This window comes from Oncorhynchus masou, unplaced genomic scaffold (genome assembly GCF_036934945.1).
Source record: "Oncorhynchus masou masou isolate Uvic2021 unplaced genomic scaffold, UVic_Omas_1.1 unplaced_scaffold_819, whole genome shotgun sequence".
NCBI classification, from domain to species: domain Eukaryota; kingdom Metazoa; phylum Chordata; class Actinopteri; order Salmoniformes; family Salmonidae; genus Oncorhynchus; species Oncorhynchus masou.
The window spans coordinates 189,354-333,532 of NW_027014666.1; the positions used below are offsets into that span (position 1 = coordinate 189,354).

The 144,179-nt window shown below is 49.3% G+C and overlaps 1 protein-coding gene and 1 non-coding gene across 3 annotated transcripts; both read left to right on the forward strand.

Moving 5' to 3' along the window:
• The first annotated feature begins 2,727 nt into the window (after positions 1-2,727).
• On the forward strand, positions 2,728-2,799 carry trnah-gug (transfer RNA histidin (anticodon GUG)). The gene has a single exon. It is a non-coding gene; the product is annotated as a tRNA-His (tRNA).
• Positions 2,800-3,589: 790 nt separating this feature from the next.
• Positions 3,590-58,668, forward strand: LOC135537571 (protein MEMO1-like). 2 transcript variants are annotated; one of them, XM_064963702.1, is made up of 9 exons: positions 3,590-4,090; positions 11,750-11,831; positions 20,618-20,686; positions 21,095-21,207; positions 30,094-30,205; positions 31,798-31,940; positions 50,111-50,187; positions 56,917-57,021; positions 57,983-58,668. In XM_064963702.1, exons 1-9 carry the CDS (start codon positions 3,979-3,981, stop codon positions 58,112-58,114), a joined length of 945 nt encoding a protein of 314 aa, XP_064819774.1. In that variant the 5' UTR covers positions 3,590-3,978; the 3' UTR covers positions 58,115-58,668. The 2 variants fall into 2 exon arrangements, with proteins under 2 accessions (XP_064819774.1, XP_064819775.1); XM_064963703.1 differs by lacking the exon at positions 20,618-20,686.
• Positions 58,669-144,179: the final 85,511 nt, after the last annotated feature.

A 144,179-nucleotide genomic window follows, 5' to 3' on the forward strand; every position in this document is an offset into this window, starting at 1 on the left:
GGCTATGTTTCTATAATAACACAATGTCCCTATAAGGCTATGTTTCTATAATAACACCATGTCCCTATAAGGCTGTGTTTCTATAATAACACCATGTCCCCATAAGGCTATGTTTCTATAATAACACCATGTCCCTATAAGGCTGTGTTTCTATAATAACACCATGTCCCCATAAGGCTATGTTTCTATAATAACACCATGTCCCCATAAGGCTATGTTTCTATAATAACACCATGTCCCTATAAGGCTATGTTTTTTCTAAGGCACTGCATCTCCGTGCTAGAGGTGTCACAGCAGACCCTGGTTCGATCTTGGGCTTTATCACAACTGGCCGTGATTGGCCCAGCGTCATCTGGGTTAGCGGAGGCTGTAACTTAACAAAATGTGGGAAAAGTCAACAGGTCTGAATACTTTTAAGAATGCCATTATTGCATGAAACTTCGAACCATCTCATATTTCTCAAATTAACAGCAAACCTGGTTTCAAAAAACAGATATAGCAACACCTCAGGGCACAACTCTCCCCTACTTGACCGAGATAGTTTGTGTGTATTTATTGATATGTAGGCTACGTGTGCCTTTAAAAAACATGTATGTAGTTCTGTTCTTGTCTATTAATGTTCTGTATTATGGTTAATGTTTTGTGTGGACCCCAGGAAGTGTAGCTGCTGCTTTTGCAACAGCTAATGGGGATCCTAATAAAATACCAAATAATACCAACAATGCACTAATCAATAACAATGTAATACTAAAAATAACAGGTTAGAACAAAAACATGAGCTATAAAAACAAGAACTAAGAAGAACACGATAAGGTAAGTAAGAATACTATATTGTGTGTGTGTGTGTGAGAGTGTTTTAGGGAAATATTAGCCTCTGCCACAGGCTTTCACCTCAACGTGAATGAAGCCTTGAGCCGAGGTTGGGGAACTATTCGCCCATATTATAGACATTGATGTTACTGTTATAATAACTACAAGTTACTAACTGTCTACATGATGGTGAACTTGTGGGGCTAGGGAAATATAGGCTGACGTGCTTCTACATTACTCTTCCCCTCCAGAAGATGGAGGATACCGAGAGGTCCAACGCAGAGCTCTCTAAACAGAAGGTAGATCTTCAGTCTCTCCCAACACGGGCATATCTGGACCAGACTGTGGTGCTCTCTGTGCCAAAGAAAGGTGGGCTACAATATCAATCAAATCTATTTTATAAAGCCCTTTATATCAAAGTACTTTACAGAAACCCAGACAAAAATACCCAAAGAGCAAGCTATGCAGAAGCACAGTGGCTGGGAAAAACTCCCTAGAAAGGCAGGAGCCTAAGAAGAAACCTAGAGAGGGACCAGGCTCCAATACATTTCCTTTCCCAGTCTCACATCAGCCTGTGTTGTGTTGTGAAGCTGGGCACTGAAATAAAGAATAGTTATTCCCACATTGATGAAATCCCTAATTGTTTTATTGGTCTCTGTGACAAATGTATTTATTTTATTTTACCTGTATTTAACTAGCGAAGTCAGTTCAGAACAAATTCTTATTTTATTTTTTACAAATAAAACAACACATCTCAGTTGTCTCTGTTTAGTGCACCAATAAATATAATTTATGCCATAAACGTTTTATTTGATGACTGATTTGTATTAATCCTAGCTTTTCTTCTTTCCCAGTCTCACATCAGCCTGTGTTGTGTTGTGAAGCTGGGCACTGAAATAAAGAATAGTTATTCCCACATTGATGAAATCCCTAATTGTTTTATTGGTTTTATTTGATGACTGATTTGTATTAATCCTAGCTTTTCTTCTTTCCCAGTCTCACATCAGCCTGTGTTGTGTTGTGAAGCTGGGCACTGAAATAAAGAATAGTTATTCCCACATTGATGAAATCCCTAATTGTTTTATTGGTTTTATTTGATGACTGATTTGTATTAATCTTAGCTTTTCTTCTTTTCCAGGACTCCTAATCCCATTGTGTTTCTAGCTGCACATCTCCTCCAAAACAAGTTTCAATATGAGGACCGCATCTAACACCTCTGCAGAAACTACACTGGTGGACGTATAATATACCACTATATATAGTGTAGGTGTACCAGCTGGTGTACTGATTCCCTGTTACTTCATATGATACATTTTTGTTGAAAAAAAAACATGTTTCTGTAATTGACTACATGTTATGGAGTGTTTCTTCAGCCATATAAACACATTAAACTTGACATGCCTTGTTTAAAAAGTCTGATATTTTGAGCGACATTCTGTATTCTTAAAAAAAAACACGAATCACAAACATTATAATGAAAACTTCATTAAAGCAACTATCAGCTAAATCTTTGTTAGTGCGACAATACACTCGCATCATGTGCTATGTGATGCCTACGATACACCAAATACATGGTTTTATTTCCATTGTACAGTATTCATATTGTTTTGTTAAGTACGTTGTTGACAGTTGTGTGAATACCTGTCGGGTTCATGTTGTTATTGTTGCTAACTATGGTAACTTTACATAAACAGCCGCTGCAACCATAGTAACAGACTTTACCAGTCCTAAATACACTCTGTGGATTATTCCATGTGGCCTGGTTTCGTTTATTAGTCCAGAAGATTCCCCGTACGGTCTGCATTGGGCAAAATCAGCCCTGTACCATGTGTTAATATCAGCATGAGCAATGTCTTGATATTTTGATTAACACTATTCGGGAAATATCTCCCAAGTAAGTTCAAGCCCTGGTAGCTCGCCGTGATCGTATAGTGGTTAGTACTCTGCGTTGTGGCCGCAGCAACCCCGGTTCGAATCCGGGTCACGGCATTGCGATACACAATGTCACGGCAAAAGGGTAGTTTTTTTAGAAAATGTGTTCGAAACGTAAAAACAATGCTTTGTAATCATATCTATTCCAGTTTTTCATTGGGGAAATCAGGAAATATAGAATATATGCGTGAACTGAGTCAAACCGAGCATTACCAATAGACATCTATGGCACATCACCCACTCTTTCTACACGCCTACAAAACATTTTAACCAATCGTTTCTCTATATTCTCCTCGAGCAGCCAATCCACGCAGGTTTACGTCATTTTAAGAAATGTTTGCGACCATCGGGAATCAAGGAATCGATTCATAAACGCTTTTCGGAACTAAGAAACTCGGACATTTCCGACAGGCTATCTGGTTGTAGCTCAACAAATCAGCAGGTCGAAAATTCCCGAGTTACTTAGTTCCGACTGGCGTGTTCAACGCAGTAGCTTTGACTTGCTCTGACTCTATGCAGAGATTGCAAATGTAATTTATATTTTAAGACAATGAAATACTCTGCCAACAAAAAAGCTGTTATAATTATAAATGTGTGTATGCCTCTTAAGGTCCTTGTTTAATGTGATATTGTACCCAATAGCCCAAATGTAATTAGCATATTCTTTATATATACTTGTGTTTCCCATGTACTTTTGCATTGATTTGTTAATAAAAAAAATAAAAAAAATAGTTTGCTCGATTAATTTACTCGACTGCTCGATTTATACCCTCAATTTAAGATGTAATTCCGTGACAATTATCTCAGCAACCGGGTGACGCAGCATGACAACGTATAACTACATTTAGTCGACGGCCTGCTTGGTGAGGTGATGCATCTTCTGCCCACTGGGATTAATATCTCTTATCAACTGGATCTCTGCTAAACCAGACATCTTAGTTTTAGTCTATTATGATGTACTGTTGCTACCATCGAGCCGATTTATGACAAACCAATAGTGCTATTTTGGCAAACAACAGACAAACTGCATTTAGGGTTTTGTTCATCCGTAACTAAAAGCCTCGTTTTAAGATCTTATTTTGAAGTAATTAGCCTGCTATCAAACGCACACTTTTCTCAACATGTCAACTTCGCCATCTGGATAACTATTTTTGTATTCTTTCTTTGTCGAGCCAACTTTTTGTTTTTATTGGTGGTTTCTATTGAGGTAGTTGTTTTTCTCCGAGTTTTTAATTTATGTTTATTTCTACCGGACATTTTACCAAGATAGGCAGTTCGGGAGCTAAGATGTCGAACCGAACTGTTTGCAGAGAAGCAAGTCACGCCGGCAGTTGGTACACCGCGTCAGGTATAGAACTGGACCGAGGAACGGGTCAGAGACCAGGATACACCGCCTCAGGTATAGAACTGGACCGGGGAACGGGTCAGAGACCAGGGTACACCGCCTCAGGTATAGAACTGGACCGGGGAACGGGTCAGAGACCAGGGTACACCGCCTCAGGTATAGAACTGGACCGGGGAACGGGTCAGAGACCAGGGTACACCGCCTCAGGTATAGAACTGGACCGGGGAACGGGTCAGAGACCAGGGTACACCGCCTCAGGTATAGAACTGGACCGGGGAACGGGTCAGAGACCAGGGTACACCGCCTCAGGTATAGAACTGGACCGGGGAACGGGTCAGAGACCAGGGTACACCGCCTCAGGTATAGAACTGGACCGGGGAACGGGTCAGAGACCAGGGTACACCGCCTCAGGTATAGAACTGGACCGGGGAACGGGTCAGAGACAGGGTACACCGCCTCAGGTATAGAACTGGACCGGGAACGGGTCAGAGACCAGGGTACACCGCCTCAGGTATAGAACTGGACCGGGGAACGGTATAGAACACCGGGGGTCAGAGACCAGGGTACACCGCCTCAGGTATAGAACTGGACCGGGGAACGGGTCAGAGACCAGGGTACACCGCCTCAGGTATAGAACTGGACCGGGGAACGGGTCAGAGACCAGGGTACACCGCCTCAGGTATAGAACTGGACCGGGGAACGGGTCAGAGACCAGGGTTAACTAGTTTTAAAGTTAGCTAATAGGGTCAAGATAACTAGCTGCATATGGGCCTCTGTAATGTTTAGGTTGTTGTCCGGGTAAGTAGCTAAACTGGTTACCAAACCTTGCTAACTAGCCAGCTACAGAACTATCTTTCAATGGGACTGTTGTCCGGGATAGTAACTAGTTAGTTAGTTAGTTAGCTGTCTATTTGAGTAGGAGAGAGGTGAGGAAAAACAACAGGCCGTTTCCTATCAGCTGGCCCAGAGCAACAGTCTGCTACTTAGCTTGCATCTGCTGTCACTTCTTTATCAAACAGCGGAATAGGCAGATTTATAATTTACAAACTAGCGTTAGAATATAGCTAACACATAACATTTATTTGGTCCACTCATGTCTTGTTTACTCAGAACTTTTATCCATGGGCGTTCAGTGGAAATGGTTTGGCAAATAAATGGTGTGCTATATGACCTGGTCATTGGAATAAATGGTGTGCTATATGACCTGGTCATTGGAATAAATGGTGTGCTCTCGGACCTGGTCATTGTAATAAATGGTGTGCTCTAGGACCTGGTCATTGTAATAAATGGTGTGCTATATGACCTGGTCATTGTAATAAATGGTGTGCTATATGACCTGGTCATTGGAATAAATGGTGTGCTATATGACCTGGTCATTGGAATAAATGGTGTGCTCTAGGACCTGGTCATTGGAATAAATGGTGTGCTCTCGGACCTGGTCATTGGAATAAATGGTGTGCTATATGACCTGGTCATTGGAATAAATGGTGTGCTCTATGACCTGGTCATTGGAATAAATGGTGTGCTCTAGGACCTGGTCATTGGAATAAATGGTGTGCTCTAGGACCTGGTCATTGGAATAAATGGTGTGCTCTATGACCTGGTCATTGGAATAAATGGTGTGCTCTCGGACCTGGTCATTGGAATAAATGGTGTGCTCTCGGACCTGGTCATTGGAATAAATGGTGTGCTCTCGGACCTGGTCATTGGAATAAATGGTGTGCTCTAGGACCTGGTCATTGGAATAAATGGTGTGCTCTAGGACCTGGTCATTGGAATAAATGGTGTGCTCTAGGACCTGGTCATTGTAATAAATGGTGTGCTCTAGGACCGGGTCATTGGAATAAATGGTGTGCTCTAGGACCTGGTCATTGGAATAAATGGTGTGCTCTAGGACCTGGTCATTGTAATAAATGGTGTGCTATATGACCTGGTCATTGGAATAAATGGTGTGCTCTAGGACCTGGTCATTGTAATAAATGGTGTGCTATAGGACCTGGTCATTGTAATAAATGGTGTGCTATATGACATGGTCATTGGAATAAATGGTGTGCTCTAGGACCTGGTCATTGTAATAAATGGTGTGCTATATGACATGGTCATTGGAATAAATGGTGTGCTCTAGGACCTGGTCATTGGAATAAATGGCTAGGTAGTTACAGGTACCCTTGTCAACAGCATTAGCTGGCTAACCATCTCAGTGAACAGTCAGTTAACCATTATAGCAAAGATTCCCCCATCCATCTATCATTACAGCCTACCCTACTCTACCAACGTACTGCTGCAGCGAGTTGTCAGTGATCTGGCTAGCTGACTGGCCCTCCCTGGTTGTTTGGTCCACATATTTTTTATTTATTTATTTCACCTTTATTTAACCAGGTAGGCAAGTTGAGAACAAGTTCTCATTTACAATTGCGACCTGGCCAGGATAAAGCAAAGCAGTTCGACACATACAACGACACAGAGTTACACATGGAGTAAAACAAACATACAGTCAATAATACAGTATAAACAAAAATGAAAGTCTATATACGATGTGAGCAAATGAGGTGAGATAAGGGAGGTAAAGGCAAAAAAGGCCATGGTGGCAAAGTAAATACAATATAGCAAGTAAAACACTGGAATGGTAGATTTGCAATGGAAGAATGTGCAAAGTAGAAATAAAAATAATGGTGTGCAAAGGAGCAAAATAAATAAATTAAATACAGTAGGGAAAGAGATAGTTGTTTGGGCTAAAATATAGGTGGGCTATGTACAGGTGCAGTAATCTGTGAGCTGCTCTGACAGTTGGTGCTTAAAGCTAGTGAGGGAGATAAGTGTTTCCAGTTTCAGAGATTTTTGTAGTTCGTTCCAGTCATTGGCAGCAGAGAACTGGAAGGAGAGGCGGCCAAAGAAAGAATTGGTTTTGGGGGTGACTAGAGAGATATGCCTGCTGGAGCGTGTGCTACAGGTGGGAGATGCTATGGTGACTAGAGCGATATACCTGCTGGAGCGTGTGCTACAGGTGGGAGATGCTATGGTGACCAGCGAGCTGAGATAAGGGGGGACTTTACCTAGCAGGGTCTTGTGGATGACATGGAGCCAGTGGGTTTGGCGACGAGTATGAAGCGAGGGCCAGCCAACGAGCGTACAGGTCGCAATGGTGGGTAGTATATGGGGCTCTGGTGACAAAACGGATTGCACTGTGATAGACTGCATCCAATTTGTTGAGTAGGGTATTGGAGGCTATTTTGTAAATGACATCGCCAAAGTCGAGGATTGGTAGGATGGTCAGTTTTACAAGGGTATGTTTGGCAGCATGAGTGAAGGATGCTTTGTTGCGAAATAGGAAGCCAATTCTAGATTTAACTTTGGATTGGAGATATTTGATATGGGTCTGGAAGGAGAGTTTACAGTCTAACCAGACACCTAAGTATTTGTAGTTGTCCACGTATTCTAAGTCAGAGCCGTCCAGAGTAGTGATGTTGGACAGGCGGGCAGGTGCGGGTAGCGATCGGTTGAAGAGCATGCATTTAGTTTGACTTGTATTTAAGAGCAATTGGAGGCCACGGAAGGATAAATATATAAATCCCTCTCGCCTGGAACAAAAGGACCACCTCCCTGTGTAGGTCTAGGCAGCAAATTGAGTGCTCATATTGGGACCAGCTAGCTAGTTTATCTCTCATCACACACACTACTTTTCATGTAGTTTATTTAACAAGCTTGCTACTATGTACCATATTAGCCAACTGTAGCGACTAGTCTAGGGTTGTGGCTAGAAGGGATACGGCTTTTGTCAAATGATCATCAAAAGTAGATTTTTTTTGTCCGGGGGGGGGGGGGGCATTTAAACTAACCCTAATCCAAGGGGTTTAGTGTATGTCACGTTACCTACATTTTTCTCTCACATTGCAATGTACATGTGAAGGAATCTGTGAGTTAGGATATTACTGTGTTCAAAATATCTTACCGTGAGGATGTAGCTACTTCTTTCAGCTCAACTAAATGACATTACCCTTACCGGTAAATATCTTACCGTGAGGATGTAGCTACTTCTTTCAGCTCAACTAAATGACATTACCCTTACCGGTAAATATCTTACCGTGAGGATGTAGCTGCTTCTTTCAGCTCAACTAAATGACATTACCCTTACCGGTAAATATCTTACCGTGAGGATGTAGCTACTTCTTTCAGCTCAACTAAATGACATTACCCTTACCGGTAAATATCTTACCGTGAGGATGTAGCTGCTTCTTTCAGCTCAACTAAATGACATTACCCTTAGTGAATTATGGGCTTGATTAGTAACCTCAGCTCGATGCTTGGCAGTTTGCTTTACATACAGTAATAGTGAGGAGGACAAGCATGAGCTCCTGAGTTGGGAAAATCTTGCCCAATACACCGACACATGTCTTGTATTCAAGATCCTAAATGGCCTGGCTCCCCCTCCACTCAGTATTTATGTTAAACAGAAAACCCAGACATTTGGCAGCAGATCCACAAGGTCTGCCATGAGAGGTGACTGTATAGTTCCCCTAAGGAAAAGCACCTTGAGTAAATCCGTTTTCTCTGTGAGAGCTTCCCATGTCTGGAATACACTGCCATCAGACACACATAACTGCACCACATATCACACCTTCACAAAATGCATGAAGACTTGTGAACATAATCCCTAGCTGTGTGTTGCCGCTTTCCATGTTGTCTGTAGCTTGTAAGGTGTGGAAACACTTTGTTGCTTTTATGAATTTTGTCCTGCTGCTTTTTGTCCTATGTTGCTCTGTCTGTATGCTACGTCTTGCTTGTCCTATGTTGCTCTGTCTGTATGCTATGTCTTGCTTGTCCTATGTTGCTCTGCGTGTATGCTACGTCTTGCTTGTCCTATGTTGCTCACTGCTCAATGATTGTCTATATTGTAATTGTTTTTAATAACCTGCCCAGGGACTGCGGTTGAAAATTAGCCGGCTGGCTAAAACCGGCACTTTTACTGAAACGTTGATTCATGTGCACTGTCCCTGTAAAAATAAACTCAAACAAACAGAAGTGTTTGTCTCCAATGGCACCCTATTCTCTGGCCCTATGGTCCCTGGTAATTAGTGCCCTATTCTATGGTCAAGGTAATTAGTGCCCTATTCTATGGTCCCTGGTCAAATTAGTGCCCTATTCTATGGTCCCTGGTCAAATTAGTGCCCTATTCTATGGTCCCTGGTCAAATTAGTGCCCTATTCTATGGTCCCTGGTCAAATTAGTGCCCTATTCTATGGTCCCTGGTCAAATTAGTGCCCTATTCCATGGTCCCTGGTCAAATTAGTGCCCTATTCCCTGGTCAAATTAGTGCCCTATTCTATGGTCCCTGGTCAAATTAGTGCCCTATTCCATGGTCCCTGGTCAAATTAGTGCCCTATTCCATGGTCCCTGGTCAAATTAGTGCCCTATTCTATGGTCCCTGGTCAAATTAGTGCCCTATTCTATGGTCCCTGGTCAAATTAGTGCCCTATTCTATGGTCCCTGGTCAAATTAGTGCCCTATTCCATGGTCCCTGGTCATGAGGTGCCACTTGGTATGTAAACACATTAAACAGACCTGTATCTCCCTGTTATCTCTCTGCTCCAGGCCAGTCAGTCACACATAACAAGGAAGTAGCTTCTATTAGCCTTGTCCCAGATCTTTCTGTGCTGTCAAACTCCTTACCATGCAGACAATGTTTAGCATCACAAGGACTTGCATTATTTCACATACAGACTCCAACCAAATGTGTTTAGTTGTATTAGTTGTTTGTACAGGACACACACGGTCTACACCATCCAGCCAGATGCTGACTGCAGATTCCTTCTGGAAACGATAAGAAATACTAACAGATAAGAACACGAACATCAAGTTAATGTCTCAGCAGAATAGAATAAACCTATCAGTGTATAATACAGGAATGCACCATTTATAGTCCGTTATTTACACATGTTTTGGGAAGGGGGATTGTGGGACACGTGTTTAAATTGTGCAGTGTTAGGTTTTGAGAAGGGGGATTGTGGGACAAGTGTTTAAATTGTGCAGTGGTAGGTTTTGGGAAGGGGGATTGTGGGACACGTGTTTAAATTGTGCAGTGGTAGGTTTTGGGGAAGGGGGATTGGGGGACAAGTGTTTAAATTGTGCAGTGGTAGGTTTTGGGAAGGGGGATAGGGGGACACGTGTTTAAATTGTGCAGTGGTAGGTTTTGGGGAAGGGGGATAGGGGGACAAGTGTTTAAATTGTGCAGTGGTAGGTTTTGGGGAAGGGGATAGGGGGACAAGTGTTTAAATTGTGCAGTGGAAGGTTTTGGGGAAGGGGGATAGGGGGACAAGTGTTTAAATTGTGCAGTGGTAGGTTTTGGGGGAGGGGGATTGTGGGACAAGTGTTTAAATTGTGCAATGGTAGGTTTTGGGGAAGGGGGATAGGGGGACAAGTGTTTAAATTGTGCAGTGGTAGGTTTTGGGGAAGGGGGATTGTGGGACAAGTGTTTAAATTGTGCAGTGGTAGGTTTTGGGGAAGGGGGATAGGGGGACAAGTGTTTAAATTGTGCAGTGGTAGGTTTTTGGGAAGGGGGATAGGGGGACAAGCGTTTAAATTATGCGGTGGTAGGTTTTGGGGAAGGGGGATGTGTGCTAAGGTGAGGTGCACCGATGCTGTCTGCTGGACGGTAAGGCAGTGAACAGCTGGTGTGTGGGGTCCTTCATGATGCTGCAGGCCTTCCTCAGCCACCGTTTTAGAGATGTGCTGGATGGGTGGGAGGACTGTCCTCTTACACATCTACTGGGCCGCCTTCACCACCCGCTGGAGGGCCTTGCGGTCGTGGACAGAGCAATTCCTGCACCAGTCTGTGGTGCGACTGGTCACGATGCTCTCAACGGTGAAGCAGTCGTACTGAGAGAGGCCCCGCGGTAGCATGCCGAACCTCAGCCATGTCAAGTCCTCTGTGACGTGGATGCCAAGAAACTTAAAAACCGCTGACTCTCTCTATTGCAGTTAATAATGTCGACCTGAGTATGTTCCCCTGTGTATAAGAGGCATTGGGTTCAGCAGAAGAGTCGTTTATGTTCCCCTGTGTATAAGAGGCATTGGGTTCAGCAGAAGAGTCGTTTATGTTCCCCTGTATATAAGAGGCATTGGGTTCAGCAGAAGAGTCGTTTATGTTCCCCTGTGTATAAGAGGCATTGGGTTCAGCAGAAGAGTCGTTTATGTTCCCCTGTGTATAAGAGGCATTGGGTTCAGCAGAAGAGTCGTTTATGTTCCCCTGTGTATAAGAGGCATTGGGTTCAGCAGAAGAGTCGTTTATGTTCCCCTGTGTATAAGAGGCATTGGGTTCAGCAGAAGAGTCGTTTATGTTCCCCTGTGTATAAGAGGCATTGGGTTCAGCAGAAGAGTCGTTTATGTTCCCCTGTGTATAAGAGGCATTGGGTTCAGCAGAAGAGTCGTTTATGTTCCCCTGTGTATAAGAGGCATTGGGTTCAGCAGAAGAGTCGTTTATGTTCCCTGTGTATAAGAGGCATTGGGTTCAGCAGAAGAGTCGTTTATGTTCCCCTGTGTATAAGAGGCATTGGGTTCAGCAGAAGAGTCGTTTATGTTCCCCTGTGTATAAGAGGCATTGGGTTCAGCAGAAGAGTCGTTTATGTTTGGTATGGATTAATGAAGTGTTCTTCTCCCTCTCTGCAGGCTCCCAGCTGAATACACAACTAGAAGGTTGGCTGTCTCAAGCACAATCCACTGTCAGCCCTGCTAGAGCCATCATAGCACCGTAAGCTCCACTGCTAGTTGTTCTGATAAGTCGAGGAAAAGGCCTCATCTTGTCACCAAGTCATTCTGAATATTATTTGATCACAGCATATGAATGACTGAAATGTGAATGTAGTGATTGGGACGGTGGGGGTCATGTCTTCTATTGGTTGTAATGGTGTCTTGTTATGTGTTTTCATTCAGGCCGGTTGTAATGTGTTGTCAGCCAGGCAGGTTGTAATGTGTTGTCAGGCAGACAGGTTGTAATGTGTTGTCAGCCAGGCAGGTTGTAATGTGTTGTCAGCCAGGCAGGTTGTAATGTGTTGTCAGGCAGGTTGTAATGTGTTGTCAGCCAGGCAGGTTGTAATGTGTTGTCAGCCAGGCAGGTTGTAATGTGTTGTCAGACAGGTTGTAATATGTTGTCAGCCAGACAGGTTGTAATGTGTTGTCAGCCAGGCAGGTTGTAATGTGTTGTCAGCCAGACAGGTTGTAATGTGTTGTCAGCCAGGCAGGTTGTAATGTGTTGTCAGGCAGGTTGTAATGTGTTGTCAGCCAGGCAGGTTGTAATGTGTTGTCAGGCAGGTTGTAATGTGTTGTCAGCCAGGCAGGTTGTAATGTGTTGTCAGGCAGGTTGTAATGTGTTGTCAGCCAGGCAGGTTGTAATGTGTTGTCAGCCAGGCAGGTTGTAATGTGTTGTCAGGCAGGTTGTAATGTGTTGTCAGCCAGGCAGGTTGTAATGTGTTGTCAGGCAGGTTGCCAGGCAGGTTGTAATGTGTTGTCAGACAGGTTGTAATGTGTTGTCAGGCAGGTTGTAATGTGTTGTCAGCCAGGCAGGTTGTAATGTGTTGTCAGCCAGGCAGGTTGTAATGTGTTGTCAGCCAGGCAGGTTGTAATGTGTTGTCAGAGGCAGGTTGTAATGTCAGACAGGTTGTAATGTGTTGTCAGGCAGGTTGTAATGTGTTGTCAGCCAGGCAGGTTGTAATGTGTTGTCAGCCAGACAGGTTGTAATGTGTTGTCAGCCAGGCAGGTTGTAATGTGTTTTCAGGCAGGTTGTAATGTGTTGTCAGCCAGGCCGGTTGTAATGTGTTGTCAGCCAGGCAGGTTGTAATGTGTTTTCATTCAGGCAGGTTGTAATGTGTTGTCAGGCAGGCAGGTTGTAATGTGTTGTCAGCCAGGCAGGTTGTAATGTGTTGTCAGCCAGGCAGGTTGTAATGTGTTGTCAGCCAGACAGGTTGTAATGTGTTGTCAGCCAGGCAGGTTGTAATGTGTTGTCAGGCAGGTTGTAATGTGTTGTCAGGCAGGTTGTAATGTGTTGTCAGCCAGACAGGTTGTAATGTGTTGTCAGCCAGGCAGGTTGTAATGTGTTGCCAGCCAGGCAGGTTGTAATGTGTTGTCAGCCAGGCAGGTTGTAATGTGTTGTCAGCCAGGCAGGTTGTAATGTGTTGTCAGCCAGGCAGGTTGTAATGTGTTGTCAGCCAGGCAGGTTGTAATGTGTTGTCAGCCAGGCAGGTTGTAATGTGTTGTCAGCCAGGCAGGTTGTAATGTGTTGTCAGCCAGGCAGGTTGTAATGTGTTGTCAGCCAGGCAGGTTGTAATGTGTTGTCAGCCAGGCAGGTTGTAATGTGTTGTCAGCCAGACAGGTTGTAATGTGTTGTCAGCCAGGCAGGTTGTAATGTGTTGTCAGCCAGGCAGGTTGTAATGTGTTGTCAGCCAGGCAGGTTGTAATGTGTTGTCAGCCAGGCAGGTTGTAATGTGTTGTCAGGCAGGTTGTAATGTGTTGTCAGGCAGGTTGTAATGTGTTGTCAGCCAGGCAGGTTGTAATGTGTTGTCAGCCAGACAGGTTGTAATGTGTTGTCAGCCAGGCAGGTTGTAATGTGTTGTCAGCCAGACAGGTTGTAATGTGTTGTCAGCCAGCAGGTTGTAATGTGTTGTCAGCCAGGCAGGTTGTAATGTGTTGTCAGCCAGGCAGGTTGTAATGTGTTGTCAGGCAGGCAGGTTGTAATGTGTTGTCAGCCAGGCAGGTTGTAATGTGTTGTCAGCCAGGCAGGTTGTAATGTGTTGTCAGCCAGGCAGGTTGTAATGTGTTGTCAGCCAGGCAGGTTGTAATGTGTTGTCAGCCAGGCAGGTTGTAATGTGTTGTCAGCCAGGCAGGTTGTAATGTGTTGTCAGCCAGGCAGGTTGTAATGTGTTGTCAGCCAGGCAGGTTGTAATGTGTTGTCAGCCAGGCAGGTTGTAATGTGTTGTCAGCCAGGCAGGTTGTAATGTGTTGTCAGCCAGGCAGGTTGTAATGTGTTGTCAGCCAGGCAGGTTGTAATGTGTTGTCAGCCAGGCAGGTTGTAATGTGTTGTCAGCCAGGCAGGTTGTAATGTGTTGTCAGCCAGGCAGGTTGTAATGTGTTGTCAGCCAGGCAGGTTGTAATGTGTTGTCAGCCAGGCAGGTTGTAATGTGTTGTCAGCCAGGCAGGTTGTAATGTGTTGTCAGCCAGGCAGGTTGTAATGTGTTGTCAGCCAGGCAGGTTGTAATGTGTTGTCAGGCATACAGGTTGTAATGTTGTCTGTCTTGTAATGTGTTGTCAGCCAGGCAGGTTGTAATGTGTTTTCAGACAGGCAGGTTGTAATGTGTTGTCAGGCAGGTTGTAATGTGTTGTCAGCCAGGCCGGTTGTAATGTGTTGTCAGCCAGACAGGTTGTAATGTGTTGTCAGCCAGGCAGGTTGTAATGTGTTGTCAGCCAGGCAGGTTGTAATGTGTTGTCAGCCAGGCAGGTTGTAATGTGTTGTCAGGCAGGCAGGTTGTAGTCTGTTGTCAGCCAGGCAGGTTGTAATGTGTTGTCAGCCAGGCAGGTTGTAATGTGTTGTCAGCCAGGCAGGTTGTAATGTGTTGTCAGGCAGGCAGGTTGTAATGTGTTGTCAGCCAGGCAGGTTGTAATGTGTTGTCAGCCAGGCAGGTTGTAATGTGTTGTCAGCCAGGCAGGTTGTAATGTGTTGTCAGCCAGGCAGGTTGTAATGTGTTGTCAGCCAGGCAGGTTGTAATGTGTTGTCAGCCAGGCAGGTTGTAATGTGTTGTCAGCCAGGCAGGTTGTAATGTGTTGTCAGCCAGGCAGGTTGTAATGTGTTGTCAGCCAGGCAGGTTGTAATGTGTTGTCAGGCAGGTTGTAATGTGTTGTCAGCCAGGCAGGTTGTAATGTGTTGTCAGGCAGGTTGTAATGTGTTGTCAGGCAGGTTGTAATGTGTTGTCAGCCAGGCAGGTTGTAATGTGTTGTCAGCCAGGCAGGTTGTAATGTGTTGTCAGCCAGGCAGGTTGTAATGTGTTGTCAGCCAGGCAGGTTGTAATGTGTTGTCAGGCAGGCAGGTTGTAATGTGTTGTCAGGCAGGTTGTAATGTGTTGTCAGCCAGGCAGGTTGTAATGTGTTGTGTTGTAATGTGTTGTCAGCCAGGCAGGTTGTAATGTGTTGTCAGCCAGGCAGGTTGTAATGTGTTGTCAGCCAGGCAGGTTGTAATGTGTTGTCAGCCAGGCAGGTTGTAATGTGTTGTCAGCCAGGCAGGTTGTAATGTGTTGTCAGCCAGGCAGGTTGTAATGTGTTGTCAGGCAGGTTGTAATGTGTTGTCAGCCAGGCAGGTTGTAATGTGTTGTCAGCCAGGCAGGTTGTAATGTGTTGTCAGCCAGGCAGGTTGTAATGTGTTGTCAGGCAGGTTGTAATGTGTTGTCAGGCAGGTTGTAATGTGTTGTCAGGCAGGTTGTAATGTGTTGTCAGCCAGGCAGGTTGTAATGTGTTGTCAGCCAGGCAGGTTGTAATGTGTTGTCAGCCAGGCAGGTTGTAATGTGTTGTCAGCCAGGCAGGTTGTAATGTGTTGTCAGGCAGGTTGTAATGTGTTGTCAGGCAGGTTGTAATGTGTTGTCAGCCAGGCAGGTTGTAATGTGTTGTCAGGCAGGTTGTAATGTGTTGTCAGCCAGGCAGGTTGTAATGTGTTGTCAGCCAGGCAGGTTGTAATGTGTTGTCAGCCAGGCAGGTTGTAATGTGTTGTCAGCCAGGCAGGTTGTAATGTGTTGTCAGCCAGGCAGGTTGTAATGTGTTGTCAGCCAGACAGGTTGTAATGTGTTGTCAGCCAGGCAGGTTGTAATGTGTTGTCAGCCAGGCAGGTTGTAATGTGTTGTCAGCCAGGCAGGTTGTAATGTGTTGTCAGCCAGGCAGGTTGTAATGTGTTGTCAGCCAGGTTGTAATGTGTTGTCAGCCAGGCAGGTTGTAATGTGTTGTCAGCCAGGCAGGTTGTAATGTGTTGTCAGCCAGGCAGGTTGTAATGTGTTGTCAGGCAGGTTGTAATGTGTTGTCAGCCAGGCAGTAATGTGTTGTCAGCCAGGCAGGTTGTAATGTGTTGTCAGGCAGGCAGGTTGTAATGTTGTCAGACAGGTTGTAAGTCAGACAGGTTGTAATGTGTTGTCAGGCCAGGCAGGTTGTAATGTGTTGTCAGCCAGACAGGTTGTAATGTGTTGTCAGCCAGGCAGGTTGTAATGTGTTGTCAGCAGGTTGTAATGTGTTGTCAGGCAGGTTGTAATGTGTTGTCAGGCAGGTTGTAATGTGTTTTCATTCAGGCAGGTTGTAATGTGTTGTCAGCCAGGCAGGTTGTAATGTGTTGTCAGCCAGGCAGGTTGTAATGTGTTGTCAGCCAGGCAGGTTGTAATGTGTTGTCAGCCAGGCAGGTTGTAATGTGTTGTCAGCCAGGCAGGTTGTAATGTGTTGTCAGCAGGTTGTAATGTGTTGTCAGGCAGGTTGTAATGTGTTGTCAGCCAGGCAGGTTGTAATGTGTTGTCAGCCAGGCAGGTTGTAATGTGTTGTCAGCCAGGCAGGTTGTAATATGTTGTCAGCCAGGCAGGTTGTAATGTGTTGTCAGGCAGACAGGTTGTAATGTGTTGTCAGCCAGGCAGGTTGTAATGTGTTGTCAGGCAGGTTGTAATGTGTTGTCAGCCAGACAGGTTGTAATGTGTTGTCAGCCAGGCAGGTTGTAATGTGTTGTCAGCCAGGCAGGTTGTAATGTGTTGTCAGCCAGGCAGGTTGTAATGTGTTGTCAGCCAGGCAGGTTGTAATGTGTTGTCAGCCAGGCAGGTTGTAATGTGTTGTCAGGCCAGTTGTAAGGTTGTAATGTGTTGTCAGCCAGGCAGGTTGTAATGTGTTGTCAGCCAGGCAGGTTGTAATGTGTTGTCAGCCAGGCAGGTTGTAATGTGTTGTCAGCCAGGCAGGTTGTAATGTGTTGTCAGCCAGACAGGTTGTAATGTGTTGTCAGCCAGGCAGGTTGTAATGTGTTGTCAGCCAGGCAGGTTGTAATGTGTTGTCAGCCAGGCAGGTTGTAATGTGTTGTCAGGCAGGCAGGTTGTAATGTGTTGTCAGCCAGGCAGGTTGTAATGTGTTGTCAGCCAGGCAGGTTGTAATGTGTTGTCAGCCAGGCAGGTTGTAATGTGTTGTCAGGCAGGCAGGTTGTAATGTGTTGTCAGCCAGGCAGGTTGTAATGTGTTGTCAGCCAGGCAGGTTGTAATGTGTTGTCAGCCAGGCAGGTTGTAATGTGTTGTCAGCCAGGCAGGTTGTAATGTGTTGTCAGCCAGACAGGTTGTAAGGCAGGTTGTAATGTGTTGTCAGCCAGACAGGTTGTAATGTGTTGTCAGCCAGACAGGTTGTAATGTGTTGTCAGGCAGGTTGTAATGTGTTGTCAGGCAGACAGGTTGTAATGTGTTGTCAGGCAGGTTGTAATGTGTTGTCAGGCAGGTTGTAATGTGTTGTCAGCCAGGCAGGTTGTAATGTGTTGTCAGGCAGGTTGTAATGTGTTGTCAGCAGGCAGGTTGTAATGTGTTGTCAGGCAGGCAGGTTGTAATGTGTTGTCAGCCAGGCAGGTTGTAATGTGTTGTCAGCCAGGCAGGTTGTAATGTGTTGTCAGGCAGGTTGTAATGTGTTGTCAGGCAGGTTGTAATGTGTTGTCAGGCAGGTTGTAATGTGTTGTCCAGGCAGGTTGTAATGTGTTGTCAGGCAGGTTGTAATGTGTTGTCAGGCAGGTTGTAATGTGTTGTCAGCCAGGCAGGTTGTAATGTGTTGTCAGCCAGGCAGGTTGTAATGTGTTGTCAGGCAGGTTGTAATGTGTTGTCAGGCAGGTTGTAATGTGTTGTCAGGCAGGTTGTAATGTGTTGTCAGCCGGCAGGTTGTAATGTGTTGTCAGGCAGGTTGTAATGTGTTGTCAGGCAGGTTGTAATGTGTTGTCAGGCAGGTTGTAATGTGTTGTCAGCCAGGCAGGTTGTAATGTGTTGTGGCTGTTCCAGGCAGGTTGTAATGTGTTGTCAGGCAGGTTGTAATGTGTTGTCAGCCAGACAGGTTGTAATGTGTTGTCAGGCAGGCAGGTTGTAATGTGTTGTCAGGCAGGCAGGTTGTAATGTGTTGTCAGGCAGACAGGTTGTAATGTGTTGTCAGCCAGGCAGGTTGTAATGTGTTGTCAGCCAGGCAGGTTGTAATGTGTTGTCAGGCAGGTTGTAATGTGTTGTCAGGCAGGTTGTAATGTGTTGTCAGCCAGACAGGTTGTAATGTGTTGTCAGGCAGGTTGTAATGTGTTGTCAGGCAGGTTGTAATGTGTTGTCAGGCAGGTTGTAATGTGTTGTCAGCCAGGCAGGTTGTAATGTGTTGTCAGCCAGGCAGGTTGTAATGTGTTGTCAGGCAGGTTGTAATGTGTTGTCAGGCAGGTTGTAATGTGTTGTCAGGCAGGTTGTAATGTGTTGTCAGGCAGGTTGTAATGTGTTGTAAGGTTGTGTTGTCAGCCAGGCAGGTTGTAATGTGTTGTCAGGCAGGTTGTAATGTGTTGTCAGGCAGGTTGTAATGTGTTGTCAGCCAGGCAGGTTGTAATGTGTTGTCAGGCAGGTTGTAATGTGTTGTCAGGCAGGTTGTAATGTGTTGTCAGGCAGGTTGTAATGTGTTGTCAGGCAGGTTGTAATGTGTTGTCAGCCAGGCAGGTTGTAATGTGTTGTCAGCCAGGCAGGTTGTAATGTGTTGTCAGGCAGGTTGTAATGTGTTGTCAGCCAGGCAGGTTGTAATGTGTTGTCAGGCAGGTTGTAATGTGTTGTCAGCCAGGCAGGTTGTAATGTGTTGTCAGCCAGGCAGGTTGTAATGTGTTGTCAGCCAGGCAGGTTGTAATGTGTTGTCAGGCAGGTTGTAATGTGTTGTCAGGCAGGTTGTAATGTGTTGTCAGCCAGGCAGGTTGTAATGTGTTGTCAGGCAGGTTGTAATGTGTTGTCAGGCAGGTTGTAATGTGTTGTCAGCCAGGCAGGTTGTAATGTGTTGTCAGGCAGGTTGTAATGTGTTGTCAGGCAGGTTGTAATGTGTTGTCAGGCAGGTTGTAATGTGTTGTCAGGCAGGTTGTAATGTGTTGTCAGGCAGGTTGTAATGTGTTGTCAGGCAGGTTGTAATGTGTTGTCAGCCAGGCAGGTTGTAATGTGTTGTCAGGCAGGTTGTAATGTGTTGTCAGGCAGGTTGTAATGTGTTGTCAGGCAGGTTGTAATGTGTTGTCAGCCAGGCAGGTTGTAATGTGTTGTCAGGCAGGTTGTAATGTGTTGTCAGCCAGGCAGTAATGTGTTGTCAGCCAGGCAGGTTGTAATGTGTTGTCAGGCAGGCAGGTTGTAATGTGTTGTCAGGCAGGTTGTAATGTGTTGTCAGGCAGGTTGTAATGTGTTGTCAGCCAGACAGGTTGTAATGTGTTGTCAGGCAGGTTGTAATGTGTTGTCAGGCAGGTTGTAATGTGTTGTCAGCCAGACAGGTTGTAATGTGTTGTCAGCCAGACAGGTTGTAATGTGTTGTCAGGCAGGTTGTAATGTGTTGTCAGCCAGGCAGGTTGTAATGTGTTGTCAGCCAGGCAGGTTGTAATGTGTTGTCAGGCAGGTTGTAATGTGTTGTCAGGCAGGTTGTAATGTGTTGTCAGCCAGGCAGGTTGTAATGTGTTGTCAGGCAGGTTGTAATGTGTTGTCAGGCAGGTTGTAATGTGTTGTCAGACAGGTTGTAATGTGTTGTCAGCCAGGCAGGTTGTAATGTGTTGTCAGGCAGGTTGTAATGTGTTGTCAGGCAGGTTGTAATGTGTTGTCAGCCAGGCAGGTTGTAATGTGTTGTCAGGCAGGTTGTAATGTGTTGTCAGGCAGGTTGTAATGTGTTGTCAGCCAGGCAGGTTGTAATGTGTTGTCAGGCAGGTTGTAATGTGTTGTCAGGCAGGTTGTAATGTGTTGTCAGCCAGGCAGGTTGTAATGTGTTGTCAGCCAGACAGGTTGTAATGTGTTGTCAGGCAGGTTGTAATGTGTTGTCAGCCAGGCAGGTTGTAATGTGTTGTCAGCCAGACAGGTTGTAATGTGTTGTCAGGCAGGCAGGTTGTAATGTGTTGTCAGTCAGGCAGGTTGTAATGTGTTGTCAGTCAGGCAGGTTGTAATGTGTTGTCAGGCAGGTTGTAATGTGTTGTCAGGCAGGTTGTAATGTGTTGTCAGCCAGGCAGGTTGTAATGTGTTGTCAGGCAGGTTGTAATGTGTTGTCAGGCAGGTTGTAATGTGTTGTCAGGCAGGTTGTAATGTGTTGTCAGACAGGTTGTAATGTGTTGTCAGGCAGGTTGTAATGTGTTGTCAGGCAGGTTGTAATGTGTTGTCAGCCAGACAGGTTGTAATGTGTTGTCAGCCAGACAGGTTGTAATGTGTTGTCAGGCAGGTTGTAATGTGTTGTCAGCCAGACAGGTTGTAATGTGTTGTCAGCCAGGCAGGTTGTAGTGTGTTGTCAGGCAGGTTGTAATGGTGTCTTGTAATGTGTTGTCAGCCATGCAGGATATTCCTACTGTGGTGCTTGTGCTGCACACGCCTACAAACAAATAGACCCTTCTGTTACGTAAGTCATTTATCATGTCTATTACTTATGTTCAGTGAGTTTTCTAAATTAAACCATTTTATTCAGTAACAAAATACATTTTCATCGACATTTTAAGTATCATCAATTCGAAATGAGAGATTTTTAAATTTCTTTTTCCGCATTGTCCCTCCTCCAAATCCTTCGCCTGCTCTGTTTCACCATGAAGGACCTATCAGCCTGTAGTTACCTCAGACAGACAGTAGGGAGCAGTATAGCCTCTATCACAGCCTCACCTTGGAACAACTTGAGCGAAGCCTGGTCGACCGACGCATCTGTGGCCTGATGACTGGTCCATGATGACTGGTCCATGATGACTGGTCCACTGAGCTGCTGAACTGAGTCCTACTGAGGACAGTGTGTTGACTGAGTCCTCTCTTTCCCCTGTAGTCGCAGGGTGTTCATCTTGGGTCCGTCTCACCATGTTCCTCTGTCCCGCTGTGCCCTGTCCTCTGCTGAGGTTTATAAAACACCTCTCTACGACCTCAGGATTGACCAGAATGGTAGGTACACACACACACTGTGCCCTGTCCTCTGCGGAGGTTTATAAATCACCTCAGGATTGACCAGGAGGCTATGGATCATTTATAGTTGTCCCCGCTCCTCTAGTTGTCCCCGCCTCCCTCTAGTTGTCCCCGCCTCCCTCTAGTTGTCCCCGCCTCCCTCTAGTTGTCCCCGCCTCCCTCTAGTTGGTCCCCGCCTCCCTCTAGTTGGTCCCCGCCCCCGCCCCTCCCTCTAGTTGGCCCCCGCCTCCCTCTAGTTGGCCCCCGCCTCCCTCTAGTTGATCCCCGCCTCCCTCTAGTTGGCCCCCGCTCCTCTAGTTGGTCCCCGCCTCCCTCTAGTTGGTCCCCGCCTCCATCTAGTTGGTCCCCGCCTCCCTCTAGTTGTCCCCGCCTCCCTCTAGTTGTCCCCGCCTCCCTCTAGTTGTCCCCGCTCCCTGCTATAATAGCGGGCCTCACATCCCTTTCCTCCATTCAGCACCACTCTTCAGTGAGCCCAAACTCTGCTGGTGGTTTGGTCCAACATATGTTCAGGGAACAGTAGTTATATTCATAACTATGGGTGTAACAGTTCACCAAACCCATGTTTCAGAATGTATTAGGGTTTCAGGGTTACGGTACAGAGGAGAAATTAAATTCAGATACTTACTGTAGTCCATTTTTGTTTATTTGGCAAAACAAACCACCCTATTCTAGTCCCCAAGTCCAGTTTCTGTGACATTGTTTACAATATTCCTTGCGTTGTCTGTTGTTGGGCCTCAAGTAGCGGTCTAAGAAGTTGAACCCATTCTGAAATGGACCTGGGGCTTTCCCACCCAAACAAATACGCATAAATACATTTTTCAGTATAGAGACTCTATCCAAACGGACCTGATGATGACCAGTTCCGTGTTGACGTGGTCAGATCCGAGTTAGGGAAGCAGCAGAAAAGTCCATTTGAAAGTAACTTTATTAACCAGAGCTGATGCAGGCAGAGGAGGGGCCTTGAGAGGGGAGCAGGAGGAGGAGGGGCCTTGAGTGGGGGAGGAGGGGCCTTGAGAGGGGGAGCAGGCAGAGGAGGGGCCTTGAGAGGGGGAGCAGGTGCCTTGAGAGGGGGAGCAGGGGGGAGGAGGAGCCTTGAGAGGGGGAGCAGGGGGAGGAGGAGCCTTGAGAGGGGGAGCAGGCCTCTTCATAGCTGGTCTGGGCCAAGGTCTCTTCATAGCTGGTCCAGGCCAAGGTCTCTTCATAGCTGGTCTGGGCCAAGGTCTCTTCATAGCTGGTCTGGGCCAAGGTCTCTTCATAGCTGGTCTGGGCCAAGGTCTCTTAACAGCTGGTCTGGGCCAAGGTCTCTTCATAGCTGGTCTGGTCCAAGGTCTCTTCATAGCTGGTCTGGGCCAAGGTCTCTTCATAGCTGGTCTGGGCCAAGGTCTCTTAACAGCTGGTCTGGGCCAAGGTCTCTTCATAGCTGGTCTGGTCCAAGGTCTCTTCATAGCTGGTCTGGGCCAAGGTCTCTTCATAGCTGGTCTGGGCCAAGGCCTCTTCATAGCTGGTCTGGGCCAAGGCCTCTTCATAGCTGGTCTGGGCCAAGGCCTCTTCATAACTGGTCTGGGCCAAGGTCTCTTCATAGCTGGTCTGGGCCAAGGCCTCTTCATAGCTGGTCTGGGCCAAGGTCTCTTCATAGCTGGTCTGGGCCAAGGTCTCTTCATAGCTGGTCTGGGCCAAGGCCTCTTCATAGCTGGTCTGGGCCAAGGCCTCTTCATAGCTGGTCTGGGCCAAGGTCTCTTCATAGCTGGTCTGTGCCAAGGCCTCTTCATAGCTGGTCTGGGCCAAGGCCTCTTCATAGCTGGTCTGGGCCAAGGCCTCTTCATAGCTGGTCTGGGCCAAGGTCTCTTCATAGCTGGTCTGGGCCAAGGTCTCTTCATAGCTGGTCTGGGCCAAGGCCTCTTCATAGCTGGTCTGGGCCAAGGCCTCTTCATAGCTGGTCTGGGCCAAGGTCTCTTCATAGCTGGTCTGGGCCAAGGCCTCTTCATAGCTGGTCTGGGCCAAGGCCTCTTCATAGCTGGTCTGGGCCAAGGCCTCTTCATAGCTGGTCTGGGCCAAGGTCTCTTCATAGCTGGTCTGGGCCAAGGCCTCTTCATAGCTGGTCTGGGCCAAGGCCTCTTCATAGCTGGTCTGGGCCAAGGCCTCTTCATAGCTGGTCTGGGCCAAGGTCTCTTCATAGCTGGTCTGGGCCAAGGTCTCTTCATAGCTGGTCTGGGCCAAGGTCTCTTCATAGCTGGTCTGGGCCAAGGTCTCTTCATAGCTGGTCTGGGCCAAGGCCTCTTCATAGCTGGTCTGGGCCAAGGTCTCTTCATAGCTGGTCTGGGCCAAGGTCTCTTCATAGCTGGTCTGGGCCAAGGTCTCTTCATAGCTGGTCTGGGCCAAGGTCTCTTCATAGCTGGTCTGGGCCAAGGCCTCTTTATAGCTGGTCTGGGCCAAGGCCTCTTCATAACTGGTCTGGGCCAAGGCCTCTTCATAACTGGTCTGGGCCAAGGCCTCTTCATAACTGGTCTGGGCCAAGGCCTCTTCATAGCTGGTCTGGGCCAAGGCCTCTTCATAGCTGGTCTGGGCCAAGGCCTCTTCATAGCTGGTCTGGGCCAAGGTCTCTTCATAGCTGGTCTGGGCCAAGGCCTCTTCATAGCTGGTCTGGGCCAAGGCCTCTTCATAGCTGGTCTGGGCCAAGGTCTCTTCATAGCTGGTCTGGGCCAAGGTCTCTTCATAGCTGGTCTGGGCCAAGGTCTCTTCATAGCTGGTCTGGGCCAAGGTCTCTTCATAGCTGGTCTGGGCCAAGGTCTCTTAACAGCTGGTCTGGGCCAAGGTCTCTTCATAGCTGGTCTGGTCCAAGGTCTCTTCATAGCTGGTCTGGGCCAAGGTCTCTTCATAGCTGGTCTGGGCCAAGGTCTCTTAACAGCTGGTCTGGGCCAAGGTCTCTTCATAGCTGGTCTGGTCCAAGGTCTCTTCATAGCTGGTCTGGGCCAAGGTCTCTTCATAGCTGGTCTGGGCCAAGGCCTCTTCATAGCTGGTCTGGGCCAAGGCCTCTTCATAGCTGGTCTGGGCCAAGGCCTCTTCATAACTGGTCTGGGCCAAGGTCTCTTCATAGCTGGTCTGGGCCAAGGCCTCTTCATAGCTGGTCTGGGCCAAGGTCTCTTCATAGCTGGTCTGGGCCAAGGTCTCTTCATAGCTGGTCTGGGCCAAGGCCTCTTCATAGCTGGTCTGGGCCAAGGCCTCTTCATAGCTGGTCTGGGCCAAGGTCTCTTCATAGCTGGTCTGTGCCAAGGCCTCTTCATAGCTGGTCTGGGCCAAGGCCTCTTCATAGCTGGTCTGGGCCAAGGCCTCTTCATAGCTGGTCTGGGCCAAGGTCTCTTCATAGCTGGTCTGGGCCAAGGTCTCTTCATAGCTGGTCTGGGCCAAGGCCTCTTCATAGCTGGTCTGGGCCAAGGCCTCTTCATAGCTGGTCTGGGCCAAGGTCTCTTCATAGCTGGTCTGGGCCAAGGCCTCTTCATAGCTGGTCTGGGCCAAGGCCTCTTCATAGCTGGTCTGGGCCAAGGCCTCTTCATAGCTGGTCTGGGCCAAGGTCTCTTCATAGCTGGTCTGGGCCAAGGCCTCTTCATAGCTGGTCTGGGCCAAGGCCTCTTCATAGCTGGTCTGGGCCAAGGCCTCTTCATAGCTGGTCTGGGCCAAGGTCTCTTCATAGCTGGTCTGGGCCAAGGTCTCTTCATAGCTGGTCTGGGCCAAGGTCTCTTCATAGCTGGTCTGGGCCAAGGTCTCTTCATAGCTGGTCTGGGCCAAGGCCTCTTCATAGCTGGTCTGGGCCAAGGCCTCTTCATAGCTGGTCTGGGCCAAGGCCTCTTCATAGCTGGTCTGGGCCAAGGCCTCTTCATAACTGGTCTGGGCCAAGGCCTCTTCATAGCTGGTCTGGGCCAAGGTCTCTTCATAGCTGGTCTGGGCCAAGGCCTCTTCATAGCTGGTCTGGGCCAAGGCCTCTTCATAGCTGGTCTGGGCCAAGGTCTCTTCATAGCTGGTCTGGGCCAAGGCCTCTTCATAGCTGGTCTGGGCCAAGGCCTCTTCATAGCTGGTCTGGGCCAAGGTCTCTTCATAGCTGGTCTGGGCCAAGGCCTCTTCATAGCTGGTCTGGGCCAAGGCCTCTTCATAGCTGGTCTGGGCCAAGGTCTCTTCATAGCTGGTCTGGGCCAAGGTCTCTTCATAGCTGGTCTGGGCCAAGGTCTCTTCATAGCTGGTCTGGGCCAAGGCCTCTTCATAGCTGGTCTGGGCCAAGGCCTCTTCATAACTGGTCTGGGCCAAGGCCTCTTCATAGCTGGTCTGGGCCAAGGCCTCTTCATAGCTGGTCTGGGCCAAGGCCTCTTCATAGCTGGTCTGGGCCAAGGTCTCTTCATAGCTGGTCTGGGCCAAGGCCTCTTCATAGCTGGTCTGGGCCAAGGCCTCTTCATAGCTGGTCTGGGCCAAGGCCTCTTCATAGCTGGTCTGGGCCAAGGTCTCTTCATAGCTGGTCTGGGCCAAGGTCTCTTCATAGCTGGTCTGGGCCAAGGTCTCTTCATAGCTGGTCTGGGCCAAGGTCTCTTCATAGCTGGTCTGGGCCAAGGCCTCTTCATAGCTGGTCTGGGCCAAGGCCTCTTCATAGCTGGTCTGGGCCAAGGCCTCTTCATAGCTGGTCTGGGCCAAGGCCTCTTCATAACTGGTCTGGGCCAAGGTCTCTTCATAGCTGGTCTGGGCCAAGGTCTCTTCATAGCTGGTCTGGGCCAAGGTCTCTTCATAGCTGGTCTGGGCCAAGGCCTCTTCATAGCTGGTCTGGGCCAAGGTCTCTTCATAGCTGGTCTGGGCCAAGGCCTCTTCATAGCTGGTCTGGGCCAAGGTCTCTTCATAGCTGGTCTGGGCCAAGGTCTCTTCATAGCTGGTCTGGGCCAAGGCCTCTTCATAGCTGGTCTGGGCCAAGGCCTCTTCATAGCTGGTCTGGGCCAAGGCCTCTTCATAACTGGTCTGGGCCAAGGCCTCTTCATAGCTGGTCTGGGCCAAGGCCTCTTCATAGCTGGTCTGGGCCAAGGCCTCTTCATAACTGGTCTGGGCCAAGGCCTCTTCATAGCTGGTCTGGGCCAAGGTCTCTTCATAGCTGGTCTGGGCCAAGGTCTCTTCATAGCTGGTCTGGGCCAAGGCCTCTTCATAGCTGGTCTGGGCCAAGGTCTCTTCATAGCTGGTCTGGGCCAAGGTCTCTTCATAGCTGGTCTGGGCCAAGGTCTCTTCATAGCTGGTCTGGGCCAAGGTCTCTTCATAGCTGGTCTGGGCCAAGGCCTCTTTATAGCTGGTCTGGGCCAAGGCCTCTTCATAACTGGTCTGGGCCAAGGCCTCTTCATAACTGGTCTGGGCCAAGGCCTCTTCATAACTGGTCTGGGCCAAGGCCTCTTCATAGCTGGTCTGGGCCAAGGCCTCTTCATAGCTGGTCTGGGCCAAGGCCTCTTCATAGTTGGTCTGGGCCAAGGTCTCTTCATAGCTGGTCTGGGCCAAGGCCTCTTCATAGCTGGTCTGGGCCAAGGCCTCTTCATAGCTGGTCTGGGCCAAGGTCTCTTCATAGCTGGTCTGGGCCAAGGTCTCTTCATAGCTGGTCTGGGCCAAGGTCTCTTCATAGCTGGTCTGGGCCAAGGTCTCTTCATTGCTGGTCTGGGCCAAGGCCTCTTCATAGCTGGTCTGGGCCAAGGCCTCTTCATAGCTGGTCTGGGCCAAGGCCTCTTCATAGCTGGTCTGGGCCAAGGCCTCTTCATAACTGGTCTGGGCCAAGGTCTCTTCATAGCTGGTCTGGGCCAAGGTCTCTTCATAGCTGGTCTGGGCCAAGGTCTCTTCATAGCTGGTCTGGGCCAAGGCCTCTTCATAGCTGGTCTGGGCCAAGGTCTCTTCATAGCTGGTCTGGGCCAAGGCCTCTTCATAGCTGGTCTGGGCCAAGGTCTCTTCATAGCTGGTCTGGGCCAAGGTCTCTTCATAGCTGGTCTGGGCCAAGGCCTCTTCATAGCTGGTCTGGGCCAAGGCCTCTTCATAGCTGGTCTGGGCCAAGGCCTCTTCATAACTGGTCTGGGCCAAGGCCTCTTCATAGCTGGTCTGGGCCAAGGCCTCTTCATAGCTGGTCTGGGCCAAGGCCTCTTCATAACTGGTCTGGGCCAAGGCCTCTTCATAGCTGGTCTGGGCCAAGGTCTCTTCATAGCTGGTCTGGGCCAAGGTCTCTTCATAGCTGGTCTGGGCCAAGGCCTCTTCATAGCTGGTCTGGGCCAAGGTCTCTTCATAGCTGGTCTGGGCCAAGGTCTCTTCATAGCTGGTCTGGGCCAAGGTCTCTTCATAGCTGGTCTGGGCCAAGGTCTCTTCATAGCTGGTCTGGGCCAAGGCCTCTTCATAGCTGGTCTGGGCCAAGGCCTCTTCATAACTGGTCTGGGCCAAGGCCTCTTCATAACTGGTCTGGGCCAAGGCCTCTTCATAACTGGTCTGGGCCAAGGCCTCTTCATAGCTGGTCTGGGCCAAGGCCTCTTCATAGCTGGTCTGGGCCAAGGCCTCTTCATAGTTGGTCTAGGCCAGTGTGCCATTGGCCATCGAAGGTGAGCATTTGCCCACTGATGTCGGTCACGACGCCAAAGTGCAGTCAGGCCAAGACTCTGGTGAGGACGACAGGCACACAAATAAGCTTCCCTGAGACGGTTTCTTACAGTTTGTGCAGAAAATCTTAGTTTGTGCAAACCCAGTTTTATCAGTTGTCCGGGTGGCTGGTCTCAGACGATGCCTCAGGTGAAGAAGCCGACTGTGGAGGTCCTGAGCTGGCGTGGTAACACGTGGTCTGCGGATATGAGGCCGGTTGGACATACTGCCAAATTCTTTAAAACAACGTTGGAGGCGGCTTATGGTAGAGAAATTAACAAAATGATCTTGCAACAACTCTGGTGGACATTCCTGCAGTCAGCAGGCCAATTGCACTCTCCCTCATCTTGAGACATCTGTGGCATTGTGTTGTGACAAAACTGCACATTTTAGTGGCCTTTTATTGTCCCCGGCTCAAGGTGCACCTGTGTAATGATAATGCTGTTTAATCAGCTTCTTGATATGCCACACCTCTCAGGGGGATGGATTATCTTGGCAGAGGAGAAATTCTCACAAACAGGGATGTAAACAAATTTGTGCACAACACATTTGAGAGAAATCAGCTTTTTGTGCGTATGGAACATTTCTGGGATATTTTATTTCAGCTCATAGACCATAGGACCAACACTTTACATGTTGCATTTATTTTGGTTGACCGTCACAGCCCTAATCCAGTGTTTATTGTGCCTTTTTTAAAGCTTGACACAAACAAAAACCTGAGTTGTCCTCAGGGGACCAATCATCTGACTGATACTGGAAAAGAGACATTCTCACTGCCAAACACATATCAGTGCTGAACTAATGACTCGCAGTCAAATGCTAATACGAGCCTCTGTTCCCCAGTAATAATGTGGATGTTGAATCCTCACCTCCCTCTATGCTGACCTCCTGTATATTGAACCCTCACCTCCCTCTATGCTGACCTCCTGTATATTGAACCCTCACCTCCCTCTATGCTGACCTCCTGTATATTGAATCCTCACCTCCCTCTAGTCTATGCTGACCTCCTGTATATTGAACCCTCACCTCCCTCTATGCTGAGCTCCTGTATATTGAATCCTCACCTCCCTCTAGTCTATGCTGACCTCCTGTATATTGAATCCTCACCTCCCTCTAGTCTATGCTGACCTCCTGTATATTGAACCCTCACCTCCCTCTATGCTGACCTCCTGTATATTGAATCCTCACCTCCCTCTAGTCTATGCTGACCTCCTGTATATTGAATCCTCTAGTCTATGCTGACCTCCTGTATATTGAATCCTCTTGTCTATGCTGACCTCATGTATATTGAATCCTCACCTCCCTCTAGTCTATGCTGACCTCCTGTATATTGAATCCTCTAGTCTATGCTGACCTCCTGTATATTGAATCCTCTTGTCTATGCTGACCTCCTGTATATTGAATCCTCACCTCCCTCTAGTCTATGCTGACCTCCTGTATATTGAATCCTCGTCTCCCTCTAGTCTATGCTGACCTCCTGTATATTGAATCCTAACCTCCGTCTAGTCTATGCTGACCTCCTGTATATTGAATCCTCTTGTCTATGCTGACCTCCTGTATATTGAATCCTCACCTCCCTCTAGTCTATGCTGACCTCCTGTATATTGAATCCTCTTGTCTATGCTGACCTCCTGTATATTGAATCCTCACCTCCCTCTAGTCTATGCTGACCTCCTGTATATTGAATCCTCGTCTCCCTCTAGTCTATGCTGACCTCCTGTATATTGAATCCTAACCTCCGTCTAGTCTATGCTGACCTCCTGTATATTGAATCCTCTTGTCTATGCTGACCTCCTGTATATTGAATCCTCACCTCCCTCTAGTCTATGCTGACCTCCTGTATATTGAATCCTCTTGTCTATGCTGACCTCCTGTATATTGAATCCTCACCTCCCTCTAGTCTATGCTGACCTCCTGTATATTGAATCCTCGTCTCCCTCTAGTCTATGCTGACCTCCTGTATATTGAATCCTCATCTCCCTCTAGTCTATGCTGACCTCCTGTATATTGAATCCTCACCTCCCTCTAGTCTATGCTGACCTCCTGTATATTGAATCCTCATCTCCCTCTAGTCTATGCTGACCTCCTGTATATTGAATCCTCGTCTCCCTCTAGTCTATGCTGACCTCCTGTATATTGAATCCTCATCTCCCTCTAGTCTATGCTGACCTCCTGTATATTGAATCCTCACCTCCCTCTAGTCTATGCTGACCTCCTGTATATTGAATCCTCATCTCCCTCTAGTCTATGCTGACCTCTGGAAGACTGGGATGTTTGAGAGGATGAGTCTTCAGACAGACGAGGATGAGCACAGCATTGAAATGCACCTGCCTTACACTGCTAAAGCCATGGAGAGGTAAGACAGACTACAGTCTGTCAGGACATGTTGTCTGCTTCATTCATCACAAGCCATCCATCAGTGGAGAGTACAGTGATTAAGAGACTTGAGGGCCACGATACAGACCTGACCTGTCTGTCAGGTTGTGGGAGCCAGCAGGGCCTCATGACTAATGGAGGAGAGCTGTGGGTCTAATGACTGGTTTGCCTTGACATTTTGTGGAGTTCTGTCATCCCCAAGCCCCATGATGTTTTGCTTCATTACTATGGTTTATGATTGGTTGTTTTACTAATTATTGGTTTACTAATGATTGGTTGTTTACTGTGTCAGACCCCAAGAAGACTCGCTGTCGCTAATGGAGAGTCAGTATAAATCGAGAATCTAATCTTAAGTAAAGCCTGCATGCTCAATTAATGAACCCACTCAATAAGCATGCACACCTTTTAATCAGGTTGGGGTAATACCCACACCTTTGAATCAGGTTGGGTTAATACCCACACCTTCCTTTTAATCAGGTTGGGGTAATACCCACACCTTTTAATCAGGTTGGGGTAATACCCACACCTTTTAATCAGGTTGGGGTAATTCCCACACCTTTTAATCAGGTTGGGGTAATACCCACACCTTCCTTTTAATCAGGTTGGGTTAATACCCACACCTTCCTTTTAATCAGGTTGGGTTAATACCCACACCTTCCTTTTAATCAGGTTGGGGGAATACCCACACCTTCCTTTTAATCAGGTTGGGTTAATACCCACACCTTCCTTTGAATCAGGTTGGGGTAATACCCACACCTTCCTTTGAATCAGGTTGGGTTAATACCCACACCTTCCTTTGAATCAGGTTGGGGGAATACCCACACCTTCCTTTTAATCAGGTTGGGGTAATACCCACACCTTCCTTTGAATCAGGTTGGGTTAATACCCACACCTTTGAATCAGGTTGGGGTAATACCCACACCTTCCTTTGAATCAGGTTGGGTTAATACCTACACCTTTTAATCAGGTTGGGGTAATACCCACACCTTCCTTTTAATCAGGTTGGGGTAATACCCACACCTTCCTTTTAATCAGGTTGGGGTAATACCCACACCTTCCTTTTAATCAGGTTGGGGTAATACCCACACCTTCCTTTAATCAGGTTGGGGTAATACCCACACCTTCCTTTTAATCAGGTTGGGTTTATACCCACACCTTCCTTTGAATCAGGTTGGGGTAATACCCACACCTTCCTTTGAATCAGGTTGGGGAATACCCACACCTTCCTTTGAATCAGGTTGGGGGAATACCCACACCTTTTAATCAGGTTGGGGTAATACCCACACCTTTGAATCAGGTTGGGGAATACCCACACCTTCCTTTGAATCAGGTTGGGGGAATACCCACACCTTTTAATCAGGTTGGGGTAATACCCACACCTTTTAATCAGGTTGGGGTAATACCCACACATTTTAATCAGTTTGGGTTAATAACCACACCTACCTTTTAATCAGGTTGGGTTAATACGCGTTCAGTCTCTGTAACAGCTTCTACCATCTCAGTCAGGTAACTGTCCCCAGTGCACAACACCCATACAGGCTTGTAATGTGTTGTCTCCATTTCCCACTGCAGTCATAAAGATGAGCTCAGCATTGTCCCGGTGCTGGTTGGAGCCCTCAGTGAGTCTAAAGAACAGGATTATGGGAAACTGCTCAGCAGGTATCTGGCTGATCCCTCCAACTTGTTCATCATCTCCTCGGACTTCTGCCACTGGGGTACGTACTGAACAGGACTGATAGAGATCAATATATTATATCCTGTTCACACTACTGAGTTGAGCTAGTCTGGTTATACATCCATTCGCTGTAGTTGCTGGAATGAAAAGCCAGGTCGATGAAAAGGGTTCTATAAGGAAACAGTGGTTCTGTCTCCTTGGGGTTCTATAAGGAAACAGTGGTTCTGTCTCCTTGGGGTTCTATAAGGAAACAGTGGTTCTGTCTCCTTGGGGTTCTATAAGGAAACAGTTGTTCTGTCTCCTTGGGATTCTATAAGGAAACAGTGGTTCTGTCTCCTTGGGATTCTATAAGGAAACAGTGGTTCTGTCTCCTTGGGGTTCTATAAGGAAACAGTGGTTCTGTCTCCTTGGGGTTCTATAAGGAAACAGTGGTTCTGTCTCCTTGGGGTTCTATAAGGAAACAGTGGTTCTGTCTCCTTGGGGTTCTATAAGGAAACAGTTGTTCTGTCTCCTTGGGGTTCTATAAGGAAACAGTGGTTCTGTCTCCTTGGGGTTCTATAAGGAAACAGTTGTTCTGTCTCCTTGGGGTTCTATAAGGAAACAGTGGTTCTGTCTCCTTGGGGTTCTATAAGGAAACAGTGGTTCTGTCTCCTTGGGGTTCTATAAGGAAACAGTGGTTCTGTCTCCTTGGGGTTCTATAAGGAAACAGTTGTTCTGTCTCCTTGGGGTTCTATAAGGAAACAGTGGTTCTGTCTCCTTGGGGTTCTATAAGGAAACAGTGGTTCTGTCTCCTTGGGGTTCTATAAGGAAACAGTGGTTCTGTCTCCTTGGGGTTCTATAAGGAAACAGTGGTTCTGTCTCCTTGGGGTTCTATAAGGAAACAGTGGTTCTGTCTCCTTGGGGTTCTATAAGGAAACAGTTGTTCTGTCTCCTTGGGGTTCTATAAGGAAACAGTGGTTCTGTCTCCTTGGGGTTCTATAAGGAAACAGTTGTTCTGTCTCCTTGGGGTTCTATAAGGAAACAGTGGTTCTGTCTCCTTGGGGTTCTATAAGGAAACAGTGGTTCTGTCTTGTGGAAAACCTCTCCTTCATCCTTAACTGTCACTCACCCCAAAAAATATCAAATTGTGTTTTTGAATACTTGTATTTAGCCTCAGTAAAGGCTATAAATAATTGTTATTTGTATGACTTAAAATGTGATAGTGCATCGTAAACATCACAACCAGCCGAGTTGCTCAATTTAAGGTAAACTCATTTTGTGTTGTAATTTGGGTTAATAATCCCAATGAGTTCCTTCCTGTCAAGGCAGCAGCTACTCTTCCTGGGGTTTATTATGGATCCCCATTAGTTCCTGCCAAGGCAGCAGCTACTCTTCCTGGGGTTTATTATGGATCCCCATTAGTTCCTACCAAGGCAGCAGCTACTCTTCCTGGGGTTTATTATGGATCCGCATTAGTTCCTGTCAAGGCAGCAGCTACTCTTCCTAGGGTTTATTATTGGTCCCCATTAGTTCCTGCCAAGGCAGCAGCTACCCTTCCTGGGGTTTATTATGGATCCCCATTAGTTCCTGTCAAGTCAGCAGCTACTCTTCCTGGGGTTTATTATGGATCCCCATTAGTTCCTGCCAAGGCAGCAGCTACTCTTCCTGGGGTTTATTATGGATCCCCATGAGTTCCTACCAAGGCAGCAGCTACCCTTCCTGGGGTTTATTATGGATCCCCATGAGTTCCTGCCAAGGCAGCAGCTACTCTTCCTGGGGTTTGTTATGGATCCCCATGAGTTCCTACCAAGGCAGCAGCTACTCTTCCTGGGGTTTATTATGGATCCCCATTAGTTCCTGCCAAGGCAGCAGCTACTCTTCCTGGGGTTTATTATGGATCCCCATTAGTTCCTGCCAAGGCGGCAGCTACTCTTCCTGGGCTTTATTATGGATCCCCATTAGTTCCTGCCAAGGCAGCAGCTACTCTTCCTGGGGTTTATTATGGATCCCCATTAGTTCCTGCCAAGGCAGCAGCTACTCTTCCTGGGGTTTATTATGGATCCCCATTAGTTCCTGCCAAGGAAGCAGCTACCCTTCCTGGGGTTTATTATGGATCCCCATTAGTTCCTGCCAAGGCAGCAGCTACTCTTCCTGGGCTTTATTATGGATCCCCATTAGTCAAGGCAGCAGCTACTCTTCCTGGGGTTTATTATGGATCCCCATTAGTTCCTGCCGAGGCAGCAGCTACTCTTCCTGGGGTTTATTATGGATCCCCATGAGTTCCTGCCAAGGCAGCAGCTACTCTTCCTGGGGTTTATTATGGATCCCCATTTGTTCCTGCCGAGGCAGCAGCTACTCTTCCTGGGGTTTATTATGGATCCCCATGAGTTCCTGCCAAGGCAGCAGCTACTCTTCCTGGGGTTTATTATGGATCCCCATTAGTTCCTGCCAAGGCAGCAGCTACTCTTCCTGGGTTAAATAATACATTATTTACCATTCATTTCTATTGGGCACAAAATAATCTGAAACACAACCAAATCAACCAGCCAAAGCATCCAACGGGTTTGTCGAGTCACAATACTTTTGGTCCCTTAAAAATGGGGTGCGGGGGGGGTATATGTACCCATGTACAATAAATGCTGTAATTTGTAAATGTATCACCTGATATGGATGAAAATACCCGTTAAAGATGACAGTCTGCATTGTAACCTCATGGTCATTGTATCATTTCCAATCTAAAGTGCTGGAGTACAAGGACAAAACAACAATATATATACTATAGTTTTGGAGCTCACTGAATATGAACATGAATGCGTTTACAGTTTTAAATGCTGAAAGTAAAGTGACTGACTAATATTGTGAACGATATTGGCTGATAATAGGCAGACAGTCGATAGTAAAATGGAAATGACAGATAAAGCAATCCCATGTCCATAGTAGCTTCCGGTGGCGAAATATCATTCCTTTAATGGGCAACTCAAACACCTGCATATTTTTCAAGGCTTCCTAAAATTATAAAATAACATTAGTAATTTCATCATTCGAAAATACTATTTTTAGAGGGCAACGTTTGTCAACCTTGTAATTTCCCATTTCATACACAATTAGTGATGAAAATGTGTGATTTAACGGTTAATATGTTTACCTCCTTCCCACAACGGTTAATGTCTACCTCCTTCCCACAACGGTTAATGTCTACCTCCTTCCCACAGCGGTTAATATGTCTACCTCCTTCCCACAACGGTTAATGTCTACCTCCTTCCCACAGCGGTTGATATGTTTACCTCCTTCCCACAACGGTTAATGTCTACCTCCTTCCCACAGCGGTTAATATGTTTACCTCCTTCCCACAACGGTTAATATGTTTACCTCCTTCCCACAACGGTTAATGTTTACCTCCTTCCCACAACGGTTAATATGTTTACCTCCTTCCCACAACGGTTAATGTCTACCTCCTTCCCACAACGGTTAATGTTTACCTCCTTCCCACAACGGTTAATGTTTACCTCCTTCCCACAGCAGTTAATATGTTTACCTCCTTCCCACAGCGGTTAATATGTTTACCTCCTTCCCACAACGGTTAATGTTTACCTCCTTCCCACAGCGGTTAATATGTTTACCTCCTTCCCACAGCGGTTAATATGTTTACCTCCTTCCCACAACGGTTAATATGTTTACCTCCTTCCCACAGGCCAACGGTTAATATGTTTACCTCCTTCCCACAGCGGTTAATGTCTACCTCCTTCCCACAACGGTTAATGTCTACCTCCTTCCCACAACGGTTAATGTCTACCTCCTTCCCACAACGGTTAATGTCTTCCTCCTTCCCACAACGGTTGATATGTTTACCTCCTTCCCACAACGGTTAATATGTTTACCTCCTTCCCACAACGGTTAATATGTTTACCTCCTTCCCACAACGGTTAATATGTTTACCTCCTTCCCTAACGGTTAATATGTTTACCTCCTTCCCACAACGGTTAATGTCTACCTCCTTCCCACAACGGTTAATATGTTTACCTCCTTCCCACAGGCCAACGGTTAATGTCTACCTCCTTCCCACAACGGTTAATGTCTACCTCCTTCCCACAGCAGTTAATATGTTTACCTCCTTCCCACAACGGTTAATGTCTACCTCCTTCCCACAACAGTTAATGTCTACCTCCTTCCCACAACGGTTAATGTCTACCTCCTTCCCACAACGGTTCATTTTACCTCCTTCCCACAACGGTTCATGTTTACCTCCTTCCCACAACGGTTAGTATGTTTACCTCCTTCCCACAACGGTTAGTATGTTTACCTCCTTCCCACAACGGTTAATATGTTTACCTCCTTCCCACAGCGGTTAATATGTTTACCTCCTTCCCACAACGGTTAATGTCTACCTCCTTCCCACAACGGTTAATGTTTACCTCCTTCCCACAACGGTTAATGTTTACCTCCTTCCCACAACGGTTCATGTTTACCTCCTTCCACAGCGGTTCATGTTTACCTCCTTCCCACAACGGTTAGTATGTTTACCTCCTTCCCACAACGGTTAATATGTTTACCTCCTTCCCACAGCGGTTAATATGTTTACCTCCTTCCCACAACGGTTATGTCTAACTCCTTCCCACAACGGTTAATGTCTACCTCCTTCCCAACGGTTAATGTCTACCTCCTTCCCACAACGGTTAATGTCTACCTCCTTCCCACAACGGTTAATGTCTACCTCCTTCCCACAACGGTTAATGTTTACCTCCTTCCCACAACGGTTAATGTCTACCTCCTTCCCACAACGGTTCATGTTTACCTCCTTCCCACAACGGTTAATATGTTTACCTCCTTCCCACAACGGTTGATATGTTTACCTCCTTCCCACAACGGTTAATATGTTTACCTCCTTCCCACAGCGGTTCATGTATACCTCCTTCCCACAGGCCAACGGTTAATGTTTACCTCCTTCCCACAATGGTTCATGTCTACCTCCTTCCCACAACGGTTAATGTCTACCTCCTTCCCACAACGGTTCATGTTTACCTCCTTCCCACAACGGTTAATGTTTACCTCCTTCCCACAACGGTTAATATGTTTACCTCCTTCCCACAACGGTTAATATGTTTACCTCCTTCCCACAACGGTTCATGTTTACCTCCTTCCCACAACGGTTCATGTTTACCTCCTTCCCACAACGGTTCATGTTTACCTCCTTCCCACAACGGTTAATGTCTACCTCCTTCCCACAACAGTTAATGTCTACCTCCTTCCCACAACGGTTAATGTTTACCTCCTTCCCACAGGCCAACAGTTAATATGTTTACCTCCTTCCCACAACGGTTAATGTCTACCTCCTTCCCACAACGTTTAATGTCTACCTCCTTCCCACAACGGTTAATATGTTTACCTCCTTCCCACAACGGTTAATGTCTACCTCCTTCCCACAACGGTTAATATGTTTACCTCCTTCCCACAACGGTTAATATGTTTACCTCCTTCCCACAACGGTTAATGTTTACCTCCTTCCCACAACGGTTAATGTCTACCTCCTTCCCACAACGTTTAATGTCTACCTCCTTCCCACAACGGTTAATCTGTTTACCTCCTTCCTAACGGTTAATGTTTACCTCCTTCCCACAACGGTTAATGTCTACCTCCTTCCCACAACGGTTAATGTCTACCTCCTTCCCACAACGGTTAATGTCTACCTCCTTCCCACAACGGTTAATGTCTACCTCCTTCCCACAACGGTTAATGTCTACCTCCTTCCCACAACGGTTAATGTTTACCTCCTTCCCACAGGCCAACAGTTAATATGTTTACCTCCTTCCCACCGGCCAACAGTTAATATGTTTACCTCCTTCCCACAACGGTTAATGTCTACCTCCTTCCCACAACGGTTAATGTTTACCTCCTTGCCACAACGGTTAATATGTTTACCTCCTTCCCACAGCGGTTAATGTCTACCTCCTTCCCACAACGGTTAATATGTTTACCTCCTTCCCACAACGGTTCATGTTTACCTCCTTCCCACAACGGTTAATGTTTACCTCCTTCCCACAACGGTTCATGTTTACCTCCTTCCCACAACGGTTCATGTTTACCTCCTTCCCACAATGGTTAATATGTTTACCTCCTTCCCACAACGGTTCATGTTTACCTCCTTCCCACAATGTTTAATGTTTACCTCCTTCCCACAACGGTTAATGTTTACCTCCTTCCCACAACGGTTCATGTTTACCTCCTTCCCACAACGGTTCATGTTTACCTCCTTCCCACAACGGTTCATGTTTACCTCCTTCCCACAACGGTTAATGTTTACCTCCTTCCCACAACGGTTCATGTTTACCTCCTTCCCACAACGGTTAATGTTTACCTCCTTCCCACAACGGTTAATGTTTACCTCCTTCCCACAACGGTTAATGTTTACCTCCTTCCCACAGGCCAACAGTTAATATGTTTACCTCCTTCCCACCGGCCAACAGTTAATATGTTTACCTCCTTCCCACAACGGTTAATGTCTACCTCCTTCCCACAACGGTTAATGTTTACCTCCTTCCCACAACGGTTAATATGTTTACCTCCTTCCCACAACGGTTGATATGTTTACCTCCTTCCCACAGCGGTTGATATGTCTACCTCCTTCCCACAACGGTTCATGTTTACCTCCTTCCCACAACGGTTAATGTTTACCTCCTTCCCACAACGGTTCATGTTTACCTCCTTCCCACAACGGTTCATGTTTACCTCCTTCCCACAACGGTTCATGTTTACCTCCTTCCCACAATGGTTAATATGTTTACCTCCTTCCCACAACGGTTAATGTTTACCTCCTTCCCACAACGGTTAATGTTTACCTCCTTCCCACAACGGTTCATGTTTACCTCCTTCCCACAACGGTTAATATGTTTACCTCCTTCCCACAACGGTTAATGTTTACCTCCTTCCCACAACGGTTAATGTCTACCTCCTTCCCACAACGGTTAATATGTTTACCTCCTTCCCACAACGGTTAATATGTTTACCTCCTTCCCACAGGCCAACGGTAAATGTCTACCTCCTTCCCTCAACGGTTGATATGTTTACCTCCTTCCCACAACGGTTAATATGTTTACCTCCTTCCCACAGGCCAACGGTTAATATGTTTACCTCCTTCCCACAACGGTTAATATGTTTACCTCCTTCCCACAACGGTTAATATGTTTACCTCCTTCCCACAACGGTTAATGTCTACCTCCTTCCCACAACGGTTAATATGTTTACCTCCTTCCCACAGGCCAACGGTTAATGTCTACCTCCTTCCCACAACGGTTAATGTCTACCTCCTTCCCACAACGGTTAATGTTTACCTCCTTCCCACAACGGTTAATGTCTACCTCCTTCCCACAACGGTTAATGTCTACCTCCTTCCCACAACGGTTAATGTCTACCTCCTTCCCACAACGGTTCATTTTTACCTCCTTCCCACAACGGTTCATGTTTACCTCCTTCCCACAACGGTTAGTATGTTTACCTCCTTCCCACAACGGTTAGTATGTTTACCTCCTTCCACAACGGTTAATATGTTTACCTCCTTCCCACAGCGGTTAATATGTTTACCTCCTTCCCAACGGTTAATGTCTACCTCCTTCCCACAACGGTTAATGTTTACCTCCTTCCCACAACGGTTAATGTTTACCTCCTTCCCACAACGGTTCATGTTTACCTCCTTCCCACAACGGTTCATGTTTACCTCCTTCCCACAACGGTTAGTATGTTTACCTCCTTCCCACAACGGTTAATATGTTTACCTCCTTCCCACAGCGGTTAATATGTTTACCTCCTTCCCACAACGGTTATGTCTAACTCCTTCCCACAACGGTTAATGTCTACCTCCTTCCCACAACGGTTAATGTCTACCTCCTTCCCACAACGGTTAATGTCTACCTCCTTCCACAACGGTTAATGTCTACCTCCTTCCCACAACGGTTAATGTTTACCTCCTTCCCACAACGGTTAATGTCTACCTCCTTCCCACAACGGTTCATGTTTACCTCCTTCCCACAACGGTTAATATGTTTACCTCCTTCCCACAACGGTTGATATGTTTACCTCCTTCCCACAACGGTTAATATGTTTACCTCCTTCCCACAGCGGTTCATGTATACCTCCTTCCCACAGGCCAACGGTTAATGTTTACCTCCTTCCCACAATGGTTCATGTCTACCTCCTTCCCACAACGGTTAATGTCTACCTCCTTCCCACAACGGTTCATGTTTACCTCCTTCCCACAACGGTTAATGTTTACCTCCTTCCCACAACGGTTAATATGTTTACCTCCTTCCCACAACGGTTAATATGTTTACCTCCTTCCCACAACGGTTCATGTTTACCTCCTTCCCACAACGGTTAATGTTTACCTCCTTCCCACAACGGTTCATGTTTACCTCCTTCCCACAACGGTTAATGTCTACCTCCTTCCCACAACGGTTAATGTCTACCTCCTTCCCACAACGGTTAATGTTTACCTCCTTCCCACAGGCCAACAGTTAATATGTTTACCTCCTTCCCACAACGGTTAATGTCTACCTCCTTCCCACAACGTTTAATGTCTACCTCCTTCCCACAACGGTTAATATGTTTACCTCCTTCCCACAACGGTTAATGTCTACCTCCTTCCCACAACGGTTAATATGTTTACCTCCTTCCCACAACGGTTAATATGTTTACCTCCTTCCCACAACGGTTAATGTTTACCTCCTTCCCACAACGGTTAATGTCTACCTCCTTCCCACAACGTTTAATGTCTACCTCCTTCCCACAACGGTTAATCTGTTTACCTCCTTCCCACAACGGTTAATGTTTACCTCCTTCCCACAACGGTTAATGTCTACCTCCTTCCCACAACGGTTAATGTCTACCTCCTTCCCACAACGGTTAATGTCTACCTCCTTCCCACAACGGTTAATGTCTACCTCCTTCCCACAACGGTTAATGTCTACCTCCTTCCCACAACGGTTAATGTTTACCTCCTTCCCACAGGCCAACAGTTAATATGTTTACCTCCTTCCCACCGGCCAACAGTTAATATGTTTACCTCCTTCCCACAACGGTTAATGTCTACCTCCTTCCCACAACGGTTAATGTTTACCTCCTTCCCACAACGGTTAATATGTTTACCTCCTTCCCACAGCGGTTAATGTCTACCTCCTTCCCACAACGGTTAATATGTTTACCTCCTTCCCACAACGGTTCATGTTTACCTCCTTCCCACAACGGTTAATGTTTACCTCCTTCCCACAACGGTTCATGTTTACCTCCTTCCCACAACGGTTCATGTTTACCTCCTTCCCACAATGGTTAATATGTTTACCTCCTTCCCACAACGGTTCATGTTTACCTCCTTCCCACAACGTTTAATGTTTACCTCCTTCCCACAACGGTTAATGTTTACCTCCTTCCCACAACGGTTCATGTTTACCTCCTTCCCACAACGGTTCATGTTTACCTCCTTCCCACAACGGTTCATGTTTACCTCCTTCCCACAACGGTTAATGTTTACCTCCTTCCCACAACGGTTCATGTTTACCTCCTTCCCACAACGGTTAATGTTTACCTCCTTCCCACAACGGTTAATGTTTACCTCCTTCCCACAACGGTTAATGTTTACCTCCTTCCCACAACGGTTAATGTTTACCTCCTTCCCACAGGCCAACAGTTAATATGTTTACCTCCTTCCCACCGGCCAACAGTTAATATGTTTACCTCCTTCCCACAACGGTTAATGTCTACCTCCTTCCCACAACGGTTAATGTTTACCTCCTTCCCACAACGGTTAATATGTTTACCTCCTTCCCACAACGGTTGATATGTTTACCTCCTTCCCACAGCGGTTGATATGTCTACCTCCTTCCCACAACGGTTAATATGTTTACCTCCTTCCCACAACGGTTCATGTTTACCTCCTTCCCACAACGGTTAATGTTTACCTCCTTCCACAACGGTTCATGTTTACCTCCTTCCCACAACGGTTCATGTTTACCTCCTTCCCACAATGGTTAATATGTTTACCTCCTTCCCACAACGGTTCATGTTTACCTCCTTCCCACAACGGTTAATGTTTACCTCCTTCCCACAACGGTTCATGTTTACCTCCTTCCCACAACGGTTCATGTTTACCTCCTTCCCACAACGGTTAATGTTTACCTCCTTCCCACAACGGTTCATGTTTACCTCCTTCCCACAACGGTTAGTATGTTTACCTCCTTCCCACAACGGTTAGTATGTTTACCTCCTTCCCACAACGGTTAGTATGTTTACCTCCTTCCCACAACGGTTAATGTTTACCTCCTTCCCACAACGGTTAATATGTTTACCTCCTTCCCACAACGGTTAATGTTTACCTCCTTCCCACAACGGTTAATATGTTTACCTCCTTCCCACAACGGTTAATGTTTACCTCCTTCCCTCAACGGTTCATGTTTACCTCCTTCCCACAACGGTTAATGTTTACCTCCTTCCCACAACGGTTAATATGTTTACCTCCTTCCCACAGACCAACGGTTCATGTTTACCTCCTTCCCACAACGGTTAATGTCTTCCTCCTTCCACAACGGTTAATATGTTTACCTCCTTCCCACAACGGTTCATGTTTACCTCCTTCCCACAACGGTTAATGTTTACCTCCTTCCCACAACGGTTAATATGTTTACCTCCTTCCCACAGACCAACGGTTCATGTTTACCTCCTTCCCACAGCGGTTAATGTTTACCTCCTTCCCACAACGGTTAATATGTTTACCTCCTTCCCTACAACGGTTAATGTTTACCTCCTTCCCACAACGGTTAATATGTTTACCTCCTTCCCTACAATGTCTTCCTCCGGTTAATGTCTTCCTCCTTCCCACAATGGTTAATGTTTACCTCCTTCCCACAATGGTTAATGTTTACCTCCTTCCCACAACGGTTCATGTTTACCTCCTTCCCACAACGGTTAATGTTTACCTCCTTCCCACAACGGTTCATGTTTACCTCCTTCCCACAACGGTTCATGTTTACCTCCTTCCCACAACGGTTAATGTTTACCTCCTTCCCACAACGGTTCATGTTTACCTCCTTCCCACAACGGTTCATGTTTACCTCCTTCCCACAACGGTTCATGTTTACCTCCTTCCCACAACGGTTCATGTTTACCTCCTTCCCACAACGGTTCATGTTTACCTCCTTCCCACAACGGTTAATGTTTACCTCCTTCCCACAACGGTTAATGTTTACCTCCTTCCTACAACGGTTAATGTTTACCTCCTTCCCACAGGCCAACAGTTAATATGTTTACCTCCTTCCCACCGGCCAACAGTTAATATGTTTACCTCCTTCCCCAACGGTTAATGTCTACCTCCTTCCCACAACGGTTAATGTTTACCTCCTTCCCACAACGGTTAATATGTTTACCTCCTTCCCACAACGGTTGATATGTTTACCTCCTTCCCACAGCGGTTGATATGTCTACCTCCTTCCCACAACGGTTAATATGTTTACCTCCTTCCCACAACGGTTCATGTTTACCTCCTTCCCACAACGGTTAATGTTTACCTCCTTCCCACAACGGTTCATGTTTACCTCCTTCCCACAACGGTTCATGTTTACCTCCTTCCCACAATGGTTAATATGTTTACCTCCTTCCCACAACGGTTCATGTTTACCTCCTTCCCACAACGGTTAATGTTTACCTCCTTCCCACAACGGTTCATGTTTACCTCCTTCCCACAACGGTTCATGTTTACCTCCTTCCCACAACGGTTCATGTTTACCTCCTTCCCACAACGGTTCATGTTTACCTCCTTCCCACAACGGTTAATGTTTACCTCCTTCCCACAACGGTTCATGTTTACCTCCTTCCCACAACGGTTAATGTTTACCTCCTTCCCACAACGGTTAATATGTTTACCTCCTTCCCACAACGGTTAATGTTTACCTCCTTCCCACAACGGTTAATGTTTACCTCCTTCCCACAACGGTTAATATGTTTACCTCCTTCCCACAACGGTTAATGTTTACCTCCTTCCCACAACGGTTAATATGTTTACCTCCTTCCCACAACGGTTAATGTTTACCTCCTTCCCACAACGGTTCATGTTTACCTCCTTCCCACAACGGTTAATGTTTACCTCCTTCCCACAACGGTTAATATGTTTACCTCCTTCCCACAGACCAACGGTTCATGTTTACCTCCTTCCCACAACGGTTAATGTCTTCCTCCTTCCCACAACGGTTAATATGTTTACCTCCTTCCCACAACGGTTCATGTTTACCTCCTTCCCACAACGGTTAATGTTTACCTCCTTCCCACAACGGTTAATATGTTTACCTCCTTCCCACAGACCAACGGTTCATGTTTACCTCCTTCCACAGCGGTTAATGTTTACCTCCTTCCCACAACGGTTAATATGTTTACCTCCTTCCCACAACGGTTAATGTTTACCTCCTTCCCACAACGGTTAATATGTTTACCTCCTTCCCACAACGGTTAATGTCTTCCTCCTTCCCACAACGGTTCATGTTTACCTCCTTCCCACAACGGTTAATGTCTACCTCCTTCCCACAACGGTTAATGTTTACCTCCTTCCCACAACGGTTAATGTTTACCTCCTTCCCACAACGGTTCATGTTTACCTCCTTCCCACAACGGTTCATGTTTACCTCCTTCCCACAACGGTTAGTATGTTTACCTCCTTCCTACAACGGTTAATATGTTTACCTCCTTCCCACAGCGGTTAATATGTTTACCTCCTTCCCACAACGGTTATGTCTAACTCCTTCCCACAACGGTTAATGTCTACCTCCTTCCCACAACGGTTAATGTCTACCTCCTTCCCACAACGGTTAATGTCTACCTCCTTCCCACAACGGTTAATGTCTACCTCCTTCCCACAACGGTTAATGTTTACCTCCTTCCCACAACGGTTCATGTTTACCTCCTTCCCACAACGGTTCATGTTTACCTCCTTCCCACAACGGTTAATATGTTTACCTCCTTCCCACAACAGTTGATATGTTTACCTCCTTCCCACAACGGTTAATATGTTTACCTCCTTCCCACAGCGGTTCATGTATACCTCCTTCCCACAGGCCAACGGTTAATGTTTACCTCCTTCCCACAATGGTTCATGTCTACCTCCTTCCCACAACGGTTAATGTCTACCTCCTTCCCACAACGGTTCATGTTTACCTCCTTCCCACAACGGTTAATGTTTACCTCCTTCCCACAACGGTTAATATGTTTACCTCCTTCCCACAGCTGTTAATATGTTTACCTCCTTCCCACAACGGTTCATGTTTACCTCCTTCCCACAACGGTTCATGTTTACCTCCTTCCCACAACGGTTCATGTTTACCTCCTTCCCACAACGGTTAATGTCTACCTCCTTCCCACAACAGTTAATGTCTACCTCCTTCCCACAACGGTTAATGTCTACCTCCTTCCCACAGGCCAACAGTTAATATGTTTACCTCCTTCCCCAACGGTTAATGTCTACCTCCTTCCCACAACGTTTAATGTCTACCTCCTTCCCACAACGGTTAATATGTTTACCTCCTTCCCACAACGGTTAATGTCTACCTCCTTCCCACAACGGTTAATATGTTTACCTCCTTCCCACAACGGTTAATATGTTTACCTCCTTCCCACAACGGTTAATGTTTACCTCCTTCCCACAACGGTTAATGTCTACCTCCTTCCCACAACGTTTAATGTCTACCTCCTTCCCACAACGGTTAATCTGTTTACCTCCTTCCCACAACGGTTAATGTTTACCTCCTTCCCACAACGGTTAATGTCTACCTCCTTCCCACAACGGTTAATGTCTACCTCCTTCCCACAACGGTTAATGTCTACCTCCTTCCCACAACGGTTAATGTCTACCTCCTTCCCACAACGGTTAATGTCTACCTCCTTCCCACAACGGTTAATGTTTACCTCCTTCCCACAGGCCAACAGTTAATATGTTTACCTCCTTCCCACCGGCCAACAGTTAATATGTTTACCTCCTTCCACAACGGTTAATGTCTACCTCCTTCCCACAACGGTTAATGTTTACCTCCTTCCCACAACGGTTAATATGTTTACCTCCTTCCCACAGCGGTTAATGTCTACCTCCTTCCCACAACGGTTAATATGTTTACCTCCTTCCCACAACGGTTCATGTTTACCTCCTTCCCACAACGGTTAATGTTTACCTCCTTCCCACAACGGTTCATGTTTACCTCCTTCCCACAACGGTTCATGTTTACCTCCTTCCCACAATGGTTAATATGTTTACCTCCTTCCCACAACGGTTCATGTTTACCTCCTTCCCACAATGTTTAATGTTTACCTCCTTCCCACAACGGTTAATGTTTACCTCCTTCCCACAACGGTTCATGTTTACCTCCTTCCCACAACGGTTCATGTTTACCTCCTTCCCACAACGGTTCATGTTTACCTCCTTCCCACAACGGTTAATGTTTACCTCCTTCCCACAACGGTTCATGTTTACCTCCTTCCCACAACGGTTAATGTTTACCTCCTTCCCACAACGGTTAATGTTTACCTCCTTCCCACAACGGTTAATGTTTACCTCCTTCCCACAGGCCAACAGTTAATATGTTTACCTCCTTCCCACCGGCCAACAGTTAATATGTTTACCTCCTTCCCACAACGGTTAATGTCTACCTCCTTCCCACAACGGTTAATGTTTACCTCCTTCCCACAACGGTTAATATGTTTACCTCCTTCCCACAACGGTTGATATGTTTACCTCCTTCCCACAGCGGTTGATATGTCTACCTCCTTCCCACAACGGTTAATATGTTTACCTCCTTCCCACAACGGTTCATGTTTACCTCCTTCCCACAACGGTTAATGTTTACCTCCTTCCCACAACGGTTCATGTTTACCTCCTTCCCACAACGGTTCATGTTTACCTCCTTCCCACAATGGTTAATATGTTTACCTCCTTCCCACAACGGTTCATGTTTACCTCCTTCCCACAACGGTTAATGTTTACCTCCTTCCCACAACGGTTCATGTTTACCTCCTTCCCACAACGGTTCATGTTTACCTCCTTCCCACAACGGTTAATGTTTACCTCCTTCCCACAACGGTTCATGTTTACCTCCTTCCCACAACGGTTAGTATGTTTACCTCCTTCCCACAACGGTTAGTATGTTTACCTCCTTCCACAACGGTTAGTATGTTTACCTCCTTCCCACAACGGTTAATGTTTACCTCCTTCCCACAACGGTTAATATGTTTACCTCCTTCCCACAACGGTTAATGTTTACCTCCTTCCCACAACGGTTAATATGTTTACCTCCTTCCCACAACGGTTAATGTTTACCTCCTTCCCTCAACGGTTCATGTTTACCTCCTTCCCACAACGGTTAATGTTTACCTCCTTCCCACAACGGTTAATATGTTTACCTCCTTCCCACAGACCAACGGTTCATGTTTACCTCCTTCCCACAACGGTTAATGTCTTCCTCCTTCCCACAACGGTTAATATGTTTACCTCCTTCCCACAACGGTTAATATGTTTACCTCCTTCCCACAACGGTTAATGTTTACCTCCTTCCCACAACGGTTAATATGTTTACCTCCTTCCCACAGACCAACGGTTCATGTTTACCTCCTTCCCACAGCGGTTAATGTTTACCTCCTTCCCACAACGGTTAATATGTTTACCTCCTTCCCACAACGGTTAATGTTTACCTCCTTCCCACAACGGTTAATATGTTTACCTCCTTCCCACAACGGTTAATGTCTTCCTCCTTCCCACAACGGTTAATGTTTACCTCCTTCCCACAATGGTTAATGTTTACCTCCTTCCCACAACGGTTCATGTTTACCTCCTTCCCACAACGGTTAATGTTTACCTCCTTCCCACAACGGTTCATGTTTACCTCCTTCCCACAACGGTTCATGTTTACCTCCTTCCCACAACGGTTAATGTTTACCTCCTTCCAACAACGGTTAATGTTTACCTCCTTCCCACAACGGTTCATGTTTACCTCCTTCCCACAACGGTTCATGTTTACCTCCTTCCCACAACGGTTCATGTTTACCTCCTTCCCACAACGGTTAATGTTTACCTCCTTCCCACAACGGTTCATGTTTACCTCCTTCCCACAACGGTTAATGTTTACCTCCTTCCCACAACGGTTAATGTTTACCTCCTTCCCACAACGGTTAATGTTTACCTCCTTCCCACAGGCCAACAGTTAATATGTTTACCTCCTTCCCACCGGCCAACAGTTAATATGTTTACCTCCTTCCCACAACGGTTAATGTCTACCTCCTTCCCACAACGGTTAATGTTTACCTCCTTCCCACAACGGTTAATATGTTTACCTCCTTCCCACAACGGTTGATATGTTTACCTCCTTCCCACAGCGGTTGATATGTCTACCTCCTTCCCACAACGGTTAATATGTTTACCTCCTTCCCTAGCGGTTCATGTTTACCTCCTTCCCACAACGGTTAATGTTTACCTCCTTCCCACAACGGTTCATGTTTACCTCCTTCCTAACAGTTCATGTTTACCTCCTTCCCACAATGGTTAATATGTTTACCTCCTTCCCACAACGGTTCATGTTTACCTCCTTCCCACAACGGTTAATGTTTACCTCCTTCCCACAGCGGTTCATGTTTACCTCCTTCCCACAACGGTTCATGTTTACCTCCTTCCCACAACGGTTAATGTTTACCTCCTTCCCACAACGGTTCATGTTTACCTCCTTCCCACAACGGTTAATGTTTACCTCCTTCCCACAACGGTTCATGTTTACCTCCTTCCCACAACGGTTAATGTTTACCTCCTTCCCACAACGGTTAATATGTTTACCTCCTTCCAGCGGTTAATGTTTACCTCCTTCACAGCGGTTAATGTTTACCTCCTTCCCACAACGGTTAATATGTTTACCTCCTTCCACAACGGTTAATGTTTACCTCCTTCCCTAGCAGTTAATATGTTTACCTCCTTCCCACAACGGTTAATGTTTACCTCCTTCCTACAACGGTTCATGTTTACCTCCTTCCCACAACGGTTAATGTTTACCTCCTTCCCACAACGGTTAATATGTTTACCTCCTTCCCACAGACCAACGGTTCATGTTTACCTCCTTCCCACAACGGTTAATGTCTTCCTCCTTCCCACAACGGTTAATATGTTTACCTCCTTCCCACAACGGTTCATGTTTACCTCCTTCCCACAAGTTAATGTTTACCTCCTTCCCACAACGGTTAATATGTTTACCTCCTTCCCACAGACCAACGGTTCATGTTTACCTCCTTCCCACAGCGGTTAATGTTTACCTCCTTCCCACAACGGTTAATATGTTTACCTCCTTCCCACAACGGTTAATGTTTACCTCCTTCCCACAACGGTTAATATGTTTACCTCCTTCCCACAACGGTTAATGTCTTCCTCCTTCCCACAACGGTTAATGTTTACCTCCTTCCCACAATGGTTAATGTTTACCTCCTTCCCACAACGGTTCATGTTTACCTCCTTCCCACAGCGGTTAATATGTTTACCTCCTTCCCACAACGGTTAATGTTTACCTCCTTCCCACAACGGTTAATGTCTACCTCCTTCCCACAACGGTTAATGTCTACCTCCTTCCCACAACGGTTAATGTTTACCTCCTTCCCACAACGGTTAATGTCTACTTCCTTCCCCTTAACGGTTAATGTCTACCTCCTTCCCACAACGGTTAATATGTTTACCTCCTTCCCACAGCTGTTAATATGTTTACCTCCTTCCCACAACGGTTAATGTCTTCCTCCTTCCCACAACGGTTAATGTTTACCTCCTTCCCACAACGGTTCATGTTTACCTCCTTCCCACAACGGTTCATGTTTACCTCCTTCCCACAACGGTTCATGTTTACCTCCTTCCCACAACGGTTCATGTTTACCTCCTTCCCACAGCGGTTAATGTCTACCTCCTTCCCACAACGGTTAATGTCTACCTCCTTCCCACAACGGTTAATATGTTTACCTCCTTCCCACAGCGGTTAATATGTCTACCTCCTTCCCACAACGGTTAATGTCTTCCTCCTTCCCACAACGGTTGATATGTTTACCTCCTTCCCACAACGGTTAATATGTTTACCTCCTTCCCACAACGGTTCATGTTTACCTCCTTCCCACAACGGTTAATGTTTACCTCCTTCCCACAACGGTTAATATGTTTACCTCCTTCCCACAGCGGTTAATATGTTTACCTCCTTCCCACAGGCCAACGGTTCCGCTACACGTACTATGACGAGGCTCAAGGAGAGATCCACAGATCCATTGAACACCTTGATAAAATGGTAAACACAGTCTGATATTCAGGTATTTCTAGTAACATGAAATATGTCTGTACACACCATCATATCTGTGTTTATATATTCAGGACTCTGACATTGCTTGTTCTAATATTTCTATATTTCTTAATTCCGTTCTCTTTATTTTGGGGGATTTGCTTACTTTGTTAAGTATTACAGCACTGTTGAAGCTATGAACGTAAACATTTCGCTACACCTGCAATAAGATATGTAAAATGCACTACTTGACCAAAAGTATGTGGACACCTGCTCGTCAAACATCTCATTCCAAAACCATGGGCATTAATATGGAGTTGATCCCCCCGTTTGCTGCTATAACAGCCATCCCTCTTCTGGGAAGGAGTTCCATTAGATGTTGGAACGTTGCTGCAGGAACTTGCTTCCGTTCAGCCACAAGAGTATTAGTGAGGTCGGGCACTGATGTTGGGTGATTAGGCCTGGCTCACAGTCTGTGTTTCAATTCCTCCCAAAGATGTTCGATGGGGTTGAGGTCAGGGCTCTGTGCAGGCCAGTCAAGTTCTTCCACACCGATCTCGACAAACAGTTTCTGTATGGACCTCTCTTTGTGCACCGGGGCATCGTCATGCTGAAGCAGGAAACGGTCTTCCCCAAGTTGGAAGAACAGAATCGTCTGGAATGTCATTGTTTGCTGTAGCATTAAGATTTCCCTTCACTGGAACTATGGGGCCCGAACCATGAAAAACATCCCCTGGCCATTAACCCTCCTCCGCAGGTGGTGTTCGCCTGGTATCCAAACCCAGATTAGTCCGTTGGACTGCCAGATGGTGAAGCGTGATTCATCACTCCAGAGAAGATGTTTCCACTCCTCCAGAGTCCAATGGTGGCGAGCTTTATACCGCTTCAGCCGACGCTTGGCATTGCGCATGGTGATCTTAGGCTTGTGTGCGGCTGGTCGGCCATGGAAACCCATTTCATGAAGCTCCAGACTAACAGTTATTGTGCTTACGTTGCTCTATAGTGAGTGTTGAAACTGAGGATAGACGGTTTTTATGCGCTTCTGCACTTGGCGGCCCTGGTTCTGTGAGCTTCTGTGGCCTAACCACTTTGCGGCTGAGCCATTGTTGCTCCAAGATGTTTCCACTTCATATTTCTGATACTTCAAAATGGCCGCCCTTTGCCATGACAGCTTTGTACACGCTTGGCATTCTCTCAACCAGCTTCAGCTGGAATGCTTTTCCAACAGTCTTGAAGGACTTCCCACATATGCTGAGCACTTGTTGGCTGCTTTTCCTTCCCTCTGCGGTCCAACTCATCCCAAACCATCTCAATTGGGTTGAGGTCGGGTGATTGTGGAGGCCAGGTCATCTGATGCAGCACTCCATCACTCTCCTTCTTGGTCATATAGCCCTTACACAGCCTGGAGGTGTGTTGGGTCACTGTCCTGTTGAAAAACAAATGATAGTCCCACTAAGAGCAAACCAGATGGGATGGCGTATCGCTGCAGAATGTTGTGGTAGCAATGCTGGTTAAGTGTGTCTTGAATTCTAAATAAATCATTGACAGTGTCACCAGCAAAGCACCATCACGCCTCCTCCTCCATGCTTCACGATGGGAACCACACATGCGGGGATCATCCGTTCACCGACTCGGTATCTCACTAAGACACGGTGGTTGGAGCCAAAAATCTCACATTTGGACTCATCAGACCAAAGGACAGATTTCCACCGGTCTAATGTACATTGCTCCTGGTTCTTGGCCCAAGCAAGTCTCTTCTTCTTATTGGTGTCCTTTAGTTGTGGTTTCTTTACAGCAATTTGACCACGAAGGCCTGATTCACGCAGTCTCCTTTGAACAGTTGATGTTGAGATGTGTCTGTTACTTGAACTCTGTGAAGCATTTATTTGGGTTGCAATTTTGAGGCTGGTAACTCTAATGAACTTATCCTCTGCAGCAGAGGTAACTCTGGGTCTTCCTTTCCTGCGGCGGTCCTCATGAGATCCAGTTTCATCAAAGCCCTTGATGGTTTTTGTGACTGCACTTGAAGAAACGAAAGTTCTTGAAGTTTTCCGTTTTGACTGACCTTCATGTCTTAAAATAATGGACTGTCGTTTCTCTTTGCTTATTTGAGCTGTTCTTACAATAATATGGACTTGGTCTTTTACCAAATAGGGCTATCTTCTGTATACCAACCCCACCTTGTCACAACACAACAGATTGGCTCAAATTCATTAAGATGGAGAGAAAGGCACACCTGTGAATTGAAATGCATTCCAGGTGACTACCTCATGAAGCTGGTTGAGAGAATGCAAAGAGTATGCAAAGCTGTCATCAAGGCAAAGAAAGGGTGGCAAATTTGAAGAATCTCAAAACATTTTATTTGTTTAACACTTTTTTGGTTACTACATGATTCCATATGTGTTATTTCATAGGTTTGATGTCTTCACTATTTTTCTACAATGTAGACAATAGTAAAAATCAAGAAAACCCCTATAATGAATAGGTGTCAACTTTTGACTGGTACTGTAGCTAACTGTTAGGGGTATCAGACTGTGTTCTAAACCCCTCTCTTGTCTCTCCAGGGTTATATAGTAAATCATATCAGACTGGGTTCTAAACCCCTCTCCCTTGTCTCTCCAGGGTTATATAGTAAATCATATCAGACTGGGTTCTAAACCCCTCTCCCTTGTCTCTCCAGGGTTAGGGTTATATAGTTAACCATATCAGACTGGGTTCTAAACCCCTCTCTCTGGTCTCTCCAGGGTTATATAGTTAACTGTATCAGACTGGGTTCTAAACCCCTCTCTGGTCTCTCCAGGGTTATATAGTTTACTGTATCAGACTGGGTTCTAAACCCCTCTCCTTGTCTCTCCAGGGTTATATAGTAAATCATATCAGACTGGGTTCTAAACCCCTCTCCCTTGTCTCTCCAGGGTTATATAGTTAATCATATCAGACTGGGTTCTAAACCCCTCTCCCTTGTCTCTCCAGGGTTAGGGTTATATAGTTAACCATATCAGACTGGGTTCTAAACCCCCTCTCTGGTCTCTCCAGGGTTATATAGTTTACTGTATCAGACTGGGTTCTAAACCCCTCTCCTTGTCTCTCCAGGGTTATATAGTTAACTGTATCAGACTGGGTTCTAAAACCCCTCTCTGGTCTCTCCAGGGTTATATAGTTTACTGTATCAGACTGGGTTCTAAACCCCTCTCCCTTGTCTCTCCAGGGTTATATAGTTAACTGTATCAGACTGGGTTCTAAACCCCCTCCCTTGTCTCTCCAGGGTTAGGTTATATAGTAAACCATATCAGACTGGGTTCTAAACCCCTCTCCCTTGTCTCTCCAGGGTTATATAGTAAATCATATCAGACTGGGTTCTAAACCCCCTCTCCCTTGTCTCTCCAGGGTTATATAGTAAATCATATCAGACTGGGTTCTAAACCCCCTCTCTGGTCTCTCCAGGGTTAGGGTTATATAGTTAACTGTATCAGACTGGGTTCTAAACCCTCTCTCTGGTCTCTCCAGGGTTAGGGTTATATAGTTAACTGTATCAGACTGGGTTCTAAACCCATCTCTCTGGTCTCTCCAGGGTTATATAGTTAACCATATCAGACTGGGTTCTAAACCCTCTCTCTTGTCTCTCCAGGGTTATATAGTTAACTGTTAGGGGTATCAGACTGGGTTCTAAACCCCTCTCTCTTGTCTCTCCATGGTTATATAGATAACTGTATCAGACTGGGTTCTAAACCCCTCTCTTGTCTCTCAGGGTTATATAGTTAACTGTTAGGTTATCAGACTGGGTTCTAAACCCTCTCCCTTGTCTCTCCAGGGTAGGGTTATATAGTTAACCATATCAGACTGGGTTCTAAACCCCTCTCTCTGGTCTCTCCAGGGGTAGGGTTATATAGTTAACCATATCAGACTGGGTTCTAAACCCCTCTCTCTGTCTCTCCAGGGTTATATAGATAACTGTAGCAGACTGGGTTCTAAACCCCTCTCTCTGGTCTCTCCAGGGTTATATAGATAACTGTATCAGACTGGGTTCTAAACCCCTCTCTGGTCTCTCCAGGGTTATATAGATAACTGTATCAGACTGGGTTCTAAACCCCTCTCTCTGGTCTCTCCAGGGTTATATAGATAACTGTATCAGACTGGGTTCTAAACCCCTCTCTCTGGTCTCTCCAGGGTTATATAGATAACTGTATCAGACTGGGTTCTAAACCCCTCTCTCTGGTCTCTCCAGGGTTGGGGTTATATAGTTAACCATATCAGACTGGGTTCTAAACCCCTCTCTGGTCTCTCCAGGGTTATATAGTTAACTGTATCAGACTGGGTTCTAAACCCCCTCTCTGGTCTCTCCAGGGTTATATAGTTAACTGTTAGGGTTATCAGACTGGGTTCTAAACCCCCTCTCCCTTGTCTCTCCAGGGTTATATAGTTAACCATATCAGACTGGGTTCTAAGCCCCCCTCTCTCTGGTCTCTCCAGGGTTAGGGTTATATAGTTAACCATATCAGACTGGGTTCTAAACCCCTCTCTCTGGTCTCTCCAGGGTTATATAGATAACTGTATCAGACTGGGTTCTAAACCCCTCTCTCTGGTCTCTCCAGGGTTATATAGATAACTGTATCAGACTGGGTTCTAAACCCCTCTCTCTGGTCTCTCCAGGGTTATATAGATAACTGTATCAGACTGGGTTCTAAACCCCTCTCTCTGGTCTCTCCAGGGTTATATAGATAACTGTATCAGACTGGGTTCTAAACCCCTCTCTCTGGTCTCTCCAGGGTTATATAGTTAACCATATCAGACTGGGTTCTAAACCCCTCTCTCTGGTCTCTCCAGGGTTAGGGTTATATAGTTAACTGTATCAGACTGGGTTCTAAACCCCCTCTCTGGTCTCTCCAGGGTTAGGGTTATATGGTTAACCATATCAGACTGGGTTCTAAACCCCCTCTCTGGTCTCTCCAGGGTTATATAGTTAACCATATCAGACTGGGTTCTAAACCCCTCTGTCTCTCCAGGGTTAGGGTTATATAATTAACTGTATCAGACTGGGTTGTAAACCCCTCTCTCTGGTCTCTCCAGGGTTATATAGTTAACTGTATCAGACTGGGTTCTAAACCCCTCTGTCTCTCCAGGGTTAGGGTTATATAGTTAACTGTATCAGACTGGGTTCTAAACCCCTCTGTCTCTCCAGGGTTAGGGTTATATAGTTAACTGTATCAGACTGGGTTGTAAACCCCTCTGTCTCTCCAGGGTTAGGGTTATATAGTTAACTGTATCAGACTGGGTTCTAAACCCCTCTCTCTGGTCTCTCCAGGGTTAGGGTTATATAGTTAACCATATCAGACTGGGTTCTAAACCCCTCTTGTCTCTCCAGGGTTAGGGTTATATAGTTAACTGTATCAGACTGGGTTCTAAACCCCCTCTCTGTCTCTCCAGGGTTATATAGTTTACTGTATCAGACTGGGTTCTAAACCCCTCTCTCTGGTCTCTCCAGGGTTAGGGTTATATAGTTAACCATATCAGACTGGGTTCTAAACCCCTCTGGTCTCTCCAGGGTTAGGGTTATATAGTTAACTGTATCAGACTGGGTTCTAAACCCCTCTCTCTGGTCTCTCCAGGGTTAGGGTTATATAGTTAACTGTATCAGACTGGGTTCTAAACCCCTCTGTCTCTCCAGGGTTAGGGTTATATAGTTAACTGTATCAGACTGGGTTCTAAACCCCTCTCTCTTGTCTCTCCAGGGTTAGGGTTATATAGATAACTGTATCAGACTGGGTTCTAAACCCCTCTGTCTCTCCAGGGTTAGGGTTATATAGTTAACCATATCAGACTGGGTTCTAAACCCTCTCTCTGGTCTCTCCAGGGTTAGGGTTATATAGTTAACCATATCAGGTTCTAAACCCTCTCTCTGGTCTCTCCAGGGTTATATAGTTAACCATATCAGACTGGGTTCTAAACCCCCTCTCTGGTCTCTCCAGGGTTATATAGTTAACTGTATCAGACTGGGTTCTAAACCCCTCTCCCTTGTCTCTCCAGGGTTATATAGTTAACCATATCAGACTGGGTTCTAAACCCCCCTCTCTTGTCTCTCCAGGGTTATATAGTTAACTGTATCAGACTGGGTTCTAAACCCCTCTCTCTGGTCTCTCCAGGGTTATATAGTTAACTGTATCAGACTGGGTTCTAAACCCCTCTGTCTCTCCAGGGTTATATAGTTAACTGTATCAGACTGGGTTCTAAACCCCTCTCTCTGGTCTCTCCAGGGTTAGGGTTATATAGTTAACTGTATCAGACTGGGTTCTAAACCCCTCTCTCTGGTCTCTCCAGGGTTAGTTAGGGTTATATAGTTAACTGTATCAGACTGGGTTCTAAACCCCTCTCTCTGGTCTCTCCAGGGTTATATAGTTAACCATATCAGACTGGGTTCTAAACCCCCTCTCTGGTCTCTCCAGGGTTAGGGTTATATAGTTAACTGTATCAGACTGGGTTCTAAACCCCCCTCTGTCTCTCCAGGGTTAGGGTTATATAGTTAACCATATCAGACTGGGTTCTAAACCCTCTCTCTTGTCTCTCAGGGTTATATAGTTAACTGTATCAGACTGGGTTCTAAACCCCTCTCTCTGGTCTCTCCAGGGTTAGGGTTATATAGTTAACCATATCAGACTGGGTTCTAAACCCCTCTCTCTGGTCTCTCCAGGGTTATATAGTTAACTGTATCAGACTGGGTTCTAAACCCCTCTGTCTCTCCAGGGTATGGGCATTATAGAAACACTGGACCCCATGTCCTTCACCAACTACTTGAAGAAATACCACAACACCATCTGTGGCCGTCATCCTATTGGAGTGCTGCTAAACGTGAGTCATAACAAGTACAACAACAATCTGACATCTACAGTGCACCTTTGTTAGTTATACATCACATGACACACCCCTGTGTGCCAGAAGATCTGTGTATCTGACTGTTCCTGTGTCATGTGATGTACACTACAAACATTTGGGGTCACTTAAAAATGTCCTTGTAATGTCCTTTTTGTCCATTTAAAATAACATCAAATTGATCAAAAATACATTGTAGACATTGTTAATGTTGTAAATGAATATTGTAGCTGGAAACGGATGGAAAATCTACATAGGAGTAGAGAGGCCCATTATCAGCAACCATCACTCCTGTGTTCCAGCGGCACGTTGTGTTAGCTAATCCAAGTTTATACTTTTAAAAGGCTAATTGAGCAATAGAAAACCCTTTTGCAGTTATGTTAGCACAGCTGAAAACTGTTCTAATTTAAAGAAGCAATAGCACTGGCCTTCAGACTAATTGAGTATCTGGAGCGTCAGCATTTGTGGTTTTGATTACAGGCTGAAAATGGCCAGAAACAAAGACCTTTCTTCTGAAACTCGTCAGTCTATTCTTGTTCTGAGAAATGAAGGCTATTCCATGTAAGAAATTGTCAAGAAACTGAAGATCTCATACAACGCTGTGTACTACTCCTTCCACAGAACAGGGCAAACTGGCCCGAACCAGAATAGAAAGAGGAGTGGGAGGCCCGGTGCACAACTGAGCAAGAGGACAAGTACATTAGTGTCTCTGGACGCTATGTAGATATTCCATAAAAAATCTGCCATTTCCAGCTAGAATAGTCATTTGCAACATTAACAATGTCGACACTGTATTTCTGATCAATTTGATGTTATTTTAATGGACAAAAAAATATATTTTCTTTCAAAAACAAGGACAAAGTGACACTAAACCTTTGAACGGTAGTGTACATCTGACTGTTTCTTGCTTTCTTCCCACTCGATTGATTGTGTTTTCCAGGCCGTGTCTGAGCTGAGGAAGAGTGGATCAGAGATGAACTTCTCCTTCCTGAACTATGCCCAGTCGTCCCAGTGCAGGGACTGGCAGGACAGCTCTGTTAGCTACGCAGCCGGGGCCCTCCTTGTACATTGATGTGGTTCACCTCGGACATTCCCAAATGGCACCCTCTTCCCCATATAGTACTTTTTGACCAGTGCCGATAGTAGCCTTGTCCAAGCCAGAAAGGCTCCTCCTCTCCTCACCCTCCTCCTCACCCTCCTCCTCACCATCCTCCTCTCCTCCCCCTCTCCTCACCATCCTCCTCACCATCCTCCTCTCCTCACCCTCAACCCTACTCCTCACCCTCATCCTCCCCCTCTCCTCACCCTACTCCTCTCCTCACCCTACTCCTCTCCTCCCCCTCCCCCTCTCCTCACCCTCCTCCCCTCTCCTCACCCCCCTCCTCTCCTCACCCTCACCCTACTCCTCGCCTCCCCCTCTGCTCACCCTCCTCCTCCTCTCCCCCTATCCTCTCCTCACCCCCCTCCCTCACGCTACTCCTCTCTTCACCCTCCCCCTACTCCTAACCCTCATCCTCCCCCTCTCCTCACCCTACTCCTCTCCTCACCCTACTCCCCTCCTCCTCTCCTCACCCTCTCCTCACTCTCCTCCCCCTCCCTCCTCCTCTCCTCACCCCCCTCCTCTCCTCACCCCTCACCCTACTCCCTCGCCTCCCCCTCTGCTCACCCTCCTCCTCCCCTCACCCTCCCCCTCTCCTCACCCTACTCCCCTCCCCCTCTCCTCACCCTCCCCCTCTCCTCACCCCTACTCCTCCTCTCCTCTCCTCCCCCTCCTCCTCCTCTCCTCACCCCCCCCCCTCCCTCTCCTCACCTCCTCCTCTCCTCACCCCCTCCTCTGCTCACCCTCCTCCTCCTCTCCCCCCCCTCTCCTCACCCTCACCCTACTCCCTCGCCTCCCCCTCTGCTCACCCTCCTCCTCCTCACCCTCCCCCTCTCCTCACCCTACTCCCCTCCCCCCCTCTCCTCACCCTCCCCCCTCTCCTCACCCTACTCCCTCCTCCTTCTCTCCTCCCTCCTCCTCCTCCTCTCCTCACCCCCTCCCTCTCCTCACCCTCCTCCTCTCCTCACCCCCTCCTCTGCTCACCCTCCTCTTCCTCACCCCCCTCCTCTCCTCACCCTACTCCTCGCCTCCCCCCCTCTGCTCACCCTCCTCCTCCTCTCCTCCTTCTCTCCTCACCCTCCTCCACTTGAAGTGTGGTTGCATTGTTATTTATTTTTTAGATTTTTGGATTGGAAGGGAAGGGGTGTTTTTGGTTATTTTCATCTGGGATGGAGGACAGTAATGGGGTTGTATTTGGGGTTCGTTTAGGGACTCGACTTGTTCCTTATGACCCTGTTGTTTTCCTGAACAAGACTTTTAAAATGAATATTAAAACTTTCAAATAAGGTATAAGCATTAAGTCATCTTTACATGTGCACTCTTTGCAGACCTCATGTGATCTCACTAAAGGAATAATACAAAACTGCAGGTGTAAATGGAATGCATATTTTACTGAAATGATGACAATGAAATGACTTTTGACTGACTGCTTTACAAGCTTGGATAATGTCCTGGTAGTAAAACCCTGGCCCAAATGGCACTACTTTGGACCCGAGCCTGTAGGGTGCCTTTTGGGCCTCTGAGAATAGCATCCTAGGTAGCTACTAGCTAACACCGTTAACGTCTTAAAGCCACTGAGAATAGCATCCTAGGTAGCTACTAGCTAACACCGTTAACGTCTTAAAGCCACTGAGAATAGCATCCTAGGTAGCTACTAGCTAACACCGTTAACGTCTTAAAGCCACTGAGAATAGCATCCTAGGTAGCTACTAGCTAACACTGTTGTTAACGTCTTTAAGCCACTGAGAATAGCATCCTAGGTAGCTACTAGCTAACACCGTTAACGTCTTAAAGCCACTGAGAATAGCATCCTAGGTAGCTACTAGCTAACACCGTTAACGTCTTAAAGCCACTGAGAATAGCATCCTAGGTAGCTACTAGCTAACACTGTTGTTAACGTCTTAAAGCCACTGAGAATAGCATCCTAGGTAGCTACTAGCTGACAACACCGTTAACGTCTTAAAGCCACTGAGAATAGCATCCTAGGTAGCTACTAGCTAACACTGTTAACGTCTTAAAGCCACTGAGAATAGCATCCTAGGTAGCTACTAGCTAACACCGTTAACGTCTTAAAGCCACTGAGAATAGCATCCTAGGTAGCTACTAGCTAACACTGTTAACGTCTTAAAGCAACTGAGAATAGCATCCTAGGTAGCTACTAGCTAACACCGTTAATAATGTCTTAAAGCCACTGAGAATAGCATCCTAGGTAGCTAGGATGTTTAACACTGTTAACGTCTTAAAGCTACTGAGAATAGCATCCTAGGTAGCTATGTTTACTAGCTAACACCTTTGTTAACTTCATGGAGCCTACTGTTGTAGTTGCTAACAAAGCCTGCATCCTAAATTGCACCTTATTCCCTATATAGTGCACTACCCTATTAGCCTTGTTCAACAGTCCTGATGTTTACCATGACATTATAGGTGCAGGATGTTTACCATGACATTAGAGGTGCAGGATGTTTACCATGACATTATAGGTGCAGAATGTTTACCATGTCATTAGAGGTGCAGGATGTTTACCATGACATTAGAGGTGCAGGATGTTTACCATGACATTAGAGGTGCAGGATGTTTACCATGACATTAGAGGTGCAGGATGTTTAACATGACATTAGAGGTGCAGGATGTTTAACATGACATTAGAGGTGCAGGATGTTTACCATGACATTAGAGGTGCAGGATGTTTAACATGACATTAGAGGTGCAGGATGTTTAACATGACATTAGAGGTGCAGGATGTTTAACGTGACATTAGAGGTGCAGGATGTTTACCATGACATTAGAGGTGCAGGATGTTTACATGACATTATGACATTATGACATTAGAGGTGCCAGCAGGACATTAGAGGTGCAGGATGTTTAACATGACATTAGAGGTGCAGGATGTTTACCATGACATTAGAGGTGCAGGATTTGTACTCCGAGCATGCGCTCACCAACTGGCAAGTGTCTTCACTGACATTTTCAACCTCTCCCTGTCCAAGTCTGTGGACAACATGTTTCAAGCAGACCACCATAGTCCCTGTGCCCAAGAACACAAAGCCAACCAGCCTAAATGACTACCGACCCGTAGCTCTCATGTCTGTAGCCATGAATTGATTTGAAAGGATGGTCATGGCTCACATCAACACCATCAACCCAGAAACCCTAGACCCACTCCAACTTGCATACCGCCCCAACAGATTCATAGATGACACAATCTCTTTTGCACTCCACACTGCCCTTTCCACCTGGACAAAAGGAGCACTTGTGTTGAGAATGCTTTTCATTTACCACAGCTCAGCGTTCAACACCATAGTGCCCTCAAAGCTCATCACTAAGCTAAGGACCCTGGGACTGTACACCTCCCTCTGCAACTGGATCCTGGACTTCCTGACGGGCTGTCCCCAGGTGGTAAGGGTAGGTAACAACTCACCTGCCATGCTGATCCTCAATACGGGGCCCCTCAGGGTGCGTGCTTGGTCCCCTCCTGTACTCCCTGTTCACTTATGACTGCACGGCCATGCACAACTCCAACACCATCATGAAGTTTGCCAATGACACAACAGTGGTAGGCCTGATCACCAACAATGACGAGCCTATAGGGAGCAGGTCACAGACCTGGCCGTGTGGTGCCAGGACAACAACCTTTCCCTCAACGTGATCAAGACAAAGGAGATGATTGTGGACTACAGGAAAAGGAGGACCGAGAATGCCCCATTCTCATCGACGGGCTGTAGTGCAGCAGGTTGAGAGCTTCAACTTCCTTGGCGTCCACATCACCAACAAACTAACATGGTCCAAACACACCAGGTCAGTCGTGAAGAGGGCACGACAAAACCTATTCCCCCTGTCATGAGAATTATGTTCTCAAGGTTCATAACCCAATTTAATTATACTACTCAGTCTGCAACCTAGAATTTGTGAGATACTGGTTGAATGAAACAGACGGAGGCCCAGCTAAAATAGTCAAAAAAGTTTTTTCACGAGTGCGCTGGTCTGTTGTACAAAACCATTCATTTAATACTGGCTTCTTACGCACACACTTCCACACACAAACATTAGGTATCCTACGCACACACTGTCCTGCTACCCAGCCGACAAAGATTAGGGAGTCCATGAGAATCACTCCCCTCAAGACAGGAGACCCTGGGAAGTACTCTACCCCTGCCTGTTCGGGCGGCGGTTTTTCGTCGCCGATCTACTAGCCACCACTGATCCCCTTTTCTGTTTGTTTGGTCTTATTGGTTGCACCTGTCTCTTATTTTGGTTTTTGATTCATGTCTATTTAAGTATGTTAGGCCCGCCTATTTTTATGCGGGATTGTTTTTCTGTTAGTCAGGTTGTGCGTGCTGTGTTCCTGTCCGGTTGTGCGTGCTGTGTTCCTGTCCGGTTGTGCGTGCTGTGTTCCTGTCCGGTTGTGCGTGCTGTGTTCCTGTCCGGTTGTGCGTGCTGTGTTCCTGTCTGGTTGTGCCCTGTGTTGGGTTGGACTATTTTCTGTCGATTTTCGCCTGTTGTTTTGGGTGTTGGTTTTGGGAATCCTAATAAAGTCGGTTTCCTCTGCTCTCTGCATCTGATTCTGCTCCCACCACTCCAGGCGTTTGTGACAGAATCCTGCTCCTCTGAACCCCTCAATGGAGTCAGCAGGAGCAGCTGCACCTTCTCTCCCATCCATGGAGGAGCGAGTCCTCCATCATATGGCCATTCTCCACTGTACCGGGTTGGCAATGGACCAGATGATGGAGAGGATGGACCGATGGGAGAGGAGTGGCCTCCCTACCTCAACCCCAGCTCCTCTTCCACCAGCACCACCTACCCATCCTACAGCATCCGGATCCAGTGCTCTGCGTCTGGCGCTCCCCAGGGAGTACGATGGAACGGCGGCTGGGGGCCAGGGGTTCTTACTACCGCTGGAGCTGTACCTGGCTACCATTCGTCCGACTCCCTCGGGGAAGGAGAGCGTGAGTGTCCTCGTCTCCTGTCTAGCAGGTCAAGCCCTGGAGTGGGCCAACGCAGTGTGGGATGGCCCAGACTCGGCAAGGGATCAATACCCCAAGTTGTAGGGCTGTTTCACCTGCGACAGGAGATGAGGAGCGCGCAGGACTTTGCGCTGGAGTTCCGGACCTTGGCCGCTGTGGCGGGGTGGAACAACAGGGCCCTGATGGACCACTATCGCCGTAGCCTCCGGGAGTACGGATGCTGTCAGGACGCCACCCTCTCCCTCGATGAACTCATTGACATGTCCATCTGACTAGAAAACCTGCTGGCTGCCTGCGGGCGTCCAGAATGGACCCTGTTGGTTCCACCTCCAGGCCCTCCCGCTCCAATCCCCAGGGAGTTAGGGGGGGGGGCTGCATCGAGGGGGACCGGGGGAGGAGGCTCCTCCTCACACTGCCGATCTGTGCTGGAGGAGCTCGTCTGGGAGTCGGGATGGCAGGCAGAGCACTCCTCGTTCACCCCAGGTGAGTCAGCACCAGACTCACCCAGAGCTCCCTGTTGGTCATATGTTCTTACTACTTTCTTTCTCTGAGTTTTTCTCCCTCTCTACAGCATAAGGCGCTAGTCGATTCAGGCTCAGCTGGGAACTTTATGGATCGTGGGCTCGCGTTAAGGTTTGGATTAGTTACCCACTACCTCTCATCGCCACGGCGGTGGAATCATTTCACGGGGCCGCACGGAGGTACAGGACTGACCATCCATGATATCAACATTATAGTTATAACCATGTTATGAGGGTATACAGGACTGACCATCCATGATATCAACATTATAGTTATAACCATGTTATGAGGGTATACAGTGTTTGTTTACATTTACAATGTTTACAAACATGTAGTAAAACAAGTTGATATTTTGGTTTCTGATGTAACAGTTGAACTAAACTCATGAAGCATTTATAAGTTCTATTCTTCAACAATCAATGGCGATATACTACCGGTCAATAGTTTGGACAACCTACTCATTCCAGGGTTTTGCTTTATTTTTACTATTTTCTACATTGTAGAATAATAGTGAAGACATCAAACTATGAAATAAAACATATGGAATCATATAGTAACCAAAAAAGTGTTAAACAAAATCATCAAACCATATGTGTTAGATGATTCAAATAGCCTTGATGACAGCTTTGCCTGGAATGCATTTCAATTAACAGCTGTGCCTTGTTAAAAGTGAACAGCACTCTATTCACCAGTGCACACGTCTGACCAGGGCCTAGAGGCTCTGTCCCCGTTCAGCTCTTGCTCTGTGCTTTACGGGACTGAGTCTGGGACTGAGACTGGGGCTGAGGCTGAGACTGAGACTGGGGCTGAGACTGGGGCTGAGACTGGGGCTGAGACTGGGACTGAGGCTGGGACTGAGACTGAGACTGGGGCTGAGACTGAGACTGGGGCTGAGACTGGGACTGAGACTGGGGCTGAGACTGGGACTGAGACTGGGACTGAGACTGGGACTGAGACTGGGACTGAGACTGGGGCTGGGACTGAGACTGGGGCTGAGGCTGAGACTGGGACTGGGACTGAGACTGGGACTGAGGCTGGGACTGAGACTGAGACTGGGGCTGAGACTGAGACTGGGACTGAGGCTGGGGCTGAGACTGAGACTGGGACTGGGACTGAGACTGGGACTGAGACTGGGGCTGAGGCTGGGGCTGAGACTGAGACTGGGGCTGAGACTGGGGCTGAGGCTGAGACTGGGACTGGGGCTGAGACTGAGACTGGGGCTGAGACTGGGGCTGAGACTGGGGCTGAGACTGAGACTGGGGCTGAGACTGGGGCTGGCTGAGACTGGGACTGACTGGGACTGAGACTGGGGCTGAGGCTGGGACTGGGACTGAGACTGGGACTGAGACTGGGGCTGAGACTGGGGCTGAGGCTGGGGCTGAGACTGAGACTGGGGCTGAGACTGGGGCTGAGACTGGGGCTGAGACTGGGGCTGAGACTGGGGCTGAGACTGGGACTGAGACTGGGGCTGAGACTGAGACTGGGACTGGGACTGAGACTGGGACTGAGACTGGGACTGAGACTGAGACTGGGGCTGAGACTGGGACTGAGGCTGGGACTGAGACTGGGGCTGAGACTGGACTGAGACTGGGACTGAGACTGGGGCTGAGACTGGGACTGAGACTGAGACTGGGGCTGAGACTGGGACTGAGACTGGGACTGAGACTGAGACTGGGACTGAGACTGGGACTGAGACTGGGACTGGGACTGAGACTGGGGCTGAGGCTGAGACTGGGACTGGGACTGAGACTGGGACTGAGACTGGGACTGAGACTGGGACTGAGACTGGGACTGGGGCTGAGACTGAGACTGGGGCTGAGACTGGGGCTGAGACTGGGGCTGAGACTGGGGCTGAGACTGGGGCTGAGACTGGGGCTGAGACTGGGGCTGAGACTGGGACTGAGGGCTGGGGCTGAGACTGGGGCTGAGACTGGGGCTGAGACTGGGACTGGACTGGGACTGGGGGAGACTGGGGCTGAGACTGGGGCTGAGACTGGGGCTGAGACTGGGGCTGAGACTGGGACTGCTGGGACTGGGACTGAGACTGGGAGGCTGGGACTGGACTGAGACTGGGACTGAGACTGGGACTGAGACTGGGACTGAGGCTGGACTGGACTGAGGCTGGGACTGAGACTGGGGCTGAGCTGACTGGGACTGGGGCTGAGACTGAGACTGGAGACTGAGGCTGAGACTGGGGACTGAGACTGGGACTGAGACTGGGACTGAGACTGGGACTGAGGCTGGAGACTGGGACTGAGACTGGGGCTGGGCTGAGACTGGGACTGGGACTGAGACTGGGACTGAGGCTGGGACTGAGACTGAGACTGGGGACTGAGACTGAGACTGGGACTGAGACTGAGACTGGGGCTGAGACTGGGACTGAGTCTGGGACTGAGACTGGGGCTGAGACTGGGGCTGAGGCTGGGACTGAGACTGAGACTGGGGCTGAGACTGGGACTGGGGCTGAGACTGAGACTGGGGCTGAGACTGAGACTGGGGCTGAGACTGGGACTGAGGCTGAGGCTGAGACTGAGACTGGGGCTGAGACTGGGGCTGAGACTGAGACTGGGACTGGGAGCTGAGACTGGGACTGAGACTGGAGGACTGAGACTGGGACTGAGACTGGGGGCTGCTGGGGCTGAGGGCTGGGGCTGAGAGACTGGGGCTGAGACTGGGGCTGAGACTGGGGCTGAGGCTGGGGCTGAGACTGGGGCTGAGACTGGGACTGAGACTGGGGCTGAGGCTGAGACTGGGGCTGAGACTGGGGCTGAGACTGGGGGCTGAGACTGGGGCTGGGGCTGGGAGACTGGGGAGAGACTGGGGCTGAGACTGGGGGGCTGAGGCTGGGGCTGAGACTGGGGCTGGGGCTGGGGCTGAGACTGGGACTGGGACTGGGACTGAGACTGGGGGCTGAGACTGAGGCTGGGGCTGAGACTGGGACTGGGGCTGAGACTGGGGCTGAGACTGGGACTGAGGCTGGGGCTGAGGCTGGGGCTGAGACTGGGGCTGAGACTGGGGCTGAGACTGGGACTGAGACTGGGACTGAGACTGGGACTGAGACTGGGCTGAGACTGAGACTGAGACTGGGGCTGAGACTGAGACTGAGACTGAGGCTGAGACTGAGACTGAGACTGGGACTGAGACTGGGACTGAGACTGGGACTGGGACTGGGACTGGGGCTGAGACTGGGACTGAGACTGGGGCTGGAGGCTGGGACTGGGACTGAGACTGGGACTGAGACTGGGGCTGAGACTGGGACTGAGACTGAGACTGGGACTGAGACTGGGACTGAGACTGGGGCTGAGACTGGGGCTGAGACTGAGACTGGGGCTGAGACTGGGGCTGAGACTGGGACTGGGACTGAGACTGGGGCTGAGACTGGGGCTGAGACTGGGACTGAGACTGACTGGGACTGAGACTGGGACTGGGGCTGAGACTGAGACTGGGGCTGAGACTGGGACTGGGACTGAGACTGGGACTGAGGCTGAGACTGGGACTGAGACTGGGACTGAGACTGGGACTGAGACTGGGACTGAGGCTGGGACTGGGGCTGAGACTGGGACTGAGACTGGGGCTGAGGCTGAGACTGGGACTGGGACTGAGACTGGGGCTGGGACTGAGACTGAGACTGGGGCTGAGACTGGGGCTGAGACTGGGACTGAGGCTGAGACTGGGACTGAGACTGGGACTGAGACTGGGACTGAGACTGGGGCTGAGACTGGGGCTGAGGCTGGGGCTGAGACTGAGACTGGGGCTGAGACTGAGACTGGGCTGAGACTGGGACTGGGGCTGAGACTGAGACTGGGGCTGAGACTGGGGCTGAGGACTGGGCTGAGACTGAGACTGGGGCTGAGACTGGGGCTGAGGCTGAGACTGGGAGGCTGAGACTGGGACTGAGGCTGGGACTGGGACTGAGACTGAGACTGGGACTGAGACTGAGGCTGAGACTGGGGCTGAGGCTGGGGAGAGACTGGACTGGGGCTGAGACTGGGGCTGAGACTGAGGCTGAGACTGGGGCTGAGACTGAGACTGGGACTGGGACTGAGACTGGAGACTGGGGCTGAGACTGGGGGAGACTGGGGCTGAGACTGGGGCTGAGGCTGGGGCTGGGGCTGAGACTGGGGCTGAGACTGGGGCTGAGACTGGGGCTGAGGCTGGGGCTGAGACTGGGACTGGGGCTGAGACTGGGACTGAGACTGGGACTGAGACTGGGGCTGAGACTGAGGCTGGGGCTGAGACTGGGACTGGGGCTGAGACTGGGGCTGAGACTGGGGCTGAGACTGGGACTGAGGCTGGGGCTGAGACTGAGACTGGGGCTGAGACTGGGGCTGAGACTGGGACTGAGACTGGGACTGAGACTGGGGCTGAGACTGGGACTGAGACTGAGACTGAGACTGGGGCTGAGACTGAGACTGGGACTGAGGCTGAGACTGGGACTGAGACTGGGACTGAGACTGGGACTGAGACTGGGACTGAGACTGGGACTGAGGCTGAGACTGGGACTGGGACTGGGACTGAGGCTGAGACTGGGACTGGGACTGAGACTGGGACTGAGGCTGAGACTGGGGACTGAGACTGGGACTGGGACTGAGACTGAGACTGAGACTGGGACTGAGACTGGGGCTGAGACTGAGACTGAGGGCTGAGACTGGGGCTGAGGCTGAGACTGGGACTGAGGCTGAGACTGGGGACTGAGGCTGGAGGCTGAGACTGGGGCTGGGGCTGAGACTGGGGCTGAGGCTGGGACTGAGACTGGGGCTGAGACTGGGGCTGAGACTGGGAGCTGGGGCTGAGACTGGGACTGAGACTGGGACTGAGACTGGGGCTGAGACTGAGGCTGGGGCTGAGACTGGGGCTGAGACTGAGGGGCTGAGACTGGGGCTGAGACTGGGGCTGAGACTGGGGCTGAGGCTGGGGCTGAGACTGGGGCTGAGACTGGGGCTGAGACTGGGACTGAGACTGGGACTGAGACTGGGACTGAGGCTGGGACTGGAGACTGAGACTGGGACTGAGACTGGAGACTGAGACTGAGACTGGGACTGGGGCTGAGACTGGGACTGAGACTGGGACTGAGACTGGGACTGAGACTGGGACTGGGACTGAGACTGGGACTGAGGCTGAGACTGGGACTGAGACTGGGGCTGGGACTGAGACTGGGACTGAGACTGGGACTGAGGCTGGACTGGAGACTGGGACTGAGACTGGGGCTGAGACTGGGACTGAGACTGGGACTGGGACTGAGACTGGGGCTGAGACTGGGGCTGAGACTGGGGCTGAGACTGAGACTGGGACTGGGCTGAGACTGGGACTGAGACTGGGACTGAGACTGAGACTGGGACTGAGACTGGGACTGAGACTGAGACTGGGGCTGGGACTGAGAGACTGGGACTGAGACTGAGACTGGGGCTGAGACTGGGGGGACTGAGACTGGGGCTGAGACTGGGGGAGACTGAGACTGGGGCTGGGGCTGAGACTGGGGCTGAGGCTGAGACTGACTGGGACTGAGACTGGGACTGAGACTGGGGACTGAGACTGGGACTGAGACTGAGGCTGAGACTGGGACTGAGACTGAGACTGAGGCTGAGACTGGGGCTGAGACTGGGACTGAGACTGGGGCTGGAGACTGAGACTGGGGCTGAGACTGGGACTGAGACTGGGGCTGACTGGGACTGAGACTGAGACTGAGACTGGGGCTGAGACTGGGACTGAGACTGGGGCTGGACTGAGACTGGGACTGAGACTGGGACTGAGACTGGGACTGAGGCTGGGGCTGAGACTGAGACTGGGGCTGGACTGGGGCTGAGGCTGAGACTGGGACTGAGACTGAGGCTGAGACTGAGACTGGGGCTGAGACTGAGACTGGGACTGAGACTGGGGCTGGGACTGAGACTGGGACTGAGACTGGGACTGAGGCTGAGGAGACTGAGACTGGGACTGAGACTGGGGCTGGGAGGCTGAGGGGGACTGAGGCTGAGACTGAGGCTGAGACTGGGACTGAGGCTGAGACTGGGACTGAGACTGGGGCTGAGACTGGGACTGAGACTGGGACTGAGACTGGGACTGAGACTGAGACTGGGACTGAGACTGGGGCTGAGACTGAGGGGCTGAGACTGGGACTGGAGACTGGGACTGGGGCTGAGACTGGGGCTGAGACTGGGGCTGAGACTGAGACTGGGCTGAGACTGGAGACTGACTGGGGACTGAGACTGGGGCTGAGACTGAGGCTGAGACTGAGACTGGGACTGAGACTGGGACTGAGACTGAGGCTGAGACTGAGACTGAGACTGAGACTGGGGCTGAGACTGGGACTGGGGCTGAGACTGAGACTGGGACTGAGACTGGGACTGAGACTGGGGCTGAGACTGAGACTGAGACTGAGACTGAGGGACTGAGACTGGGACTGAGACTGGGACTGAGACTGGGACTGAGACTGAGGCTGGGGCTGAGACTGGGGCTGAGACTGAGACTGGGACTGAGACTGGGACTGAGACTGGGACTGAGACTGGGACTGGGACTGAGGCTGGGACTGGGGCTGAGGCTGGGGCTGAGGCTGGGACTGAGACTGGGGCTGAGACTGGGGCTGAGAGAGGCTGAGACTGAGGCTGGGGCTGAGACTGGGACTGAGACTGGGGCTGAGGCTGGGGCTGAGGCTGAGACTGGGGCTGAGGCTGGGACTGGGGCTGAGGCTGGGGCTGAGGCTGAGGCTGAGGCTGAGGCTGGGGCTGAGGCTGAGACTGGGGCTGAGGACTGGCACTGGGGCTGAGGCTGGGGCTGACTGGGGCTGGGGCTGAGACTGGGACTGAGACTGGGGCTGAGACTGGGGCTGAGGCTGAGACTGGGGCTGAGGCTGGGACTGGGACTGAGGCTGGGGCTGAGGCTGAGGCTGGGACTGGGGCTGAGGCTGGGGCTGAGGCTGGGACTGGGGCTGAGGCTGGGGCTGAGGCTGGGGCTGAGGCTGAGACTGGGGCTGAGACTGGGGCTGAGACTGGGGCTGAGACTGGGGCTGAGACTGAGACTGGGACTGGGGCTGAGACTGGGGCTGAGACTGGGGCTGAGACTGGGGCTGAGACTGGGAGACTGAGACTGGGGCTGAGACTGAGACTGGGACTGAGACTGAGACTGGGACTGAGACTGGGGCTGAGACTGGGGCTGAGACTGAGACTGGGGCTGAGGCTGAGACTGGGGCTGAGACTGGGGCTGAGACTGGGGCTGAGACTGGGGCTGAGGCTGGGGCTGAGACTGGGGCTGAGACTGGGGCTGGGACTGGGACTGAGGACTGGGGCTGAGACTGGGACTGGGGCTGAGACTGGGGCTGAGACTGAGGCTGGGACTGGGGCTGAGGCTGGGACTGAGACTGGGGCTGAGGCTGAGACTGGGACTGGGACTGGGACTGAGGCTGGGGCTGAGACTGGGGCTGAGACTGGGGCTGAGGCTGGGGCTGAGCTGCGACTGGGGCTGAGGCTGAGACTGGGGCTGAGACTGGGGCTGAGACTGGGAGACTGAGGCTGGGACTGGGACTGGGGCTGAGGCTGGGGCTGAGACTGGGACTGGGACTGAGGACTGGGGCTGGGACTGAGCTGCTGAGACTGGGGCTGAGGACTGGGACTGGGGCTGAGGACTGGGGCTGAGACTGAGACTGGGGCTGAGACTGGGGCTGAGACTGGGGCTGAGACTGGGGCTGGGCTGGGGCTGAGACTGGGGCTGACTGGGGCTGAGACTGGGGCTGAGGCTGGGACTGGGGCTGAGGCTGGGGCTGAGACTGGGGCTGAGACTGGGGCTGAGACTGGGGCTGAGGCTGCGACTGGGGCTGAGGACTGGGACTGGGGCTGAGGCTGGGGCTGAGGCTGAGGCTGAGGCTGAGACTGGGGCTGAGGCTGGGGCTGAGACTGGGACTGGGGCTGAGAGGCTGGGACTGAGACTGGGGGAGGCTGGGCTGGGGCTGAGACTGGGGCTGAGACTGGGGCTGAGACTGGGGCTGAGACTGAGACTGAGACTGGGGCTGAGACTGGGGCTGAGACTGAGACTGAGACTGAGACTGGGGCTGAGACTGGGACTGAGACTGGGACTGAGGCTGGGGCTGGGGAGACTGGGACTGAGACTGGGACTGGGGCTGAGACTGGGGCTGAGACTGAGACTGGGGCTGAGACTGAGACTGGGGCTGAGACTGGGACTGAGACTGAGACTGGGACTGAGACTGAGACTGGGGCTGAGACTGGGACTGAGACTGAGACTGGGGCTGAGACTGAGACTGGGGCTGAGGCTGGGGCTGGGACTGAGGCTGGGGCTGAGGCTCAGACTGAGACTGGGACTGAGGCTGGGGACTGAGGCTGGGACTGAGACTGAGGCTGAGACTGGGGCTGAGACTGGGGCTGAGACTGGGGCTGAGGCTGAGACTGGGACTGGAGACTGAGACTGGGGCTGAGGACTGGGGCTGAGGCTGAGGCTGGGACTGGGGCTGAGGCTGACTGGGGCTGGGACTGGGGCTGGGGCTGGGACTGGGGCTGAGGCTGAGACTGGGGCTGAGACTGGGGCTGAGACTGGGGCTGAGACTGAGGCTGAGACTGGGACTGAGGCTGGGGCTGAGACTGGGGCTGAGACTGGGGCTGAGACTGAGACTGAGACTGGGACTGAGGCTGGGGCTGAGACTGGGGCTGAGACTGGGGCTGAGACTGGGGCTGAGACTGGGGCTGAGACTGGGACTGAGACTGAGACTGAGACTGGGGCTGAGACTGGGGCTGAGACTGGGACTGAGACTGGGACTGAGACTGGGACTGAGACTGGGACTGAGACTGGGACTGAGACTGAGACTGGGACTGAGACTGGGGCTGAGACTGGGACTGAGACTGAGACTGGGACTGGGGCTGAGACTGGGACTGAGACTGGGGCTGAGACTGGGGCTGAGGCTGAGACTGAGGCTGGGCTGGGACTGGGGCTGAGGCTGGGACTGGGGCTGAGACTGGGGCTGAGACTGGGACTGGGCTGGACTGAGGCTGGACTGGGGCTGAGGCTGGGGCTGAGGCTGAGACTGGGGCTGAGACTGGGGCTGAGACTGGGGCTGAGACTGAGACTGAGACTGAGGCTGAGACTGGGGCTGAGACTGGGGCTGAGGCTGAGGCTGGGACTGGGACTGAGGCTGGGGCTGAGACTGGGACTGGGGCTGAGACTGGGAGCTGAGACTGGGGCTGGGGCTGGGACTGGGGCTGAGACTGGGGCTGAGACTGGGAGCTGAGACTGGGGCTGAGACTGGGACTGAGAGGCTGAGACTGGGCTGAGACTGGGGCTGAGACTGGGGCTGAGACTGGGGCTGAGACTGAGACTGAGACTGGGACTGAGACTGAGACTGAGACTGAGACTGGGGCTGAGACTGGGGCTGAGACTGAGACTGAGACTGGGGCTGAGACTGGGACTGAGACTGGGGCTGAGACTGGGACTGAGACTGGGGCTGAGACTGGGACTGAGACTGGGGCTGAGACTGGGGCTGGGACTGGGACTGAGACTGGGGCTGTGACTGAGACTGGGGCTGAGACTGGGGCTGGGACTGGGGAGGCTGGGACTGGGGCTGAGACTGGGACTGAGACTGGGGCTGAGACTGGGGCTGAGACTGAGACTGGGACTGGGACTGGGACTGAGACTGGGGCTGAGACTGGGGCTGAGACTGGGGCTGAGACTGGGACTGAGGCTGAGACTGAGACTGGGGCTGAGACTGGGACTGAGACTGGGAGGCTGAGGCTGGGGCTGAGACTGGGGCTGAGGCTGGGGCTGAGACTGAGGCTGGAGACTGGGGCTGGGACTGGGGCTGAGGCTGAGACTGGGGCTGAGACTGGGGCTGAGGCTGAGACTGGGGCTGAGACTGGAGGCTGAGACTGGGGCTGGACTGGGGCTGAGGCTGAGGACTGGGGCTGGGACTGGGGCTGGGGGCTGAGGCTGAGGCTGGGACTGGGGCTGAGGCTGGGGCTGAGACTGGGGGACTGGGACTGAGACTGGGGCTGAGGCTGGGACTGGGGCTGAGACTGGGGCTGAGACTGGGGCTGAGACTGGGGCTGAGACTGGGGCTGAGACTGGGGCTGAGACTGGGGCTGAGAGACTGAGACTGGGGCTGAGACTGAGACTGGGACTGAGACTGGGGCTGAGCTGAGACTGGGGCTGAGGCTGGGACTGGGGCTGAGGCTGGGGCTGAGGCTGGGACTGAGACTGAGGGGCTGAGACTGAGGCTGAGGCTGAGACTGGGGGAGGCTGAGACTGGGGCTGAGACTGGGGCTGAGACTGGGGCTGAGACTGGGGCTGAGGCTGGGGCTGAGGCTGAGACTGGGGCTGAGGCTGGGACTGGGGCTGGAGGCTGAGACTGGGGCTGAGACTGGGGCTGAGACTGGGGCTGAGACTGGGACTGGGGCTGACTGGGGCTGAGACTGGGACTGAGACTGGGGCTGAGGCTGGGGCTGAGACTGACTGGGGCTGAGACTGGGACTGGGACTGAGACTGAGACTGGGGCTGGACTGGAGACTGAGACTGGGGCTGAGACTGGGACTGAGACTGGGGCTGAGACTGGGGCTGAGGCTGGGACTGAGACTGGGGCTGAGGCTGAGACTGGGACTGGGACTGGGACTGAGACTGGGGCTGAGACTGGGGCTGAGACTGGGGCTGAGACTGGGGCTGAGGCTGAGACTGGGGCTGAGACTGGGGCTGAGACTGGGGCTGAGACTGGGGCTGAGGCTGGGACTGGGACTGAGGCTGAGACTGGGACTGAGGCTGAGACTGGGGCTGAGGCTGAGACTGGGGCTGAGACTGGGACTGAGACTGGGGCTGAGACTGGGGCTGGACTGAGGCTGAGACTGGGGCTGGGACTGGGGCTGAGACTGGGGCTGAGACTGGGACTGGGGCTGAGGCTGGGGCTGTGGCTGGGGCTGAGGCTGAGACTGGGACTGAGACTGGGACTGGGGCTGGGGCTGAGACTGGGGCTGAGACTGGGGCTGAGACTGGGCTGAGGCTGGGACTGGGACTGAGACTGGGGCTGAGACTGGGGCTGAGACTGGGGCTGAGACTGGGACTGGGGCTGAGACTGGGACTGAGACTGAGACTGACTGGGGCTGACTGACTGGGGCTGAGACTGGGACTGAGACTGGGACTGAGACTGGGACTGAGGACTGGGACTGAGACTGAGGACTGAGACTGGCTGAGACTGGGGCTGAGACTGAGACTGGGACTGAGACTGGGACTGAGACTGAGACTGAGACTGGGACTGAGACTGGAGACTGAGGCTGGGGCTGAGACTGGGGCTGAGACTGGGACTGAGGGACTGAGACTGGGACTGAGACTGGGGCTGAGACTGGACTGGGGCTGAGACTGGGGCTGAGACTGGGACTGGGGCTGACTGGGACTGAGACTGAGACTGGGACTGAGACTGGGGCTGAGGCTGAGACTGGGACTGAGGCTGGGACTGAGACTGGGACTGAGACTGGGACTGAGACTGAGACTGAGACTGAGACTGGGACTGAGACTGGGACTGAGACTGGGGCTGGGCTGGGAGACTGAGACTGGGACTGGGACTGAGACTGAGACTGGGGCTGAGACTGGGGCTGAGACTGGGGCTGAGACTGAGGCTGGGGCTGAGACTGGGGCTGAGACTGGGACTGAGACTGGGGCTGAGACTGGGGCTGAGACTGGGGCTGAGACTGGGGCTGAGACTGGGGCTGAGACTGAGACTGGGGCTGAGGCTGGGGCTGAGACTGAGACTGAGACTGGGACTGGGACTGGGACTGAGACTGGGGCTGAGGCTGAGACTGAGGCTGAGGCTGAGACTGAGGCTGAGACTGGGACTGAGACTGAGACTGAGACTGAGACTGAGGCTGGGGCTGGGGCTGAGACTGAGGCTGAGACTGAGGCTGGGGCTGAGACTGAGACTGGGGCTGAGACTGAGACTGGGACTGAGGCTGGGACTGGGACTGGGACTGGGGCTGAGACTGGGGCTGAGACTGGGACTGAGACTGGGGCTGAGACTGGGACTGAGACTGAGACTGGGGCTGAGACTGGGGGCTGGGACTGAGACTGGGGCTGAGACTGGGACTGAGACTGGGGCTGAGACTGGGGCTGAGACTGGGGCTGAGACTGGGGCTGAGACTGGGGCTGAGACTGAGACTGGGGCTGAGACTGGGACTGAGACTGGGGCTGAGACTGGGGCTGAGACTGAGACTGAGACTGGGGCTGAGACTGGGGCTGAGACTGAGACTGGGGCTGAGACTGGGGCTGAGACTGGGGCTGAGGCTGAGACTGAGACTGGGACTGAGACTGGGGCTGAGACTGGGACTGAGACTGGGACTGGGACTGAGACTGGGACTGGGACTGGGACTGAGGCTGGGACTGGGGCTGAGACTGGGACTGAGACTGGGACTGAGGGACTGGGCTGAGGACTGAGACTGACTGAGACTGGGACTGAGGCTGAGGGCTGAGACTGGGACTGGGACTGAGACTGGGGCTGAGACTGGACTGAGACTGGGACTGAGACTGGGGCTGAGAGACTGAGACTGGGGCTGAGACTGGGACTGAGACTGAGACTGGGGCTGAGACTGGGGCTGGGACTGAGGCTGGGACTGAGACTGGGGAGGCTGGGACTGAGGCTGACTGGGGCTGAGACTGGGGCTGAGGACTGGGACTGAGACTGGGACTGAGACTGGGACTGGGGCTGAGACTGGGGCTGAGGACTGGGGCTGGGACTGAGACTGGGACTGAGACTGGGACTGGGGCTGGCTGAGGCTGAGACTGGGACTGAGACTGAGACTGGGGACTGAGACTGGGCTGAGACTGGGGCTGAGACTGAGGCTGAGGCTGAGACTGAGACTGGGACTGAGACTGGGGCTGAGACTGGGACTGAGACTGAGACTGGGGCTGAGACTGAGACTGGGACTGGGACTGAGACTGGGACTGAGACTGGGGCTGGGACTGGGGCTGAGACTGGGACTGAGACTGGGACTGAGACTGGGACTGAGACTGAGACTGAGACTGGAGACTGGGGGAGGCTGGGGCTGAGACTGGGGCTGAGGCTGGAGACTGGGGCTGAGGCTGGGGCTGAGAGGCTGAGACTGGGGCTGGACTGAGACTGGGGCTGAGACTGGGGCTGGACTGGGACTGAGACTGAGACTGGGACTGAGACTGGGACTGAGACTGGGACTGAGACTGAGGCTGACTGGGGCTGAGACTGGGGCTGAGACTGGGGCTGGACTGAGACTGGGGGACTGGGGCTGAGACTGGGGCTGAGACTGGGGCTGAGGCTGAGACTGGGGCTGAGACTGGGACTGGGGCTGAGACTGGGGCTGAGACTGGGGCTGAGACTGGGGCTGAGACTGGGGCTGAGACTGGGGCTGAGGCTGAGACTGGGGCTGAGACTGGGGCTGAGACTGGGGCTGAGACTGGGGCTGAGACTGGGACTGGGGCTGAGACTGGGACTGAGACTGGGGCTGGGGCTGAGACTGGGGCTGAGACTGGGACTGAGACTGGGACTGAGACTGGGGCTGAGACTGGGGCTGAGACTGGGGCTGAGGCTGGACTGAGCTGAGGCTGAGGCTGGGGCTGAGACTGGGACTGGGACTGGGGAGACTGGGGCTGAGACTGACTGAGACTGGGGCTGAGACTGGGCTGAGACTGAGACTGAGACTGGGGCTGAGACTGGGGCTGAGACTGGGGCTGAGACTGGGGCTGAGACTGGGGCTGAGACTGAGACTGGGGCTGAGACTGGGGCTGAGACTGGGGCTGAGACTGGGGACTGAGACTGAGGCTGAGACTGGGACTGAGACTGAGACTGGGGCTGAGACTGGGGCTGAGACTGAGACTGAGGACTGAGACTGGGACTGAGACTGGGACTGAGACTGGGACTGAGACTGGGACTGGACTGAGACTGGGGGCTGAGACTGGGGCTGAGGCTGAGACTGGGACTGAGGCTGGGACTGGGGCTGAGACTGGGGCTGAGACTGGGGCTGAGACTGGGGCTGAGACTGGGGCTGAGACTGGGGCTGAGTCTGGGACTGGGACTGAGACTGAGGCTGAGACTGAGGGGACTGAGACTGAGACTGGGGCTGAGACTGGGACTGAGACTGGGACTGAGACTGGGACTGAGACTGGGACTGAGACTGGGAGACTGGGGACTGAGACTGGGACTGAGACTGAGACTGGGGCTGAGACTGGGGCTGAGACTGGAGACTGAGACTGAGACTGGGACTGAGACTGGGACTGAGACTGAGACTGGGGCTGAGACTGGGGCTGAGACTGGGACTGAGACTGGGGCTGAGACTGAGGCTGAGACTGGGGGGACTGGGACTGGACTGAGACTGGGGCTGAGACTGGGGCTGAGACTGGGACTGAGACTGAGGCTGGACTGAGACTGGGGACTGGGAGGCTGAGACTGGGACTGAGACTGGGGCTGAGACTGAGACTGGGGCTGAGACTGGGACTGGGACTGAGACTGAGACTGAGACTGGGACTGAGGCTGGGACTGGGGCTGAGACTGGGAGACTGGGACTGAGACTGGGGCTGAGACTGGAGACTGGGACTGAGACTGGGACTGAGACTGAGACTGGGGCTGAGACTGAGACTGGGGCTGAGACTGGGGCTGAGACTGGACTGGGCTGAGACTGGGGCTGAGACTGGGACTGAGACTGGGACTGAGACTGGGACTGAGACTGGGACTGAGACTGAGGGGCTGAGACTGGGACTGAGACTGGGGCTGAGAGACTGGGGCTGGGACTGAGACTGGGACTGAGACTGAGACTGAGACTGGAGACTGAGGCTGAGACTGGGACTGAGACTGGGACTGAGACTGGGACTGAGACTGGGGCTGAGACTGGGACTGAGACTGGGGCTGAGACTGGGACTGAGACTGAGGCTGGGACTGGGACTGGGGCTGGGACTGAGACTGGGGCTGAGGGGCTGAGACTGGGGGGGACTGGGGACTGGGAGACTGGGACTGAGACTGAGACTGGGACTGAGACTGGGACTGAGACTGAGACTGGGGCTGAGACTGAGGGCTGAGACTGGGGCTGAGACTGGGGCTGAGGGGACTGAGACTGGGGCTGAGACTGGGGGGACTGAGACTGGGGCTGAGGCTGGGACTGGGACTGCTGAGACTGGGACTGAGGCTGAGACTGGGGCTGGGACTGGGGCTGAGACTGGGGCTGAGACTGGGGCTGAGACTGGGGCTGGACTGAGACTGGGGCTGAGACTGGGACTGGAGACTGGGGCTGGGACTGAGGCTGGGACTGGGACTGAGACTGGGGCTGAGACTGGGACTGAGACTGAGACTGAGACTGAGACTGGGACTGAGACTGGGGCTGAGACTGGGGCTGAGACTGGCTGAGACTGGGACTGAGACTGGGCTGGGACTGAGACTGGGACTGAGACTGGGGCTGAGACTGGAGGCTGAGACTGGGACTGAGACTGAGACTGAGGCTGAGACTGAGACTGGGCTGAGACTGGGGCTGAGACTGGGACTGGGGCTGAGACTGGGGCTGAGACTGGGACTGGGGCTGAGACTGGGACTGAGACTGGGACTGAGGCTGAGACTGGGACTGAGACTGGGGCTGAGACTGGGACTGGGGCTGAGACTGGGGCTGAGACTGGGGCTGAGACTGGGGCTGAGACTGGGACTGAGACTGAGGCTGAGGCTGAGACTGGGACTGGGACTGAGGCTGGGGCTGAGGCTGAGACTGGGACTGGGACTGAGACTGGGGCTGAGACTGGGGCTGAGACTGGGGCTGAGACTGGGGCTGAGACTGGGGCTGAGACTGGGACTGAGGCTGGGGCTGAGACTGGGACTGAGACTGAGGCTGAGGACTGGGACTGAGGCTGGGACTGGGCTGGGACTGGGGCTGAGACTGGGGCTGAGACTGAGACTGAGACTGGGGCTGAGACTGGGACTGGGCTGAGACTGGGACTGAGACTGGGGCTGAGACTGGGGGGGCTGAGACTGGGACTGGGACTGGGACTGAGACTGGGACTGAGACTGGGACTGAGACTGGGGGAGACTGGGGCTGAGACTGGGGCTGAGACTGGGAGACTGGACTGGGACTGGGACTGGGACTGAGGCTGGGACTGGGGCTGAGACTGGGGCTGAGACTGGGGCTGAGACTGGGGCTGAGACTGGGACTGAGACTGAGGCTGGAGACTGGGGCTGAGACTGGGACTGAGGCTGGGACTGGGGCTGAGGCTGAGACTGGGACTGAGACTGGGGCTGAGACTGGGGCTGAGACTGGGACTGAGACTGAGACTGAGACTGGGGCTGAGACTGGGGCTGAGACTGGGACTGGGGCTGAGACTGGGGCTGAGACTGGGACTGAGACTGGGGCTGAGACTGGGGCTGAGACTGAGACTGGGACTGAGACTGACTGACTGGGCTGAGACTGGGGGAGACTGAGACTGGGGCTGAGACTGGGGCTGAGACTGGGGCTGAGACTGAGACTGGGGCTGAGACTGGGACTGGGACTGAGACTGGGGCTGAGACTGAGACTGAGGCTGAGACTGGGGCTGAGACTGGGGCTGAGACTGGGGCTGAGACTGGGACTGAGACTGGGGCTGAGACTGGGACTGAGGCTGGGGCTGGGACTGGGACTGAGGCTGGGACTGGGACTGAGGACTGAGGCTGAGACTGAGGCTGAGACTGGGGGGGACTGGGACTGAGACTGGGGCTGAGACTGGGGCTGAGACTGCTGGGCTGAGACTGGGACTGAGACTGGGGCTGAGACTGGGGCTGAGACTGGGACTGAGACTGGGACTGAGGCTGGGACTGAGACTGGGGCTGAGACTGGGGCTGAGACTGGGACTGAGACTGGGACTGAGACTGGGACTGAGACTGGGACTGAGGCTGGGACTGGGACTGAGACTGAGACTGGGACTGAGACTGGGACTGAGACTGGGGCTGAGACTGGGGCTGGAGACTGAGGCTGAGACTGGGACTGAGACTGAGACTGGGACTGAGACTGGGACTGAGACTGGGACTGAGACTGGGACTGAGACTGGGACTGAGACTGGGGCTGAGACTGGGGCTGAGACTGGGACTGAGACTGAGACTGGGGCTGAGACTGGGACTGAGACTGGGGCTGAGACTGGGGCTGAGACTGGGGCTGAGACTGGGGCTGAGACTGGGGCTGAGACTGGGGCTGAGACTGGGGCTGAGACTGAGACTGGGGCTGAGACTGGGACTGAGACTGGGGCTGAGACTGGGACTGGGACTGAGACTGAGACTGAGACTGGGACTGGAGACTGAGACTGGGACTGAGACTGGGACTGAGACTGGGACTGAGGCTGGGACTGAGACTGAGACTGGGGCTGAGACTGGGGCTGAGACTGGGGCTGAGACTGACTGGGACTGAGACTGAGACTGGGACTGGGACTGAGACTGAGACTGGGACTGAGACTGGGACTGGGGCTGGGACTGAGACTGGGACTGAGACTGGGGCTGAGACTGGGACTGAGGCTGGGGCTGAGACTGGGACTGGGACTGAGACTGGGGCTGAGACTGGGACTGAGACTGGGACTGAGACTGGGACTGAGACTGGGACTGAGACTGGGACTGAGACTGGACTGAGACTGAGGCTGGGACTGAGACTGGGGCTGAGACTGGGACTGGGACTGGGGACTGAGACTGAGGAGACTGAGACTGGGACTGAGACTGGGGCTGAGACTGGGACTGAGACTGGGGCTGAGACTGGGACTGAGACTGGGACTGAGACTGGGACTGAGACTGGGGCTGAGACTGGGATTTAGACTGGAGACTGGGACTGAGACTGGGATTTAGACTGAGACTGGGACTGAGACTGGGGCTGAGACTGGGGCTGGACTGGAGAGACTGAGACTGGGACTGAGACTGGGACTGAGACTGAGACTGGGACTGAGACTGGGACTGAGGCTGGGACTGAGACTGGGCTGAGACTGAGACTGAGACTGGGACTGAGACTGAGACTGGGGGAGGCTGAGGCTGGGACTGGGACTGAGACTGGGACTGAGACTGGGACTGAGACTGAGACTGGGGCTGGGGACTGAGGCTGAGACTGGGATTGAGACTGAGACTGAGACTGAGACTGGGACTGAGGCTGAGACTGGGGACTGAGACTGGGGCTGAGACTGGGGCTGAGACTGGGACTGAGACTGGGACTGAGACTGGGGCTGAGACTGGGGCTGAGACTGGGACTGAGACTGGGACTGAGACTGGGACTGAGACTGGGGCTGAGACTGGGACTGAGACTGGGACTGAGACTGAGACTGGGACTGAGGCTGAGACTGGGGCTGAGACTGGGGCTGAGACTGGGGCTGAGACTGGGGCTGAGACTGGGCTGAGACTGAGACTGGGGCTGGGACTGGGGCTGAGGCTGAGGCTGAGACTGACTGGACTGGGACTGAGACTGGGACTGAGGCTGGGACTGGGACTGAGACTGAGACTGAGACTGAGACTGAGACTGGGACTGAGACTGGGACTGAGACTGGGGACTGAGACTGGGGCTGAGACTGAGACTGGGGCTGAGACTGGGACTGGGACTGAGACTGGGGCTGAGACTGGACTGAGACTGGGGCTGAGACTGGGGCTGAGACTGAGACTGGGGACTGAGACTGAGACTGGGGCTGACTGAGACTGGGACTGGGGCTGAGGCTGGAGGCTGAGACTGGGACTGGGGCTGAGACTGGGACTGAGACTGAGGCTGAGACTGGGGCTGAGACTGGGGCTGAGACTGGGCTGAGACTGAGGCTGAGACTGAGGCTGGGACTGAGACTGAGACTGGGACTGAGACTGGGACTGGGGCTGAGACTGGGGCTGAGACTGGGGCTGAGGCTGAGACTGGGGCTGAGACTGGGGCTGAGACTGGGGCTGAGGACTGGGGCTGAGACTGGCTGGGACTGAGACTGGGACTGAGACTGGGACTGAGACTGGGGCTGAGACTGGGACTGGGACTGAGACTGGGGACTGAGACTGGGACTGGGACTGAGACTGAGACTGGGGCTGAGACTGGGGACTGAGACTGGGACTGAGACTGAGGCTGGGGCTGAGACTGGGACTGAGACTGGGGCTGAGACTGGGGCTGAGACTGGGACTGGGACTGAGAGACTGGGGCTGAGACTGGGACTGGGGCTGAGACTGGGGCTGAGACTGGGGCTGATACTGGGACTGAGACTGGGACTGAGACTGGGGCTGAGACTGAGACTGGGACTGAGACTGGGACTGAGACTGAGACTGGGGCTGAGACTGGGACTGGGACTGAGACTGGGGCTGAGACTGGGGCTGAGACTGGGGCTGAGACTGAGGCTGAGACTGGGACTGGGACTGGGACTGGGACTGAGACTGAGACTGGGCTGAGACTGGGGCTGAGACTGGGACTGGGGCTGGGGCTGAGACTGGGAGACTGAGGCTGAGACTGGGGGGCTGAGACTGAGACTGGGACTGAGACTGAGACTGGGACTGGGACTGAGGAGACTGGGGCTGAGACTGGGACTGAGACTGGGACTGGGGCTGGGACTGGGGCTGAGGACTGAGACTGGGACTGAGACTGGGACTGAGGCTGAGACTGGGACTGAGACTGAGACTGACTGGGCTGAGACTGGGACTGAGACTGGGGCTGGGACTGAGACTGGGGCTGAGACTGGGGCTGAGACTGGGGACTGAGACTGGGGCTGAGACTGGGGCTGAGACTGGGGCTGAGACTGAGACTGAGACTGGGACTGGGACTGGGACTGGGGCTGAGACTGGGGCTGAGACTGGGGCTGAGACTGGGACTGAGACTGGGGCTGAGACTGGGGCTGAGACTGGGACTGAGACTGGGGCTGAGACTGGGACTGAGACTGGGGCTGAGACTGGGGCTGGGACTGGGAGAGACTGGGACTGGGGCTGGGACTGCTGGGACTGGGGCTGAGACTGAGACTGAGACTGGGGCTGAGCTGAGACTGGGGCTGGGACTGGGACTGAGGCTGGGGCTGAGGACTGGGGGAGACTGAGACTGGGACTGAGGCTGAGACTGGGGCTGAGGACTGAGACTGAGACTGGGGCTGGGACTGAGGCTGGGAGACTGGGGCTGAGACTGGGGCTGAGACTGGGGCTGAGACTGGGACTGAGACTGAGGACTGGGACTGGGAGACTGGGGCTGAGACTGGGACTGAGACTGGGGCTGAGACTGAGACTGGGGCTGAGACTGGGGCTGAGCTGGGACTGAGACTGGGACTGAGACTGGGGCTGAGACTGGGGCTGGGGCTGAGACTGGGACTGGGACTGGGGCTGGGACTGGGACTGGGGCTGAGACTGAGACTGGGACTGAGACTGGGGCTGAGGCTGAGACTGAGACTGGGACTGAGACTGGGGCTGAGGCTGAGACTGAGACTGGGGCTGAGACTGGGACTGAGACTGGGGCTGAGACTGGGGCTGAGACTGGGACTGAGACTGAGACTGGGGCTGAGACTGGGGCTGAGACTGGGGCTGAGACTGGGACTGAGACTGGGACTGGGGCTGGGACTGAGACTGGGACTGAGACTGAGGCTGAGACTGAGACTGGGACTGGGGCTGAGACTGGGGCTGAGACTGGGACTGGGACTGGGGCTGAGACTGGGGCTGAGACTGGGGCTGAGACTGGGACTGAGACTGAGACTGGGGCTGAGACTGGGCTGAGACTGGGACTGAGACTGGGGACTGAGACTGAGACTGGGGGCTGAGACTGAGACTGAGACTGGGGGACTGAGACTGAGACTGGGACTGAGACTGAGACTGGGACTGAGACTGAGACTGGGACTGGGACTGAGACTGGGGCTGAGACTGGGGCTGAGACTGGGACTGAGACTGAGACTGGGGCTGAGACTGGGGGACTGGGAGACTGGGGCTGAGACTGAGGGGCTGAGACTGGGACTGAGACTGGGGCTGGCTGGACTGGACTGGGACTGAGACTGGGACTGAGACTGGGACTGAGACTGAGACTGGGGCTGAGACTGGGGCTGGGCTGGGGGGCTGAGACTGGGACTGAGACTGGGACTGGGACTGAGGACTGGGCTGAGACTGGGGCTGAGACTGGGGCTGAGACTGGGACTGAGACTGAGACTGGGGCTGAGACTGACTGAGACTGGGACTGGGACTGAGACTGGCTGGACTGGGACTGAGACTGGGGACTGAGACTGGGACTGAGGGCTGAGACTGAGACTGAGGGGACTGAGACTGGGACTGAGACTGGGACTGAGGCTGAGACTGGGACTGGGCTGAGACTGGGGCTGAGGCTGGGGACTGAGGCTGGGACTGGGACTGAGACTGGGACTGGGGCTGAGACTGGGACTGAGACTGGGGCTGAGACTGGGACTGAGACTGGAGACTGAGACTGGGACTGAGACTGGGGCTGGGACTGAGACTGGGACTGGGACTGAGACTGGGGACTGAGACTGGGGACTGGGGCTGAGACTGAGACTGGGGCTGAGACTGGGGCTGAGACTGAGACTGGGCTGAGACTGGGCTGAGACTGGGGCTGAGACTGGGGCTGAGACTGAGACTGGGGCTGAGACTGGGGCTGAGACTGGGGCTGAGACTGAGACTGGGGCTGAGACTGGGGCTGAGACTGGGGCTGAGACTGGGACTGAGACTGAGACTGAGGCTGAGACTGGGACTGAGACTGGGGCTGAGACTGGGACTGAGACTGGGACTGAGACTGGGACTGAGACTGAGACTGGGGCTGAGACTGGGACTGAGACTGAGGCTGAGACTGGGACTGAGACTGGGACTGAGGCTGAGGCTGAGACTGGGACTGAGGCTGGGGCTGGGACTGGGGCTGAGACTGGGACTGAGGCTGAGACTGAGACTGGGACTGGGACTGAGACTGGGACTGAGACTGAGGGGCTGAGACTGAGACTGGGACTGAGACTGAGACTGGGACTGAGACTGGGACTGAGACTGGGGCTGAGACTGGGACTGAGACTGGGACTGGGGGAGACTGGGGCTGAGACTGGGGCTGGACTGAGACTGGGGCTGAGACTGGGACTGAGACTGGGACTGGACTGGGACTGGGACTGAGACTGGGGCTGAGACTGAGACTGGGGCTGAGACTGGGACTGAGACTGGAGACTGGAGACTGAGACTGAGACTGGGACTGAGACTGGGGCTGAGACTGGGGGGGACTGAGGGGGCTGAGACTGGGACTGGGGCTGAGACTGAGGGGCTGACTGGGGACTGAGGAGACTGAGACTGAGACTGGACTGGGACTGAGACTGGGACTGGGACTGAGACTGGGGACTGGGACTGAGACTGGGACTGGGACTGGGACTGGGGCTGAGACTGGGACTGAGACTGGGACTGAGACTGGGGACTGGGGCTGAGACTGGGGCTGAGACTGGGGCTGAGACTGGGACTGGGACTGAGACTGGAGACTGAGACTGGAGACTGGGGCTGGACTGAGACTGGACTGAGACTGACTGGGGCTGAGACTGGGGGGCTGAGACTGGGACTGAGACTGGGACTGAGACTGAGACTGAGACTGGGACTGGGACTGGGGCTGAGAGAGACTGGGACTGAGACTGGGACTGGGCTGACTGGGGCTGAGACTGGGACTGAGACTGGGACTGAGACTGGGGCTGAGACTGGGGCTGAGACTGGGACTGAGACTGGGACTGAGACTGGGACTGAGACTGGGACTGAGGCTGAGACTGGGGCTGAGACTGGGACTGAGACTGGGGCTGAGACTGGGGCTGAGACTGGGACTGAGACTGGGACTGAGACTGGGGCTGAGACTGAGACTGGGACTGAGACTGGGACTGGGACTGAGACTGGGGCTGAGACTGGGACTGAGACTGGGACTGAGACTGGACTGGGGCTGAGACTGGGGCTGAGACTGGGGCTGAGACTGGGGCTGAGACTGGGGCTGAGACTGGGGGAGACTGAGACTGGGGCTGAGACTGGGACTGAGACTGGGACTGGGACTGAGACTGGGACTGGGACTGAGACTGGGACTGAGACTGGGCTGAGACTGGGACTGGGCTGAGACTGGGACTGAGACTGGGAGACTGAGACTGGACTGAGACTGGGACTGAGACTGGGGCTGAGACTGGGACTGGGAGACTGAGACTGGGACTGAGACTGAGACTGGGGCTGAGACTGGGGCTGAGACTGGGGCTGAGACTGAGACTGAGACTGGGCTGAGACTGGGACTGGGACTGAGACTGGGGCTGAGACTGGGGCTGAGACTGGGGCTGAGACTGGGACTGGGACTGAGACTGGGGCTGGGACTGGGGCTGAGACTGGGGCTGAGACTGAGACTGGGACTGAGACTGGGACTGAGACTGGGACTGAGACTGGGGCTGAGACTGGGACTGGGACTGAGACTGGGGCTGAGACTGAGACTGGGGACTGAGACTGGGGCTGAGACTGGGGGCTGAGACTGGGACTGAGACTGAGACTGAGACTGAGACTGGGGGACTGGGACTGGGACTGAGACTGGGGCTGAGACTGGGACTGAGACTGAGACTGGGACTGAGACTGGGACTGAGACTGAGACTGAGACTGGGGCTGAGACTGGGGCTGAGACTGGGACTGAGACTGAGACTGGGACTGAGACTGGGCTGAGACTGGGGCTGAGACTGGGACTGAGACTGGACTGACTGGGACTGAGACTGGGACTGAGACTGGGCTGGGACTGAGACTGAGACTGGGGCTGAGACTGGGAGACTGGGGCTGAGACTGAGACTGGGACTGAGACTGGGACTGAGACTGGGGCTGAGACTGGGGCTGAGACTGGGACTGAGACTGGGGCTGAGACTGGGGCTGAGACTGGGACTGGGGCTGAGGCTGAGACTGGGGCTGAGACTGGGGCTGAGACTGGGGCTGAGACTGGAGACTGGGAGACTGAGACTGGGGCTGGACTGAGACTGGGGGACTGGGACTGAGACTGGGGACTGAGACTGGGGGGACTGAGACTGAGGGGCTGAGACTGGACTGGGGCTGAGACTGGGACTGAGACTGAGACTGAGACTGAGACTGGGACTGAGACTGGGGCTGAGACTGGGGCTGAGACTGGGGCTGAGACTGAGACTGGGGCTGAGACTGGGGCTGAGACTGAGACTGGGGCTGAGACTGGGACTGAGACTGGGACTGAGACTGAGACTGAGACTGGGACTGAGACTGGGGCTGAGACTGAGACTGGGACTGAGACTGAGACTGGGGCTGAGACTGGGGCTGGACTGGGACTGGGGCTGAGACTGGGGGCTGAGACTGGGGCTGAGACTGAGACTGAGACTGGGGCTGAGACTGAGACTGGGACTGAGACTGGGACTGAGACTGGGGCTGAGACTGAGACTGGGCTGAGACTGGGACTGAGACTGGGACTGAGACTGAGACTGGGGCTGAGACTGGGGCTGAGACTGGGACTGGGACTGAGACTGGGGGACTGGGGCTGAGACTGGGGCTGAGACTGGGGCTGAGACTGAGACTGGGACTGAGACTGGGGCTGAGACTGGGGCTGAGACTGGGGCTGAGACTGAGACTGAGACTGAGACTGGGGCTGAGACTGGGGGGACTGGGGGAGGAGGCTGAGACTGGGACTGAGACTGGGACTGAGACTGGGACTGAGACTGAGACTGGGACTGAGACTGGAGACTGGGGACTGAGACTGGGGCTGAGACTGGGGCTGAGACTGGGACTGAGACTGGGACTGAGACTGAGACTGGGGCTGAGACTGGGGACTGAGACTGGGACTGAGACTGGGGCTGAGACTGGGGCTGAGACTGGGGCTGAGACTGGGACTGGGGCTGAGACTGGGGCTGAGACTGGGGCTGAGACTGGGGCTGAGACTGGGACTGGGACTGGGACTGAGACTGGGACTGAGACTGGGGCTGAGACTCGGGCTGAGACTGGGACTGGACTGAGACTGGGGGACTGGGACTGGGACTGGAGACTGGGACTGAGACTGGGGCTGAGACTGGGGGGACTGGGGACTGGGACTGAGACTGGGACTGAGACTGGGGCTGAGACTGGGGAGACTGGGGCTGAGACTGGGGACTGAGACTGGGGCTGAGACTGGGGCTGAGGGGACTGAGACTGGGACTGAGACTGAGGGGACTGGGAGACTGAGACTGGGACTGAGACTGAGACTGGGACTGCTGAGACTGGGGCTGAGACTGGGGCTGAGACTGGGACTGAGACTGAGACTGGGGCTGAGACTGAGACTGAGACTGAGACTGGGACTGAGACTGAGGGACTGAGACTGGAGACTGGGCTGAGACTGGGGCTGAGACTGGGACTGAGACTGGAGCTGGGGCTGAGACTGGGGCTGAGACTGGGACTGAGACTGGGGCTGAGACTGAGACTGGGACTGAGACTGGAGACTGAGACTGAGACTGGGAGACTGGGACTGAGACTGGGACTGAGACTGGGGCTGAGACTGGGGGACTGACTGGGACTGAGACTGAGACTGGGACTGGGACTGGGGCTGAGACTGGGACTGAGACTGGGACTGGGACTGGGACTGAGAGACTGAGGGGACTGAGACTGAGACTGGGGCTGAGACTGGGGCTGAGACTGGGACTGAGACTGGGGGAGACTGAGACTGGGGCTGAGACTGGGGGGGAGACTGAGACTGAGAGGCTGAGACTGGGGCTGAGACTGGGACTGGGGAGACTGGGACTGAGACTGAGACTGGGACTGAGACTGGGCTGAGACTGGGGCTGAGACTGGGAGACTGAGACTGAGACTGAGACTGAGACTGGGACTGAGAGACTGGGGCTGAGACTGAGGCTGGGGCTGAGACTGGGGGGCTGAGACTGGGACTGAGACTGGGGCTGAGACTGGGACTGGGGCTGAGACTGAGACTGGGACTGAGACTGGGGCTGAGACTGGCTGACTGGGGCTGAGACTGGGGCTGAGACTGGGACTGGGACTGGGACTGAGACTGAGACTGGGCTGAGACTGGGCTGAGACTGGGACTGGGCTGAGACTGGGACTGAGGGACTGAGACTGGGGCTGAGACTGGGGCTGAGACTGGGGCTGAGACTGGGGCTGAGACTGGGGCTGAGACTGGGGCTGAGACTGAGACTGGGGCTGAGACTGGGGCTGAGACTGGGGCTGAGACTGCTGGACTGGGCTGAGACTGGGGCTGAGACTGGGACTGAGACTGGGGCTGAGACTGGGACTGGGGCTGGGACTGAGACTGGGGGCTGAGACTGGGGCTGAGACTGGGGCTGAGACTGGGAGACTGGGACTGAGACTGGGGCTGAGACTGAGACTGAGACTGGGACTGAGACTGGACTGAGACTGGGACTGAGACTGGGGCTGAGACTGGGGCTGAGACTGGGGCTGAGACTGAGACTGAGACTGGGGCTGAGACTGGGACTGAGACTGGGCTGAGACTGGGACTGAGACTGGGGAGACTGAGACTGGGGCTGGGGCTGAGACTGGGGACTGAGACTGGGGCTGAGACTGGGGCTGAGACTGGGGCTGAGACTGGGGGGACTGAGACTGAGACTGGGACTGAGACTGGGGCTGAGACTGGAGACTGAGACTGAGACTGAGACTGGGCTGGACTGAGACTGAGACTGAGACTGGGACTGAGACTGAGACTGGGACTGAGACTGGGGCTGAGACTGGGACTGAGACTGGGACTGAGACTGGGACTGAGACTGGGGCTGAGACTGGGACTGAGACTGGGACTGAGACTGGGGCTGAGCTGAGACTGGGACTGGGACTGAGACTGGGGCTGAGACTGGGACTGAGACTGGGGCTGAGACTGAGACTGGGGCTGAGACTGGGACTGAGACTGGGACTGAGACTGGGGCTGAGACTGGACTGGGGCTGAGACTGGGGCTGAGACTGGGACTGAGACTGGGGCTGAGACTGGGACTGGGACTGAGACTGAGACTGGGGCTGAGACTGGGGCTGAGACTGGGACTGAGACTGAGACTGGGGCTGAGACTGGGACTGAGACTGGGGCTGAGACTGAGACTGGGACTGAGACTGGGACTGGGCTGAGACTGAGACTGGGGCTGAGACTGAGACTGGGGCTGAGACTGGGACTGAGACTGAGACTGGGGCTGAGACTGGGGCTGAGACTGGGACTGGGACTGAGACTGGGGCTGAGACTGGGGCTGAGACTGGGGGACTGCTGAGACTGGGACTGAGACTGAGACTGGGACTGAGGGGACTGGGACTGAGACTGGGGCTGGGACTGAGACTGGGCTGGGACTGAGACTGGGACTGGGAGACTGGGGCTGAGACTGGACTGGGCTGAGACTGCTGGACTGGGACTGAGACTGGGACTGGGGCTGGGACTGGGACTGAGACTGACTGAGACTGGGACTGAGACTGGGACTGAGACTGGGGCTGAGACTGGGGCTGAGACTGGGTGAGACTGAGACTGAGACTGGGAGACTGAGGCTGAGACTGAGACTGGGACTGGGACTGAGAGAAGGGCTGAGACTGGGGCTGAGACTGGGAGACTGAGACTGGGACTGAGACTGGGCTGAGACTTAACTGGGGACTGAGACTGGGGGGCTGAGACTGGGGCTGAGACTGGGACTGAGACTGGGGCTGAGACTGGGACTGAGACTGAGACTGGGGCTGAGACTGGGGCTGAGACTGGGACTGAGACTGGGACTGAGACTGGGGCTGAGACTGGGGCTGAGACTGAGACTGGGGCTGAGACTGGGGCTGAGACTGGGGCTGGGACTGAGACTGGGGCTGAGACTGAGACTGAGACTGGGACTGAGACTGGGACTGAGACTGGGGCTGAGACTGGACTGAGACTGGGACTGAGACTGGGACTGAGACTGAGACTGGGACTGAGACTGGGGCTGAGACTGAGACTGGGACTGAGACTGGGGCTGAGACTGGGGCTGAGACTGGGGCTGAGACTGGGACTGAGACTGAGACTGAGACTGGGGCTGAGACTGAGACTGGGCTGAGACTGAGACTGGGACTGAGACTGGGACTGAGACTGGGGCTGAGACTGGGGCTGAGACAGAGACTGAGACTGGGGCTGAGACTGAGACTGAGACTGGGACTGAGACTGGGGCTGAGACTGGGACTGAGACTGAGACTGGGACTGAGACTGGGGGGCTGAGACTGGGACTGAGACTGAGACTGGGGCTGGGAGACTGGGACTGAGACTGGACTGGGACTGAGACTGGGCTGAGACTGGGGCTGAGACTGGCTGAGACTGGGGGGACTGAGACTGGGCTGGAGACTGGGACTGAGACTGGGGCTGAGACTGGGACTGAGACTGGGGCTGAGACTGGGACTGAGACTGGGGCTGAGACTGGGACTGAGACTGGGGCTGAGACTGGGACTGAGACTGAGACTGGGACTGAGACTGGGGACTGAGACTGGCTGGCTGGGACTGAGACTGGGCTGGACTGCAGCAGTGTACCTGGGACTGACCTGTCCCTGGTCTTGCTCTGTCCAATCCCTCTCCCTTGGCTATTAATGATCATTCATTTGTGGAGCCTGGGAACATGCCTCTTTCTCAATTACATTCAAAGGGCTTTATTGGCATGGGCAAACATGTGTTAACATTGACAAAGAGAGTGAAATGGATAATACATTAAATGGACTGAGACTGGGGCTGAACTAAACAATAAAAAGGAACAGTAAACATTACACTCACGAAAGTTCCAAAAGAATAAAGACACTTACAAATGTCAAATTATGTCTATATACAGTGTTGTAACGATGTGCAAATCATTAACTGTACAAAAGGGACAATAAACTAAACGTTAACACTGTACTTTACCCAGTCTCTTCCACTCTCCAGCGTGTCTGTTGCCTCATGGCAGAGCCAAGATGTTACCACTCTAAAGTTTCTTTTGTCCAGCCTTCTCAATAACAGACCATGGATATGAGGCCTGAGCTAATGGTGAATTCTCAGACACTAGTTTGATGGACTCTGAGACTGGAAAGGAGGAGGAACTGGAAAATGGGCCCCACAGCTGAGAAAGAGGCTGAGATCCTGAGACTGGAATGTTCCATAGGGCTCTGGTCTAAAGTAGTGTACTATATAGGGCTCTGGTCTAATGCTAGACTGTACTATTCCTAGGGCTCACCCAGTCTAAAGTACCACTCTACTAGACTAGGGCTCTGGTCTAAACACTATGGGCTACCACTATATAGGGCTCTGGTCTAATGTAGTGACTATAGGGCTCCTAGTGTACTAGATAGGGGACTGGTCTGGGAGTAGGCTACCACTCTACTATTCCTAAAGTAGTGTACTAACACTAGGGCTACCACTCTACTATTCCTGTACTGGGCTCTGGTCACTAGTGCTACCACTCTACTAAATTCCTGTACAGACACTGGTCTGCTACCACTCTACTATTCCTGGCCCAGACACTACTGTTAGGGCTCTCTAAAGACCCAGACACTATGGGACATTCTACTATTCCTGGCCCAGACACTACTAGACAGGGCTCTCTACTATTACTGATCCCAGACACTATGTTACCACTCTACTATTCTGGCCCAGACACTATGCCACCACTCTACTATTCCTGGCCCACCCAGACACTATGTTACCACTCTACTATTCCCAGACACTATGCTACCACTCTACTATTCCTGGCCCACCCAGGCTGAGATGCTACCACTCTACTATTCCAATAACTGACACCCACTGGGGAGACAGACACTATGTTACCACTCTACTATTCCCAGACACTATGTACCACTCTACTATTCCTGGCCCACCCAGACACTATGTTACCACTCTACTATTCCCAGACACTATGCCACTTACCACTTCTACTATTCCTGGCCCACCCAGACACTATGTTACCACTCTACTATTCCCAGACACTATGCTACCACTCTACTATTCCTGGGGGCCTGTTGATGGCTCAGACACTATGTTACCACTCTACTATTCCTAGACTGGCTAGCTAGTGGAAGGCTCTGTTGTTCCACACTGGACACTATAGTACCACTCTACTATGCCTGGCACCCAGACACTATGTTACCACTCTAGGCTATTCCTGACACTGCCTACAAACTACCCTGATAGCCTATACCACTCACCAGGCCCGGACTGAGACTTCCTGGCCCACCCAGACACTATGCTACCACTCTACTATTCCTGGCCCACCCAGACACTATGCTACCACTCTACTATTCCCAGACACTAGACACTGTGCTACTCACTGGCCCACCCAGACTACTATTCCTGGCCCAGACACTATGTTACCACTCTACTATTCCTGGCCCACCCAGACACTATGTTACCACTCTACTATTCCCAGACACTATGCTACCACTCTACTATTCCTGGCCCACCCAGACACTATGTTACCACTCTACTATTCCTGACCCACCCAACACTATGCTACCACTCTACTATTCCTGGCCCAGACACTATGCTACCACTCTACTATTCCTGGCCCAGACACTATGCTACCACTCTACTATTCCTGGCCCACCCAGACACTATGTTACCACTCTACTATTCCCAGACACTATGCTACCACTCTACTATTCCCAGACACTATGTTACCACTCTACTATTCCTGACCTACTACCCAGACACTATGCTACCACTCTACTATTCCTGGCCCAGACACTATGTTTACCACTCTACTATTCCTGACCCAGACACTATGTTACCACTCTACTATTCCCAGACACTATGCTACCACTCTACTATTCCTGGCCCAGACACTATGCCACCACTCTACTATTCCTGGCCCACCCAGACACTATGTTACCACTCTACTATTCCCAGACACTATGCTACCACTCTACTATTCCCAGACACTATGCTACCACTCTACTATTCCTGGCGAACCCAGACACTATGCTACCACTCTACTATTCCCAGACACTATGTTTACCACTCTACTATGCCTGACCCAGACACTATGTTTCCACTCTACTATTCCCAGACACTATGCTACCACTCTACTATTCCTGGCCCAGACACTATGCCACCACTCTACTATTCCTGGCCCAGACACTATGCTACCACTCTACTATTCCTGGCCCAGACACTATGCTACCACTCTACTATTCCTGGCCCAGACACTATGTTACCACTCTACTATTCCTGGCCCAGACACTATGTTACCACTCTACTATTCCCAGACACTATGCTACCATTCTACTATTCCTGGCCCAGACACTATGCTACCACTCTACTATTCCTGGCCCACCCAGACACTATGTTACCACTCTACTATTCCCAGACACTATGCTACCACTCTACTATTCCTGGCCCACCCAGACACTATGTTACCACTCTACTATTCCCAGACACTATGCTACCACTCTACTATTCCTGGCCCACCCAGACACTATGTTACCACTCTACTATTCCCAGACACTATGTTACCACTTTACTATTCCTGGCCCACCCAGACACTATGTTACCACTCTACTATTCCCAGACACTATGCTACCACTCTACTATTCCTGGCCCACCCAGACACTATGCTACCACTCTACTATTCCTGGCCCACACAAACACTATGCTACCACTCTACTATTCCTGGCCCAGACACTATGTTACCACTCTACTATTCCCAGACACTATGCTACCATTCTACTATTCCTGGCCCAGACACTATGTTACCTCTCTACTATTCCTGACCCAGACACTATGTTACCATGTTACTATTCCTGGCCCAGACACTATGCCACCACTCTACTATTCCTGGCCCACCCAGACACTATGTTACCACTCTACTATTCCCAGACACTATGCTACCACTCTACTATTCCTGGCCCACCCAGACACTATGTTACCACTCTACTATTCCCAGACACTATACTACCACTCTACTATTCCTGGCCCACCCAGACACTATGCTACCACTCTACTATTCCCAGACACTATGCTACCATTCTACTATTCCTGGCCCACCCAGACACTATGTTACCACTCTACTATTCCCAGACACTATGTTTACCACTCTACTATGCCTGACCCAGACACTATGTTACCACTCTACTATTCCCAGACACTATGCTACCACTCTACTATTCCTGGCCCAGACACTATGCTGCCACTCTACTATTCCCAGACACTATGCTACCACTCTACTATTCCTGGCCCACCCAGACACTATGCTACCACTCTACTATTCCTGGCCCACACAAACACTATGCTACCACTCTACTATTCCTGGCCCAGACACTATGCTACCACTCTACTATTCCTGGCCCAGACACTATGCTACCACTCTACTATTCCTGGCCCAGACACTATGTTACCACTCTACTATTCCTGGCCCAGACACTATGTTACCACTCTACTATTCCCAGACACTATGCTACCAATCTACTATTCCTGGCCCAGACACTATGTTACCTCTCTACTATTCCTGACCCAGACACTATGTTACCACTCTACTATTCCTGACCCAGACACTATGTTACCACTCTACTATTCCTGTCCCAGACACTATGCTACCACTCTATTATTCCTGACCCAGACACTATGCCACCAGACTATTCCCAGACACTATGTTACCACTCTACTATTCCTGACCCAGACACTATGTTACCACTCTACTATTCCTGACCCAGACACTATGTTACCACTCTACTATTCCCAGACACTATGTTACCACTCTACTATTCCTGACCCAGCCAATATGTTACCACTCTACTATTCCAGGCCCAGACACTATGCTACCACTCTACTATTCCTGATCCAGGCACTATGTTACCACTCTACTATTCCCGATCCAGACTATGTTACCACTCTACTATTCCTGGCCCAGACACTATGTTACCACTACTATTCCCAGGCACTATGTTACCACTCTACTATTCAATCCAGACACTATGTTACCATTCTACTATTCCCAGACACTATGTTACCACTCTACTATTCCCAGACACTATGTTACCTACAATTCCCAGACACTATGCTACCACTCCACTATTCCTGACCCAGACACTATGTTACCACTCTACTATTCCTGACCCAGACACTATGTTTCAACTCTACTATTCCTCACCCAGACACTGTTACCACTCTACTATTCCTGACTCAGACACTGTTACCACTCTACTATTCCTGACCCAGACACTATGTTACCACTCTACTATTCCTGACCCAGACACTGTGTTACCACTCTACTATTCCCAGACACTATGTTACCACTCTACTATTCCTGACCCAGACACTGTGTTACCACTCTACTCTTCCCAGACACTATGTTACCACTCTACTATTCCTGACCCAGACACTATGTTACCACTCTACTATTCCCAGACACTATGCTACCACTCTACTATTCCTGACCCAGACACTATGCTACCACTCTACTATTCCCAGACACTATGTTACCACTCTATTATTCCTCACCCAGACACTGTTTCCACTCTACTATTCCTGACCCAGACACTATGTTACCACTCTACTATTCCTGACCCAGACACTGTGTTACCACTCTACTATTCCCAGATACTATGTTACCACTCTACTATTCCTGACCCAGACACAATGCTACCACTCTACTATTCCTGACTCAGACACTATGTTACCACTCTACTATTCCTGTCCCAGACACTATGCTACCACTCTACTATTCCTGACCCAGACACTATGTTACCACTCTACTATTCCTGACCCAGACACTATGTTACCACTCTACTATTCCCAGACACTATGTTACCACTCTACTATTCCTGACCCAGCCAATATGTTACCACTCTACTATTCCTGGCCCAGACACTATGCTACCACTCTACTATTCCTGACCCAGACACTATGCCACCACTCTACTATTCCCAGACACTATGTTACCACTCTACTATTCCTGACCCAGACACTATGTTACCACTCTACTATTCCTGGCCCAGACACTATGCTACCACTCTACTATTCCTGACCCAGCCAATATGTTACCACTCTACTATTCCTGGCCCAGACACTATGCTACCACTCTACTATTCCTGACCCAGACACTATGTTACCACTCTATTATTCCTGACCCAGACACTATGTTACCACTCTACTATTCCCAGACACTATGTTACCACTCTACTATTCCCAGACACTATGTTACCACTCTACTATTCCTGACCCAGCCAATATGTTACCACTCTACTATTCCTGGCCCAGACACTATGCTACCACTCTACTATTCCTGGCCCAGACACTATGTTACCACTCTACTATTCCTGATCCAGGAACTATGTTACCACTCTACTATTCCTGATCCAGGCACTATGTTACCACTCTACTATTCCCGATCCAGACACTATGTTACCACTCTACTATTCCTGGCCCAGACACTATGTTACCACTCTACTATTCCCAGGCACTATGTTAAAATCTCTACTATTCCCGATCCAGACACTATGTTACCACTCTACTATTCCCAGACACTATGTTACCACTCTACTATTCCCTAGACACTATGTTGCCACTCTACAATTCCCAGACACTATGTTACCACTCTACTATTCCTGACCCAGACACTATGTTTCAACTCTACTATTCCTCACCCAGACACTGTTACCACTCTACTATTCCTGACCCAGACACTGTTGCCACTCTACTATTCCTGACCCAGACACTGTGTTACCACTCTACTATTCCCAGACACTATGTTACCACTCTACTATTCCTGACCCAGACACAATGCTACCACTCTACTATTCCTGACTCAGACACTATGTTACCACTCTACTATTCCTGTCCCAGACACTATGCTACCACTCTACTATTCCTGACCCAGACACTATGTTACCACTCTACTATTCCTGACCCAGACACTATGTTACCACTCTACTATTCCCAGACACTATGTTACCACTCTACTATTCCTGACCCAGCCAATATGTTACCACTCTACTATTCCTGGCCCAGACACTATGCTACCACTCTACTATTCCTGACCCAGACACTATGCCACCACTCTACTATTCCCAGACACTATGTTACCACTCTACTATTCCTGACCCAGACACTATGTTACCACTCTACTATTCCTGGCCCAGACACTATGCTACCACTCTACTATTCCTGACCCAGCCAATATGTTACCACTCTACTATTCCTGGCCCAGACACTATGCTACCACTCTACTATTCCTGACCCAGACACTATGTTACCACTCTACTATTTCTGACCCAGACACTATGTTACCACTCTACTATTCCCAGACACTATGTTACCACTCTACTATTCCCAGACACTATGTTACCACTCTACTTTTCCTGACCCAGCCAATATGTTACCACTCTACTATTCCTGGCCCAGACACTATGCAACCACTCTACTATTCCTGGCCCAGACACTATGTTACCACTCTACTATTCCTGATCCAGGCACTATGTTACCACTCTACTATTCCTGATCCAGGCACTATGTTACCACTCTACTATTCCCTATCCAGACACTATGTTACCACTCTACTATTCCTGGCCCAGACACTATGTTAGCACTCTACTATTCCCAGGCACTATGTTACCACTCTACTATTCCCGATCCAGACACTATGTTACCACTCTACTATTCCCAGACACTATGTTACCACTCTACTATTCCCTAGACACTATGTTGCCACTCTACAATTCCCAGATACTATGCTACCACTCCACTATTCCTGACCCAGACACTATGTTACCACTCTACTATTCCTGACCCAGACACTATGTTTCAACTCTACTATTCCTCACCCAGACACTGTTACCACTCTACTATTCCTGACCCAGACACTGTTACCACTCTACTATTCCTGACCCAGACACTGTGTTACCACTCTACTATTCCCAGACACTATGTTACCACTCTACTATTCCTGACCCAGACACAATGCTACCACTCTACTATTCCTGACTCAGACACTATGTTACCACTCTACTATTCCTGTCCCAGACACTATGCTACCACTCTACTATTCCTGACCCAGACACCCTGTTACCACTCTACTATTCCTGACCCAGACACTATGTTACCACTCTACTATTCCCAGACACTATGTTACCACTCTACTATTCCCAGACACTATGTTACCACTCTACTATTCCTGACCCAGCCAATATGTTACCACTCTACTATTCCTGGCCCAGACACTATGCTACCACTCTACTATTCCTGGCCCAGACACTATGTTACCACTCTACTATTCCTGATCCAGGCACTATGTTACCACTCTACTATTCCCGATCCAGACACTATGTTACCACTCTACTATTCCTGGCCCAGACACTATGTTACCACTCTACTATTCCCAGGCACTATGTTACCACTCTACTATTCCCGATCCAGACACTATGTTACCACTCTACTATTCCCAGACACTATGTTACTACTCTACTATTCCCAGACACTATGCTACCACTCCACTATTCCTCACCCAGACACTGTTACCACTCTACTATTCCTGGCCCAGACACTATGCTACCACTCTACTATTCCTGGCCCAGACACTATGTTACCACTCTACTATTCCTGATCCAGGCACTATGTTACCACTCTACTATTCCCGATCCAGACACTATGTTACCACTCTACTATTCCTGGCCCAGACACTATGTTACCACTCTACTATTCCCAGGCACTATGTTACCACTCTACTATTCCCGATCCAGACACTATGTTACCACTTACTATTCCTGGCCCAGACACTATGCCACCACTCTACTATTCCTGGCCCACCCAGACACTATGTTACCACTCTACTATTCCCAGACACTATGCTACCACTCTACTATTCCTGGCCCACCCAGACACTATGTTACCACTCTACTATTCCCAGACACTATACTACCACTCTACTATTCCTGGCCCACCCAGACACTATGCTACCACTCTACTATTCCCAGACACTATGCTACCACTCTACTATTCCCAGACACTATGCTACCACTCTACTATTCCTGACCCACCCAGACACTATGCTACCACTCTACTATTCCCAGACACTATGCTACCACTCTACTATTCCCAGACACTATGCTACCATTCTACTATTCCCAGACACTATGCTACCATTCTACTATTCCTGGCCCACCCAGACACTATGTTACCACTCTACTATTCCCAGACACTATGTTTACCACTCTACTATGCCTGACCCAGACACTATGTTACCACTCTACTATTCCCAGACACTATGCTACCACTCTACTATTCCTGGCCCAGACACTATGCTGCCACTCTACTATTCCCAGACACTATGCTACCACTCTACTATTCCTGGCCCACCCAGACACTATGCTACCACTCTACTATTCCTGGCCCACACAAACACTATGCTACCACTCTACTATTCCTGGCCCAGACACTATGCTACCACTCTACTATTCCTGGCCCAGACACTATGCTACCACTCTACTATTCCTGGCCCAGACACTATGTTACCACTCTACTATTCCTGGCCCAGACACTATGTTACCACTCTACTATTCCCAGACACTATGCTACCATTCTACTATTCCTGGCCCAGACACTATGTTACCTCTCTACTATTCCTGACCCAGACACTATGTTACCACTCTACTATTCCTGACCCAGACACTATGTTACCACTCTACTATTCTTGACCCAGACACTATGTTACCACTCTACTATTCCTGTCCCAGACACTATGCTACCACTCTATTATTCCTGACCCAGACACTATGCCACCACTCTACTATTCCCAGACACTATGTTACCACTCTACTATTCCTGACCCAGACACTATGTTACCACTCTACTATTCCTGACCCAGACACTATGTTACCACTCTACTATTCCCAGACACTATGTTACCACTCTACTATTCCTGACCCAGCCAATATGTTACCACTCTACTATTCCTGGCCCAGACACTATGCTACCACTCTACTATTCCTGATCCAGGCACTATGTTACCACTCTACTATTCCCGATCCAGACACTATGTTACCACTCTACTATTCCTGGCCCAGACACTATGTTACCACTCTACTATTCCCAGGCACTATGTTACCACTCTACTATTCCCAATCCAGACACTATGTTACCATTCTACTATTCCCAGACACTATGTTACCACTCTACTATTCCCAGACACTATGTTACCACTCTACAATTCCCAGACACTATGCTACCACTCCACTATTTCTGACCCAGACACTATGTTACCACTCTACTATTCCTGACCCAGACACTATGTTTCAACTCTACTATTCCTCACCCAGACACTGTTACCACTCTACTATTCCTGACTCAGACACTGTTACCACTCTACTATTCCTGACCCAGACACTATGTTACCACTCTACTATTCCTGACCCAGACACTGTGTTACCACTCTACTATTCCCAGACACTATGTTACCACTCTACTATTCCTGACCCAGACACTGTGTTACCACTCTACTCTTCCCAGACACTATGTTACCACTCTACTATTCCTGACCCAGACACTATGTTACCACTCTACTATTCCCAGACACTATGCTACCACTCTACTATTCCTGACCCAGACACTATGCCACCACTCTACTATTCCCAGACACTATGTTACCACTCTATTATTCCTCACCCAGACACTGTTTCCACTCTACTATTCCTGACCCAGACACTATGTTACCACTCTACTATTCCTGACCCAGACACTGTGTTACCACTCTACTATTCCCAGATACTATGTTACCACTCTACTATTCCTGACCCAGACACAATGCTACCACTCTACTATTCCTGACTCAGACACTATGTTACCACTCTACTATTCCTGTCCCAGACACTATGCTACCACTCTACTATTCCTGACCCAGACACTATGTTACCACTCTACTATTCCTGACCCAGACACTATGTTACCACTCTACTATTCCCAGACACTATGTTACCACTCTACTATTCCTGACCCAGCCAATATGTTACCACTCTACTATTCCTGGCCCAGACACTATGCTACCACTCTACTATTCCTGACCCAGACACTATGCCACCACTCTACTATTCCCAGACACTATGTTACCACTCTACTATTCCTGACCCAGACACTATGTTACCACTCTACTATTCCTGGCCCAGACACTATGCTACCACTCTACTATTCCTGACCCAGCCAATATGTTACCACTCTACTATTCCTGGCCCAGACACTATGCTACCACTCTACTATTCCTGACCCAGACACTATGTTACCACTCTATTATTCCTGACCCAGACACTATGTTACCACTCTACTATTCCCAGACACTATGTTACCACTCTACTATTCCCAGACACTATGTTACCACTCTACTATTCCTGACCCAGCCAATATGTTACCACTCTACTATTCCTGGCCCAGACACTATGCTACCACTCTACTATTCCTGGCCCAGACACTATGTTACCACTCTACTATTCCTGATCCAGGAACTATGTTACCACTCTACTATTCCTGATCCAGGCACTATGTTACCACTCTACTATTCCCGATCCAGACACTATGTTACCACTCTACTATTCCTGGCCCAGACACTATGTTACCACTCTACTATTCCCAGGCACTATGTTAAAATCTCTACTATTCCCGATCCAGACACTATGTTACCACTCTACTATTCCCAGACACTATGTTACCACTCTACTATTCCCTAGACACTATGTTGCCACTCTACAATTCCCAGACACTATGCTACCACTCCACTATTCCTGACCCAGACACTATGTTACCACTCTACTATTCCTGACCCAGACACTATGTTTCAACTCTACTATTCCTCACCCAGACACTGTTACCACTCTACTATTCCTGACCCAGACACTGTTACCACTCTACTATTCCTGACCCAGACACTGTGTTACCACTCTACTATTCCCAGACACTATGTTACCACTCTACTATTCCTGACCCAGACACAATGCTACCACTCTACTATTCCTGACTCAGACACTATGTTACCACTCTACTATTCCTGACCCAGACACTATGTTTCAACTCTTCTATTCCTCACCCAGACACTGTTACCACTCACTATTCCTGACCCAGACACTGTTACCACTCTACTATTCCTGACCCAGACACTATGTTACCACTCTACTATTCCTGACCCAGACACTATGTTTCAACTCTTCTATTCCTCACCCAGACACTGTTACCACTCAACTATTCCTGACCCAGACACTGTTACCACTCTACTATTCCTGACCCAGACACTATGTTACCACTCTACTATTCCTGACCCAGACACTGTGTTACCACTCTACTATTCCCAGACACTATGTTACCACTCTACTATTCCTGACCCAGACACAATGCTACCACTCTACTATTCCTGACTCAGACACTATGTTACCACTCTACTATTCCTGTCCCAGACACTATGCTACCACTCTACTATTCCTGACCCAGACACTATGTTACCACTCTACTATTCCTGACCCAGACACTATGTTACCACTCTACTATTCCCAGACACTATGTTACCACTCTACTATTCCTGACCCAGCCAATATGTTACCACTCTACTATTCCTGGCCCAGACACTATGCTACCACTCTACTATTCCTGACCCAGACACTATGCCACCACTCTACTATTCCCAGACACTATGTTACCACTCTACTATTCCTGACCCAGACACTATGTTACCACTCTACTATTCCTGGCCCAGACACTATGCTACCACTCTACTATTCCTGACCCAGCCAATATGTTACCACTCTACTATTCCTGGCCCAGACACTATGCTACCACTCTACTATTCCTGACCCAGACACTATGTTACCACTCTACTATTTCTGACCCAGACACTATGTTACCACTCTACTATTCCCAGACACTATGTTACCACTCTACTATTCCCAGACACTATGTTACCACTCTACTTTTCCTGACCCAGCCAATATGTTACCACTCTACTATTCCTGGCCCAGACACTATGCTACCACTCTACTATTCCTGGCCCAGACACTATGTTACCACTCTACTATTCCTGATCCAGGCACTATGTTACCACTCTACTATTCCTGATCCAGGCACTATGTTACCACTCTACTATTCCCGATCCAGACACTATGTTACCACTCTACTATTCCTGGCCCAGACACTATGTTAGCACTCTACTATTCCCAGGCACTATGTTACCACTCTACTATTCCCGATCCAGACACTATGTTACCACTCTACTATTCCCAGACACTATGTTACCACTCTACTATTCCCTAGACACTATGTTGCCACTCTACAATTCCCAGACACTATGCTACCACTCCACTATTCCTGACCCAGACACTATGTTACCACTCTACTATTCCTGACCCAGACACTATGTTTCAACTCTACTATTCCTCACCCAGACACTTACCACTCTACTATTCCTGACCCAGACACTGTTACCACTCTACTATTCCTGACCCAGACACTGTGTTACCACTCTACTATTCCCAGACACTATGTTACCACTCTACTATTCCTGACCCAGACACAATGCTACCACTCTACTATTCCTGACTCAGACACTATGTTACCACTCTACTATTCCTGTCCCAGACACTATGCTACCACTCTACTATTCCTGACCCAGACACCCTGTTACCACTCTACTATTCCTGACCCAGACACTATGTTACCACTCTACTATTCCCAGACACTATGTTACCACTCTACTATTCCCAGACACTATGTTACCACTCTACTATTCCTGACCCAGCCAATATGTTACCACTCTACTATTCCTGGCCCAGACACTATGCTACCACTCTACTATTCCTGGCCCAGACACTATGTTACCACTCTACTATTCCTGATCCAGGCACTATGTTACCACTCTACTATTCCCGATCCAGACACTATGTTACCACTCTACTATTCCTGGCCCAGACACTATGTTACCACTCTACTATTCCCAGGCACTATGTTACCACTCTACTAGATCCAGACACTATGTTACCACTACTATTCCCAGACACTATGTTCTACTCTACTATTCCCAGACACTATGCTACCACTCCACTATTCCTCACCCAGACACTGTTACCACTCTACTATTCCTGACCCAGACACTGTTACCACTCTACTATTCCTGGCCCAGACACTATGTTACCACTCTACTATTCCTGGCCCAGACACTATGTTACCACTCTACTATTCCTGATCCAGGCACTATGTTACCACTCTACTATTCCCGATCCAGACACTATGTTACCACTCTACTATTCCTGGCCCAGACACTATGTTACCACTCTACTATTCCCAGGCACTATGTTACCACTCTACTATTCCTGACCCAGACACTATGTTACCACTCTACTATTCAGACACTATGTTACTACTCCAGACACTATGCTACCACTCCACTATTCCTCACCCAGACACTGTTACCACTCTACTATTCCTGACCCAGACATGTTACCACTCTACTATTCCTGACCCAGACACTATGTTACCACTCTACTATTCTGACCCAGACGCTGTGTTACCACTCTACTATTCCCAGACACTATGTTACCACTCTACTATTCCTGACCCAGACACTGTGTTACCACTCTACTATTCCCAGACACTATGTTACCACTCTACTATTCCTGACCCAGACAATATGTTACCACTCTACTATTCCCAGACACTATGCTACCACTCTACTATTCCTGACCCAGACACTATGCCACCACTCTACTATTCCCAGACACTATGTTACCACTCTACTATTCCTGACCCAGACACTATGTTACCACTCTACTATTCCTGACCCAGACACTATGTTACCACTCTACTATTCCTGATCCAGGCACTATGTTTCCACTCTACTATTCCCGATCCAGACACTATGTTACCACTCTACTATTCCTTGCCCAGACACTATGTTACCACTCTACTATTCCCAGGCACTATGTTACCACTCTACTATTCCCGATCCAGACACTATGTTACCACTCTACTATTCCCAGACACTATGTTACCACTCTACTATTCCCTAGACACTATGTTGCCACTCTACAATTCCCAGACACTATGCTACCACTCCACTATTCCTGACCCAGACACTATGTTACCACTCTACTATTCCTGACCCAGACACTATGTTTCAACTCTACTATTCCTCACCCAGACACTGTTACCACTCTACTATTCCTGACCCAGACACTGTTACCACTCTACTATTCCTGACCCAGACACTGTGTTACCACTCTACTATTCCCAGACACTATGTTACCACTCTACTATTCCTGACCCAGACACAATGCTACCACTCTACTATTCCTGACTCAGACACTATGTTACCACTCTACTATTCCTGTCCCAGACACTATGCTACCACTCTACTATTCCTGACCCAGACACCCTGTTACCACTCTACTATTCCTGACCCAGACACTATGTTACCACTCTACTATTCCCAGACACTATGTTACCACTCTACTATTCCCAGACACTATGTTACCACTCTACTATTCCTGACCCAGCCAATATGTTACCACTCTACTATTCCTGGCCCAGACACTATGCTACCACTCTACTATTCCTGGCCCAGACACTATGTTACCACTCTACTATTCCTGATCCAGGCACTATGTTACCACTCTACTATTCCCGATCCAGACACTATGTTACCACTCTACTATTCCTGGCCCAGACACTATGTTACCACTCTACTATTCCCAGGCACTATGTTACCACTCTACTATTCCCGATCCAGACACTATGTTACCACTCTACTATTCCCAGACACTATGTTACTACTCTACTATTCCCAGACACTATGCTACCACTCCACTATTCCTCACCCAGACACTGTTACCACTCTACTATTCCTGACCCAGACACTGTTACCACTCTACTATTCCTGGCCCAGACACTATGCTACCACTCTACTATTCCTGGCCCAGACACTATGTTACCACTCTACTATTCCTGATCCAGGCACTATGTTACCACTCTACTATTCCCGATCCAGACACTATGTTACCACTCTACTATTCCTGGCCCAGACACTATGTTACCACTCTACTATTCCCAGGCACTATGTTACCACTCTACTATTCCCGATCCAGACACTATGTTACCACTTACTATTCCTGGCCCAGACACTATGCCACCACTCTACTATTCCTGGCCCACCCAGACACTATGTTACCACTCTACTATTCCCAGACACTATGCTACCACTCTACTATTCCTGGCCCACCCAGACACTATGTTACCACTCTACTATTCCCAGACACTATACTACCACTCTACTATTCCTGGCCCACCCAGACACTATGCTACCACTCTACTATTCCCAGACACTATGCTACCATTCTACTATTCCTGGCCCACCCAGACACTATGTTACCACTCTACTATTCCCAGACACTATGTTTACCACTCTACTATGCCTGACCCAGACACTATGTTACCACTCTACTATTCCCAGACACTATGCTACCACTCTACTATTCCTGGCCCAGACACTATGCTGCCACTCTACTATTCCCAGACACTATGCTACCACTCTACTATTCCTGGCCCACCCAGACACTATGCTACCACTCTACTATTCCTGGCCCACACAAACACTATGCTACCACTCTACTATTCCTGGCCCAGACACTATGCTACCACTCTACTATTCCTGGCCCAGACACTATGCTACCACTCTACTATTCCTGGCCCAGACACTATGTTACCACTCTACTATTCCTGGCCCAGACACTATGTTACCACTCTACTATTCCCAGACACTATGCTACCATTCTACTATTCCTGGCCCAGACACTATGTTACCTCTCTACTATTCCTGACCCAGACACTATGTTACCACTCTACTATTCCTGACCCAGACACTATGTTACCACTCTACTATTCTTGACCCAGACACTATGTTACCACTCTACTATTCCTGTCCCAGACACTATGCTACCACTCTATTATTCCTGACCCAGACACTATGCCACCACTCTACTATTCCCAGACACTATGTTACCACTCTACTATTCCTGACCCAGACACTATGTTACCACTCTACTATTCCTGACCCAGACACTATGTTACCACTCTACTATTCCCAGACACTATGTTACCACTCTACTATTCCTGACCCAGCCAATATGTTACCACTCTACTATTCCTGGCCCAGACACTATGCTACCACTCTACTATTCCTGATCCAGGCACTATGTTACCACTCTACTATTCCCGATCCAGACACTATGTTACCACTCTACTATTCCTGGCCCAGACACTATGTTACCACTCTACTATTCCCAGGCACTATGTTACCACTCTACTATTCCCAATCCAGACACTATGTTACCATTCTACTATTCCCAGACACTATGTTACCACTCTACTATTCCCAGACACTATGTTACCACTCTACAATTCCCAGACACTATGCTACCACTCCACTATTTCTGACCCAGACACTATGTTACCACTCTACTATTCCTGACCCAGACACTATGTTTCAACTCTACTATTCCTCACCCAGACACTGTTACCACTCTACTATTCCTGACTCAGACACTGTTACCACTCTACTATTCCTGACCCAGACACTATGTTACCACTCTACTATTCCTGACCCAGACACTGTGTTACCACTCTACTATTCCCAGACACTATGTTACCACTCTACTATTCCTGACCCAGACACTGTGTTACCACTCTACTCTTCCCAGACACTATGTTACCACTCTACTATTCCTGACCCAGACACTATGTTACCACTCTACTATTCCCAGACACTATGCTACCACTCTACTATTCCTGACCCAGACACTATGCCACCACTCTACTATTCCCAGACACTATGTTACCACTCTATTATTCCTCACCCAGACACTGTTTCCACTCTACTATTCCTGACCCAGACACTATGTTACCACTCTACTATTCCTGACCCAGACACTGTGTTACCACTCTACTATTCCCAGATACTATGTTACCACTCTACTATTCCTGACCCAGACACAATGCTACCACTCTACTATTCCTGACTCAGACACTATGTTACCACTCTACTATTCCTGTCCCAGACACTATGCTACCACTCTACTATTCCTGACCCAGACACTATGTTACCACTCTACTATTCCTGACCCAGACACTATGTTACCACTCTACTATTCCCAGACACTATGTTACCACTCTACTATTCCTGACCCAGCCAATATGTTACCACTCTACTATTCCTGGCCCAGACACTATGCTACCACTCTACTATTCCTGACCCAGACACTATGCCACCACTCTACTATTCCCAGACACTATGTTACCACTCTACTATTCCTGACCCAGACACTATGTTACCACTCTACTATTCCTGGCCCAGACACTATGCTACCACTCTACTATTCCTGACCCAGCCAATATGTTACCACTCTACTATTCCTGGCCCAGACACTATGCTACCACTCTACTATTCCTGACCCAGACACTATGTTACCACTCTATTATTCCTGACCCAGACACTATGTTACCACTCTACTATTCCCAGACACTATGTTACCACTCTACTATTCCCAGACACTATGTTACCACTCTACTATTCCTGACCCAGCCAATATGTTACCACTCTACTATTCCTGGCCCAGACACTATGCTACCACTCTACTATTCCTGGCCCAGACACTATGTTACCACTCTACTATTCCTGATCCAGGAACTATGTTACCACTCTACTATTCCTGATCCAGGCACTATGTTACCACTCTACTATTCCCGATCCAGACACTATGTTACCACTCTACTATTCCTGGCCCAGACACTATGTTACCACTCTACTATTCCCAGGCACTATGTTAAAATCTCTACTATTCCCGATCCAGACACTATGTTACCACTCTACTATTCCCAGACACTATGTTACCACTCTACTATTCCCTAGACACTATGTTGCCACTCTACAATTCCCAGACACTATGCTACCACTCCACTATTCCTGACCCAGACACTATGTTACCACTCTACTATTCCTGACCCAGACACTATGTTTCAACTCTACTATTCCTCACCCAGACACTGTTACCACTCTACTATTCCTGACCCAGACACTGTTGCCACTCTACTATTCCTGACCCAGACACTGTGTTACCACTCTACTATTCCCAGACACTATGTTACCACTCTACTATTCCTGACCCAGACACAATGCTACCACTCTACTATTCCTGACTCAGACACTATGTTACCACTCTACTATTCCTGACCCAGACACTATGTTTCAACTCTTCTATTCCTCACCCAGACACTGTTACCACTCAACTATTCCTGACCCAGACACTGTTACCACTCTACTATTCCTGACCCAGACACTATGTTACCACTCTACTATTCCTGACCCAGACACTATGTTTCAACTCTTCTATTCCTCACCCAGACACTGTTACCACTCAACTATTCCTGACCCAGACACTGTTACCACTCTACTATTCCTGACCCAGACACTATGTTACCACTCTACTATTCCTGACCCAGACACTGTGTTACCACTCTACTATTCCCAGACACTATGTTACCACTCTACTATTCCTGACCCAGACACAATGCTACCACTCTACTATTCCTGACTCAGACACTATGTTACCACTCTACTATTCCTGTCCCAGACACTATGCTACCACTCTACTATTCCTGACCCAGACACTATGTTACCACTCTACTATTCCTGACCCAGACACTATGTTACCACTCTACTATTCCCAGACACTATGTTACCACTCTACTATTCCTGACCCAGCCAATATGTTACCACTCTACTATTCCTGGCCCAGACACTATGCTACCACTCTACTATTCCTGACCCAGACACTATGCCACCACTCTACTATTCCCAGACACTATGTTACCACTCTACTATTCCTGACCCAGACACTATGTTACCACTCTACTATTCCTGGCCCAGACACTATGCTACCACTCTACTATTCCTGACCCAGCCAATATGTTACCACTCTACTATTCCTGGCCCAGACACTATGCTACCACTCTACTATTCCTGACCCAGACACTATGTTACCACTCTACTATTTCTGACCCAGACACTATGTTACCACTCTACTATTCCCAGACACTATGTTACCACTCTACTATTCCCAGACACTATGTTACCACTCTACTTTTCCTGACCCAGCCAATATGTTACCACTCTACTATTCCTGGCCCAGACACTATGCAACCACTCTACTATTCCTGGCCCAGACACTATGTTACCACTCTACTATTCCTGATCCAGGCACTATGTTACCACTCTACTATTCCTGATCCAGGCACTATGTTACCACTCTACTATTCCCGATCCAGACACTATGTTACCACTCTACTATTCCTGGCCCAGACACTATGTTAGCACTCTACTATTCCCAGGCACTATGTTACCACTCTACTATTCCGATCCAGACACTATGTTACCACTCTACTATTCCCAGACACTATGTTACCACTCTACTATTCCCTAGACACTATGTTGCCACTCTACAATTCCCAGACACTATGCTACCACTCCACTATTCCTGACCCAGACACTATGTTACCACTCTACTATTCCTGACCCAGACACTATGTTTCAACTCTACTATTCCTCACCCAGACACTGTTACCACTCTACTATTCCTGACCCAGACACTGTTACCACTCTACTATTCCTGACCCAGACACTGTGTTACCACTCTACTATTCCCAGACACTATGTTACCACTCTACTATTCCTGACCCAGACACAATGCTACCACTCTACTATTCCTGACTCAGACACTATGTTACCACTCTACTATTCCTGTCCCAGACACTATGCTACCACTCTACTATTCCTGACCCAGACACCCTGTTACCACTCTACTATTCCTGACCCAGACACTATGTTACCACTCTACTATTCCCAGACACTATGTTACCACTCTACTATTCCCAGACACTATGTTACCACTCTACTATTCCTGACCCAGCCAATATGTTACCACTCTACTATTCCTGGCCCAGACACTATGCTACCACTCTACTATTCCTGGCCCAGACACTATGTTACCACTCTACTATTCCTGATCCAGGCACTATGTTACCACTCTACTATTCCCGATCCAGACACTATGTTACCACTCTACTATTCCTGGCCCAGACACTATGTTACCACTCTACTATTCCCAGGCACTATGTTACCACTCTACTATTCCCGATCCAGACACTATGTTACCACTCTACTATTCCCAGACACTATGTTACTACTCTACTATTCCCAGACACTATGCTACCACTCCACTATTCCTCACCCAGACACTGTTACCACTCTACTATTCCTGACCCAGACACTGTTACCACTCTACTATTCCTGGCCCAGACACTATGCTACCACTCTACTATTCCTGGCCCAGACACTATGTTACCACTCTACTATTCCTGATCCAGGCACTATGTTACCACTCTACTATTCCCGATCCAGACACTATGTTACCACTCTACTATTCCTGGCCCAGACACTATGTTACCACTCTACTATTCCCAGGCACTATGTTACCACTCTACTATTCCCGATCCAGACACTATGTTACCACTCTACTATTCCCAGACACTATGTTACTACTCTACAATTCCCAGACACTATGCTACCACTCCCACTATTCCTCACCCAGACACTGTTACCACTCTACTATTCCTGACCCAGACACTGTTACCACTCTACTATTCCTGACCCAGACACTATGTTACCACTCTACTATTCCTGACCCAGACGCTGTGTTACCACTCTACTATTCCCAGACACTATGTTACCACTCTACTATTCCTGACCCAGACACTGTGTTACCACTCTACTATTCCCAGACACTATGTTACCACTCTACTATTCCTGACCCAGACAATATGTTACCACTCTACTATTCCCAGACACTATGCTACCACTCTACTATTCCTGACCCAGACACTATGCCACCACTCTACTATTCCCAGACACTATGTTACCACTCTACTATTCCTGACCCAGACACTATGTTACCACTCTACTATTCCTGACCCAGACACTATGTTACCACTCTACTATTCCTGATCCAGGCACTATGTTTCCACTCTACTATTCCCGATCCAGACACTATGTTACCACTCTACTATTCCTTGCCCAGACACTATGTTACCACTCTACTATTCCCAGGCACTATGTTACCACTCTACTATTCCCGATCCAGACACTATGTTACCACTCTACTATTCCCAGACACTATGTTACCACTCTACTATTTCCAGACACTATGTTACCACTCTACAATTCCCAGACACTATGCTACCACTCCACTATTCCTGACCCAGACACTATGTTACCACTCTACTATTCCTGACCCAGACACTATGTTTCAACTCTTCTATTCCTCACCCAGACACTGTTACCACTCTACTATTCCTGACCCAGACACTGTTACCACTCTACTATTCCCGACCCAGACACTATGTTACCACTCTACTATTCCTGACCCAGACACTGTGTTACCACTCTACTATTCCCAGACACTATGTTACCACTCTACTATTCCTGTCCCAGACACTATGCTACCACTCTACTATTCCTGACCCAGACACTATGTTACCACTCTACTATTCCTGACCCAGACACTATGTTACCACTCTACTATTCCCAGACACTATGTTACCACTCTACTATTCCTGACCCAGCCAATATGTTACCACTCTACTCTTCCTGGCCCAGACACTATGCTACCACTCTACTATTCCTGACCCAGACACTATGCCACCACTCTACTATTCCCAGACACTATGTTACCACTCTACTATTCCTGACCCAGACACTATGTTACCACTCTACTATTCCTGGCCCAGACACTATGCTACCACTCTACTATTCCTGACCCAGCCAATATGTTACCACTCTACTATTCCTGGCCCAGACACTATGCTACCACTCTACTATTCCTGACCCAGACACTATGTTACCACTCTACTATTCCTGACCCAGACACTATGTTACCACTCTACTATTCCCAGACACTATGTTACCACTCTACTATTCCTGACCCAGCCAATATGTTAACACTCTACTATTCCTGGCCCAGACACCATGCTACCACTCCACTATTCCTGGCCCAGACACTATGTTACCACTCTACTATTCCTGATCCAGGCACTATGTTACCACTCTACTATTCCCGATCCAGACACTATGTTACCACTCTACTATTCCTGGCCCAGACACTATGTTACCACTCTACTATTCCCAGGCACTATGTTACCACTCTACTATTCCCGATCCAGACACTATGTTACCACTCTACTATTCCCAGACACTATGTTACCACTCTACTATTCCCTAGACACTATGTTGCCACTCTACAATTCCCAGACACTATGCTACCACTCCACTATTCCTGACCCAGACACTATGTTACCACTCTACTATTCCTGACCCAGACACTATGTTTCAACTCTACTATTCCTCACCCAGACACTGTTACCACTCTACTATTCCTGACCCAGACACTGTTACCACTCTACTATTCCTGACCCAGACACTGTGTTACCACTCTACTATTCCCAGACACTATGTTACCACTCTACTATTCCTGACCCAGACACAATGCTACCACTCTACTATTCCTGACTCAGACACTATGTTACCACTCTACTATTCCTGTCCCAGACACTATGCTACCACTCTACTATTCCTGACCCAGACACTATGTTACCACTCTACTATTCCTGACCCAGACACTATGTTACCACTCTACTATTCCCAGACACTATGTTACCACTCTACTATTCCTGTCCCAGACACTATGCTACCACTCTATTATTCCTGACCCAGACACTATGCCACCACTCTACTATTCCCAGACACTATGTTACCACTCTACTATTCCTGACCCAGACACTATGTTACCACTCTACTATTCCTGACCCAGACACTATGTTACCACTCTACTATTCCCAGACACTATGTTACCACTCTACTATTCCTGACCCAGCCAATATGTTACCACTCTACTATTCCTGGCCCAGACACTATGCTACCACTCTACTATTCCTGATCCAGGCACTATGTTACCACTCTACTATTCCCGATCCAGACACTATGTTACCACTCTACTATTCCTGGCCCAGACACTATGTTACCACTCTACTATTCCCAGGCACTATGTTACCACTCTACTATTCCCAATCCAGACACTATGTTACCATTCTACTATTCCCAGACACTATGTTACCACTCTACTATTCCCAGACACTATGTTACCACTCTACAATTCCCAGACACTATGCTACCACTCCACTATTCCTGACCCAGACACTATGTTACCACTCTACTATTCCTGACCCAGACACTATGTTTCAACTCTACTATTCCTCACCCAGACACTGTTACCACTCTACTATTCCTGACTCAGACACTGTTACCACTCTACTATTCCTGACCCAGACACTATGTTACCACTCTACTATTCCTGACCCAGACACTATGTTTCAACTCTACTATTCCTCACCCAGACACTGTTACCACTCTACTATTCCTGACTCAGACACTGTTACCACTCTACTATTCCTGACCCAGACACTATGTTACCACTCTACTATTCCTGACCCAGACACTGTGTTACCACTCTACTATTCCCAGACACTATGTTACCACTCTACTATTCCTGACCCAGACACTGTGTTACCACTCTACTCTTCCCAGACACTATGTTACCACTCTACTATTCCTGACCCAGACACTATGTTACCACTCTACTATTCCCAGACACTATGCTACCACTCTACTATTCCTGACCCAGACACTATGCCACCACTCTACTATTCCCAGACACTATGTTACCACTCTATTATTCCTCACCCAGACACTGTTTCCACGCTACTATTCCTGACCCAGACACTATGTTACCACTCTACTATTCCTGACCCAGACACTGTGTTACCACTCTACTATTCCCAGATACTATGTTACCACTCTACTATTCCTGACCCAGACACAATGCTACCACTCTACTATTCCTGACTCAGACACTATGTTACCACTCTACTATTCCTGTCCCAGACACTATGCTACCACTCTACTATTCCTGACCCAGACACTATGTTACCACTCTACTATTCCTGACCCAGACACTATGTTACCACTCTACTATTCCCAGACACTATGTTACCACTCTACTATTCCTGACCCAGCCAATATGTTACCACTCTACTATTCCTGGCCCAGACACTATGCTACCACTCTACTATTCCTGACCCAGACACTATGCCACCACTCTACTATTCCCAGACACTATGTTACCACTCTACTATTCCTGACCCAGACACTATGTTACCACTCTACTATTCCTGGCCCAGACACTATGCTACCACTCTACTATTCCTGACCCAGCCAATATGTTACCACTCTACTATTCCTGGCCCAGACACTATGCTACCACTCTACTATTCCTGACCCAGACACTATGTTACCACTCTATTATTCCTGACCCAGACACTATGTTACCACTCTACTATTCCCAGACACTATGTTACCACTCTACTATTCCCAGACACTATGTTACCACTCTACTATTCCTGACCCAGCCAATATGTTACCACTCTACTATTCCTGGCCCAGACACTATGCTACCACTCTACTATTCCTGGCCCAGACACTATGTTACCACTCTACTATTCCTGATCCAGGAACTATGTTACCACTCTACTATTCCTGATCCAGGCACTATGTTACCACTCTACTATTCCCGATCCAGACACTATGTTACCACTCTACTATTCCTGGCCCAGACACTATGTTACCACTCTACTATTCCCAGGCACTATGTTAAAATCTCTACTATTCCCGATCCAGACACTATGTTACCACTCTACTATTCCCAGACACTATGTTACCACTCTACTATTCCCTAGACACTATGTTGCCACTCTACAATTCCCAGACACTATGCTACCACTCCACTATTCCTGACCCAGACACTATGTTACCACTCTACTATTCCTGACCCAGACACTATGTTTCAACTCTACTATTCCTCACCCAGACACTGTTACCACTCTACTATTCCTGACCCAGACACTGTTGCCACTCTACTATTCCTGACCCAGACACTGTGTTACCACTCTACTATTCCCAGACACTATGTTACCACTCTACTATTCCTGACCCAGACACAATGCTACCACTCTACTATTCCTGACTCAGACACTATGTTACCACTCTACTATTCCTGACCCAGACACTATGTTTCAACTCTTCTATTCCTCACCCAGACACTGTTACCACTCAACTATTCCTGACCCAGACACTGTTACCACTCTACTATTCCTGACCCAGACACTATGTTACCACTCTACTATTCCTGACCCAGACACTATGTTTCAACTCTTCTATTCCTCACCCAGACACTGTTACCACTCAACTATTCCTGACCCAGACACTGTTACCACTCTACTATTCCCGATCCAGACACTATGTTACCACTCTACTATTCCCAGACACTATGTTACCACTCTACTATTTCCAGACACTATGTTACCACTCTACAATTCCCAGACACTATGCTACCACTCCACTATTCCTGACCCAGACACTATGTTACCACTCTACTATTCCTGACCCAGACACTATGTTTCAACTCTTCTATTCCTCACCCAGACACTGTTACCACTCTACTATTCCTGACCCAGACACTGTTACCACTCTACTATTCCCGACCCAGACACTATGTTACCACTCTACTATTCCTGACCCAGACACTGTGTTACCACTCTACTATTCCCAGACACTATGTTACCACTCTACTATTCCTGTCCCAGACACTATGCTACCACTCTACTATTCCTGACCCAGACACTATGTTACCACTCTACTATTCCTGACCCAGACACTATGTTACCACTCTACTATTCCCAGACACTATGTTACCACTCTACTATTCCTGACCCCCAATATGTTACCACTCTACTCTTCCTGGCCCAGACACTATGCTACCACTCTACTATTCCTGACCCAGACACTATGCCACCACTCTACTATTCCCAGACACTATGTTACCACTCTACTATTCCTGACCCAGACACTATGTTACCACTCTACTATTCCTGGCCCAGACACTATGCTACCACTCTACTATTCCTGACCCAGCCAATATGTTACCACTCTACTATTCCTGGCCCAGACACTATGCTACCACTCTACTATTCCTGACCCAGACACTATGTTACCACTCTACTATTCCTGACCCAGACACTATGTTACCACTCTACTATTCCCAGACACTATGTTACCACTCTACTATTCCTGACCCAGCCAATATGTTAACACTCTACTATTCCTGGCCCAGACACCATGCTACCACTCCACTATTCCTGGCCCAGACACTATGTTACCACTCTACTATTCCTGATCCAGGCACTATGTTACCACTCTACTATTCCCGATCCAGACACTATGTTACCACTCTACTATTCCTGGCCCAGACACTATGTTACCACTCTACTATTCCCAGGCACTATGTTACCACTCTACTATTCCCGATCCAGACACTATGTTACCACTCTACTATTCCCAGACACTATGTTACCACTCTACTATTCCCTAGACACTATGTTGCCACTCTACAATTCCCAGACACTATGCTACCACTCCACTATTCCTGACCCAGACACTATGTTACCACTCTACTATTCCTGACCCAGACACTATGTTTCAACTCTACTATTCCTCACCCAGACACTGTTACCACTCTACTATTCCTGACCCAGACACTGTTACCACTCTACTATTCCTGACCCAGACACTGTGTTACCACTCTACTATTCCCAGACACTATGTTACCACTCTACTATTCCTGACCCAGACACAATGCTACCACTCTACTATTCCTGACTCAGACACTATGTTACCACTCTACTATTCCTGTCCCAGACACTATGCTACCACTCTACTATTCCTGACCCAGACACTATGTTACCACTCTACTATTCCTGACCCAGACACTATGTTACCACTCTACTATTCCCAGACACTATGTTACCACTCTACTATTCCTGTCCCAGACACTATGCTACCACTCTATTATTCCTGACCCAGACACTATGCCACCACTCTACTATTCCCAGACACTATGTTACCACTCTACTATTCCTGACCCAGACACTATGTTACCACTCTACTATTCCTGACCCAGACACTATGTTACCACTCTACTATTCCCAGACACTATGTTACCACTCTACTATTCCTGACCCAGCCAATATGTTACCACTCTACTATTCCTGGCCCAGACACTATGCTACCACTCTACTATTCCTGATCCAGGCACTATGTTACCACTCTACTATTCCCGATCCAGACACTATGTTACCACTCTACTATTCCTGGCCCAGACACTATGTTACCACTCTACTATTCCCAGGCACTATGTTACCACTCTACTATTCCCAATCCAGACACTATGTTACCATTCTACTATTCCCAGACACTATGTTACCACTCTACTATTCCCAGACACTATGTTACCACTCTACAATTCCCAGACACTATGCTACCACTCCACTATTCCTGACCCAGACACTATGTTACCACTCTACTATTCCTGACCCAGACACTATGTTTCAACTCTACTATTCCTCACCCAGACACTGTTACCACTCTACTATTCCTGACTCAGACACTGTTACCACTCTACTATTCCTGACCCAGACACTATGTTACCACTCTACTATTCCTGACCCAGACACTATGTTTCAACTCTACTATTCCTCACCCAGACACTGTTACCACTCTACTATTCCTGACTCAGACACTGTTACCACTCTACTATTCCTGACCCAGACACTATGTTACCACTCTACTATTCCTGACCCAGACACTGTGTTACCACTCTACTATTCCCAGACACTATGTTACCACTCTACTATTCCTGACCCAGACACTGTGTTACCACTCTACTCTTCCCAGACACTATGTTACCACTCTACTATTCCTGACCCAGACACTATGTTACCACTCTACTATTCCCAGACACTATGCTACCACTCTACTATTCCTGACCCAGACACTATGCCACCACTCTACTATTCCCAGACACTATGTTACCACTCTATTATTCCTCACCCAGACACTGTTTCCACGCTACTATTCCTGACCCAGACACTATGTTACCACTCTACTATTCCTGACCCAGACACTGTGTTACCACTCTACTATTCCCAGATACTATGTTACCACTCTACTATTCCTGACCCAGACACAATGCTACCACTCTACTATTCCTGACTCAGACACTATGTTACCACTCTACTATTCCTGTCCCAGACACTATGCTACCACTCTACTATTCCTGACCCAGACACTATGTTACCACTCTACTATTCCTGACCCAGACACTATGTTACCACTCTACTATTCCCAGACACTATGTTACCACTCTACTATTCCTGACCCAGCCAATATGTTACCACTCTACTATTCCTGGCCCAGACACTATGCTACCACTCTACTATTCCTGACCCAGACACTATGCCACCACTCTACTATTCCCAGACACTATGTTACCACTCTACTATTCCTGACCCAGACACTATGTTACCACTCTACTATTCCTGGCCCAGACACTATGCTACCACTCTACTATTCCTGACCCAGCCAATATGTTACCACTCTACTATTCCTGGCCCAGACACTATGCTACCACTCTACTATTCCTGACCCAGACACTATGTTACCACTCTATTATTCCTGACCCAGACACTATGTTACCACTCTACTATTCCCAGACACTATGTTACCACTCTACTATTCCCAGACACTATGTTACCACTCTACTATTCCTGACCCAGCCAATATGTTACCACTCTACTATTCCTGGCCCAGACACTATGCTACCACTCTACTATTCCTGGCCCAGACACTATGTTACCACTCTACTATTCCTGATCCAGGAACTATGTTACCACTCTACTATTCCTGATCCAGGCACTATGTTACCACTCTACTATTCCCGATCCAGACACTATGTTACCACTCTACTATTCCTGGCCCAGACACTATGTTACCACTCTACTATTCCCAGGCACTATGTTAAAATCTCTACTATTCCCGATCCAGACACTATGTTACCACTCTACTATTCCCAGACACTATGTTACCACTCTACTATTCCCTAGACACTATGTTGCCACTCTACAATTCCCAGACACTATGCTACCACTCCACTATTCCTGACCCAGACACTATGTTACCACTCTACTATTCCTGACCCAGACACTATGTTTCAACTCTACTATTCCTCACCCAGACACTGTTACCACTCTACTATTCCTGACCCAGACACTGTTGCCACTCTACTATTCCTGACCCAGACACTGTGTTACCACTCTACTATTCCCAGACACTATGTTACCACTCTACTATTCCTGACCCAGACACAATGCTACCACTCTACTATTCCTGACTCAGACACTATGTTACCACTCTACTATTCCTGACCCAGACACTATGTTTCAACTCTTCTATTCCTCACCCAGACACTGTTACCACTCAACTATTCCTGACCCAGACACTGTTACCACTCTACTATTCCTGACCCAGACACTATGTTACCACTCTACTATTCCTGACCCAGACACTATGTTTCAACTCTTCTATTCCTCACCCAGACACTGTTACCACTCAACTATTCCTGACCCAGACACTGTTACCACTCTACTATTCCTGACCCAGACACTATGTTACCACTCTACTATTCCTGACCCAGACACTGTGTTACCACTCTACTATTCCCAGACACTATGTTACCACTCTACTATTCCTGACCCAGACACAATGCTACCACTCTACTATTCCTGACTCAGACACTATGTTACCACTCTACTATTCCTGTCCCAGACACTATGCTACCACTCTACTATTCCTGACCCAGACACTATGTTACCACTCTACTATTCCTGACCCAGACACTATGTTACCACTCTACTATTCCCAGACACTATGTTACCACTCTACTATTCCTGACCCAGCCAATATGTTACCACTCTACTATTCCTGGCCCAGACACTATGCTACCACTCTACTATTCCTGACCCAGACACTATGCCACCACTCTACTATTCCCAGACACTATGTTACCACTCTACTATTCCTGACCCAGACACTATGTTACCACTCTACTATTCCTGGCCCAGACACTATGCTACCACTCTACTATTCCTGACCCAGCCAATATGTTACCACTCTACTATTCCTGGCCCAGACACTATGCTACCACTCTACTATTCCTGACCCAGACACTATGTTACCACTCTACTATTTCTGACCCAGACACTATGTTACCACTCTACTATTCCCAGACACTATGTTACCACTCTACTATTCCCAGACACTATGTTACCACTCTACTTTTCCTGACCCAGCCAATATGTTACCACTCTACTATTCCTGGCCCAGACACTATGCAACCACTCTACTATTCCTGGCCCAGACACTATGTTACCACTCTACTATTCCTGATCCAGGCACTATGTTACCACTCTACTATTCCTGATCCAGGCACTATGTTACCACTCTACTATTCCCGATCCAGACACTATGTTACCACTCTACTATTCCTGGCCCAGACACTATGTTAGCACTCTACTATTCCCAGGCACTATGTTACCACTCTACTATTCCCAGACACTATGTTACCACTCTACTATTCCCTAGACACTATGTTGCCACTCTACAATTCCCAGACACTATGCTACCACTCCACTATTCCTGACCCAGACACTATGTTACCACTCTACTATTCCTGACCCAGACACTATGTTTCAACTCTACTATTCCTCACCCAGACACTGTTACCACTCTACTATTCCTGACCCAGACACTGTTACCACTCTACTATTCCTGACCCAGACACTGTGTTACCACTCTACTATTCCCAGACACTATGTTACCACTCTACTATTCCTGACCCAGACACAATGCTACCACTCTACTATTCCTGACTCAGACACTATGTTACCACTCTACTATTCCTGTCCCAGACACTATGCTACCACTCTACTATTCCTGACCCAGACACCCTGTTACCACTCTACTATTCCTGACCCAGACACTATGTTACCACTCTACTATTCCCAGACACTATGTTACCACTCTACTATTCCCAGACACTATGTTACCACTCTACTATTCCTGACCCAGCCAATATGTTACCACTCTACTATTCCTGGCCCAGACACTATGCTACCACTCTACTATTCCTGGCCCAGACACTATGTTACCACTCTACTATTCCTGATCCAGGCACTATGTTACCACTCTACTATTCCCGATTGTTAGAGCCGATTTGGACATATTTGTGTAAAAGACTGAACATATGGAGCTCCATGTATATTTGTGTAAATATATTAAATATTAATGTAAATGATGAAATATTAGGTACGTACCATTATGATTTATATTTACCTGATTTGAGATATATTCATTTGTTGTTTGTGTAACTCAGTTTTTGTCCCCCCCTCTTGCCTATTCATTGTATTGTGGTAAGTGTGTTAGGATAAAGGCAGGAAGTTGGGCCTTCGGGAGGGGGAGTCCTTGCTAGATGCGGGAGCGGTATAGTTTTTTGACCATACATACATCCATACATACATACAGACAGGTCATAATATGTATTTTCCATATCAAGTATTCTCTGCTTTAAGTTGATTGGAGAATAATTTATTTGTTAGATATAAGAAGAATAAACATTTTTGTTGCACCATATCCCTGGATGTCATCGAATGTTTGGCCGTTTGGGAAACCTTGAGTGTGGACTGTATGCGTACCAAACAACCCCGCTTCAGGCTTGGGCAGTGGCTATGGTAAAGGCGAAAGGAAGCCACTACATTCAAGTCAAAAAACTCCGTGAAGGATTACTATCGGAAGGAAATCTCCGGTTCGGACACACGCTGGATATTGTTGTATTTGTAATTGCATTCGGATCGCAAGGACAGCTCGCTTGGAAGGATTTGAACTCCTAGAATTCGCCAGCCGTGAGTAACCACTGCGAATGAATGAGCTGCCCTGTTCAATGCGATCGTTTGATCATGCATATTATGGAAGCGCAAACGTGCTTTTAATTGGAATGTTTGATCAACTTGGGAATGGAATTCAAAACACAGCGTTGTGAAAACAATTAAGAAGTTTAAGTTTGGGTAACACTGAGATCCTACGCACAATGTAGGTTAATCTTATGTCTAATATTTGGCCTCACGTGTAAATGCAATGCAACGAATGCAATCTAAGGATCTAAAGCCAACTGCGTGTTTAAACTTCATTAAAGGGACAACTTATAATGGGATGAAATGTTTAAAACGCATATAAAATGCCGAACTTGCACATGTGCAATTCAAAATGGGTCAATATGCTGAAATGGAGGACTGTTTTAAAGCATTAAAGGAGGTCTAAAGGGGCATTACGTTTAACAATCAAAAACCAACAACTGTGTCATTGTAAATTGAGTGAACTAAAAGTGAATGATGGAGGATGAAATCCCAAATAAGACTCCACTGGAGAGGGCAGAGGAGCATCTAAATGCACTCTATGCAGCCCGGAGAGGCAAACTTGGAGTGTGTACACGTAAAATGAATGAAATAAAAGCCCTTCTTGTTGATGGAGGAAACATTGAAACTGTGGATGAGAGTCTTGAAGCATTTCATGCTGTTCTCAATGACTTTAAGAATGCTCATGATTCTGTGCTAGAGCTGGTCACAGAGGAGGAACACGAACAGGAGAGCATTAACTATTATCAACCAAGAATGAGAACTTATGAACATTTCCTGAAAGAGGTGGAAATATGGAAAAAAGCTGAAATTGAGCCACAAACGCTCATTGAACCACATGACAGCATTTCCAATGTGTCAAAAACATCAAGTAAAACAAAGTATTCTAAGACTGCTTCCTCAGTGTCCTCCGCACGCCTAAAAGCTGAGGCAGAACGAGCAGCTCTACTAGCTCGCCAAGCATCATTACAGGACAAGCATGCATTGGAACTGGAGAAAGCTCAACTGGAACAACAGAAAGCTCAACTGAATGTTAGGATGGAAAAAATGGCACTGGAAACGGACATAGCAGCATATAATGCCAAACTGAAGGTCCTGGAGAGTGACTCAACTTCTCAATCCCATGTTGTGGCAGCCCATTTTCTAAGCCAAGAAGATGGAATGAACTCTTATTTTGAGAACCAGGAACCCGAGGTCTATAAGGAACCTGAACCATCACCTGTTGAGTTTGCTGCATTAGGTGCAGTTCCAAAGAACCCGCTACAAAGAGTTTTACAACCGACCACAAAGCCATCAAAACCTATTCAGAAAACAGCCATAAACCACACCCTTCAGCAGCCAACATCAAGGTCTAGCAATCAACACGGAATCAACACTGCGGGTATCAGCCATGATAACCTCTCTACTGTCATGCAAAGGCAGAATGAAATTGCTGACCTCCTTGTACTACAGCACAAACAGGCCACACTCCCTGTTAGGGAGATACATATGTTTGACGGTGATCCTCTAAACTTTAGGCCATTTATGCGTGCATTTGAGCATGGTATAGAAGATAAGACCAGCAGTCACCAGGATAGGCTCTATTACCTGGAACAGTACACCTCTGGTCAGCCCAAGGATCTGGTCCGTAGTTGTCTGCATATGGAAGCCAGAAGAGGCTATGAAGAGGCTAAGAGGTTGTTAAAGGAACACTTTGGCAATGAAATCAAAGTCACCACTGCTTACATGGAAAAAGCTTGGAACTGGACAAACATCAAACCGGATGATGGAAAGGGACTAGGTGGCTATGCACTTTATCTTAGAGGATGCTGTAACGCTATGCAAGACTTACAGAACATGGAAGAGCTTAATCTTCCCTCCAACATAAAGTTGATCATGTCAAAACTTCCCTACAAACTAAGGGAAAAATGGAGGTCTACGGCATGTGATATTTTAGAGAGAAGCCACCTGAGGGCCCAGTTCAGTGACCTTGTGACATTCATGGAAAAACAGGCCAAAATACTGCAGGATCCTTTGTACGGAGATATCCAAGATCCCCTGATCAACAAAAGGTTTTTAAAACCAAAACAGAAGCTGACTTTAAGCAGCAGTTCAAGTCCAAGAGTAGGGGAAGCAGCTTTGCCACTGCAGTAGCTGTAGTGGCAGATTGTGACCCTGAAAAACCTCTAAAAGAACAAACATTCAAAGTCAAGAAACCAGGCACCTACCCTTCTTATTCTCCCAGTATCTCATGTGTATTTTGCGCTGGTGAGCATTTCTTGGTCGACTGCCAACAGGTGAAGGCACAGCCACACGAAGCCAAGGTTGAGTTTCTGAGATCAAAAGGCCTTTGTTTTGGCTGTTTGATGAGAGGACACTTAAGCAAAGAATGTAAAAGAAGGATGACCTGTCAGAAATGTCAAAGAAAGCACCCCACGATCCTGCACATTGAAGGAAGAGAGATTTAGATCTCTGAAGGCCGAAACGAGGGGTGTAGCAGTAAAGCGGGAGGAGACTGTCAGCAGTGCTCTTGTTTCACTGGAAGCTGGTGAAGATACCGGGGCCGGTACAGATTGTGCACTTGCGATTGTGCCAGTTCAAGTAAAGATGGCAAATGGAAGCAGGTCTACGTTAACCTATGCATTTCTCGATTCTGGTAGCTCAGCAACATTTTGTACGGAGAGACTCATGAGGCAGTTGCAAGCTAAAGGCAGTGAGACTGAAATTCTGCTACGCACAATGGGGCAGGAGAGTCCTACCAAGAGCTTTGAGATATCTGGATTAGAGATTGGCAATGTGGAAGGTGACACATTTCTTACATTACCAAAGGTCTACACCCAAAATAAGATCCCAGTGACAAGAGAAAATATTCCCACTCAGAAAGATCTCAAAAGGTGGCCATACCTGAAAGAGGTTCAGTTGAAGGAAATTGACGCCGACGTCGAACTCCTGATTGGCGTAAATGCTCCAAAGGCAATGGAACCCTGGAAAATCATAAATAGTCAAGGCAACGGACCGTATGCAGTGAAAACCCTCTTTGGATGGGTGATGAACGGTCCTCTTAACAATTGTACCATGGCAGAAGAATCTGGGCATCCTACGGTGATGGCCAATCGTATCTCAATGGCCGACCTGGGGGTTCTTCTTGTAAATCAGTACAACCATGACTTCCCTGAGAGAGGGTATGAAGAGAAAAGTGAGATGTCAGCTGAGGATCGTAGGTTTATGGAGATCGTATCAAGCTCCATAACCCTCAAAGACCATCACTACTACTTACCGTTGCCCTTTCGCAAAAAATATGTAGTCCTGCCAAACAATCGTGACATGGCAAAGCAGCGGGCTCTAAATATTATCAGGAAGTTCAAGAAGGACAAAGGTTACGCTGCAGAGTACAAAGGCTTCATGGAAGAGATGATAACAAAAGGTTACGCCGAGAAGGTACCACAAGAACAGCTCCTCAGAGAGAAAGGCAAGGTATGGTACATACCACACCATGGCGTTCACCATAAGCGCAAAGGAACGATACGAGTAGTGTTTGACTGTTCATCATCCTATAAAGGTACATCTCTTAACAGTGAACTCCTTCAAGGCCCTGACCTGGCAAACACGCTTATACGAGTCTTGCTAAGATTTCGGCAAGAGCACACTGCCATGATGGCAGACATCGAAGGAATGTTCCATCAAGTACGTGTCCATGAAGATTACTTAGACTTCCTGCGATTCCTATGGTGGCCGGACGGTGATACTAACAAAAGATTGGAGGAGTACAGAATGAAGGTTCATCTTTTCGGTGCTATATCCTCTCCAAGTTGTGCAAACTTTGCACTGCGAAAGACTGCAGAAGACAACTGTGAGAGGTACAATGAAGAGGTGATTCAAACAGTCAAGTCCAACTTCTATGTTGATGACTGCCTCAAGTCAGTGGCCACAGAAGAACAAGCCATAGCCCTCACAAAAAACCTCAGGGTTGTGTGCTCTCAGGGTGGGTTCAAATTGACCAAGTGGGTCAGCAACAGCCGCACTGTGCTGGCTTCTATCCCTGATGAACACAAAGCCAAGCAGATAAAGGAATTGGACCTGGACAGAGAAAAGCTGCCTGTTGAAAGCCAGCTATTTGTCGTCCTTAACGTAGGAAATGCTGCTAGCTAGCTAGCCAACAGCTAGCCAACCTCTACCGAATTGAACTCCAACTACCCGGTCAACATTCCGCGTCGTTCCACAGGTAGTATCACATTTTCATTTCACTTCATTACAGTACAACGGTTTGATTTGTTTGATCGTAGCTAGCCAGCTACATAGCCGTCTTTGTTTCTAAGACAATTGTGTAGTCTAGAGCGATTTTCTAGGTTAGCTGGCCAGCTATTGTCGTTCTTCTAACGTAGCTAGCCAGCTAGCCCCCGAATAGCAGCACTGTTGTAACTATTACAGTACAACGGTTTGTTTTGTTTGATCGTAGCTAGCTAGCTACATAGCCGTCTTTGTATCTAAGACAATTGTGTAGCCTAGAGCGATTTTCTAGGTTAGCCAGCCAGCTATTGTCGTTCTTTTAAGTAACGGAACGCAATCAACCTTGCTAGCTAGCCAGCTAGCCCCGAATAGCAGCACTGTAGAAACTATTACACTCGACGGAACGACTTGATTAGTGTAGTGTCAACATCGCAGCCACTACCAGCTAGCCTACTCCAGCAGTACTGTTTCATTTCAATCATTTTAGTCAATAAGATTCTTGCTACGTAAGCTTAACTTTCTGAACATTCGAGACGTGTAGTCCACTTGTCATTCCAATCTCCTTTGCATTAGCGTAGCCTCTCTGTACCCTGTTAACTATGTGTCTATCTATCCCTGTTCTCTCCTCTCTGCACAGACCATACAAACGCTCCACACCGCGTGGCCGCGGCCACCCTAATCTGGTGGTCCCAGCGCGCACGACCCACGTGGAGTTCCTGGTCTCCGGTAGCCTCTGGAACTGCCGATCTGCGGCCAACAAGGCAGAGTTCATCTCAGCCTATGCCTCCCTCCAGTCCCTCGACTTCCTGGCACTGACGGAAACATGGATCACCACAGATAACACTGCTACTCCTACTGCTCTCTCTTCGTCCGCCCACGTGTTCTCGCACACCCGAGAGCTTCTGGTCAGCGGGGTGGTGGCACCGGGATCCTCATCTCTCCCAAGTGGTCATTCTCTCTCTCTCCCCTTACCCATCTATCTATCGCCTCCTTTGAATTCCATGCTGTCACAGTTACCAGCCCTTTCAAGCTTAACATTCTTATCATTTATCGCCCTCCAGGTTCCTCGGAGAGTTCATCAATGAGCTTGATGCCTTGATAAGCTCCTTTCCTGAGGACGGCTCACCTCTCACAGTCCTGGGCGACTTTAACCTCCCCACGTCTACCTTTGACTCATTCCTCTCTGCCTCCTTCTTTCCACTCCTCTCCTCTTTTGACCTCACCCTCTCACCTTCCCCCCTACTCACAAGGCAGGCAATACGCTCGACCTCATCTTTACTAGATGCTGTTCTTCCACTAACCTCACTGCAACTCCCCTCCAAGTCTCCGACCACTACCTTGTATCCTTTTCCCTCTCGCTCTCATCCAACACTTCCCACACTGCCCCTACTCGGATGGTATCGCGCCGTCCCAACCTTCGCTCTCTCTCCCCCGCTACTCTTTCCTCTTCCATCCTTTCATCTCTTCCCTCTGCTCATACCTTCTCCAACCTTTCTCCTGACTCTGCCTCCTCAACCCTCCTCTCTTCCCTTTCTGCATCCTTTGACTCTCTATGTCCCCTATCCTCCAGGCCGGCTCGGTCCTCCCCTCCCGCTCCGTGGCTCGATGACTCATTGCGAGCTCACAGAACAGAGCTCCGGGCAGCCGAGCGGAAATGGAGGAAAACTCGCCTCCCTGCGGACCTGGCATCCTTTCACTCCCTCCTCTCTACATTTTCCTCCTCTGTCTCTGCTGCTAAAGCCACTTTCTACCACTCTAAATTCCAAGCATCTGCCTCTAACCCTAGGAAGCTCTTTGCCACCTTCTCCTCCCTTCTGAATCCTCCTCCCCCTCCCCCCTCCTCCCTCTCTGCAGATGACTTCGTCAACCATTTTGAAAAGAAGGTCGACGACATCCGATCCTCGTTTGCTAAGTCAAACGACACCGCTGGTTCTGCTCACACTGCCCTACCCTGTGCTCTGACCTCTTTCTCCCCTCTCTCTCCAGATGAAATCTCGCTTCTTGTGACGGCCGGCCGCCCAACAACCTGCCCGCTCGACCCTATCCCCTCCTCTCTCCTCCAGACCATTTCCGGGGACCTTCTCCCTTACCTCACCTCGCTCATCAACTCATCCCTGACCGCTGGCTACGTCCCTTCCGTCTTCAAGAGAGCGAGAGTTGCACCCCTTCTGAAGAAACCTACACTCGATCCCTCCGATGTCAACAACTACAGACCAGTATCCCTTCTTTCTTTTCTCTCCAAAACTCTTGAACGTGCCGTCCTTGGCCAGCTCTCCCTCTATCTCTCTCAGAATGACCTTCTTGATCCAAATCAGTCAGGTTTCAAGACTAGTCATTCAACTGAGACTGCTCTTCTCTGCATCACGGAGGCGCTCCGCACTGCTAAAGCTAACTCTCTCTCCTCTGCTCTCATCCTTCTAGACCTATCGGCTGCCTTCGATACTGTGAACCATCAGATCCTCCTCTCCACCCTCTCCGAGTTGGGCATCTCCGGCGCGGCCCACGCTTGGATTGCGTCCTACCTGACAGGTCGCTCCTACCAGGTGGCGTGGCGAGAATCTGTCTCCTCGCCACGCGCTCTCACCACTGGTGTCCCCCAGGGCTCTGTTCTAGGCCCTCTCCTATTCTCGCTATACACCAAGTCACTTGGCTCTGTCATAACCTCACATGGTCTCTCCTATCATTGCTATGCAGACGACACACAATTAATCTTCTCCTTTCCCCCTTCTGATGACCAGGTGGCGAATCGCATCTCTGCATGTCTGGCAGACATATCAGTGTGGATGACGGATCACCACCTCAAGCTGAACCTCGGCAAGACGGAGCTGCTCTTCCTCCCGGGGAAGGACTGCCCGTTCCATGACCTCGCCATCACGGTTGACAACTCCATTGTGTCCTCCTCCCAGAGCGCTAAGAACCTTGGCGTGATCCTGGACAACACCCTGTCGTTCTCAACCAACATCATGGCGGTGGCCCGTTCCTGTAGGTTCATGCTCTACAACATCCGCAGAGTACGACCCTGCCTCACACAGGAAGCGGCGCAGGTCCTAATCCAGGCACTTGTCATCTCCCGTCTGGATTACTGCAACTCGCTGTTGGCTGGGCTCCCTGCCTGTGCCATTAAACCCCTACAACTCATCCAGAACGCCGCAGCCCGTCTGGTGTTCAACCTTCCCAAGTTCTCTCACGTCACCCCGCTCCTCCGCTCTCTCCACTGGCTTCCAGTTGAAGCTCGCATCCGCTACAAGACCATGGTGCTTGCCTACGGAGCTGTGAGGGGAACGGCACCGCAGTACCTCCAGGCTCTGATCAGGCCCTACACCCAAGCAAGGGCACTGCGTTCATCCACCTCTGGCCTGCTCGCCTCCCTACCATTGAGGAAGTACAGTTCCCGCTCAGCCCAGTCAAAACTGTTCGCTGCTCTGGCCCCCAATGGTGGAACAAACTCCCTCACGACGCCAGGACAGCGGAGTCAATCACCACCTTCCGGAGACACCTGAAACCCCACCTCTTCAAGGAATACCTAGGATAGGATAAGTAATCCTTCTCACCCCCCCCTTAATGACTTAGATGCACTATTGTAAAGTGGCTGTTCCACTGGATGTCAGAAGGTGAATTCACCAATTTGTAAGTCGCTCTGGATAAGAGCGTCTGCTAAATGACTTAAATGTAAATGTAAATGTAAATGAAAGAGCACTTGGAATCCGATGGAACATTGAAAGAGATGCATTTACCTTCCGGGTCACTGTCAAGAACAGACCCCTTACAAGAAGAGGTATTCTCTCAACTGTCAGCTCTATTTATGATCCATTAGGTTTCCTCGCCCCATTTGTATTAAAGGCAAAGCAAATTCTTCAAGTGCTCTGCAAGCTAAAGTGTGGATGGGACGAAGTCATCCCTGAAGAACACTCTATTTCATGGCAGAGATGGCTCTCAGAGCTGGACCAGCTCTCCAGATTCCAGATAGACAGGTGTATGAAGCCTGAGAACTTTGGTCAAGTCATGACGGCACAGCTGCATCACTTCGGTGATGCAAGTGAACAAGGTTATGGCACGGCAAGCTACCTCAGGTTCACAAACGGTATGGAAAAGGTTCACATTGCATTCATTCTGGGGAAATCAAGGGTGACTCCACTCAAGCAGATGACAATCCCCAGACTGGAACTTGCTGCAGCAACATTGGCAGTGCGAGTGGACAGGATGTTAAGGTTGGAGCTCCAGATTAAACTTGAGGAGTCAACTTTTTGGACTGACAGCCAGTCTGTGCTAAAATACATCCGCAATGATACCAAAAGATTCCATACCTTTGTGGCTAATAGGGTTGCTATGATCCGTGACCTATCGAAAGCAAAACAGTGGAGGTATTTGAACTCCAAACACAACCCAGCCGATGATGCCTCAAGAGGATTACATGTTGAAATGTTCCTGAACTCAAAGAGATGGCGCAATGGACCAGAATTCCTGGAGAAACCAGAAACTCAATGGCCGAAAGTCCCCGAGGAGCTTAACTCCATCCCTCCGGATGATCCAGAGGTGAGGGAAGACGTAATCGTAAACAGTACAAGTGTGGAAGAAAAGAGTCCAACCAGCAAACTGATTGAGTACTATTCAACATGGAACAGCTTGAAGAAAGCAGTTGCCTGGATGCTGAAACTGAAGAAACGTCTTCTACAGTTAAGCCAGAAAAGGAAAATTCTCTCTCAAACTGATCCAGATCAGAGTCTGACAAACTCACTGAAGGAACAAATTGACAAGTTCAAACTGACGTTTGGAAAAGAAAGTCTGTCTGTGGATGACCTAGATGAAGCAGAAAAGGTCATCATCCGATTTGAACAACGACAGCACTTTAAACAAGAAATTGCACTAGTTGTGAAAGGAAAACAATGTGCCAAGAGAAGTGGCTCAATCTGTAAGCTTGATCCAATTGTTGACAATGGCATTCTGAGAGTAGGAGGAAGGTTAAGCAAAGCTGCTATGCCTACGGAACTAAAGAATCCTATGATCCTTCCAAAAGACTCCTACATCTCTAGACTGATCTTACTCCATATCCATGAGCAGGTTGGCCACTCTGGGAGAGGTCACATGCTTTCTAGACTTCGCCAGCGATATTGGATACCCTGTGCCAACTCTTTAGCAAGGAAGATCCTTAAGAGCTGTGTCTTTTGCAGGCGGATGCAAGCTAGAGCTGGAGAACAGAAGATGGCCGACCTTCCACAAGATCGGGTGTCACCTGATTTGCCGCCTTTCACCCATGTGGGCATAGATTACTTCGGCCCCATAGAGGTGAAGCGAGGCCGCGTTCATGTGAAGCAGTATGGTGTGATCTTTACTTGCCTTGTGAGTCGAGCTGTCCATCTAGAAGTTGCTAGTTATCTGGATACTGATTCCTGCATCAATGCCCTGCGCAGGTTCATCTGTCGAAGGGGCCCAGTAACAAGTATCAGAACAGACAATGGCACCAACTTTGTTGGAACACACAGAGAGCTAGGGGAAGCTATGAAAGAGCTGGATCACAGCAAGATTCAAAATGAATTACTGAAGGAAGGAGTGACATGGTCATTCAACCCTCCCTCTGGAGCCCACCATGGGGGGTATGGGAGAGGTTGATCCGACTGGTGAAAAAGATCCTCTATTCAGTCCTTAAAGAGCAAGTACTGGATGATGAGGCTTTGCAGACCGCCTTGTGTGAAGTTGAGGCGATTATGAGCGACAGACCAATCACTACTGTAACAAATGACCCTAATGATTTAGAACCCCTGACTCCGAACCATCTGCTTCATCTGAAAGCTAAGCCAGTCCTGCCACCAGGACTATTCCAGAGAAGCGACCTATACACACGAAGGAGATGGAAGCAAGTACAATATATCACTGACCTCTTCTGGAAGAGATGGATCAGGGAGTATCTTCCACTTATGCAGGAGCGGAACAAGTGGAACAAAACTAAGAGAAACTTCAGTCCTGGTGAAGTCGATGACACCGCCCCAAGGAACTCTTGGCTAATGGGTCGTGTGGTGGAGGCCTTGCCAGGGGCCAAAGGTCTTGTCCGGAGCGTCATGGTTAAGACTAAGACCAATATCTTACAGAGACCTATCAATAAACTCTGTCTGCTCCTTGAGGCGACTGAGTGAAAACACACACACACACACACACACACACACACACACACACACAGTGCTCCATCTTAGAATCACGTGCACCTCTGATTCGTTGATGTCGTACTCTTACATTCTTTGATGTCATACATTTTTGGACGTCAAACTCTTGACATTTTTGGAAGTTGAACACCTTTTCACTTCAACTCAGACTGAGAGCTATGGACTATTTTCCTATATGGCACCTTGTATATTTGTATATAGCTATGAACTGTAATAGTGCTCTGGTATAGAATGTTTTGTGTATTGGCTCTATGTCTGAATATGAAGTAATTGTTGTGCATTCAGTGCAGTCAACAATTAGGGGCCGGTATGTTAGAGCCGATTTGGACATATTTGTGTAAAAGACTGAACATATGGAGCTCCATGTATATTTGTGTAAATATATTAAATATTAATGTAAATGATGAAATATTAGGTACGTACCATTATGATTTATATTTACCTGATTTGAGATATATTCATTTGTTGTTTGTGTAACTCAGTTTTTGTCCCCCCTCTTGCCTATTCATTGTATTGTGGTAAGTGTGTTAGGATAAAGGCAGGAAGTTGGGCCTTCGGGAGGGGGAGTCCTTGCTAGATGCGGGAGCGGTATAGTTTTTTGACCATACATACATCCATACATACATACAGACAGGTCATAATATGTATTTTCCATATCAAGTATTCTCTGCTTTAAGTTGATTGGAGAATAATTTATTTGTTAGATATAAGAAGAATAAACATTTTTGTTGCACCATATCCCTGGATGTCATCGAATGTTTGGCCGTTTGGGAAACCTTGAGTGTGGACTGTATGCGTACCAAACAACCCCGCTTCAGGCTTGGGCAGTGGCTATGGTAAAGGCGAAAGGAAGCCACTACACCGATCCAGACACTATGTTACCACTCTACTATTCCTGGCCCAGACACTATGTTACCACTCTACTATTCCCAGGCACTATGTTACCACTCTACTATTCCCGATCCAGACACTATGTTACCACTCTACTATTCCCAGACACTATGTTACTACTCTACTATTCCCAGACACTATGCTACCACTCCACTATTCCTCACCCAGACACTGTTACCACTCTACTATTCCTGACCCAGACACTGTTACCACTCTACTATTCCTGGCCCAGACACTATGCTACCACTCTACTATTCCTGGCCCAGACACTATGTTACCACTCTACTATTCCTGATCCAGGCACTATGTTACCACTCTACTATTCCCGATCCAGACACTATGTTACCACTCTACTATTCCTGGCCCAGACACTATGTTACCACTCTACTATTCCCAGGCACTATGTTACCACTCTACTATTCCCGATCCAGACACTATGTTACCACTCTACTATTCCCAGACACTATGTTACTACTCTACAATTCCCAGACACTATGCTACCACTCCACTATTCCTCACCCAGACACTGTTACCACTCTACTATTCCTGACCCAGACACTGTTACCACTCTACTATTCCTGACCCAGACACTATGTTACCACTCTACTATTCCTGACCCAGACGCTGTGTTACCACTCTACTATTCCCAGACACTATGTTACCACTCTACTATTCCTGACCCAGACACTGTGTTACCACTCTACTATTCCCAGACACTATGTTACCACTCTACTATTCCTGACCCAGACAATATGTTACCACTCTACTATTCCCAGACACTATGCTACCACTCTACTATTCCTGACCCAGACACTATGCCACCACTCTACTATTCCCAGACACTATGTTACCACTCTACTATTCCTGACCCAGACACTATGTTACCACTCTACTATTCCTGACCCAGACACTATGTTACCACTCTACTATTCCTGATCCAGGCACTATGTTACCACTCTACTATTCCCGATCCAGACACTATGTTACCACTCTACTATTCCTTGCCCAGACACTATGTTACCACTCTACTATTCCCAGGCACTATGTTACCACTCTACTATTCCCGATCCAGACACTATGTTACCACTCTACTATTCCCAGACACTATGTTACCACTCTACTATTTCCAGACACTATGTTACCACTCTACAATTCCCAGACACTATGCTACCACTCCACTATTCCTGACCCAGACACTATGTTACCACTCTACTATTCCTGACCCAGACACTATGTTTCAACTCTTCTATTCCTCACCCAGACACTGTTACCACTCTACTATTCCTGACCCAGACACTGTTACCACTCTACTATTCCCGACCCAGACACTGTGTTACCACTCTACTATTCCCAGACACTATGTTACCACTCTACTATTCCTGACCCAGACACAATGCTACCACCCTACTATTCCTGACTCAGACACTATGTTACCACTCTACTATTCCTGTCCCAGACACTATGCTACCACTCTACTATTCCTGACCCAGACACTATGTTACCACTCTACTATTCCTGACCCAGACACTATGTTACCACTCTACTATTCCCAGACACTATGTTACCACTCTACTATTCCTGACCCAGCCAATATGTTACCACTCTACTCTTCCTGGCCCAGACACTATGCTACCACTCTACTATTCCTGACCCAGACACTATGCCACCACTCTACTATTCCCAGACACTATGTTACCACTCTACTATTCCTGACCCAGACACTATGTTACCACTCTACTATTCCTGGCCCAGACACTATGCTACCACTCTACTATTCCTGACACAGCCAATATGTTACCACTCTACTATTCCTGGCCCAGACACTATGCTACCACTCTACTATTCCTGACCCAGACACTATGTTACCACTCTACTATTCCTGACCCAGACACTATGTTACCACTCTACTATTCCCAGACACTATGTTACCACTCTACTATTCCTGACCCAGCCAATATGTTAACACTCTACTATTCCTGGCCCAGACACCATGCTACCACTCCACTATTCCTGGCCCAGACACTATGTTACCACTCTACTATTCCTGATCCAGGCACTATGTTACCACTCTACTATTCCCGATCCAGACACTATGTTACCACTCTACTATTCCTGGCCCAGACACTATGTTACCACTCTACTATTCCCAGGCACTATGTTACCACTCTACTATTCCCGATCCAGACACTATGTTACCACTCTACCATTCCCAGACACTATGTTACCACTCTACTATTCCCTAGACACTATGTTGCCACTCTACAATTCCCAGACACTATGCTACCACTCCACTATTCCTGACCCAGACACTATGTTACCACTCTACTATTCCTGACCCAGACACTATGTTTCAACTCTACTATTCCTCACCCAGACACTGTTACCACTCTACTATTCCTGACCCAGACACTGTTACCACTCTACTATTCCTGACCCAGACACTGTGTTACCACTCTACTATTCCCAGACACTATGTTACCACTCTACTATTCCTGACTCAGACACTATGTTACCACTCTACTATTCCTGTCCCAGACACTATGCTACCACTCTACTATTCCTGACCCAGACACTATGTTACCACTCTACTATTCCTGACCCAGACACTATGTTACCACTCTACTATTCCCAGACACTATGTTACCACTCTACTATTCCTGACCCAGCCAATAAGTTACCACTCTACTATTCCTGGCCCAGACACTATGCTACCACTCTACTATTCCTGACCCAGACACTATGCCACCACTCTACTATTCCCAGACACTATGTTACCACTCTACTATTCCTGACCCAGACACTATGTTACCACTCTACTATTCCTGGCCCAGACACTATGCTACCACTCTACTATTCCTGACCCAGCCAATATGTTACCACTCTACTATTCCTGGCCCAGACACTATGCTACCACTCTACTATTCCTGACCCAGACACTATGTTACCACTCTACTATTCCTGACCCAGACACTATGTTACCACTCTACTATTCCCAGACACTATGTTACCACTCTACTATTCCCAGACACTATGTTACCACTCTACTATTCCTGACCCAGCCAATATGTTACCACTCTACTATTCCTGGCCCAGACACTATGCTACCACTCTACTATTCCTGGCCCAGACACTATGTTACCACTCTACTATTCCTGATCCAGGCACTATGTTACCACTCTACTATTCCCGATCCAGACACTATGCTACCACTCTACTATTCCTTGCCCAGACACTATGTTACCACTCTACTATTCCCAGGCACTATGTTACCACTCTACTATTCCCGATCCAGACACTATGTTACCACTCTACTATTCCCAGACACTATGTTACCACTCTACTATTCCCTAGACACTATGTTGTCACTCTACAATTCCCAGACACTATGCTACCACTCCACTATTCCTGACCCAGACACTATGTTACCACTCTACTATTCCTGACCCAGACACTATGTTTCAACTCTACTATTCCTCACCCAGACACTGTTACCACTCTACTATTCCTGACCCAGACACTGTTACCACTCTACTATTCCTGACCCAGACACTGTGTTACCACTCTACTATTCCCAGACACTATGTTACCACTCTACTATTCCTGACCCAGACACAATGCTACCACTCTACTATTCCTGACTCAGACACTATGTTACCACTCTACTATTCCTGTCCCAGACACTATGCTACCACTCTACTATTCCTGACCCAGACACTATGTTACCACTCTACTATTCCTGACCCAGACACAATGCTTCCACTCTACTATTCCTGACTCAGACACTATGTTACCACTATACTATTCCTGTCCCAGACACTATGCTACCACTCTACTATTCCTGACCCAGACACTATGTTACCACTCTAATATTCCTGACCCAGACACTGTTACCACTCTACTATTCCTGACTCAGACACTATGTTACCACTCTACTATTCCTGATCCAGATACTATGTTACCACTCTACTATTCCCAGACACTATGTTACCACTCTACTATTCCCGACCCAGACACTATGTTACCACTCTACTATTCCCAGACACTATGTTACCACTCTACTATTCCTGACCTAGACAGTATGTTACCACTCTACTATTCCTGACCCAGACACAGTGTTACCACTCTACTATTCCTGACCCAGACACTGTTACCACTCTACTATTCCTGACCCAGACACTATCTTACCACTCTACTATTCCTCACCCAGACACTATGCTACCACTCTACTATTCCTGGCCCAGACACTATGCTACCACTCTACTATTCCTGACCCAGACACTATGTTACCACTCTACTATTCCCAGACACTATGCCACCACTCTACTATTCCTGACCCAGACACTATGTTACCACTCTACTATTCCCAGACACTATGCTAAAACTCTGCTATGCCTGACCCAGACACTATGTTACCACTCTACTATTCCCAGACACTATGCTAAAACTCTGCTATTCCTGACCCAGACACTGTTACCACTCTACTATTCCTGACCCAGACACTATCTTACCACTCTACTATTCCTCACCCAGACACTATGCTACCACTCTACTATTCCTGACCCAGACACTATGTTACCACTCTACTATTCCCAGACACTATGCTACCACTCTACTATTCCTGACCCAGACACTATGTTACCACTCTACTATTCCCAGACACTATGCCACCACTCTACTATTCCTGACCCAGACACTATGCTACCACTCTACTATTCCTGACCCAGACACTATGTTACCACTCTACTATTCCCAGACACTATGCTACCACTCTACTATTCCTGACCCAGACACTATGTTACCACTCTACTATTCCCAGACACTATGCCACCACTCTACTATTCCTGACCCAGACACTATGTTACCACTCTACTATTCCCAGACACTATGCTAAAACTCTACTATTCCTGACCCAGACACTATGCTACCACTCTACTATTCCTGACCCAGACACAGTGTTACCACTCTACTATTCCTGACCCAGACACTGTTACCACTCTACTATTCCTGACCCAGACACTATCTTACCACTCTACTATTCCTCACCCAGACACTATGCTACCACTCTACTATTCCTGGCCCAGACACTATGCTACCACTCTACTATTCCTGACCCAGACACTATGTTACCACTCTACTATTCCCAGACACTATGCCACCACTCTACTATTCCTGACCCAGACACTATGTTACCACTCTACTATTCCCAGATACTATGCTAAAACTCTGCTATGCCTGACCCAGACACTATGTTACCACTCTACTATTCCCAGACACTATGTTACCACTCTACTATTCCCAGACACTATGCTAAAACTCTGCTATTCCTGACCCAGACACTGTTACCACTCTACTATTCCTGACCCAGACACTATCTTTCCACTCTACTATTCCTCACCCAGACACTATGTTACCACTCTACTATTCCTCACCCAGACACTATGCTACCACTCTACTATTCCTGACCCAGACACTATGTTACCACTCTACTATTCCCAGACACTATGCCACCACTCTACTATTCCTGACCCAGACACTATGTTACCACTCTACTATTCCCAGACACTATGCTAAAACTCTACTATTCCTGACCCAGACACTATGTTACCACTCTACTATTCCCAGACTCTATGTTACCACTCTAATATTCCTGACCCAGACACTATGTTACCACGCTACAATTCCTGGCCCAGACACTATGCCACCACTCTACTATTCCTGACCCAGACATTATTTTACTACTCTACTATTCCTCACCCAGACACTGTTACCACTCTACTATTCCTGACCCAGACACTATGTTACCACTCTACTATTCCCAGACACTATGCTAAAACTCTACTATTCCTGACCCAGACACTATGTTACCACTCTACTATTCCCAGACACAATGCCACCACTCTACTATTCCTGACCCAGACACTATGTTACCACTCTACTATTCCTGGTCCAGACACTATGTTACCACTCTACTATTCCTGACTCAGACACTATGTTACCACTCTACTATTCCCAGGCACTATGCTAAAACTCTACTATGCCTGACCCAGACACTATGTTACCACTCTACTATTCCTGACCCAGACACTGTTACCACGCTACAATTCCTGGCCCAGCCACTATGTTACCACTCTACTATTCCTGACTCAGACACTATGTTACCACTCTACTATTCCCAGGCACTATGCTTAAACTCTACTATGCCTGACCCAGACACAATGCCACCACTCTACTATTCCTGACCCAGACACTATGTTACCACTCTACTATTCCTCACCCAGACACTATGCCACCACTCTACTATTCCTGGCCCAGACACTATGTTACCACTCTACTATTCCCAGACACTATGTTACCACTCTACTATTCCTGACCCAGACACTATGCTGCCACTCTACTATTCCTGGCCCAGACACTATGCTACCTTTCTACTATTCCTGGCCCAGTTATAGTGTTGTACTAGTGTAGTACCAGTAGTACTAGTGTAGTACCAGTAGTAATAGTGTAGTACTAGTAGTAAGAGTGTAGTGCCAGTGGTAAGAGTGTCGTACTAGTGTAATACCAGTAGTAATAGTTTATTACCAGTAGTACTAGTGTAGTACTGTTGTAGTAGCAGTGTAGTACCAGTAGTAGAGTGTAGTACTAGTGTAGTACCAGTAGTAATAGTGTAGTACTAGTGTAGTACCAGTAGTAATAGTGTAGTACCAGTAGTAATAGTGTAGTACTAGTAGTACGAGTGTAGTGCCAGTTGTAAGAGTGTCGTACTAGTGTAATACCAGTAGTAATAGTTTATCACCAGTAGTACAAGTGTAGTACCTGTAGTAATAGTATAGTAAGAGTATAGTACCAGTAGTAAGAGTGTAGTACTAGTGTAATACCAGTTGTAATAGTGTAGTAGAAGTGCTACCAGTAGTACTAACATAGTACCAATAGTATTAGTGTAGTACTGTTGTAGTACCAGTGTAGTACCCGTAGTAGAGTGTAGTACTAGTGCAATACCAGTAGTAATAATTTATTACCAGTAGTAAGAGTGTAGTGTAGTAGTTAGTGGTGGTGGGTAGTGGTAGCGGGTAATGTGTGTGTGTGTGTGTGTGTGTGTGTGTGTGTGTGTGTGTGTGTGTGCGTGCGTGCATACATCTGGCAGGTCTAGCAGGATGCCACAGTCAATAGCTTATTGTCTATTTGATTATCTCTTCATCTGGGAAAGATCATGTTGACTGTAATTACAGTATTAAGTTTCTTGGCAACAAGGTGTTTGGAGTTTCACACCTGAAGGGTTTAACATACCTTGGTTTCTCCCTCCCCATTTTCATCCATTAGAGGTTTAACGTTTTGATTAAAAAGGCCTTGAATAGAATTTGTTTTGCAAGCAAGTGTGTGCAAGTAGTACTAGTAGTACCAGTAGTTATAGTGTAGTACTAGTAGTTAGTGTAGTACAAGTAGTACCAGTAGCTTTAGTGTAGTACTAGTAGTTATAGTGTAGTACTATTAGTTATAGTGTAGTACTAGTAGTACCAGTAGTTATAGTGTAGTACCAGTAGGTATAGTGCAGTACTAGTGTAGTACCAGTAGTTATAGTGTAGTATGAGTAGTACTAGTAGTCAGTGTAATACTAGTAGTACCAGTAGTTATAGTGTAATACTAGTAGTACCAGTAGTTATAGTGTAGTACTAGTAGTACCAGTAGTTATTGTGTAGTACTAGTAGTACCAGTAGTACAAGTGTAGTACTAGTAGTACCAGTAGTTATAGTGTAGTTCTAGTAGTACCAGTAGTTATAGTGTAGTACTAGTGTAGTACCAGTAGTACACGTGTAATACTAGTGTAGCACCAGTAGTTTTGTTGTAGTTCTAGTAGTACCAGTAGTACTAGTGTAATACTAGTGTAGGAACAGTATAAAGTGTAGGACTATCATAGTACCAGCGTAGTACAAATAGTATGAGTGTAGTACTAGTGTAGCACCAGTAGTACTAGTGTAGTACATGTAATAGGGGAGTGTAGTACTAGTGTAGCACCAGTAGTACTAGTGTAGTACATGTAGTAGGAGTGTAGTACTAGTGTAGCACCAGTAGTACTAGTGTAGTACATGTAGTAGGAGTGTAGTACTAGTGTAGCACCAGTAGTACTAGTGTAGTACATGTAGTAGGAGTGTAGTACTAGTGTAGCACCAGTAGTACTAGTGGAGTACATGTAGTAGGAGTGTAGTACGAGTGTAGCACCAGTAATAGCAGTGTAGTACATGTACTACACTAGTACTACACTCCTACTACATGTACTACACTAGTACTACACTCCTACTACCAGTAGTACTAGTGTAGTACATGTAGTAGGAGTGTAGTACTAGTGTAGTACCAGTAGTAGTGTAGTACCAGTAGTAATTGTGTAATACATGTAGTAGGAGTGTAGTACTAGTGTAGTACCAGTAGTACTAGTCTAGTACATGTAGTAGGAGTGTCGTACTAGTGTAGTACCAGTAGTACTAGTGTAGTACCAGTAGTA

What these genes read in the sequence shown, in the direction of transcription:
- LOC135537571 (XM_064963702.1), top strand. Translation starts at nt 3,979, where the DNA reads ATGTTTATTTCTACCGGACATTTTACCAAGATAGGCAGTTCGGGAGCT. An exon ending in TTGAACACCTTGATAAAATG is followed by an intron (nt 50,188 to 56,916) that starts GTAAACACAGTC and finishes CTGTCTCTCCAG; the next exon opens with GGTATGGGCATTATAGAAAC. An exon ending in CTATTGGAGTGCTGCTAAAC is followed by an intron (nt 57,022 to 57,982) that starts GTGAGTCATAAC and finishes TGTGTTTTCCAG; the next exon opens with GCCGTGTCTGAGCTGAGGAA.